Raw genomic sequence first — 144,179 nt, forward strand, 5'->3', positions numbered from 1 at the left:
TCAGTCTAACATACATATTCCCCCTCTTTTTTACTCTCCAATAATGTTGCCTTTCTCCATTACACAAAAATTTCTTGCATGCTGTTGTTTGCACTCAAAATGGTTTCTCATTGATCCCTGAAAATGTACAGATCCTCTAAAAATTACTGTAAATTCCATCCTGAAATCTAAAAATGTTTGCAGTTAACTGTACTTCTGCAAACCACATAGAAACTGCACTAATAAAAATTGGGAAAAGAATGCTGGTGGAGCTTATTTTGTGTAAAGTCTTTACAGTCCTATTAGATACTATCAAGATTAACTTCAGCATTGCATTCTTGAAGTAATTTCTTTTTTCTAATAAGCTTTATTTGGTACACTCTGCAGAGATTACTGGGTGGACAAAAGTATTCCTCAAAATCTGTATGTACTGTATGGATGTACTTCATGCATAAATTTCTTGCTTTAAAAAAAATTGATCTAATTTTAACATAACAGATGGCAAGTTGGTGTCTAAAACTGCTTTAACTGACTGTACTTTCTAAAGGCATATATATATATATAAAACTAGTTGAACTTGAGTAAGAATTAAGTATTAGTTAGAACAGAAAAACTATTTTAATTCCTGCTTGCTTCTGTTAACCCCATGAGCTTACTTACTTTATCCTCTAAGGCAGATAAGAGCTGAGTTTAGTTCTAGTTAGTGCTGGGTGGAGAAAATGATGCTTGAAGGCTAATATTGTTTTCACTTCTGGTCTTCATGATAGTGGGAGACTTTCAAACCAACACAAGTCAAGAAAATAAAACTAGGCAAACTCCAGGAGTATTGACTCCTAAGGAATAATCCTTTTGTTTCTGGTTTTGTGTTATCATGGAAAATAGGCCATTAACAATTAATCTAGAAGTACTTCTGCATTTGGAAAGTCTTTCCACCAAAAAAGGTACAGGAATGCATGATCTCCAGGCCTGGCTCCCCTGGCTCTGAATGATGTCCATATCCAATGACAATTCTTTTTTTTATTCTATGGTGTTAATGATGGGGTAGGGCAGCTAATCTAAAACTTACTTGCTTTGCCTCTAGAGACCATGGAAGACAAAAGCATTCCTACAAGAGCCTAACAAAACTGCTCAGAGAAGTAACCTCCTTTCTCAAAGTAGAAATACATAGTCGTTCCAACACAGCTGTCAACCCAAGAGTGTTACAGTGAAGTGGTTGGATTCCTAAAATGGTAGTGAGAAACATTGATTCCTAAGTTAGAAACCTAATGAGTTTGAGCATTGCAGAGGAAAACTAATATGCTTGGAGAACACAAGTAGCATCCCTAATGGCAACCGAGAGGTGGCTTCTGACTGTCTTCCATGGGTGTCTTCTTTAGCTGGTGCATTTGCACTACTCTTGAGGGAAGACACAACTGGCTATTCAGAAGAGATTAGGTAGGTGAAAATCACCAGTCCCACATAAATGTTGATTTTGGAATGTAATGCCAGCAATAACAAACTTGATGCTAGGGTAGCCCAAGGACAAGAGCAGAGATATGAAAAAATGTATGATATTTTTCTTCGTAAATCCTAGAAGGATATTTTTGTAGCTTTAAGTCTCTAATGGTCTTGCAAAGGATGACATATGAGCATATTCTTACATACAACCTGCCTTTTCCCTTTGCATGTAATCCTGATGTGTTAACAGCATAGCAAAAATCATGATAAATCTGAGTGTACAAAGTCACCTGTCTGCCCTATTACTCACTGCATGGACTGTGGTTTTTAGAAGGTATTGTCAAGTGCAAAGTCAAGTTGTTGAATTTATAAAGAACTTAATGAGTTAATAGGAGAGCTCTTTAAAAGCTTAGATCTTTGTGTTTTCAGGCACACCTAGTACTGTAAGACCACTCTGACACAGTTTTTTTTTGCATTTGATAAAAGTGTCTCTGTTTAGCCATCTTTCATTCTACTTGGTTTTTAATATTCATTTTGAGCATCCACCAAAACTTCCAAAGTCACTTTATTTCCTGTTTTCAAGCAGTATTTATAAACCTCTGTGGTCATACAGTTACTAGGAACAAAGACCACCACTTTAATGTAGATCTGGCATGATCCAAGAGAGATGTATGTACTTTTTTTATTTGAGCCTCATCATCCACCTGCAACAAAGTGCTGCAGAACAAGCTGAAAACAGTAAAAAAGCATCTTTCTGCTTGCCAAATCCAGGGTTAAAACCCCTTGTGATCTCACTCAGGGCATCACATACCTTCCTGGGAATTGCCATGGTGCTAAATGTGTGGGTGTAAAACCAAACTCTCTGGGGGAAAAAAATCAACCAAACAAAAATCCCACTTTACCATTAGGAGACTATTTTAAGAAAACAACTTTACTTTTTCTGAGTTGTTAGAATTACCTTGAAGATTAGAGCTTTAAAATATCCCAGAGCCTGACGATTTTTTTTTTTTATATTTGCTGGATAGGCAAAATGATGGATTTAGGAGAGATGGTGGCTTTGTAGTAGATCACAATTTTATCCACACCAGAAGTGTTGCTAAGGTCTTGTGTATTTTGTAGTTACTTAACCTGTCCCTTAGGGCTACTTCATGGTTACTCCTAGCTAAAATCCCTGATGCTTCATGGCTGCTGCTTAATTGGTTTCAATTAGGGAGGAAACGGAAAGCTTAACCAGTTGATGAGGTTGTGTTCACAGCTTATTAGTGGTTGGTGTTTTGGAACTGCTGTATAAACACCTTGTCATTTTCCTTGAGATGCTTTCCCAGGACAGGCCTCTGGCTTAAGAGTAGGATCATACCCTGTGCTGTCAAATTCTGTGCTCTGGCTTCAGGGCAAAATGGCCTTCCCCTGGAGGAGGGAACATTTTCATGTATCATACCAATTGGAATGTCTGGGGAATTGCCCTTTGTTTAGGAGCTCTGATTTGTGTTACATTTTTGTGGGTGCTTTCATAAACACATTAGGAAGGTGACTGCAAGCTTCTTCTCTGACATTTTTGTGGGTGCTTTCATAAACACATTAGGAAGGTGACTGCAAGCTCCTTCTCTGACATTTTTGTGGGTGCTTTCATAAACACATTAGGAAGGTGACTGCAAGCTCCTTCTCTGACATTTTTGTGGGTGCTTTCATAAACACATTAGGAAGGTGACTGCAAGCTCCTTCTCTGACATTTTTGTGGGTGCTTTCATAAACACATTAGGAAGGTGACTGCAAGCTCCTTCTCTGACATTTTTGTGGGTGCTTTCATAAACACATTAGGAAGGTGACTGCAAGCTTCTTCTCTGGGCCATGTTATGGAACTATACCTTGTGGTGGAAATGCATGTTTTAGAGCAGTGGTTTGCTAAAGTGTTCTAGTGCTGACTTTTTCTCTGGTAGCTTCTAGTTGTGTTGTGTGTTAGACAACTAGATTTCTACCTCACACGTGGTATCTTAGTTTAAAAGTGACCATGACAAAATTAAGATCCCTTGGGAATTGCAACCTGTCCTTTCCTCTCTGGCAGTTCTGTTATTTTGAAAATTTCTGCATGTTACTGATGAACATTTATTGCTGCAGGGAGGGAATGCTGGACTTGACTAGTGTTCTGTTAGTGTGACCATTACTTTTAAGATTCCAGTTAGTAATCTAGATGGGTTTAACTCATGTCCTCTATGAAAGGGTTAAAAATAATGCTGTGGTAATTCTGCAGTTGTGCAAGTTTGTACTGCTGGTAAGACAAATACACAAATGTTAGCATTTCTTAAAGAAAAAAAATCCAAATTAATGTTCTTTTGTTCCTTTAAAGTTGTCCTGAGTGAAATGACAGCCGTGTTTGTCTATCAAGCAGCTAAAGTGCTGTGCTGTTTACTTGGCTTTTAGTCAACATACTTTCCAGGAAAAGGTGAAAGGACACAAATGCCACACACAGGTTTCATTTGCAGTTCAGTGAACGTGAAATGTGTGTTTTCATCTAAAATGAAGCCTCTTTTTTAAAAAAAAAAAAACTTAATCAGGTCTCTAGCAGGAAGGTTCAGAGTTAAGCTGTTCAAATGTGTAGGGCTGCTTGCTTTCAGACTTGGCAGGTGTGATGTTACTCATCAAGATCACCACTTGGTCTGCCTTTGGGTGCTCTAGGTCCTTTGGTCCTGTAGTAGTTCTGTTACAGTTCATTTCAGGAGCATGTTAATGGTCTGCCCAACTGGAGGAGGGCCTTAAACAGTGACAGTAGATCCAGTACTAAACAACTGACTGAAGCCTGTTTCCAGCAGAAGATGATACTGTCCTTCTATACTGGTACAATATACTTTAGCAGCCTCTCAAATTCCTTATTAGCAGGCGTAAGAAAAATGCCAGATATGCTGTATATTGTTTTTACTGAGTATGCCCAAGTTAAATAGAAGAGCAGGATGTGTTCAGAACCAGAAGTCTTGAAGCAGACATCAAAAATGGGAGACAAGGAAAAAGAAGCCATAAAGATCTGTTCAGCTTTAAATGGATATGACCCTGACTCTGTTGCCTGATTAGGGCACTCAGATGGGAGTGAAACAAGTGGGTCTGATTACAGAATGACAGTTGGATCTAAAATACCTCATTGTTGTCAGTTCAGATACCAGCCCAAGTTTAACTTCTGAAATCATAACTCAGTTACAAGAAGGTATATAAGAGATCCTTTAAAAACATCCAGTTCAGTCCAACAAACAAACCTACATCTCATAAACCCACAGGTGACAGTTATCAAAATTAAGGAGACAGTTTGTCAGAGTGGACACCTGGAGAAGGGAGTGAAAGACAACTTCAGTCAGGGTCTGGTTGTGGTTTTCATTGCTTACAGGCTGTTGTCATACAGCTGATGGGAATTAGGAGTGTAATTACTAACAATTTTTTTGTCTGTGCACCAGAGGACATGCTCTGATGCCTTGTACCTGTACAGGTCAAATCACACAGGCCTTCTGTGTGAAGGGAGAGGGGGGTAAATTATTAAATGGAACTATTTGTCTGTGTTCTTTTGCTTCAAGATTTTAAATGTGCCTGTTTCACTGTGCTGAGATCAATTTATGGGAACTCAGGCTTGACTTTCTGCATATTGATTCCTGTCCAAAGTGAAACTTCTGATACTAACAAAGCATGAGTGATCTGGGGGGAGTGTTATGTTGGTTGGTTGGGTTTTTTTCTTTCAGACATCCCTTGATTGAAAATAACACAGCTAAGTTGTTTGTTTTTATTCTTGAAGGCTTTAGGGTTTTTTTTTAAGGTGAGATTTAAATCTGAATAAGATTCCTGTAATGGTGATAGCATTTACAGCTGGCTTGTGCTTATCTAGAACAAGAATTCTCACTGTATTTCTACCTGTATTGATCTTCTGAAGATAAATTAGCCACTGCCTGGTGGGAAAAAAACTGTTTTCAGGGCTCCAAGAATAGGCTATCCATATGTCAGTCATGACAGGTGAAGAACCATCACCTGATGGTAGGTCCTGAAACAGAGTGAAAAACTTAAAGGATAATACTTCAGTTTCTTCCTCCTGTGTTTGATTCTTTTCTATTAAGACTGGGGAATTTCATCCATCAAATTACCTAGTTAAGACAGAGCAAAATGTAGGTTTTAGTTTGCTTATTGTAGCTACAGATGAAGTGAATTTCCATAGCTTGATCAAATGCCTGGAATGTAAGAAATAGTTTATACTTCTACCAAAGGGGTTTTGGATAAAACTGTTACAGATTAAACTATGTCAACATGGCATTGCCTTCTACCATCTTTTAGTAAATAGGACTCTGGTTACTGAGAGAACAGTTTCAGCTGGCTGCTCTTAGACAGCTATTAGGAAGATTTTGATCTCAGTTTTATGGTGGATTTTTACAAAATAAATTCTTTCTATAAGCAGGTATTTTATTTTTTAATTCATACGTGAATGCCAGCTGTATTAGTTCTGCAAACCAGGCTAATTGGCTTTCTTCTGAAGTTTTCTGTCCTTGTTACAGCACAATCCTCAGAATTGTTTAAACAAAAGATTATCTCAAACATTTTACAAAGACTGGATTTGTTGTGGTTTGGGTTGTAGGGTTTTTTTCTGTGCAGAACACTGAACTTCAGTGTGTTAGGCTTTCTGGATTTATACATTGAGCTTCTCATACTGAACTTCAGTGGTCAATTGTATGTTAATGGGTGTTAATACATTGGTATATTAACCTGAGCTGCTTTCTGAGACCCACGTGAATGAATTTAAACACTTGAAAGTCTAGCATGTGTTTGAAAATATTTGCATAATTTCAAGGGAATTAAGGGAGGGAAAGTACATAGCTGCCTGGTGGATTAAAAACCACAACCAAACCAAACTTCTCACATAAAAAAAAAAAAGGCAGTAAAACTTGAAAATATTGGTGACTACTAATGACCATGAAAGTGAACAAATGATAAAACAGTGAGCAAGGAGTGATTTTGGTGCAGATAGCTTGAAACTTAACTGTGACTTTGTAATACAGCTGAAAAAGGGGCACACAGAAGCAAGAGAGTGTTACATTTGATTATTTAACTTATTAATCATATGAGCTCATTTGTCTTCATTTTAAGTGGTGATAGTGGGTCATGCAGGGAATTTGGGACAATAGTGCAGTCTTGCTTTCTTAACATGAACTCTAGTTATTAACACTGTATGTGGTAGCTTTGAAAGATAGTAGAGGATTCTAAGTGAGTATAAATAAAAAAAAAAATCACTCCATGGTTCCTATTTCATTAAGTCAGAGATCCCCTTCAGAAACTGTAAATTATCTGCAGTGCTTCCGAGGCCATTTCTCTTCCTTTTGTTTCTAAGTGGTAGCTTGTCTAAAGTTAAGGAAAGTATCTTAGTTATGCAGCACAATGATCTGGTTTTGCTGTGTAAGTGTGAGGGGAAGTTCTCATCCCTCCTTCACCTTCTGGTAAAGAGATGTCTTTCTCCTTACCTCTCCAAAGCCATGTGGTCTTTGCCTCCTGGGTGGTTTTTGTTTGTTTCTTTGTTTTGGGGGGCTTTGTTGGGTTTGGGTGGTTTTGGTTTGAGGTTTTTTTGAGATGGTAAGCTGTGTGAAAGCTACAAGGTAGCATTTGAGATGTCAGAATGAAAATACTAGGTAACTGGGAAAGAATGACAGTTTATGGCCATTTATGAGGCTAGGAATTACTAGTTTTTAAACTCAAACAAAACCCATACTGCAAACAAGACTGCAGACTAAATTCCTTTAGGAGTTACGTGGATATCTGGGCTGTCAGATGCACCAGTCTATTTGAGATGAGGTTAACCCACAGCTCTATCTGGAGACCTCTAATGTTTGAGTGAATCAAGGCCTGGATCTCATCTCTGTGATTATTTTTCTTAGAGGAGAAGAGTAACCAAGTTAGGACCTCTTGACGCTTTAATGAGGCTGTGGTCTGTTTCCTGGCACGGACTTTGATGATACAGATAGCAAAGCTCTTGTTCTGCACAACAGCTGTCAAGAAGCAACCATTTCATCTTCTCAGAAGTCTCTGTTCTTTCAATAATTTCTAAGATGCACTTCTGGAGCAGATTGAGTATCTGAGTGGAAAAATAGAAATGGATGTGAGGAAGGGAACTTCAGTTGTTTTCTTGTACTGACCCTCCATTCAGTTGTTTCCTGTTTGGCAGTGAGTACATGGCTACAAAACAGCAGAAGTAAAATGTTCCTGCCAGCTACTCTGAACTTCTTCTGTTATGGGTCATAAATTTCAAGGACAAACTGTATTTTGAACTTACTGAAATTTGAGAAGTCTCATGTAATGCTTTAACCTAATATTGGAGTTTAGATCTCTGATTGCCCTGGCTCTCCTGCAGCCTTCAGAAACATTAGAATTGAAAAAACAGTATTTACTTACTGCAGATAGCAACTTTGAAGCAAAACAAGAATCTGAACAGCTGAGCTCTGCGATGTCTTCCTTTTGACAACATGCAAAATAAACATACTGTTAAAATTTGGAAATGACACAAGTGTGTGGCCTTCTCCCTTCTGGAAGTACATACCCAAGTTGTAAGAACTGTTCAGGTGCAACTGTTTAACTGAGCATTTACAGAGTGCAGCCGATGAAGTGGGTACAATAAAATACTGCAGATTAACTTTCATAATTCCTAAATTTTTACAGGTAGGCACACTGAAACTACTCAGTGCTGAGAAACAGTCTGTAATTATCTGCTAGCTGCAATAAATAAGGGCCCAGATGAAATGTCTCACTTTGCCACGTGCTGATATGATTTAGGAAGGCAGTCATGCCCAGTTTACATTCTCCTGGGCAGTTCTTTCCATGCCTACAACCAGCTGACTGGTATCAGAAGTGCTGCTTATGATGCCTTGCTGCAACCTGTTCCAGATAGCCCATACAGTGCTGAATTAGCAAGGGGCTTTCTAGGAAACCCATGTTGCAAGTGTGTGATTCCTGTTTGTTTCTTTATTTTTAAACTCACGTCATAGTGTTGTTGATCTTTACACAAGCCTATCCTGTTCTTTCTGTGCTATTTGACCTCAGGAAGAAGCTTGGCATACCAGCCAGCCAGCTTTTTTTAAGGGATATTAATAAGCAAATCAATACTACCAGGTTTTACTTGAAAGCAAAACTGAGAGACAAGGTTTTTAAAGAGCATTAAAATCTCTGTTTGATTTATCTGGCTAAAACTCTGCAGCTTGTTAAGATTTAATGTTATGTGATCCGATTGTCTGTTTATCTGATCTTTAGGTGAACTTACTGTTACCTACAAGTTACATCCTCATTTCTTGTCTTCCAAATACCCTGATGCAAAGTTTAATACAGGATGAGAAATCCAGTCCTGCTTGTCAGAGAATGAACAGTTGATCTATGTACGCTTTATATCTTGGAGAGATTCTTCTGTTGAGGAGTTGGTTCACTGCTGCTCAATGACTCAGTTTGCTCCCGTTTGCACACTGAGTCTGAGGATCTTTTGTGTAAAATAGCTATTTATTGGAGATGTGTTTGTGTTCACCATTTTTCTTGTCATCTTCTGTGTGTGTCTTATCCACCTCAAATGGGGTGGTAGGGGTATTTCCATTCTGAAATCAGCCTGAAATGGCATCTCAGAAAACAGCAGCTTTCACTTGACATTAATGTAACTCTTTTTTATTCTTCAACCTTTTACAGCAGTGTCACCTTTTTTTTCAGTGCTAGCTTTAAGAGGAAATATGTATTTTATTTTTTTAAGCTCTTAAGCTAAAATTACTTTTTTATTTAAGTCTTTATATGCTTACTGCAAATTGCTTTCCGTAGTGTTACTGCCACAGTAGATAGATTACTGTGCACTTCTCTAGCCTGTGATAAGATCTTGGCAATTGCTGCTTCCCGTAAGAACAGATCTGTTAAAATGCCAGTATATCATTATCTCTTAGTCTGAGCTACTCCAGAGGTTATGGTGTAATAAAACAGTGTGAGGAAATCAAGGCCTGCTATGAAGTTCCTCAGGAGCCCCTCTGTCAAATCTGAAGGCCTTTAGGTTGGACGTTTGGTTTCTCTTCTGAAGAAAAATGAAACTTTTGTGTGCCTGCTTGAATGGCTGCTGTCATGCACACCTCTTATGTGATCTTATCCCTCAGTTCCTTGAAGGTTTTAAGGTATATCTTCTCTTCTTAATCTCCTGGTGGTGTCTGAACAAGATGAGGAAAGTATAGTCAAATGTGCTGTTGGACTCAAAGATCTCCAGAGGTCACTTCCAATTAACATCCTGCTGTTGCGCTAAGAGTTTGTGTGGCTACTGTAGCATAGTGCAGAGTGTCAGTAGCCAGGACTAGTAGGAAAGATTGCAGAAAATACTTACTGAGTAAAGAGGGCATTGAAAGACCTATGACTTCAGTGAGGTTAGTCAGTCAGGAGGCTGACTTTAGGGTAGGGTTTTGAAGGCTGGAAGGAATGTAAAGAAAGGGCTGTGGTCTACAGGGTGAATCACTAATGTTAGGTTTCTAGTAGGGGGAAGGGAGGAAGAGTTGAGTGTCCTGGTGCAGAAGGCTTTGGGAAAAAGGGGCTGGGAGCTACCATGAGCACCTCTTCCTGATGAACATCTGTAGGACTCTGGAAAGTAAGAGACTGTGTTCATGGGGGGGCTGAGCAAACAGCTGTCTGCCTTTGCATTCTGTATCCTTTCTTTGTGGCAGGGAATGTGATGCTGTCAGAGCAGGTGGAATCCATTCATGCAACTGAGAGCAGCTGCCTTCTGTAAAGCACTAAAAAACTTCTTATTCTAGTCACTATTGCAAGTTAACAGTTAGAACTTCCCACTTGAAGAACAGTGCTTCAGCAGACTTCCTCTTTCCACCTCTTGCGTTTTTGGGGGTTGCACAGGGTTCAGGACTTAAAACCAGGATATGAGTGGCATTCAATGACTCATGTTCAAAACCAGAAGCATTTGACTTTGGAAAACCTCCTTCAGTTCTAGTCCTTCCTCTTTAAAGTTTTATATTGCACGACCTTTTAAATGAAATGTCGAGCTTCCTTTTTAAATGACAGGATCTCTGCAGTGTGACTGTGAGTGTGATTCAAGAAGGTGTTTTGTAATTTTATCAATCCCTGTGTTCAGGGGATTAACTGACTTCAGTTCTGGTGACATCACTGACTTCAAGTTCCTCATAGCAAAATAATTCCATGCTTTGAATGAATCTGCAGTCTCCAACATGGAGATCCTGTACTACTGTTTGTTAGGCACCCTAACAACAGTGCACATCGGTAGTTGTGTGATTCTGGCAGTAACCAGTAACAGAAGTTTCTGAGGAATGCACAAGAAGGCCTCTAACATGGCCACTTTACATAACTTGTCACTAGATTGTTTCTCTGCAATAATTTTCTCTGAAGGCCATCTGATTTCCGCAGAAGCCAGCTTCATATCCTAGAAGAGATCATAGGTTTCTTGTGACCTTCAATGTTCTAGCAACTGCTGTAACACAAAACCTAATCCTAAACCAAAAACCCTCAGCCAAACCCCCTAACTACTTTTATCCTGTGTTACTGAGAAGAGTATGCCCCATCTTTGCAGCCCTGGGTTTGACCACTGATGCCCAGGCGTGCATGTCCTGTAGGATTTTCTATTCGATTGGTGTTCTTTACATTCAGGAACAAAGTGCTGTATGCTAGCTGGATTCTCACAGGCGGTAGCAGCTTGCCTGTTGCCATATCTAGGTTCTTCATTTTGCTCCCACCCCACCCTATTATTTTTTTTTCTGCTTGTTGAAATGTGCTTCAGAAATACATTATGCTTTTAAATGGTTTCTGGAAGGTACCTGGGTACCTTCTTTCTTTCCATTCCCTCTATGCCTATGGGGAGTTAGGCATCTCCTAGAATTCCATCATTCTTTTAATACCTTTAGGCATTGTAGCATCTCTAAAAACATCTAATATTTGGTAGCCAGCTTGGTATTCCCTGAACAGTAAATTACCAGGTTCAGATGCTTAAATATGTGGAACTTTGTGAGGCTGGGAGTAGTGTGTATGGGCACATCCACCTGTATACTGAAGGATAATATCTGTGTGTTAGAAGGCCTTTGCATCACTCTGTCTGTAAGGAAGCATGTTAAAAAAAAAAAAAAGGGACAATTCTTTTCAAATTTGTTAATGCTGTGAAAAGAAAAGTAGATTAGTGCTGCTGCAGATTTAGCCCAATATTTAGAGCAAAAATGCCCAATGGTCTTGGTTGGGTTTGCATTTTACTGTTGGGTTGGTTGTATTTTTTTTGACATGAATCCTAAGTGATGGGTTGGTCATAGTGATTTTCATAGTGTATTTTAACACTTAACTTGGGTAGGCTTTATGGGAAACATGGTTAGAGATCTAGAAAATTGTTTTACCTGGTCCCCTGGTTTTGTCTCTTGTTAATCCTCTGCAGACAACAGAGGAAAAAAAAATAAGCCCCTGCAAATTCATCGACCTCATGTGGGTGACAAATTCATGAAAACACCCATTTTAGCCACCTCATGTTGGAGATACTAGACTGTGGCAGTCAAGATCATATTCTCCAGACTGCATTCTTCATAAGCAGAAATACTGGCAGCCATGTGTTAAGTTATAAAAAGAGAGCAGCTGATGTAAGGCTTATTTCAGTGAGGAGCCATTTCAGAATACTGCACTAATTTTGAGCAGGTACACGTAAACTAGAAATCTTCCCATGACTTGTAGCCTTGGGTGCAAGCTGATATGTAGCTGAATAAAAGGATAGAAGAAGAGAAAAAAGCAACAAGCTGTAGCAGGTAGCCCCCTTAAAAAAAGAAAATCTTCAGCATTGTATGTGATTCTTTATGCAAAACTGAGAAGAACCAAAAACCAGCTTGGTTTGGCCTGCATTTTAGGGATTAGATTTGCTGGTATAAAATCCTCCTGTTCTGATGTTGGGAAGTTAGCACAATTTGAACCAGAGCCTTAGTTTTAATTCAAACCTATTAATAGAGGAGTGCTCAGACTTTCTGTGCAAGTGATCTATGTATCACTAGCAGCTTCCAAATGCACTAATTTTGTGTGTGCAGAAACCTGTTCTCTGGTCACACTGGGTGTGGATCGGCACAATGCTCAAATGTATCTGGACAGATAATTAATAACAAAATCCAGTTAATTTGGTTGACTATATTTAGCAAAGTTAATCCAATGAAAGGAGATTAATTTAGCTTGATAATTTATTTTTAATGATGATTTTAGTGGCTTCTGGGCCAGATTCATTTGTCCACTGCATGTATGTGCATAGTGTCTGTCTTAGGATTTCTTAAACTGAATTTTGCTGTTTCTCAGTAAATCCAATCCTTCAGTTTTCATTAATTTCAGTTAGATATAACAGCTTCACCCTGAAATTCTCAATACTTTAATTTTTAGGTATGTAATTTTTAGCACTATTTATTGACAGTGTGAAGTTCTATTTCAACAAATTGGGACTAATGTCCAAGGACAGCAGAATTCTTTTTATTGGTGAAATTGTTTTGAAATTGTCTGAGAGAGCTGAGCTAATCTATGCATCTGAAAGGCACCCTAATAGTGATGTATTGCTGATAAGATAAAGCTGCAATTGATCTTAGACAAGTGGTCCTTCCCTGTGTGTGTGATGCCAGGGAGGATAGACAGGTGTTTTTTCTCTCACAACAAACACTTTTTTAATTGCTGCTGAGACAGAATTACAACTGATAGTTTACTGATAGTGGAAAGCATTGCTTAAAGCAGTTCATATGAAAGTGCTTTGGGGCAAAGACTCTGTTCCATGGGGGCCCTTAAGGCATAGTGTCTAGTACACGTTCTGCTACTTTGTCTGTCTGTTAAAATACAATTACCTTGATAATAACGTTAGTGTTCTATTCTAATAATTTTAAACTCAGTTCATGATTTGGAGGCCAAAGTGCTTTCTGTCCAGAACTCCCCCATGTGAAGATGTGAAATCAGATGGGTATTTGTCTTAAAATAGCTAATGGTGTGATGATATTAGATGGATTCATATGTAAGACTTGAAGTTTTTGTTTTGTTTTGTTTCAGGACATCAGGCATGAAGCCAGTGATTTTCCATGTAAAGTGGCCAAACATCCCAGAAACAAAAATAGGAATAGGTACAGAGATGTCAGCCCCTGTAAGTACTCTTTCTTTTCCATTGTTTGTAACAGACTCTTGACCTCTAATGACAACTTCTAAAAGCTAGATGTTCTTTGTAGTAAGATTCCTGTTAAATAGGTATGCATCCAAGAGAACTCCTTTTGTTAATACATTTTTTTCTAAGACAAATGTCACAGGACACCATTATACCCAGAAGATTATACTAGAGCAGCATACAGTAGGTTCTCTATTTGTAGGCAGAAATCTAAAGGAGGGAACTTGCTTTACATTTGAATTCTTATGCTACAGATGAATGGTGACTGAAGTGGCATTAATAAACTGCAAGTAGCCTTTCTCTTGTAGTACTCTTATTGGAGCATCCTTCTAGTTAATAGAGGACAAGTGCCTCTATTGGAGATAGGGAAGAGTCTAAAGTAAAACATACAACTACTAGAAATAAATCTAAACTAACTGGAACAAAGCAGAGGGACATCTGCAAAGGTGTAAGACCTGTGTCTCTGAAATGGTTATTGTTACACGTTCTGGTGGAAGGCACACCTCAGCCCAGCGTTGCAGCCTGTCTTTCCTTCCCTGATCCCACTTACAAAGGCAGTAACATTCAGACTTGCCTGTGCCTGGCATGCACTGCTCTTGGGGTGCAAGAGAGACTACTACAGCAGCAGAGTACAGAGAAGTAGGGGGCCGTAGGTGAATGGTCAGCAGGTAACAACATAACAGACACTGAAGAAAGTTTACAGCTGCTTGTGTACTAAATGACAGTGGCTGCTCTGGGACTTCTTTCCCTCTTGAAGGGTACAGCACTGCTGCCTGCTTTAAATGCAGAGTTTCTACAGGCTCTGTCACTGGGCAGATGTTTGTCTTCTGTTCAAAGACAAGAGCATTATTGTATGTCAGAAAACTTTTAAACTTAGTGGTTAAAAGTTGCTGAAGTCTTTGGGGCAATCAGCTAGGAACAGTAATGTGGCAGTTTGCTTTCCTAAGCAGTTCTAATATTTGGGGTTGTGAGTAACAAATGGTTCCTTTTCGCCTTGAAGTAATTCTAGTTCCAGTCTTTTTGGCTGTCTTGCAAAATGTGGGAACTCGTGTGTGTGGTTTTTCTGTCAGTGGTTTGGGTTTTTTTTCAATCCCAAGTGGAGCAAGCTGAGACTAACAGAAGAGCAATGAAATTACATCCGCTGTAATTCTTGAATTTGGATCATCCGTTCTGAACGTTAAGGTGTGGTTGGGTTTGGAATACTAGCTAAATGTCTTTAAGAAGAATAGGAAGTCTGTGTTCTGTTCAGCCATTGTATGTTTAGGCAAACCTTTAACAACCTTGAACAAGCTGGGTTTGAAGGTTTAAGCCGCAAAAGATAAGCAGCTGCGTAATTAGATTTATTTAAAACCAGTAACTCAATAGCTGTCCAAAATAGGTCAATGTGATCTAGTTTGCAAATTCCTGTTGTGATTCCTTCAGATGCAAGTACTTCCATTCCTGCTGTGTATTCTTGGAGGACAGGAGTGCAGCTTGGGTTCACTGCTCTTGACGCAGTGCTGCTCTAGTAGTATCCATGTTGTATTTCCAAAAACAAGCCCAGTGAACACTTCTGCACTACCAGGCATTAGGCTCTTTCAGTTCTTCAGGATAGCTCATCTTTTTTGATCCCAACATCTGATGAGGTTGTGCCTGCATTTTGCTGTGTTGCATAGTCATTAACCACTGTTTTCTAATTATGCCGCAGTTGATCACAGTCGAATTAAGCTAAACCAAGGTGACAATGACTATATCAATGCTAGTTTGATAAAAATGGAAGAGGCCCAAAGGAGCTACATCCTTACCCAGGTAATTGCTGGCAGTGCGTAATAAAAATCATATGGTTGGAGTTCTTTTTCGTGAGTTTTCTTTAGCCTTACTGTGTTTGTTTTCTTTATGTGAAGCTAGTTAAATGTATCTAAACAGCTGTGTGCATATATAAATGTTTTACAGAAAAGTTACCTATTTCTTTCAACTTCCTGTCGGCACTGACTGACTTTTTGTGGAATATTTTGGCCACTTTGTATGTTTGACTTTAGACCCATCTAGACTAGAAGCTGACATACTTGTAGAAATTTGCTTGTTGGATTATGGCAGGCAACATCTAAATATGGTGGAAATCAATCACACTTTACATGGAAGGTCATCACAGAGGCTTTAGACCACTAGTCTTAAGTTGCCTGATAAATTCCCTGAACAGAGGTGAACTTCACGTGTACAGAACTATCTGTATGAACTTCAAGATGTTCAAAACCTATTTGAAATAACATCTTCTAAATATAATGGGGATTTGTGTGTTACATTGAGCAGGACAGAAGTTAACTAAAACGTGTTGGGGAATTTCTTGCACCTGACCTTCTGTTTCAAATAAGCAGTGCATTCCACCATGTGCTTTGTGTTAAATGTCCTTCTGAAAGTGATGCTGTTATATTTACAAGTAATGTATCCCCTAATAACACAACTTCCAAAGGGTGTAAGTTGGGCAATGCTGTTGCTTCTGCCTTTTATGTGAGAAAGCAACACAGACTTTAGTGATGGGGATTTTGGGGAGCAGGAGGAAAGTGGCTGTTTTTCACTGAATCTGTGAATTCCATACCTATATGTGTAACAAATTTAAAAATACCTGGATACCCTGTTGTTTTATTCTGATAGCAACTGTGCCAGAATCCTTGTTTGTCCTCAGTGTTTGGTTCCTTGGAAACTGTTCTGATCACTAATCTTCACTTTTTTCTTTTTTTTTATTTCTTTTTTTTTTTTCCTTTGACCTCTTCCTCCCTCACTTCACATAAAGGTAGACTGGAATTCATTTTTTAAAGCAGCAGCTCTTCCTTCCTGTTTCTAGAGAATAAAGATAAATCTTCTAAGGAAGAAGTGTGCACTACAGTGTTCAATATAAAAATGATTCTATGCACACAGCTCTTGTATTACAGGGGAGATTGATCAGAGGGTTCAGCTGCCCCATGCAATAGGCAGACGTGCAGCTGACTGGTACCAGTTACTGGTTCTGACCCAGAATTTCATGGATTCAGATGGCTTTATTTAAATCCAGTCATTCTTTCTGAGTGCCCTGTGCCGCTGTTGTGTTTGAGCAAAGTGATGAGTAGCAAATACAAGAAGCACAAGGTTGCTGGTTTATGTTGCCCAAAATTCAGAGCAATGGTATTAAAGCAGAAAATAGCAAAGGAACACAGCACAGATGATAGAACATTATGCAGAAATCTAGTGTGTGAATAGATAGCCTTTAAAAAGAGTTATCATTTTGTTCAGTCCCAAAGCAGATCCATGAAGATTCTGGAAAATCATGTCATTTGTTACTGATCAGGCATTGTTTCAGTCTTTGGAATATTTGTCCTTTCAGTCTAGTAATTTTCAAGTATTATGAATAAAAATGCATTGCACAATGGTTTAAAATGGTCATTAATTCTGCTTTTAGTTAGTCAATGAAATTTTATTTCCCCATTATTTTTGTGTAGCTTTCCTAAGAAAATTCTCTCAGCATTTTCACTCCCAGTTCTCTTCTTGCAAATGAGACTATTTCTCTGTTCCTCTTATCTATGGGGGGAGAAGATTAATTGTGCTTTCATGGGTAGGTTTGTAGTGGGGAAATAGAACTTACAGCTGTATCACTGCATTTTTTTACAGTTTGAAATGAGAAGTTACTTGTCTAAATTTATTGCCTAGTGCAATAACTTCTACTGGGGAACATTGCACTGACATTAACAGAAAATAATGCTAATTTCTGGTGATCCCGTCTCTGCAGGGACCTTTGCCAAATACTTGTGGTCACTTTTGGGAGATGGTTTGGGAACAGAAATGCCGTGGTGTTGTCATGTTGAACAGAGTGATGGAAAAGGGATCGGTAAGTACTTAGCCAGTTCTAGCTCTGTGTTCGTTGCATGTTTATGGTTTGCCTTTAGAAAAAAAAAAAAGGCATTAAAAATACACACAAAAACCAACACAAACAAAAACCAACACAAACAAAACCCAACACAAACAAAAGCCAACACAAACCAACCAAGCAACACAAAAAAGTGGGGACTACAGGAAGGAGATAAGCACAAGTAATTTTACCTAAGCAATTATGCATACGGTTGATTGAACTGGTCTTAATGCAGTTTGTAATGGTAGGTCCTAATTTCTTCTGAATTTGGCTGAAAGATGACATGAACACAATGTGACTCTCCATACAAATGAGGATTTGGTCTCTACTGCTAACCTGGCTGTCTGAAGGTAGTTCTCGGTATATGCAGATTGCAGCTCTCAAAGGTCATTCACACCATTCACAAGCATTACAAAATGGTTCTGAAGTAGTTAGAGAGGCACTTTGACTCCAGGTCTCCTTCAAGCAGTAAGAGCTCTGATGATTAAATGTGCCACCAAGGAAGGCTGATTCTCCACCAGTGTCATTGTTTTACAAAATTCCTAAGAGGTCCAAGGAGAATGAAGGTGCAATTGGAAGTACTTAACCTGGTATGTGTCCTCTGCAGTGTGAGATGTTCTGGGTGGTGTGGAACCAGCTGTTAAGCCAGTGCTTTACTTGCTAGGACAAGTGCAGTGGGTTAAGCTCTTTTGTCCAGACCTTTTAGGAAGTTTGCATTAGACAAGAGAGGCAGAAAATTAAGGGAAACAACAGATGGACACACAGTTGGATTATTGTAAATAATTTACCTTCAGATAGATAGAAAATTTTGATTCCTCTGGCATGTGAAGTAGCTGCTGTCTTGAAAGGAAATGGCTCAGCCTGTCTAATAATGGAGAAAACAGGAACCATCACAGGCATGGGTTTCATCCATGGGTCAGAGCTCTGCCTCTACACTAATTTCATAGCTATCAGTCTGGACAACTGTGGAAATTTGACACAAAAGTGATTTTTAAGACTGGTAGAAGTGCACAATTTAAAGCTGAATGTTACAATGCTGTGAATATAAAGATGCTTTGGAGGAGAGGTAGTGAGTAGGTTGGATGTTCACTGGTTGATAACTGTTTTGCATAATCAGGAAATAATTCCCAATAATCAAGAAAATTCTTGTAATAAATTTCAGTGTTAATTTTTGAGTGCTTGGTTGTTTGGTGGTTTGGGGTTTTTTTTTGTATTACAAGTGAAATCCAATCTTTGAGAGATGCAGTAACCATATTTTTCAATAATTTCTTCCCTTCCAGCTGTTCCTGCTCATCCTCTGCACTGCCAATAGCCCAGAACAAAGTGAATTAATGGGATCCCTTAGGGCAGGCTGCTCACACTTCTCAGCAAACAGCAGTTGGGGACCTACAGCAGAGCACGACAAAATATTTTTTGCAGACACATTTGGTGGAGACATTAGACACAAAGCTAGTTCCTGTCTCTTAAAAATTAATAGCAAAAGGAAAGTGCAGGGGATTCTAAGTGCATTCTACACTCTCCTAAACTAGAGGATGTGCTTTGAGTAAAAACTAGGATTAGTCTGAGTAAAACTAGTGTTAGTCTACCTGTGAATTAAATATTGAAGGGTTTTCTTGCTTGTTGAATACTGTGGGGAATCATCTTAGTCTGAAGAATGCTGTTCTTTTTTCATAGTTCTTCAGCTTTGAAATCATGTTATTTGCTGTTCAATAGAAGAGGCACTGGCTATGTCCAGCAATCAGTTCTTACTGCACATTCAGACACAGGCAAATGGTGGTCACAGTCCCATCTCAGCAGAACAGTGCTTTGCAGCAGAAGTAGCAGGCCTTCTCCCAGTCAAACCAGAAACATAGTTGCAGACTTTCCTATTTGTGTTGCTGCTGAATTTCAGTTTTTCCCTGCACACTGCAAAACGTGCTGCTTTTTCCATTTGGCTGACTCTGATGAGGGCCTAGCGTATCACAGTCCTTGCAAAACTAAGCTCTCTGGGACACTTTCCTGAGAAAATTGAGATTCAGTCAGAAGTAGGTAAAGGGAATGTGTGCTGAATGCAGATTTTTGCTTGACACTTCACTTTTACATTCTGCCATGTGAAATCAAAATGATCTCATTCCTAGCTTTAATGTTATGGTGAGTGACCCAAAATGTCATTTGGTGTTACAATTGTAAGTTAGCAGTGTTGTAATTCTCTATGTAGCTTATTCATGGAGCTGAGAATGCTGTTCACAGCATGTCCTGCTCTTGTTAACATCTCTTCTTTTGAAATACAATTTTTTTTACATGAGAATAATAAATAAAATGCAGAGTAGGCTAAATTTCCTGGTTTTGGCAGTGTTTTGAGAGCTTTATACTTGGACAGTTGCTAGATTTTTTTGGTTTGTTTGTTCTGACACAAGCTAAAATAACAGCTTTGGTGATTTTGATTAGATTTCATAGCTTCACACTCTTTTAGCTTACATGTAGAAGAAAGAGAGCTATACCTGAACAAACCTATTCTCCATCCTTAGGTATTTTCATGAGTTCAGTCCAGGTCAAAATAATTTGATTCATACAGAAGATTCAGTGGTGATGTGGTTCTGCAACATCAAGTAAGGCTGATATTCTTTACACAAGAATTGGTCCTCACAATAAAAGCAGATGGAGAAATTCTCATTAGAAATTGTTGCATTTCAGGTTGTTTATTCTTTGCCTTTTACATAAGCATAAGTGACATGTAAACGTGTCCTGTTTGCTTTTAGGTGAAGTGTGCACAGTACTGGCCACGGAAGGAGGAGAAAGAAATGTTTTTTGAAGACACGAACTTGAAGCTAACATTGATATCTGAAGATATAAAATCCTATTACACAGTACGACAGCTGGAGCTGGAAAACCTAACAGTAAGTACAGAAGTAAGGACCAGGCAGATTCTTCAGTCTCCCTGAGGTGAAATTCACCTCCTGATCAACAAAGTCTTGAAAAAGATGCTCAGGAATTACAGCAGGCTTTGTTCTGGAATTGGTGGTTGTGCCTGAGATTGTTCTTCAGCCTCTAGTTTGTGTCTTTTGGAAACAAAACCCTTAAATATTTAGGAAACATCTGGGGAAATGACAGTCATTTTCATGTCTTGGCCATAAGCTGAGCAAGAAGCTTCACTTGTCACTACCTTCCGAAGAAGCCTTCATGAAATCACTTAGCAGGTGCTCCAGGTGTTCCAGTGCTTTTGTGTTAGAGCTGGAGTCATTGCTGTTCCTGTCACTTAAGCTGCCTGTTTGCCCATGTCTTGTTCTAAGGTCTGTTTTTAGGTTTTGGCATAAATCTTCAGGTTTTGCATTGGTTTAGTCCAGGAGCTATTTTAGCCCTGTCCCTGCAGTGAGCTGTATGGAGCTCAGTACAAGGATGAGGCCACTTTAGCTGAAAGTTTTAAGATTTAAGGGAAATAACTCTCCTCTTTTTCTTCTTTTTTCTCTTTTATTTTTCCTTTAACACAGTGCCAAAATAAGAGTACGCATGCCATTTCCTACTTCCCTCTCCACCACTGCCCTGTATTAGAGCAGTGAGAGCTAATCTAAAACTCCTTGGGGAACCTGGCTAAGGAAGAACATCATTAACTTGCACTGAATGCAGGTCATTGAAGATAATGTCTGAGGCCCATGATAGTGCTGAGCTAGGTGTGTGTGTGACGTGCTAGCTGAGTTCTGTTCTGCTGGCTGCTGGAAGACACAGTTATTCCTTTGTTCATCTGTTAGCATCTTGCATGCTTCATCCTGCCAGGAAATGTGAGACAGCAGATACGAATTTGATTGAATTATGCCTGAGTAAGAATTTAATTGATGTAGTTTGTGGTGTGTATGAACTATGATGTCTGCCATAGACCTGTTTGATGGTTGTAGCTCTGTATTCTAGGAGGATGTGAGTACCAGTGCTGTGGTAGTCTTGGAAGAAGGTTTTCAGGTTGGGAATAAACCTGTGAATAAGCAGCTGTCAATAGTGTAAGGGTTTTGCTTCCAGAAAGTGCAGAGGGCTTCTATAACTTGAGCTGCTTCATTCTGAGAAATCTTCAAATTCTGTTCTGTCATTAAAACCTGGAGGGCCATAGTGCCAGCTGGCTTGTGGTGGTAGAAACATTTGAACTGTACAGAAAAAACTAAACCACGTTTATTATAATAAGTAATTTACTTATCTAATATTCTTTGCTCCAAGTGGAGATCTTCACAAGAGGTGATTATTTGTTGTTAGTGTCTTATAAAAGCTCCCTCAGAGTGGTAGGACACTGATTTGTATGTAAGTCAGCTGTTTCAAAGAGGCAGTAGAAGCAGTGTAATCTGAGCAGGCACACGCTTCCATTCCCTGTGAGACAGATTGATTTTTTTTCAAAGGAAGTAGCTGAAATTTTTCCAAAGGCACAAATTTGAAATTGCCTTAAAGGTACAACTGTCCAGTGTCTAAAGCTGTGTTTCTAAATACATAAGTGGGTGCTAGCAAAATGGACATGGAATTGTTCACTGATTAGAACATTGCTGTAGGCAACTGAACTGTGCTTTGAATACTTCTGAGTCATGAATCTGAGCTAAAAGACTTCCTAAATACTGTTTTTACAGACACAGGAAACTAGAGAGATTCTGCACTTTCATTATACTACGTGGCCTGACTTTGGCGTCCCAGAGTCACCGGCTTCATTCCTCAATTTCCTGTTCAAAGTGAGGGAGTCTGGCTCCCTGAACCCTGAGCATGGGCCTGTGGTGGTGCACTGCAGCGCAGGCATCGGGAGATCAGGAACCTTCTGCTTGGTGGATACGTGTCTGCTGCTGGTAAGAGCTGCTTCCTCCAGTGACACGCTCCTGCTGCAGAGGGATTTTGAGGAACAGTTTGTTGTAGGCTTATGAAGGGCTGTGCTGTGGCCTGGGAAGGGTTGTTCCGTGTTATATCCCATAGTCTGTTTTGGGAGTGTATTCCAAGGTAGGTCTCACTCTTAACTGAGTCTGGGGAAGAAAAGCAGTAGCTTTTACAATGATTTTTAAAGATAAGCTTTATCCTTATGGTTAAAGGGGAAAAGTAAGCACCACTAGCTGTCTGCTAAGTAACAGGGTGAACTATCTTGAAACAACACAAAATGTATCTAATGTTTCCTTCTACAGTCAGCTGTGCCTGTAGGCAGGGGAAATTGTCCTGGCTTTAAGACAAAACTGGGGTTCACTTGGCTTTATTCTGTGACTGTGTGAGAGCAACTCATGCACAAAAGTCAGGTCTAGGTTAAAATGCCCTTTTGAAATCCTGATTGTATTTTCAAAACAAGAAAAACAAAAAAGGGGAAAACAGAAAATGCTGGAGGCCCAGTGTGTTTCCCCCTCTCTACCTTCACAGAGATAAACGGCTGCTGATAGCAGTTTTTATTAGTTCATTAATTCTGTAACATGGAGGGTAGTCTGAAAGCTCTACTACAAAAAGAGTCAGTGTCTTGAATCTCTTCAGAGGAAAAAGCATGTTTCAATTTTTGTCTTCAGATGGACAAACGGAAAGATCCTTCTTCTGTGGATGTGAAGCAGGTTCTGCTGGAGATGAGGAAGTACAGGATGGGGCTCATACAGACAGCAGATCAGCTCCGCTTCTCCTACCTGGCTGTTATTGAGGGGGCAAAATTCATTATGGGAGATGCTTCAGTCCAAGTGAGTACTGCTGACTGCACAGCCTGATGTCTGCAGCCATGCTTTAACTGCAGCAGATGCCTTAGATGAACAGAATAGCAAGAAATTGCAGCTTCAGTAAGTGTGTATGTTATGGGGTTCTTCAGTTCAATGCTTCACAACCTAAAGCGTACATAGAAGTCTTGAAAACGGTCCCTGTAGTATAAAAGGAGGTACTTTTCAGCCCTGGAATTGGAGTGTAGTTGGGCTGCATCAGCCTTGTCTTCCATTTCAGATAATCAAAAGAAGTTTAAGTACAATGATTAGTGGCCATGGGGGTGTTAAGCTGATGGTTGCATTCGATGATCTTTAGAGATCTTCTCCAACCAAAACAATTCTCTGATTGTATAAATCCTTTAAGTTTGTTTTATGGTATGCAGAATTCTAGCAACACAGGTTCTATTTTGTGCTATTGAAATTTTCCAGAAGCAGATTAGAATGTCCTGCATTTGTAGCAGATGTCTTCTGTGTATTGCATGTAGCTTAGATCTGGAGTTCTTTTCTCTCTTTTCCCCTTTGTTCAATGCTACTGAACAGCCACTCTAAGAATAAAAGAACAGGTAGAGTATAAAACCCCTGCTATATTAAAGTTAAAAGTTCTAGGAGCTTACATAAAAGAAATGGAGAAAAACTTAACAGGGCTTTTCCTTCCCTGAAGGAACAGTGGAAAGAACTCTCCAATGAGGACCTGGACCCACCACCTGAACATACCCCACCACCTCCCAGACCACCGAAGCGAACCTCTGAGATGCACAACGGAAGGATGCACGAACACGCAGAGTTCTTCCCTAAGCATCAAGCAGTAGAGGAAGAGATCAGCTGTTCAGTCAGGACTGTGGAAGAGATGGTTCCAGATGGCAAAGCTTGTTCATCTGTGCCACTGATCACAGAGAGGTAATTAATTTAGTTTCCTGTTCTTGACTGTCCACTTGGCTGGTGGTGTTGAAAGATTGTAGGACATTTGCTCACAAATGGCATTTCATACAGAAGGGCTTGGACAGACCTTGATGGAGTCAGTGTAATAGCAGTTCCAGCCCAAGACCTTTTCAGGAAGGGTCTCATGTTCATGTAGTGTCATCCCCACAATAAACTGGGGCCTCTTAGGGGATCCTGCTAGAGTAAAAGAACTGACAGCACAATGAGGTGGCTTAGCCTTGGTTTACCTGCAATGTGTTCTTACAGAGGAGCTCTTCCACCAGGGGTGGTCTTTGTCACGTAGCTGAAAACTGGGCCACACTTAAAATGTGAAATCAATTGCAGGCAAAGCTGGTTTTGATGAAAGGAGTAGAGGGTGCTCATGACCAGAGAACTTTTCTATCTGTCACTGTAAGGATGTTAAAGACTGCACCAAGGCTGAGTGCAGGAGGCAGAGGAGCAGAGGCCACTAGATGTCACTCCTGCTGTGGTGTAGGGCTGGCTGAAACCCACAGGCCTTGCTCTTGCTGGTGTCCTGCGGGTGAACTGGTTTTACTGAGAACTGCAACAGGAATGCCACGCAGAATGAGACAAAAAAAGTCCCTAGACACACGAGGGGAAGTTCCCCTACTAGATGGTCTGCTAACAAGCCATCTTCAGCTTCCCATAGGAATACTGGAATAAAATACCAAGTGTTAGTATTGTCCATGGAATTCTAGAGCCTCTTCTGCAGACGCAGCTGGCAAGCTTGATGGACCTAATTTAGGAAATGGATGTTAGGGAGGTGTGTTTCCAATAATCTTTCTTTATAATAAACCTCCTCTTAGTTTTACATGGCAGCGAGGCTGAGGCCCTGTTACCTCCTTGCAAATTCTGCTGGAGGCAAGCAGGTAAAGCAGAATTGATTCCCTGCTCAGCATGAAACAGTGCTTTGATCAGGATTTTTCTGAATTCATCAGGAAGATTCTAGAAATGAAATACACAATTTCCAAACATTTTTACTAAATAGAAAGGAAATCTTGGAAGTAGGAATGGACACAAAGGGAAGCTTAAGTACCAAAGAAGGGAATGTTGCAATGGTATCACCTTCTTCTTTCTCCCTTCCATGACAGTATAGTTCTGTTACCAGAGTATTTACCCAGCATGTGAGGTTCCAGCTCATGCTTTCCATGCCTGATGGATTTAAACTGATGTCCTGTGTCTCCTCATTAGCTACATAAATCTGAATTTCTCAGCAAATAAATGATTTCCTGGAACTACTTTACACAGTGTGGTTTAAATGAACATAAGACATGTCCAGCTTGAAAGAGCTCAGAGACTCAGTTAATTCTATTTATTATAGTCCCTTGTCTGAGTCTGGAGTTGAGTCATCCTCTGGAACTGCCTGTCTTCATTGATTGTAGAAGCTGACTGACCATCACCCTTTTACCATGCTGAAGTTAAATCTTACCTCAGGTGGACTAGGGAAGGCCAGGATTTGAACCCTGAGCTCCCTCATCCCATACCAGTACTGTTGCTGCAGGATCAGACCTCCTTTGTGATCATCACTCTTGTCCTCAGGTCTGGGACAGTGAGTCTAGAAGGGGAGAAACTGAAACTTGCTGGGCAGGAGCAGGAAGGAACATAAAGCAGAGAATCATTCTGATGTGAAAAGTTGTGGGACAAAATGTCAGGCTGAAGGAAATGGAGGGGTAGGAAATGGATGCTGTGCTGGCAGAGATGAGGGAAGTAGCAGAAATCTTAAGCATGTTTATTTTCCTGCCCAGATATTCCAATGTCTGGGATGGAAGATTTCTGAGTTCTTCTATATTTAAGCTGTCAGCAGATGTCTAGGAAATCCCCCTGCAATACATCTCCCTCTGGTTATCACCCTTCTGCTTCTCACAGCATGGAGATTCTCTGCTCTCTAAATTCAGCTGGAAGAAGTTGTAGATATAAAAGTTCTTACTCGGTTAAGATTTATCTTTGGGTGTCAGTACTCTGCCACCAGGATGGAGGTCTAGTATCTGGAAACAAAACCATGGTTAGAGAATATTAAAGATGAGGAGATCTTCAATTCCGTCACTGAAGTCAATTGCAGTAACTCTAAGTTACAGCTGCACAAGGAACCACAGTTCCATCATTTTCTGACATTTTGGGTGGGTTCCTGATTTTTTAGAACCTTCATGTTCTGACCTGGATGTAGGTTTGATTGGGTCTGTCTCAGTGCAGTTGATGAGCAGTGGAAGCAGGTGGTCAGCTTATTCTGTAGGGGGCACAAATTATTTCCCAGCTTGGCTCTGATGCCAAGTGCTGTTCTAAACCTGGCCTAGGTGATCCTGCTTTGGCAGGGGAGTTGGACTAGGTGATCTCTAGAGGTCACTTCCAACCTCTAACAATCTGTGATTCTAAACCTGTAATTCAGTAGCCAGAACTGTAATAATTAGGGACAGACAGTTTGTTGTCTGCTGCAGCTCCTAATAGTAAGAGATCTCCAGCTTTGCCTGTGGTGTTCAGTGAGTGAGGCCATGCTCTTGGAGAGTCCACATGGCTTCTCCCCTAGCTGGAGAACCCAGTACTGAACATCTCTTCCTTTCTCCTTAAGCACTAGTCAGGACACTGAAATTCGGAGGAGAACTGTTGGTGAAAATCTACGTCTCTCGCCCCACAAAGAAGAGTTGGTGAAGTCAGAAAGCTCAGAAGAGGAGGATGAGAACGTGGTGACGACTTGGAAGCCATTTCTAGTGAATATTTGCATGTTCACTTTCCTCACAGCAGGAGCTTATCTCTGTTACAGGGTGTGTTTTCACTGATGGACGTACCAGCAAGATCGACCCTGCATAAAACACCAACGATTTGATCGGTTTGTAATAAGCTTCTCTGAAAGAAAGCCAATGGAGGCACGAGAGCCTTGGCTCAGTGGAGTAGATCTTAGGTTGAAAGGCCAGAACTTTGGTAAGGGCTTATAGAGAGAATTGATGATGCACTAGGGTTTTATCTAGCCCTGTGGTCCCAAGAACATAGTATTCTAATCTCAGGGCCTTAAAATATTCAGGAGTAAGCAGAGAAAATGCCAAATAGTCTCTTTTCTTTCTTTTTTTTTTCTTTTTTTTTTCTTTTTTAATCTAAAATAATAGAATTACAACACATTGTTGTTTTTAGCCTTTTTTAAAAAGCCAGTTCTATTTCTTTTTGTGTTTCAGAAAAACCAGGCACAAGTGAAACTTGCTTGTACTCTCCAAGTGTTGTAACCAAAAACATGACTTAACATTGACGAGTTCCCAAAAACAGAGACAGAAACTCACATACCTGATGAATGTAGACCGTTTGGAAGGGGAGGGTGTTGCAGGGAGGGGTTTGTGGTTGGTTGAGGCTTTTTGTGATTTTTTTTTTTTTTTTTTGCTTTTTTTCCCTTTTTTTCCCTTTTTTTTTTTTTTGGTTGGTTGGTTTTGGTTTTGTTTATTTTTTAACTTGCTTCATCATTACAGACTGAGTTGTGGGCAGTGCCTGTGGTATTGATATATTTAATCTTGGCATAACTGTTCTTAAAGAGCTTATTGTTTTACATGTTTATAGAAACAGGCTTCTGCATTTGCTCAGGGTATCCCAACATGTCAAGCTCCTTTTGGTTTTTTTCTTTTTTTTCTTTTTAATTTTTAATAAGTGTATCTCCTCACTGACTTTTGTTGCACTCTACTTGCACATATGCCTATTTACATTGCACCATCCTTTGTAAAGCTGTTTTTACTTCTATATTCTGGGTTAGGAGAGGTTATGGGGAAGGGAGAGAAGCAGGAAGGGAAATTCAACCAAAACTTGTCCACCAGCATTTTTGCAGCTGTGCCGTTAGCATTCAGAAGGACCAGTTCTTAAACCTCATCATTTGGAATGTAAAATGCAGTTTCACTCTACACCTGCGTGCTTCCTGCAAGGGCCGAGAGGTAACGTGCGAGCTTGCTGCCTGCAGTGCCTCCAGGAGAGCATTTCAATAAATCCACAGCAATTAAAGCTGCAGCAGCTTCCTTAAGACATAAAACGTTCACCAGAAGACACATTGGCCTGGGAACGTAGCAGTTGGCTTTTATGATGCAAGCGTTTGTGTGTTCTGCTTTTTTTAAAGCAAAGGTTTTAACAATCTTGGCTTTAGTTTGGACTGAAGCTCTTCAGAGGCTGTTGGACCTAGCAGGGCAAGAGGGTAGCCCCTGCACCTCTGCAGACAGGGTGGCTGCTACCCCACGCCGGGCTGAGAACGAGGGGTGGCTTCATCTGTGCCCCGCTGTCGACTCCGCTCCCCTCGCCTGGGACCTGAGTGATGTCAAGTGCTTGTAAATAAGGGTTTGGGTGCATTGGTAGAACTGTGACTGGAAGTCAGCATTGCTACGCAGCTTTAGTCAGTGCTGTTCCTCTTGTTAGTACCAAATCAAAGAGTTCAGACAGTAAGAGCAAAGATTTCTTTGCTTATGTCATGGCGTGGAGGGTAGGAGTGAACTCACTACTGGAAGCTGTAGTGATTGAAACTGAACCATGACAGCTGATTTGCAACAGTATTACTAATCAGTTCTTTTATTTTTAAAGGCTTTCTAGATTGATAGCACTTAACCACCCTTCTCAGTGCAAACAAGGCTATGGACTATTTTACCTAAGTCTCTCTCCACTCCGTATTTATTTTTGCAGAGCTGTCTCTAGGTGTAGCTCTTTTCCTTCAGTGAATAACTTGGTGAACTGGGTGGGAGGGGGGGGGGGGTGCTGGGAGGGGAGTTATTTCTATTTTGTGTTTTGTTAAGCTTGCATCAAGGGCTTTTCAAAAGTACAATAATAAATCCTCAGGTAGTACTGGGAGTCAATACTTTACCTGTGAGACTGTTGGTCAGACCAGTACTTGAAAAGAGGAATGTTGTAATCAGTCACCATTTAGTTATATTATTGGAAACGTGAAAAAAAAAATGAGTATAGAAAAATGGTAATATATAATGGCTCATCTGTGTATTTAAGATACAGTATGTGATTGCTTTGTCCCCCCACTATTCCCTCCATCATCTGGTACAATATTGTTCTAAGGCAACATTTGTAGCCCCTTTGTATTAAAATGCATGTAAAGTCTCCTGATGTCCCAATGAAACACCATGTGCTTGAAAGGTGAAAGAATTTATATTTCTGCTTACTGATGTGCCCAGATTATATTTGCATGAACTGATCATTAAGTGGCTGTGGTTCAAAGGGTGTTGCTGGAAGTATCTTCGTTCAGCAGTAGACTGCTGTGGTGTTTAGCAGATGACATGTACTCACCTAATACTTGGCATGACTTCCTCTCGAGTTGCTGCGTACTTGGTGTAACCCGGTTGTTAGCATGGTTCATTTCAGCTGAGTAAGTATAGTACAGACATTCCAGAGAGTTTAGTAAGCCATATTCACACCTCACCTCTGCTCACTCGAGGCAAAGCAATAGCTCCATGATTTCAGGATATGACTTGCTGCGCTCCCTTCAGATCTGCACTGGAGGAGGGAGAGGAGAGAAAGCCTCTTTTGCAGGATCTCAGCAACAGACTTTGATCCCTGCAGGTACAGGCTCCTGCAGCAGTGCCCCACTGAAAGCGAAGAAACAAAACCCTTCTCCCTGCTCTTCCCAGGATGGAATATTTTAAATTTTAGGCTTGACAGGAAAGCAGAAAGCTTCTGCAGATTAAGAGGTTGAACATCTCCTTCCTGCGCGTGTTATTTTGCTATTTCCTTTATCTGTTACGGCTCCAGAACTTAGCTGTCCCAGGAAAGATGGTGGAATGTCCCACAAGGCCTGTGAGGTGTGCATAAGGCTTGTAATACTGAACTGTCACCACTTTGTTTTGATGTCCTGTACCTGTATGTAGTAGTTTGGGTGTGTATATACAGTAGCGTTTCAAAGTGGGTGTATTGGTTAACCTATTCTTGGAAAAATGGACAAACATCCATGTTAAACTTATTAGAAAGTTAGTGAGCTGCTCTGCTATATGCCTTAAGCAAATATTTACTCATCAGGTCTTTCTTTTTTACAGACTGCCATAGAATAAAGTTTTTTTAAAAAATACGTAAATAAAAAAACAAAAAAGCTGAATGTTTTGGTATGATACATTTTCAGGTATCTCTTCTTTTGTGTAAGCCGCTGCAAAGACCTCACAGGTTATGGTAAAGTTGTACAGTTTTTCAATTCCCATACAAGTTTTCAGTTCTCATTTTAGTTGTAACAATAAAGAACTTTTTTTTAAAGAATGCACATGAGTCTGATTGCTTCCTGTCTGCACAGGGCTGGAGCCACTGGCTGCCTGTTTGAACCACCCGCAAGGCAGGGCTAGCAGGACCTTTGGTGGGCTTTCTTGTAGAGGAAAGAAACTGACATGTGACTGTAAGAACAAACCTGTAGGTCCGAGCTCCAGGAAGAGAGTAAGTGAAATGAGTATCCTGTGTCTCTCCCTGAGATGCACACCTTTTTTTGCAAGAGCTTCAGTTGTGCCTTAACCCGAAGCTGTTTAGTGGGGACATGGTACTGTACCTGTTTGTGTTACAGCAGCTGCAGTCATTCCATTGCCATCTCTGCATTGAAGTGTTTACCTTTGTTTATATTTTCAAGGAAGGCTACAGAGGGAGGAGAGGTGCTTGAAAGGAGAATTTTCAGTGGTTTCATGAAGTGGTATTAAAACAGCTGTGATGAGTTTTCACAGGGCCCATTAGAGAAAGAGTCAGGACCTTACTGTTTGGGGTTCACAGCCTGGCCTTAAGCACAGGCAAAAATGTGACTGGACTGCCCTTCCCATTTCCCTTTCTCCCTTCCAGTGAAGGAGAAAAGGAGAGACACCTGAGTAAGTAGAGAGTTTACCAAAGTAGAATGTTTACCAAAGTAGAACAACTTCCTTCCCCTGCTTTAAAAGAAACCTGTAAGTTCAAAGCAGAGTTAGAGCACAGGTAAGCAGCCCACTAAGGTTTGTTTTCCTCTAGACCAGTGTAACTTAAACACCATGGTCCTGCTCTTCAGAGCTCACTCAGGAAGATGGCAACAGTATGAGCCAGCTGGACCTTCCCAAATGAAACACCACCAGCAGAACCATAGTTCAGCCTGTTCCAGCCAGCCAAACCTGAACTTCTCCCAGGTGGAATACAGAACACAGGCACATGACAGACTGCTATCAAGGTAAGGGCTCTGTTAATTGTCTTCATTCCCTTTGGGAATTTATTCCTTATACCTGTCCACAGTGCTACAAGCACATCAGTGTGAAGCACTTGCAGGAACTCGTTTCAAATGTTTTATTAGCATTTTAGAAAACAGTATGAAATCCAACAAATAAATACAGAATAGAAAAGTTTTTATATATATGTATAAAAAAAAAAAAATATATACACACAAGCCTAACCCTTTCAAGTATTTGACCTGAAGCCAGGCTTCTTATGGCTGCCCTCCACTAAGTTACCCAAGTGCCAAGTACAGAGCCTGACACGGAATGTAGATTAGAAGTAGTTTTGATCTATGATTAATTGAATAAATTTTATAAAAAACACACCAGAAAGCACCTTCTAGAGCTGTCCGTGTGTCACATGGCAAATACAATACATACCTTCCTGTTGGAAACTGCTGAGGATAGACACTCAGTACTGGTCCTTGCTTGAACCTGTCCTAACTTGTGATGAAAAAGTTGGCTTTTGAAGTAACAAACTTTCCTCCTGCAGCTGAACTGTACAAGAAAAAAATACCTCCAAGCAATGCTGCTAAATTTCTCCATGCATAGGGTAGTTGATGTAAATAATCTGTTGGAGAGTGATCACATCTCTCCTTTTTGAGAAATGCCCCAAAATAAAATATTGTAGTGGGAAATAAATATTTGATTTAGTTTGAGCAGTGGCAGATAATTCCACCAAGATGGAAGAACCTGCTTCCATATTCCAAGAAATCCTAGGTTATATCTGTTCAGCAACTGGTATTTCACCATGTGCTGAGTGTGGGAAAACATGTTCCAGGCTACTTAGTACAGACTGTAAACTCTCTCCCCACCTTTGGAAACAGACCTGCCCTCTGTCTGTGCAGCATGGCTAGAGCAGGGCAGATCGTAAGTAAACCAGACACTGATAAACAACAAAACAAACCCCTCATCTGTGGCTGTGAGGAGTGATTCAGCTCCTCATATTCCACAACTAAAATACTGTGATTTCAATTTCAGCCTCTTGTACAGTTTCTCTTAGTTCACAGCAAATCCTGTCCATTTTCTCGAAGGCTTGCCGGCCCTTCTCACCTGGGGAGAAAGAAAACATCCCATGGTGAGGAAGAGAAAGCAGTTAGAAACACCTTGAGAAATACATATACTCTAGAAATAATTCTGTTGTGACCTTGTTCAGAACTAACAGGAGCTCTCAGCAGTGACAAACACCTCTCTAAGGGAACAGTTTCCAAAAACTACTAGAAGCCACCATGGAAAAAAATCAGGCCTTGTGTGACCATCTCCACATGAGTAAGGGCTTGGAGCACCATAGCTGGAAAACTCGTTTGTAATAGATGTGAATTTCTGTGAAGCAGGGCTGAAGATCTCTACAGCAGAGCATGAAATCCAGTGCTTTTAGGAAGAACAGAAAGGGGAAATGACTGTACCCTGGACAAAGTGGGCACCCCCTGTAGCAGCTGGACATTCAGAGGTTTAGCCTGGGCCATTCCACTGTGCTCTCAACAGAAGTAGAAATACTGAACAGTAGCAGATTGGAAACACTGACATTGCATGAGCAGCTGTACTCCAGTGTGGATCTACTGGTGAAGTTAACAGTAATGAACCAGAATAAACCATTTTGTTTGTACTCTTTACCAGGATTCAGAGTGAAGAAAGAATAGGAACATCAAGAGTAGAAGTAACCAGTCTATAAGTGGCTAGAAAAGATGAGCAGACCTGAAGAGTCTCTTGTTGTTCTGAGAGAAATGTTCTCTGAACCAACTTAGCTCATCTCAGCCCTAGGAGAGGCTCTGTTTGTGGACTGCCAGGTTCAAATGTCCTTTTTACAAAATCCAGGAGGAGAAAACTACTGATGGCAGTACTGTATTAAGAGGACTCCATCAGCACTTCCACTACTTATCTGCCACCTTTTAAAAAAGCTTAGTGGTTCTTTGAGCACTTCATCCTACAGTCATCTCTTGGTATGGCTCTCCAAGCTTTACTGGGAGCCTTTGGTTATTATGTGTGACACAGTTTCTTAATGGTAAGAAATACCTGCTCATGAACTATTTACATTGCCTTAGATATGTTAAGGCAGAGCTTCCAGCCTGTTCTTGTTCTGCACTATTTCACATTATTTTTTTTCAAGATCTGCATTTTTAAGGTTGTACAAAAGACTTACCAAAGGAGAGTGTTGTTTCCCTGGCTGCATTCCTGACTTCCTCTGTTTCAGACTGGCATAGGTTGGCAACCTGCTCAATACTCTCAACACCCTGTTTGAGAACAGAAAAATTTGCATCTTGATGAGCAGTTTTTGCAAGGTAAGCCTTTAATACTAACTCCATCTCCTCTGGCATCTGAATTCTGCTGTGACCTTTCTTTTCTTCTCCAATATACCTGCCTGCAGTTCATTTTTCCAAGCATGATCTGACCTCTGTTACTTTCTGTCTTGCTTAATGACATGAAAAAGTTCCAGGGTACTACAGGTCACTGCTGGAGAAGCATTAAATTAGCCTAAACCAACCAGGACCTTCCTCCACTGAGAGTTAATGCACATTGTGCAAGGGCAACAGTTGCTTTGCAAATCTGGCTTTGAGATTAAGACTCTGATTTGTTGGACCTGTCTTGTGACTACATGTTTGTAGAACTCACAACAATCCCCTGTGTGCAAACTAACTTCAGACAGACTTGTGGCTGTTGGAAAGTTTTACATCTGCTCTGACAGTTACATACAATAACAATGCAAATAGTTTAACATGCTGACTAGAATCAGCTATTGTTAAAAACACTGATTTTACTCCATTCCTATAGTTAAAGCTTTAGACTCCACAGCTAGCTGACTGTTGCTCATTTTTCCACATGCTAGATGCCCTCTACTCAGACAGTGTCTGTTGTCCTTCACCACTGACAACATTGTAGAAGTCAGAAAACATTCTTTTTGCCATTGTGCTGTGTCTGGCAGATCAAACTGAGGTACCTTGGGATGCCTGCAGCTCACTCTGCCTGCTGCCTTTTAAGTAACAATGACAGTGTGGAACTTTGGCAACCAAATCATTCATTAATTCCAAATAGAAGGAAGCTGAAAAAAAATAACTGCCAGCTTGAAACCAAACCAAAGCTAGGTACGCCTCTGCATCTAGCAATTCTGGGCAGACATGCACAGGAAAATAGAGCTGTAAATACTTACTCTGAGGTTTTTAAGAGCCAGACATGCAGCCTGTTGAAGTCTTGTATCATGGTCAGCTAAGACGTCAGTGTAAAAAAGGAGAGCCTGAATTAAAAAAAAAAAAAAAAAAAAAAAAAAGGAAAAAAAGGCTTGATAAGCTTAAGCATAACCAAGCACTCCAGACTGACATGAACACCATTTTATCTGCTTAAACTGAACCAAGGGTATAGATAGCTCCCGTCAGCACTGATGCAGTTTAGCTTCTAGTTAACAGATGAATCAAGTGTGGAGAGGACATCAGAGCTATTATAGGGTAATACAAGTCCCATGTGTTTCAGCATCCACTTAGAAAAGCAGGCAAGAGCTGCAGCTTTACCTTTTCCCTGAAGTTCTTGTTTGCTGCTGCCCGGGAGAGGCAGGAAGTGGCTGCTTTGCTGACGCGGTGGTTGTCATCCAGCTGTAAAATCCCAAGGAGCTGCAAGGTCTGTGGCAGAGGCTGGAGTTTGTTCAGTCGCTTTCCCTTCAGTTTTTTAAGCGTCTTCAGCCGTCCAGGGCACTGTAGCTCCTCAATCAGCATTACTGCAAGTGAAAGTGCTCAGCTTCACTGACACATGAAGATGTTATCAAGAGGAGACAAACTCTGAGTCCCCTTGAGCCACAAGTGGTTACTGACATGGCTAACAAGCAAGCCAAGCATGGCAGGAAGTAAGTCAGGACAAGTGCCCTTTGACCATCCTGTCTTTTCTCCCTGTCATTGTTCCATTTCCTTCCATACCAAGACAGTCTGACAAATGAGCAGAGATGATTATTTCAGTGTTAGTTCACAGGCTGCAGCCATGACCTGGCCCTTTTAAGAGGGAATACAGAACTCTTGCAGCTTTGGATGCTAGGACAAGCAGGATATTGCCAAAGTAAGGAAAACACAGTACAGCAAAATAGTTTAAAACATTTCTGACATATCCAGCTGTACTGGTCAGAATACAGCTCTGTTTTTAAAAGAAATCAGGCACTGGATTTACTGTCTCCATTTGAAGAACATTCCAGGTCTTTTGCTCTGACTAGCAATGCACAAGTTTTCATGGATCAGCTGCATCAAAATATGACTGAAGATGCAGCCAGTATCAGGAGTATTTTTAAAATAATTCTTTTCTAGTACAGACTAAGTTTTAAAGTACTTTCAGATGTTGGACTAGGCTTCAGCAAGACACTGGCTACCTCATGCTAGAAAGTGCACGTTAGTAACCTCTGAACTGTTATTGCTATTATCTGTGTCTGATTACAGCTGCAACAGTCACACAAAGCTACAGACATTTACTCAGCTCTGGAATCCAATTGCAGATTTGCTGCCAGCTTCGTTTCTGCTCTAACTTCAGAACATCACAGAACTGACTCTTGAGGGCCCTTAAGATAAACTCATCCTTCACACCTCCCTTTTGTTTCTTCCTGGTTAGATATAAGAGTCAAGTATGTATTTCCCATTCTAATTTTAAATGCACAGTCAGAAGAGGATTCTCAGTGCAGTGGTTGGGCTGTTCTCTGCTCTGAAAGCATATCTCAAAGAGAAACCTGGAGAGCAACAGCCAGCTGCTGGACCTGTCAGTTCAAGTGAAGGAGCCAAGCACTTACCTTCTTTGGCAAGTTTTCCCAGGTGTTTCTCCAGGCTGGTGATGTGGTGTTTCTCCAGGTAGCTATAAAATTGGAATAAAGTAACCAGTTCTGTTTGGAGGGGAGGGGAGGGCAGCAACCCCTCGCAGGTGGTGATCTGCTCCAGCAACTTCTGCAGCACTGGAAGTAAGGCAGAAAAGAACAAATGAGGGAATGACAGGTTGGTTAGAAGGAAACTGCTCAGGACAATTTTTAGTCATTCAATAAGATGAAGGCAGAGTGGTCTTGTGCTGAAGGAAGGGGCTGGTACCTGCTTCCAGCTGGTGGGGATATTTCTCTCTCACTTTGAGCATCAGTGTGTATTTCAGTGCATGACGGAATCTCTCTGCTGAAGTGAACAAGATGCTGCCAGGCTCTGCAAGATCACTCCAGATTTTCAGATAGTGCTTCTTCTTTTTAGTCTTCAGAATAACTGAAAAATAATTAAAAAAAAAAAAAATCACATTTGAAGTCTGTGGAGCTCCGAGAGATTCTGTATTTCACATGAGAAGTTAGGCACCAGATGGCATATCCAGAGATGTGTCAGCATGAACTTGCGTTTGTGTTACAAAGATGGTTTGTTCAAAGCTGGAGAAATGCTGCCAGTATTGCAACATCTGCAAGCACTGATGTTACCAAGCTTGGGCTGACCTCCTAAGCCATCATTATAAGACCCAAATGAGACACCTAGCAGCTCTCCTGCCTCTCATTAGTCATTTTGTTCAGCACCTGAGTCAAGGTTCAGAAAAACTCTCCGTCAGTTCATTTCTGCTTCTCTCAGCAAGAGCTGTGCTGTTTCCAAGCATTGTAGAGATCCTGTCTTAGGCAGCTTCACAAGTGAACTCTGAACCTCAGTGCACAGGCTGAGGCAGGCTCTCTTTCATCAAACATTTCAGAAGAGCAGTTGAAGCACTACCCGGTGGTTGCTCGCTATCAAACTCTAGCACTTCTCAGTCTTGACTATAGAGATGTTGAACTTGAGCTGTGCATTTGAGACTCCTACACTTCCCCTCATCACATTGTGCCAAAGGCCCTTCAGAGCAGTGCTCTAGGGAACAATTTATTCTCACATCCTTCAGGATGCAATCTGTCAGCACATGCTTCCAACTGAAGTTTGCATTCTTGCCACTATTTATCAAGACAAGAACAAAAGCCTTCAAAGTCTCTTTTAGTGCCTTGATCATTTTGTCACATCCAACAGTAGCATTTAATAGGGGCAAGACAGCAATGGGCAAAATTACACACAAAACTTTTGCAAATGTGTACAGAAATTGGGCTGTTTGCTTACTAAGGAAAAGCAGAAATAGAAAAAAGAGGATTTTTATGAAGGCTGTTCTGCTGTTCTTTGACTGCAAACTCCATCATTTATAACATTGCTGTTACAACATTGCTGTCAGCTACTATTTCTTTGAGCCAAACTTCAAAACTTTTCCTACCTTGCAGGGGAAAAAAGACCAAATAACAGACAGGCCCTGTGTTTTCTAAGAACCCAGAAGTAAGAACTGCTGTGACTCTGTGAATGCTGGTAAGCAATTTAGAATGAAACCCTGAAGCTCAAGCAGAGTTGGCTGTGTCTCCCACATCTCTAGCATGCCTTGAAATTAGGCAGTTACTCACTTTCTTCAACAGACATGTCCAAGACATCTCCCAGGACTTGTGTCTGCTCAGATACTTCTTCCAAAATGCTCTCCTGGACAACCTGGGCTACATTGGGTGACTTCAGTTTCTGAAATGCAACATGCTTATCTTAGTAGCTGAAACAAAGACAGTATCATGCTCCAGATAAATGAGGATTTCTTAAAATGGAGCATCTAAAACCTGTGAGAAAACACATCAGCTGTTCTCAAAAGGTCTCTTTTCCCATCACAGCATGGACAGGTCACTTGTGCAGAGCTACTCAGCAGAACAGGAAGAGTCAATCACAGGCTCTCTGGCAATTGACATTCTTCTCTGCCCCCATCCATTGACAACTGTGCAGCAGATCAATACTAATAGTTGCACTATCCTCTGCTGCCCATCTTCATGTGAGGTAATGCTTTGAGGACAATAATGTGCTCGAGCACTATAACTGAAACTGAGGAATGAGTTCTAAAGGGGAAATAAGAGTTCATTCTTGCCCTCCATGCTACTTAGTTTACTTTTAGCACTAACAGTTTTACGTTCATTATAACAATTGATTACCTGTTATCGATACAGAATTCAACCCAAATCTGTCCTGCTGCATTAGCAGTCTGCTTTGGGTACAAAGGTATTGCTTAGGGCTTCAGCTAAACCCAGAGGCTGAAAAAAAGCAGCAGAGATTTGTATGCCATATTCTGTGCATACAAACCTGTATGCTGCATGTTTCAGACTCAATTTCTGTTCTACATCTTCTTGCTTTTCTGAGGGAACCAGCTACAAAGTCACTTTTGGCTCTAAACAGAATCAACAATTGCAACCAGTGCCCTGGACACCCATAGGCTATTCCTTACCTGCAGAAGACCTTTGCACAACTTCAGATGAGTTATCAGAAGTGTGTCTAGGTTGTCATCACCAGTGGTTACATCTCTTGTTTCTGTTCTCATGTCACAGCTCAGGGACTGAAGTGTGTTGTCATTGTATGTGCTGTTGAGATGAGGGGTTAAAAAAGATGATGAGTTAGAACTCTCATCACTAAATAAATATCAAGATGTGAAGTCTCAACAGTAGCCTTCAAGCAAGGTGGCACTTAACAGATGACACCCTTTTTTTATTGCATTTATAACACATCTTTAAAACACAAGAACTTTATTTCTACAACTCATTCCAGGACAGTAATATCAGATCAGCTGATCGCACTTTGGAGAATCAATACTGACAGAAGATGTTTCCAGGTAATGTGAATTGGGCTCATTTGCAGCAGGTGAACTGCAAAAGCAGCACTCAGACAGATCCTGTGGTGTTCTGCCAACTCAATGACACTGGGAGTGTAGTAAATCTCCTAGACTGAGGCTGGTAGCTCCAGAATGTAACTTTCAGTGCTATACAACTTGCAAAATGCAAAACTAAATTCAAATGGAAAAGCAGCTAGAAGGGCTCTGTAAGTTACTTATAGCTCCCTGCCTCGCTAGCACAGGACTGTTCAGCATCATCCCAACAAGCTTCTTTCCTGTGGTCTGTTTCTAGCAGTCTTACACATATTAAGGCTTCCATCATCCTGTGGGTACCACTCTGTTTTCTGTAAATGCAGTTGAAGTTTCCTGCCATTGCGTTCTGGCAGGTATTCTGAGTTACAGATCTCAGAGCACTCAAAAGGCTGCTTTCTCAGCAAGAGCAGCTCTGCACCATCATTCCTTAGCCAAGTGTAAGGTATCAGTGGATGTTCCTGGGATCTGCCCTCCTGGCCCCTTTCCCTCATCTCCTGTAATAAGGGGCTGCAGATACATACCTGATACTGGCTGTCCTGATGCTTCCAAACAACGAAAGCTCATCAGCACTGCAGTCAGTGTTTAAAAAGTCAAAACTTTCCAGTACTGTCTCCACCATTAGACTTTCCATAGATGAATGTTTGTGAAGAAGTGGCTTTGGCTGTTGATGGAATGGAAGCAAAAGTATTGTTATTTGTGCTTATCAAGCCATTTCACATGAGTTCTTTGCTGTTTTTCAGATCACTCTTAATAACAAATCAGTTTGCTTCTCTGATTTGATTGTTAATACATCAGGGAAGTTAGCTGTTGGCACAGCACTCTGATCCCAAAAGGATGATGCTAATAGAATTCCAAATATACTGAAATATTTTTATCTGGATTTCCATGCCTAGTAAGGTTGGTAAGAAAGAGGGTTTGTTGTATCTGCATCCTCTTCCACTAGTACAATTTTCACTTATTCCTTGTTTCAGATCCAGAAGTAGGAATTTTAGGGGGTTGCTGCATTCTGGCATAGTATCGAAGAACTTCAGTGTCAACAGTGGATTTCATCTGGCCACTAACTTTCTCTTGGAAAGGCTGCTTTGAGAGCACTTGATTTGGGTTTTTTAAATTTCTATTTTTTAAATGGTTGCACTGGAACAGGACGTCAGTGCAGATTTGTTAACAACATTTATTATTCCAGACCTCAGCTGACGTCTTACAGATCTTATCTCCCAAGTCTGCATGCTACCCAAGTACTAGAGTGCTACCCAATTTGTAATACAACCCACTGCTTGCAGAAAGCTCTTCTCCAGGACCTTTCCTCTACAGAAACGTTTTCAGCATCATATGACTGGTCAGGCAGACAGAGCTGCCTGCAAAGCTAAGGGATCCTGGAGGAACATTAGGCTTGATGAATTGAGGCAGTCATCTTAAGGTATACTAAATCTGGAAAACACCAACAAAAAACAGCAGCAGCCACAAATGCAGAGGCTCTGCTGTGCCGTTCAGATTCTGCTTAGCCCAGAGTAGCCTCCACTTTGACTGCATGTGGTTTCTTTGTTTCTTTTTCCAGGTCCTTGACTTGTGCACAGCCTTTGCAGGTGGTCCTGGAGAGATGCTCTGCCACACCGAGCTCCTGAGCAGTCAGCTCTCCAGGCTGCCTTCTTCCGAGGAGCGCCTGACCTCTGGTGGCCAAATTTACTGCTTGGGAACATGCCCTGGATAACCATTAAATCAAATCCCCCACAGGGCATAGAATTTCAACAGGTTCAGCAGTAACAGTGGAAGCCACAGCACCTACCAAGAGTAAAACACCATACCTTTAGTTTATCTCTTAGAGATGAGACCTGGTATTCCAATTTCTCCAGCTGGGCTTGCCCCACATCATGTAACTTCAGCAAATTTAACACTTCTTGGAGAGTCTTATCAATTGACTTTGTCTGTCCATCAAGTTTTAGGTCATTTGCAGCACTCAAGCTTTTCTGGCTCACATCTTCTTGCTCTATCTTACGGCGGTTTCTGGTCTGGTTGAAAGAATCTCTACCATCTTTGTGACTATGCAGAAAACCAGATGGGTTCTTTGGAAATCCATCCATGCATGGAGTCTTCTTCAGGATATCCAGAGTTGTGCGATTTGGAGGAGGATGCTGTCGCTCTTCCACGCAGCTCTCTTGAATAATCACCAAAGGTGGTGTCCTGTGGTCTGGAGTTGTATTTCTGGATTCCGTCCCTCTCTGATCCTCAGAGCTGAACGAGTCTGCCTCACTTGTCTCTGCAGGAATGTGAGGCTTGCTCCTCCCATGGGCATCAAAATCACAGGCAGCCAGGTAGCTCCATATGCTGGGAGGCTGAGCTTCATCACTTATATCCCCTTGGCTCTGCCTTTGTTGCAAGACAGACTGCAGCAAATAGATTACAAGTGAGAACACAGACACAGAAAAGCATGAAAGACCACCTGAGATAGAGCACTAGAGCTTCCTCTTCTTGGGAACAGACACACCCAGACTGACCAAAACCAGAGGGCTCTTCCGCACAGAGCCAGGCCAGCACAGACTGGACAAAAACTGCTGTAAGAAAGTACCAAGAACCTACTGGAGAAAGTAAGCAGAGCAGTACTAACTGTGCTTTGATCGTTCCTCTGAAAGTTACCAAGACAGCTAAAAAAGTATTTGTGTGAAGCAGCTTTAGTGTCACATCAGCTCAGGCTAGGACATGACTGCAGAGGTTAAAGGAATTGTTCATTTTGAAGAGTCCAGCTTACCTTGTACATATAATACACCCTACTTCTTCCCAAAAAAGACTGCATGTTCTGCTGCCTTGATGAGGCAATGCCAAACCTGACTTAGACTTGGTGTTAGGAGAACATATAAATGATGTTTTCAGTATTTGAGATGTAGGGCAAAATTAACAGGATCACAAGAACAGAGCCACAAAACCCAAACACAACTAAACCATTAAAACAAACCCCTCTTGAATGAAGGAGAAACCACAGAGTTTTCTGCTCCCCTGGACTACACTCAGCAAAAAAAGGGGCTGAGGAAGAGGAAGGCTGGTATCACAGAGCACCTCTAAGACACCATTCTGCTCCAGGGCTACTGCAACAGACTGGTTCCTAGTCTGATTTCCACCACAGACTATTAGAGCAGATGTCCACACCCCTACCATTCTGGCTGCCACGGGGAACATGCTAAACCAGAAAAACCAACAAGCAACCCAAAGTCACAAAATAAACTGCCAAGGCTTTGGAGTGCTGGGTTTACACATTTTTGAGTGTGTTCTTAATAGCTTAACCTAATCCAAAAATTAAGTCCTAGGGCTAGGCTATGCATTTTGCTTTCCTCTGCATACTCACCAGGTAGTATTTCTCTCTGAAGCTGGGCGTATTTGGTGGGGTCCAGTTGTATAACAAGCTCTTCCTGCTACCCACAGAAAACTTGGTAGTGGTTCCAGGTGACAAAAACAGGTTCTCTGTGTCAAAGGGGCTGTAGCAGAAGACAAAGGCCCAGGTGAGATTAAGACCAGAAAGCAAGGTGATGTTCAGTAGCAGCAGCAGCAGCTGCTGTTTGGATTTGAACTGTGACATTTAGTAAACAATACAGGGAATAAAAGCAAACAGAGACTGCCTCTCTGACCAATGTCTTTGGTTGCACCAGCAGAGAAACACAAACTAAAAGGTTCTGTATCTTTCATGGAATTCTCAACAGCTTTTAAGTAGAGACCTGTGCCACAGTCCAAGGAAGAAGAGTCCAACAGGCCAAAAGTCTGAAGTTCTCTCTGTCCTTCTGCAGCATCCATGCAGACACCAGTGCCAGCAAGTACAGACTAGACTGTTTGCTGACAGCTAGTGAGACATACTGCATACCAGATAGGAAGGAAATATAACACATCATAAAACAAAACTGAAATTAATTTCCCTCCAGCAGAGCACACACCACTTGGAAAAGCCACTAGAAAAACTGCATTATCCCTCCAATATTAATATCAACTGCCTCAATTCTCAAATGCCACAGGCTGGCAGAGGAAACTTGCAATGGTGTTTGGCAAAGTGCATGGTTCATACAGTCATGGGTGCATCCAGCTGTAGCTGCAGAGGACACTGGCTATGGGCTACAAGTTTGACAACTCCTGCTCTAAAGACTTCTCAACACAGCCATTAATTTCCCAACTCCTTTGCAAAGCAGTGTAAAGAAACTTGGATGAACTCCCAAAATACAACTCAGCTAACAAGGAGATGGAAAACATATTTAAAGCTCAGTAAAGCAAGTTTGTTTCTTCTACATGTTACTTTCGTTCCCTACTGATACGTCTTGTGGCACCAAGAGAAAGTTTGCTTTTCCAGTTCAGTACTGGCATTTGGAGGGCAGGGAGGACAGGATGGGGAAATTGCTTAAAAGAAATCTGTACTCTTATGGATGTAAATAAAATGACCAAACAGTAGGATAAAGTCAGCTGCATTTAGCTGTTCAATACAGAACCACTAGAAGTCTGGAAAGAGCCAACAATAACAAGGACTAATCAATTATAGGGAAATAAGCTTCTGCTCTCTAGCAAAAGCCGAAGAGCAGAGCTCCAATTCTCTCTAGCTTCTCCTGTTGCACAAGGACAATTCCCAACAGCATCCTGTGGTGCCACACACCACTGTCTTGCTCAGCATGGAGGTAATGCTCTCTGAGCTTGTCTAATACAGGTTAATTGGCTTAATTAACCAGTGTCACCCAGCTGGGGTTCAGCAAACAGGTCAGTCCCATGGAGTCACATTAACAGCCATCTGCATTGTCTCACTGTGCAGAAAATAAATTTGGGGGTTTGACAGTAAGAGCCTTTAAGCCAAAGCCTGCTATGTTTACTGCTGGAAGCAAATCACCCCCATCTATGACATTTCTTAAGAAGAGTCACAGGGATCCATTCCTCCAGGTTGTTTGTTTGTTTTTCCAGTTTTAGCTTTTACTATAGCAATGCCTTAATGCAAAACAACACTTCGGGGGGAAAGGGACAAGAAAAACAAGCTCAATCTCTTTTGCCCCTTTGACAGTTATTAAACCAGTCCAGGAAAACACCAATTCAGCTGCCTTCCAAGGCAGCACACCCTGCCTGTTAATGCAAGGTAACAAGCTGAGAGAAGCCAAGCATGAGGAAAAAAGAATCAGGTCTGCTCTAAAGCATTTATTATTGGTTGGATGTAAGCTCTTTGGGCATGATCCACCTCTCCTTGTTCCACGCTTGCACAGCAAACAAAAGATCATAGTAGTACAGATCTATGAATCCCCTTCTTCCAGCATCTTGACACTGACAGAAACCAGTAGGGGATACTCAGGGGACAAGCATAGGAAAGCAGTCCAATATAGGCAGCTTTCCCCAGACACACAAACAGGAGGCAATCCACAGCTAAGATCTGTCACGCACCAGGCTTTACAAGCAGACTATTGCCTTCAATTGTCACACACTTTTCCTTAGCTTGTCAGGCTGCTTCCTGAAATTACTGACAAAAATCTCTGCCTAGGTCAAAAGCATGTAGAAATTTCATTATTTAACTTCAAATTGTGGAACAAGTAGTTTGACATGGGGTGGGGAGGGGGTCTCTCTGGCTGCACGGAGAGGAACTGTGGCTAATCATTTCCTTTCCGCATTCCCCATAGCGAACATCTGTATGTCTGCACAGTATTAGCCATCAGCACCTTTTCAAGAATGAAAAGCTCTATTAAATGTGAAAGCGGCCCCATATGCCTGATCATCTTTGTTCTCTCTCTTCTATATTGCCAAATCTGTTGGCCTTTGATTATGACTAATTACAGCACTGGCATTAAATGCACGGCACTACAATGCTGTCATTGTTAAGGCCAATGTAAATGCAGCACGGAGCTCTCCTTAGCTTGCCTTGGCATTGTTGTAGGACTTCAGGTTCAAAACACACATGCCCAGCCTGACCTAGAAGAGGCTTACAATTCCTAAGAGTTCATGTTTCCTAGATTGAACCCCCCATGACATCAGAAGCTTTGCATCCACACACCTTGAGTGGCACCTCAGCCTTGTCTGCACTGCACATGGACTCCTAGTGAGGTCATCACCACCAAACCCATGGAGGGATGAAATACTTGAGATTTCTACCATTTCCCTCACCCTGCTGCATTGTCCTGTTGGGTGTGTAAGGCGAGCATTTCCTGGTTTACGTTCTCAGAGGAACCAAGTAATTGTAAGGAGCAGGGAGAAACTGAACTTGTTTCACTCTTCAGCCCCAGAGGATCTGCATTCCTTTCTCCCACTGCCAAGTCAGTGCCCTAATCACTCTCCTCCTGTCCAGTAGCTCCACATATTAAATACCACCAGGCCAGAAGGGGTCTTGGTAGATAAGACCAAATCTCACTACTAAGCCTGTGAATCCTGATTTGCATTAACACAGAAGAGATAATTCTGATCATCTGGACTGGACTCCATTGCTCCTGAGATTTCTTTTTCCCCTTGTTGAACACAAGTGAAAATGTCCATGTAATTAAGTGTGATTGTTGTGAGACTTCTCCTACCCATTGAAATAAACACCAGTTTCAAGGTTAGTACAGCTCATCACAAAAGGCTAAGCTATGAAACATCAATTCCATCCAAAGCACAGAGGCACATTGTTGGACTAGGCACTAGTGGTACCTGCACCTATCCATATAAGCTTTTTTCTAAGAGAGAAACCACCAGTAGGTAGGTATCAAAAAAAAAATTTGAAAAACTAAACCACCCAGACTTTCCTTTTTCATTCTCCTTTAAGGTTTTTCTCCCCTCCTACTCCACAAACCCTTGTGAGCCAGGCCAGCATACAGTCAAAGCAGACAGAAATCATAAGAGTGGTTCTGGCTGGTACCCTTAGATCCCAGGACAGGGAGCTAACTGAAGTTCTGAAAAGAGAATACAAGCTTTCTCTTTGTCCTTCATGTGAGAGACAGAATTTAGACTGCTGTTTAGGTTGGCAAAAAAACCCAAAGTCTTCTGCCAAACTGGCCAACAAAACTGTTCTGCAACAGGCCCAAGCTCATTCTCACCCTTCATGGCATATTTTATAAAGGAACTGAAGGAACTTTTGTTAGAGCCCAGAAGACTAGTGGCCTATTTAAAGAAAATATACATTTGGAAAGGAAGAGTGATCTACATTTGGATTTCTCACAAAGCAGGTCTAGACTGAAAGCTTGCCTCTCAGTGAAGTTTGGGCAAATCAGCTGCATCTGTTCAGTTATTCTTAAATCAAAGGAAAAGCAGCTGTTATTTTGAATGCCCTGTCTTTGAAAATAGAAACACCAGGAGTTATCACCACACAGCTTCTCATTTCTGTAAACAACTTGAGCAAATAGGCTGTCAAAGAGGAGGGGCCTGCCAGTTCTGTGAAGAAACACCCTGGAGAATCCACTTGGTAAGATACCAACAACTGCACAAAGCTTAAACACAGCAGAGACCCAAGGGCAGAGTTTTCTCATGCACTGAAAAATGCCATGTGGGCATTAACTTCCAAAGAAAGTGCATCCCCACTAATCCTGCTCCCAGCTCAACTCTTGCCAGCTCTAAAAGCTGTGATGGTTTTCTCAAATGCCACAGGAGTGCTCATCTTGCCAGTCAACAGATGCTCTCAAAGCTGCAAGTTCCTGCAACAATCGAGTGTCAACAGAATTTGAATTGTATTTTTTCTAGAAAAATTAGTCACAAGTATCATTTGCCTTGGAGATTTAGGCTATCACCTGAGAAAATGTAGTGTCCCAGAAGAGGAAGGCGTTTCCCTCACAGTCTTTTTGGAAGAAAAACTTATGGGCATACTAATTTATGCAAATTATTGACAGTGAGGAAAGGCAAGCAGCTAGATCCAGCAAACAGAACTTATCTGTTAGGTGCTATTTATGTGGGTTAACAAGAAGAGGTTAGAAGTGATTTCTTCCAAACTCCTCTATGGAGGTGCCATCTCTCAGTGCAGCACTTCTCATATTAGGGCAGATTTTAGACCCAGTTCAATAAAGAAGGCATCTCCTTCACTGCACAAGTAAAACTTAAGATGTTTGGCTTGAATTCAAGGAGACTTCCTATATAAGAGAAGCATCTCTGCAACAGAGGGTTCTGTCTGCAGTACTTGCTTTCTCTGAAACTGTAGAGCCTTTGATCACTTTACATCCAGGTTAAACCCAAAGCAAGTTTTGTTGGCATGGATGCGAGATGGCAATTAAAGGCACCAGACTTCATTAGGAGTGGACAAGAGCTCATCTATCCTCCCCTGCCCCTCTTCTCTACTTCCTTCCCCAATACTAAGATATACACATTTCAAAACAGACTACTTTAATCAGCCTTCATTTAAAAGGGCAGTCTTTCAAAGAACTACCTCAATTTAAAAAAAAAAAATTCTAATTTTATAATGCTGTTCACACAATCCCCATTTCACATTTTTCAATGACTCCATCACCAAATATCTTTGCTTTCAAATTCAAATGAGATTGCAAACAAACTGGCATGACTAAGAGGAAGTTTCAGAAGGCCTATAATGCAAGATCACAGCAAGCTTCTGGAATGAGACTTTGTAACTCAACCAATTAGCAGCTCAGCTTCTAAAACAGGAAACAGAGGCCTTAAAAGTCTCAGAGCAGCTGCAGCACCTCACCAAAACAAAACATATACTGATGCCTATTGTTAGATCTCAGGAGGATAAAGTGTCAGAAATAAAAGGTGTGGCAAAACTCTGCTGAGTTTATTCCTCATTGACTTGGATCAATGTGTACATTTGAAAACAACTTTCAGATGTGGTTGCAAGACTTATTTTCCAGCCCAACTGCACATACAAGTCAACAGTTAATGTCAAGAAGCACAGCATACACAAAAGACAGTTAGAAAATAGTATGCTCATGAATAAAGCTTTTCTTTCCCCAACCCCAGCAATGCAACCTTGTGATGGTTTGAAACTGTTTATCAGCATTTAAGCAGCAATTGCAACAGAAAACTTTTGTGGCATTTGTGCTGTTAGTTGCTTCTAAGAGAGTGAGGAGGTTTGAGTCAAACAATGAAAACAGAGTATTAGGACCTAAAAACAATAAAGTCTGATTGTTAAATATATTTGTTGCTTTAGCTTGATGGCAGGGAAATGTTTCTCTTACTGAAAGATCTGTTTGGTTTTGGGGCACATTTAGCAGACATTCAACACATACAAGCTTTCTTAGGTCGGGGTAATTTTTAAGAGGCCAAGCAACCAGCATGACTGGAGAAGAGGTGCATAAGGCTGAGTCACAGGTGAGTCTGTCTTGCAAAGCATAGCTCCCTGCTCTTCCTAACCTAAACACTGTTTTATTTCTGCTTTTCCTGGAGACAGCCTAGATCCACAAGTTATCATAAAGTGAGCTTTCAAGAAGGAGCTTATCATGGAGGTGTGTTCAAACATCTCTTTGCGATGCTGGGTTGTGAAGAACTGAGGACTGCAGAGAGCATATGGATCCAAAAGTGCAAGCAGAGTGCTATTTAATTGGCCACTTCACTAAGATGGCCAGGTTTAACCCCTGGACAATGGTGGGGAATGGAAATAGGCTAAAAAGTTTTGATTTGTTGCAGACAAGTCTCAGTATGGACTGATAGTCCCATAAAGCAGATATAATGATACTAACTCCAAAATCTGTAGTAGCGTGCGTAGAGGGAAGAAGATTAAAGTGCAGCATCCAGAAAAGTGAGAATTTGTTTTAATATCTGTAATCCACTAAAAATAAAAATCAATGTACAGATTTAAATCATAAAACAATGTAACAAATCACAAGCACTATAACAATACTCAGCTATTTTAAAAGCACATCTGTAACCAAGCTTCCCTGCAGCGCACAAACACTTAGATCCATATTATATCAATAACTGCAATCACAGCACAAATATGAAGGTGCTAAGTCTTTGGGAAAGTTTCATTTTTAACAAAGTGTGCCCTGGTAATAGTGATTGCTCTAAAATGTCAGCTTTTCTTCCTCCAGCTGTGCCCACATGCTGCTATTTTCAGTTTCATTTCATCATCTTTAAGATGGTTCATGTTTTATAGATGCATTGCTTGGAGTGAGGTTTGAATGCTCATTCTGGAGAGCAGTGAGCTAAGCAAAAGCCTTCCGGTCAGCTCATGTGGCTGGCTACGGCTCTGCAGCATCGCAGAACTGAAGGGTTATAGAAATTGCTTCTGAAGAGTCATAGAAATTGCTTCTCTTTCCCCCTCCCCTTCCTGAGGACAGATCCCACAGAGTCAGAGGTCAGGCACAGTGGCTGAGGCTGCTCTGAGGAAGCATGTGGCTGCTATCTATCCCGCACCCGCTCTGCAAACAAAGATGACTGCTGTTGAATGTCACTAAGTGACACACTTGGGAATCTTGCATTTATTTCCAATGTTTAGCTCCAGATTTTTTTCATCTGAAGCTTGTACTTACTTCCAGAGGACCTCTAGCTGCAGCTTGATTGTGCCCAGTTCGGTTATATCCACAATGATTGCCTGAGGCTTGGTTGTAAAGAAGTTTATGCTGTCACATGTCACGACACCAACTAGAATAGTGGCCAGTCCTCGCAGCTCTGTCACCTGCAGGGACAGACAACAATACCCATTTTCATATTTCCAGACTATCCCAAATCATGTGCATGGAAAAGAGAACTCTCCAGGCTCAGATCTGCTCTGATACCACAAACTTAAAACCTTGACACAGTTCTTGGCTCCTAAAGTGCTGTGAGCCAGTATCTCCACAAGGAACATGTTATAGATGGCTAGCAAAGGGGAAAGGAGTTCTACAAGTTGGAGAGAGGCAGAGCTGTACAGCACCTCTGACCGACTGTGATTTTAAGAAAAGAGGAAAGTTAGTCTGAAATTTGGCAACTCTAGCTCTGGTATGTGTACAAGCAGTTGGTATTTACAGCACTGAGTCCAGCTTGTCTATATATTAGATGTTTTTATGATAGTACTTTATCACAAAGAAGTCTATTAGCTTACCTACACCAGACTACTTCAGCTCTCAATTGCCTAAAGAATCTGGAAGCACAACTGCCTGCATCCACTGTGACCCTTCTAAACATCTGAGCTCAGCTGTGGACCATAATCAGAACTTTAACATGCCAGTTCTTTCCTCTAGCTCTGCAGGAGACTCAAAGTTTGTTATCAATGCAGTTACAGGCTTGTGGGATTTTTTTCAGCCTGGCACTTTGTTTCTTCAGCTACTTAAAAAAAAATCTAATCAAACATTTCCTGAAAACTGTACACCCAATTAAGATCCAATTGCTCTAGATGCATATAAAGCATCAGAGTCAGCACAGAATTTTAGAAGTGCCCAAAGTCCACTTCAGGAATTAGTTACATGCCTCCATCTCCTTTAAGAACTTGCAAAAGTTTTGTTGCTAGGCTCCTCTTGGAACACTCTTTGGCACTTCTCTATTTTAATTTTCTTTTAAAACCTGCTATGTTATTCGTACTGGGCAAAGATTATTAAGCATGAAGTGGAAAGAGCAGGAGGGTGTGGAGAACATTAGTCAGTAGACTTTCATAAGCTGACAAAAAGAGTAAAACTTATCATTGTCACACAAAGTAAGACAAGTTTTCAAAACTATTATGGGAAAACAGAGACCTGAATTAGCCTCTCACCTGATCTTCATTGAGCAGTGGCAGCAAAAAAATGCGTTACAAGCACATTTCCAAAGGCTGTGCCGGCAAGATGCCAAAGAGTCTCTCCTATGTAACCTAGTTCCTGCTGCCAGATAGGAGGGGAACATTGCAATAGCTGCTTTAACACAGCTGCCAAGACTTGAAACCCTTCACTGGCACACTTTCCTAGCAGAATAGGATCCAGCACAGCCTTCGATCTCAGCTCCTTTTAGGTTGACAAGGCATGCTGCAGAGCCCAGCCCATGAAAGATGCCAGACTACAGTGGAAATGCTGTTCAAGGATTAACTCCACCTGCTTGGTAAGTGCCAGAATCAATGCCAGGGCAGCTACACAAGGGTCTATGAAAAACACAAGCCTTCCTCCTAGGGGTACACACACATGTGCAGCAATCTATGTTTTCTACATGCATATTTCTCTTTTTCAATAGAGAACAGAACTCCAGGTACTTAATACTCCACATGGGTGCTATAAACAATACATACATACACATCTTTTTATCTGCACATCTAGACTTCAACACAGAAAAGTCCAGATATTGATCTAGGAATTTTCTTTAAAACAAACCAAGAAGACAATGACAGATACCAGACTCCAGAACATGGGAAAGCAGATGCACTGCTACAATCATGACTGCCAGGAGCAACACAAAACCAGAAGTGGAAGGTCTGCTCAGTGATCAGAACATTGTCATTTCTACATAGCTAGGAAAGGAAAACTATATAAGAATTTTGACAATCGCTTGGTAGCCTAATAAGTAAGGAGTATGACAGAAGACCATATTAACCCACTGACTCCAATCCAACCATTATACACCACACCTTGATTTCAAACTTCTCATGAAGATTGGGTATAAAAATCTTTTCTTCCTCATCCCACGTTTGGCTGTCATCAGTCTCAATCTTGCCTTTCAACCTCCACTTTTGGCGCCCCAGTCGCACAAACACCTGGAAACCATGAAGAAAATAAGATGCTGAGTTAACATATCCCCAGCATGCTCCCTTCAGTCTTTAGGCCTCACACTGTTCCAGCACCACAGAGACAAAAATCATTCCTTTGATCACAACACATTTAGGAATTTGGATAAAGCTAGAAGATTGGAGGAAGAGACTAAGGTTGCACCTTAACTCAGTACCCAATGACATCCCACCCATTCTAGAACAACTGCAAAACTACATTGCACAGCAATGTATTTCAGTAGTATATACTGAAATACAAGGCACACTGGAATTCATTTGGAACTGTCAGAAGTAGGAGAGCAATCCAGTGAGATGCTAAGACACCAAGGGAAATCTTCCAAGAAATAGGCAGCAACAGTTACTTGAATCCAGGGCAACTCTGAAGACAGACTTGACAGGTTAGTTTGGAAAAACAAAACAAACCCACACAAAACAAACAAAAACCCCACCAAAACCCAAACCAACCAAAAAAAAAAAAAAAATCACCAAACAATCACTGCAAACTTTTAAACCTCCCATAATGCTTGAATCCCATCTTCCCCCACTCAGTCTCAGAGGGCAGAGTATCTAATGAATGCACCAAACCATTGTTCTCATCAGTTAGCTTTATCCCAGCCTGCCTCCCTCTCCCCTTTTATATGTTGAACCCTTGCTCTCTTGCTCCTTTCCTGCAAGCTCACAGCAGTAAAATAAAGGACAAAATGAATTGCTGTATACTGCACCTCATACTGGTCCCCCGGGCAGAGACGTGCAAAGCCCACCAACCCTGAAAAGAGAAGGAAAATTCCTAATACTTGTGGAGTTTTTACAACGTCCCCCAAAGCCTCAGCCTTCAATAAATAAAGAGACTGCCTGGCCAACACCCTCCTGTGCTCAGGTCTGTGCACAAGCTATGTCACCAGCCCAAAATGCTCTTAAAAGGACAAACTTTGACTGAGCTGAGTAAAGAAAGCTTGTCAGCTTTTGTGCTCAAATATCAAATACCATTGCAGAGCTGTGTTACAGTGCTGAAGCAAAAAGGCAGCTGCCAAAATTCTGTTCAGGAAAGCCAGAGAAAACAACTGACACTGAATAAATGGACTCCCTATGGATCAGATTGCTACATAGGAAATCCTAAATCAATGATGAGTCATGAGGGGAACAAGAGAGGAACATACCTTTCATCTTCAAGTGAAACTCTCCCAAATGGACCTCCAACGCACTTTCTATAAAGCACATGTCCTAGAAGAAAGACTGAGCAGTCACTGTGACTGAAAAGCAGTGCCCAGTAGCTATCTTCCCATATATGCCATTTTCTTGTCCCGTCCTTAAAAGACTTTGGCCCCTTTTTTTTTTTTTTTGCAACTACACAGATGAGTGGGACTGCTTGAGCCATTTGCTGTCAGATGCCTTCCACTGCTTGTTTTATAAAAACAGCAGAGCCCATTCATTATTCAGTTCTCATCCCATCACTTCCAGTGGAAGTCATAATGGACCCATAAAGCCAAGCTGCATAGGTGCAAAAAACGAGAGTACAGAATTCAAGTCACCAAAAAACGGAGTACAGAATTCAGGAGGTGCAGTGCACACTTTGTATCTGTATTTCATTCACACATTTTTTAACCCTCACCATTAAAAAAAGAAAAAAAAAATGTAGTCAGTAGCAAGTCCTAGTACACTTCTGCTAAGGACCAGTCAGGTCTTCATTGCATGTCTGTAGCATTTCCTACCTCTGTGCACTCTTGGAAGTTCTTGTAGAGCTCTACTAGGCTTTCTCTGGAGGCTTTGGTGGAAGGAGACAAGGAAAAGGCATGTTTCATATTAGTGGCCCCATCTCGTAGCCTGCACTGGATACAGTAAGCTTCATAGAGTTCTTCTACCTTTAAGATTCAGGGGTGGGGAAAGAACGAACAAGAATTACCTTGGCATAGTTCTAATAAAATTTGGGAAGTAAGATCAGCATGTTACTTCCTGGCAAAAAACCCCAACCAAATCCTGTTATCATAGTACTGCAGAATCCTGCAGCTCCTGCATTTTACAGACCGATGTGAGTGCAACAGTTTGTAGGCACTCCTGCAATAAAAAGCAAGGAAACAATTTGCCTTGCTATTCTCAGGCTAGAAGATAAGGAGTAGAGAGTGACAGATCAGGGAAAAATTACTTAGGGAGCAGAAAATTGATTCCCTAAATACAGTTTAGCTACACCTGTCAGAGGAGAGGTTTGATTCCTTTGGAAGCAGAGGGCAGACAGCAGATGTGCACTCTACAGAGATGCTCTTTTGGCCTCTTGTGGGAAGGAGGCTGAACATCCCACAGCCATGTTTTGTGAAGAAACTGGCAGGGTATGTAAACTGATTTCACAGGCAAACTCAGGTTGGGTTGTGCCCAACTTCCAGCTTGAATAGACTCATTCAAGAAAAGAAATAAATAAAAATCCTCTCCTTGTGTAAAAAGAGTTGTTAAAGCTTTCAGAAAGTACCCAGCATTATTCCTTTTCAGATGAATCATAAGCCAAGCATTTTCTATTTGGATAGTTTGCTTACATAGCAGTGCAAGCCTTACAAGTACAAGATATAAAACCCCTTACCTTGCTTATGTGGAACTCCAGCTTTCTGATGTATCTCTCCACAGAGCGGATTTGCTTCAGAATAGGGGAAAGAGAGGGACTTGAGAAATTATTTCTTAAACATGGCTTTAGAATCATAGAATCAACCAGGTTGGAAGAGGCCTCCAAGATCATCCAGTCCAACCAATTACCCAACCCTAACCAATCCACTAGACCATGGCACTAAGTGCCTCATCCAGTCTTCTCTTGAAGATCTCCAGGGATGGTGACTCCACCACCTCCCTGGGCAGCACATCCCAATGGCAAACCTCTCTGTGAAGAACTTCCTCCTAACATCCAGCCTATACCTCCCCTGGCACAACTGGAGACTGTGTTCCCTCATTCTGCTGCTGGTTGCCTGGGAGAAGAGACCAACCCCTACCTGGCTACAACCTCCCTTCAGGTAGTTGTAGACAGCAATGAGGTCCCCCCTGAGCCTACTCTTCTCCAGACTAAACACCCCCAGCTCCCTCAGTCTCTCCTCATAGGGCTTGTGTTCCAGGCCCCTCATAAGCTTTGTTGCCCTTCTCTGGACAGGTTCCAGTACCTCAATATCTTTCTTAAACTGAGGGGCCCAGAACTGGACACAGTACTCAAGGTGTGGCCTGACCACTGCTGAGTACAGGAGAAGAATAACCTCCCTTGTCCTGCTGGCTACACTATTCCTGATGCAGGCCAGGATGCCATTGGCTCTCCTGCCCACCTGGGCACACTGCTGGCTCATGTTCAGCCTACTATCAACCAGCACCCCCAGGTCCCTTTCTGTCTGGCTGCTCTTCAGCCACTCTGTCCCCAGCCTGTAGTGCTGCTTGGGGTTGTTGTGGCTGAAGTGTAGAACCCTGCACTTAGTCTTGTTAAATTTCATCCCACTGGTCTCTGTCCACCCATCCAGCCTGTCAAGATCCCTCTGCAGGGCCCTCCTAACCCTCCAGCAGATCAACACCTGCTCCTAACTTGGTGTCTGCAAACTTACTGATGATGGAATCAATTCCCTCATCCAGATCATCAAAAAAGATTTAAGTAACACAGTAGAGATCATCCATTTTTCTCTGTTTACAACATTTCATCTCATCCTCAATAGCCTTACCTTATCCAGGTCGTAGTAGAAAGCCTGAAAGAGAAATAGCACAAACTGAACAGGAGAGCATGTGCATTTGTGCCTATTAACAACACTTTCATATTTACTGCAAGACTTGCTATACACATTAAGCTACACTAAATCAAGATGCCTTTCTTATTGTGAGACAATCCAACATTTATATTAGTTTCACTTTCTGTGCATGATTTCTTGTTTTGGTTTTGCAGATGCTTAAAAAGAGTCAGCAAGACTCTCACCATCAGCTGTAACAAGGACTTGGACACTGGTCAAGGTACATGAGAGCTTGGGGGCAGGGGGGGAGTTTGTTTGTTTGTTTTTTAATCTAGCTATTATTTCCCAAATGAAAGATGAAGCTGGATCTGTGAGTTGCCTTTTCACTAGCACTGTTGCTGAAGTTATTTTTAGGAAGCTGAGAACAAGACAGAATCTGGGTTACAAGGACACATTCACTATGGAAAACAAAGTCTGATCGTCATCTTCATCTCTGTCCATACAGAGGTCAGTACAAACACTGATCACTAAACAGACACTAAACAAGGAGATAGTTTTCCTTTACTGGGATTCTCTCTGAAGAACACTGTTGGATATTGAGAGTGAGAAATCTCAAGTTTAAGTCTCGTTATCTAGAGCTAACTTTCTTTGGTACATTTCTGATGGTGATGTCTTGCTGCAACTCACCTCAGTGCCTGGAAAACCCCTGGGAATCCCAGGTATGAGAAGGCATCTATTTTTGTGACTTGAAAGTCATCAAAGTACTTAACATTAAAAGCATCTTACCAATCTGGAGTTCCTTTTCGTATCTTTGTGTCGTCCAGAGAGATAATCCAATTCTGCCTGATGTGCTTCCAAGTACTCGCTGGAGAGGAAGAGAACCTAGAGTTACATTTTTTCTGGTACATCCATTATAACACCTCCCCAAACACTGCTTTGGCAGGATGTTACAAAGCAACTTCCTTCTCTAGAAGGCTTCTCTTGTTTTATTCTCTAGAGATGTGAATGACTATATAGACATAGGTCAAGGGATGAGAAGGGGTAGTTTCCGTAGACAAATATTTCTACAGAAACTCTTAGAGAAGTGTCTGTACACAAGTGCCAGCAGATGCTTTTTACTGTTACCTAACATTTAAAGAGCTTCTTTTCAGATTTCTCTAACTGTTCCTGTCTGGACTTCTGGAAACTTTTCTGTAAGGTAGGAGACCAGTTCATTTGTTGAGCAAGCCTTTTCTTACTGAGGAGTAAGAATTCATCAACCAATTCCACCTTACAAAGTCAAAGGATCCCATCATGAAACACTGGCACTACAAAATGAAGTTCACAGTAGCACCCTGCATGTAAGGTAGGGCACATCTTAGTGTTTCAGTGAGCAGAGCTGAACACCATCTTTTAGTATGCTAGACAATGTCTTCATGTAACCATTACTTTTTCCAGAATGGGAACTATTTTGCAAGGTGTGAAGCACTTGGTGCCAGTTGGCTCCTACAGAGCTGCTTGCATGCAACTGTTGTCCCTTAGGAGTTCCCAGCTATGTCTGCTAAGATGATCTGCTTCCAACACTGATTTAGGTAACTTTTTCCTCTTATGCTTAAAAGGGTAAATACTACACAAGACAGTCTGAGCAGTCAGCCTCATTTCAGACAGCTACACTTCTTCACATTTGGTTTGACACATTTCATTTTCTTACTTTTACAAAACAAGTTCCCCCAAGACACCCCAGTGGCTCCAGCATTCAGCTGCCTGCTCTTTACACTGTGCATTAACAGCTTGGTGCAGAAGCAGCCAAAACTGGTGGCAGAAAGAGTTCACTTTCTTTTTAGAAGAGCTTCATCACTTTTAGATATATGTGTTAGAATTGCCAGCTTGATGAAATGGTACCCAGATGGTTAACAGAATAAAGAGTTATTGGAATGGTACCCAGATGGTTAACAGATAAAGACTTACTTGCTATAGCTATAAAGAAACAGGCACGTAAAACATGCTCTGTACTAAAAATTCAAGTCACTGCAGCACCAAGAGGACTTAGTCTGCATCTACTTAAAAGTTGGACTTTGCATTGCTATTTGATACAGTTGTTTTCTGTACGTTTCTTCAGTCAATTAGTTAGCTACTCAGTTTTGGCAGGAGTCTGCTCACATTGCATTCCCTGCAGAACTGGGAACAAATTCTGATCCACTGTATGGTTCCTTCTCCCCAAGCTCTGATAAATTCTAAACTCTGCAAAACACATTTGGTTTCATTATTTGCTTTAAATCTAAATGCAGTAACAAGACACTGACTGATATATTTAGGCCTAAGACTTCATAGGCTTTATTGGGATACAAATGTAACACATCTGAGTTTACAACAGTGTTACAATGCATTTTATGTTCTTTGCTTAAGAAAACAAACTATGTTCAGAATTAATACAGTAGCTAAATTCTGAAGACAGCAGCAAAAGGAACAACAGTTCTGCTGTGGGCAGAATGCCAGAAAAAAAGAGGTATAGGGTTTACAGATCCAAAGTATTTTAATCTTCCTAGTATCTTATCTTCCAGTAGTAGCCTCAGGGTGTAAATGAAATTCCCATGATATTAGACTAGACCCATTAACATCAACAATTTAAGATGTGTATTTTAGATCAGATTTGAGGACTCAGTTAAAGGTTAGCCCATTTCAGTCACAATAGAGGCAAACAGCACTTCCCACAACTTCCTTTCTGGTCTGCAATACCCAAGAGAACAAACTTACCCATGTTTCATTTGCCATGTCAGAACTGAATAATATCAGCATTTCTATGAGGTAACTGACAGCTTCCTCAAAGCCAGAGTACCCTAAATGCAGATTGCCAGCCAATCCCTTGGTCTCCTTTATGTCTGTTGTATGCACCCCACACCTCCCAGATGAAGATGATGAACAAATTTGGTCTTAACCCTTTAACTCAAGTCTGTACTGATGTAACACTGACTGCACAGTCAATCCTAATAAAGGCTCTGAAGTAGCACTACATTTAAAGCAAGACATTGCCTCCATTGGCATAAGATGGAGTTATACTACAGTTGCTTCATCACCTCAAGTCAGCTGAAATTTCAGGTGGATCTGTTTAGACCTTTCCCTTACAACAAGCCATCTAGTGATGAGCAACTACTTTTGAACTTCAGAGTTTAATTCCATTAAAAGAGTGAGGAAAAAAAAAAAATCCTGAAACCCACCTTCAACACTAAAATATCTAATTCTTTAAGTGTTCTCCCATCAGCATGGTTTATGAACCAGCCTCCCCACCATGTGCTTGCAGGGCACACCCTTGCTTTCAGCCTTGGTTTTAAGTCAGCTTGCTGAGTCAAAGCAAACTCCCTCCCCAGAAACTTTCTACCAGTTACCCCAGGACTGGCTGTCCCATCCTTATTCAAGTTTCTCCCTCACCTGCAGGCTTCCTGCCCGCCACCCCACACACTCTGAAAACATCCCTTTCTCAACAGAGCTCAGCTGCTTCCCAAGAGATGGAGAATTTCCCCCAGTTCTACCAGTCACTGACTATTTAGAGAAGTGTAACAAAATAGTAACAAACAAAAACATCTGAGCACTTTCTTTGGGAGCAGACTATCTGGGAGGGAAGGAAACTTGTTTTACTAGGTCCCAAGCCAGTGTCTGAGAAAGTCACTATGCATGTTTAGAGATGCCAGATAGAGACAGAGAACAGCAATACAGACTTAAGCAGCATGACTAGGTAAGGCAAATTACAGTATTTTAAAAGTCCTTACTTAAGTCCTTTCTTCAAAGCTTCAAAAATTTTCTTCACCTGCAGTGGCTTTGGATCCCAGATGACTGCTCCCTTCTGCAGGGAATTATAAGCCTTGGGGGATCTCAGTGACATTCTTGATCTCACTGAACTTCTGCTGAGAGATTTCCTGTAGAAAAAGGAAAGAAATATGAGAAAAAACATTACCTGGAAGGAGATGCCTCACTTACAAAGCTTCCAAGCTACAAGTCTTGAGTCCAATCACATATTCCTTTACTCAAAAAAAAAAAAAAACAACCCAAAACTCTTGTAATCACTGAGAATACTTTCACAGCTAAAACTAGAAAGTTAAGGACGGGCCCTAAATACCTACTGAAAGGTTTTTTTGTGACTTCAACACTAATGATTTCAATAAGAAACACGTCCTTCTCTAAGCTTGACACAAGTTTGAGGAGCCCAGTGGTTCTTCTCTATCCATTTCAAAGACTAACTGCAGGTCCCCATTTCTTTGGGAAGGTGTGTGGGAGCGCTGAGCAAGAAAAAGCAAAGCTCATTTGTATAACAGGTTAATAACAAGTTAGTGCTCATACTGCTCTTAACAGACATGCATGGCAGCTGGCCCAGGCCCTACATCTGCAGGCACATTCACACCAGCTCTTGGGTCAACTACAGAGCTAGTCAAGTAAGCCACACTGCAGTACAAGGACATTTCCCTTCTGACTCACTTGCAATTCAGGAAAACAAGGCAACAAATTTTTGATCTGCTCAAGGTCTAACTGATAAAGCTGGCATAAAAAGCCTTCAGAAATAGCTACTTCCTTGCCTGCAGCTACCATCTATTTAAATGATGGCTTACCACCATTTAGAAAAGCAACCTACCAAGCCCAGATTGCATACCATCATCAAGGTGCTTTTTTTTATGATGTCTAACACCTCACTTACTCTTAAAACTAACTGCAGAAACAAAATTAAAGAGCACTTCTAACAAAAGTCTCCCCCAACAGGATTTTTGGCGCTAGCCTAAAGAGTTAGAACACCCCAAGCCATTAGTTAAATACATACATATAAAACATATAAACCAGGAAATTAACTCTCTGCAAATAGCTCTTTTCCATTCAGATTCCTGCCTGGCTTACCTCTAGCTGTATGCTCTTCTAAGTCTTGACTATTTTTTATAAAGTTTTATCAATAATCCCCCTAAATCAAGCCACTTAAAAGAACATTATCCCAAGAAGTTTCTCATTCTGCCAAGCTGAGCCAAGACAAGCCAACTGGTCACTCTCAGGGAAGCTTTCCACCTTCTTTACAAGCTCTATCCTAAATTAGGCTCACCTGGAGCAATGATTAATGTCAACAGGCTTAACATGTAGCCACTGGCTGGTTTAAATTCTGCACATGTGACTGAAGGCCTAAGGAGATTATGGAGCTTGGTCATTAAATCCTAGGCTCAGCACACCTGAGAGATGTCCCCAGTCCTATTATAGAAACCTTTTGAGTAATTAATTATTCTGGTGCTAAATTCCCACTTAACTCCATTTTTTAACATCTAATCTGCAAAAAACCTGATAAAATTGGGCACTGCCAAACATTTTTGTATGTTTAATTCCTTCACCTTAATGATTATCTTTTTTTTTTTTTATGATGGCTTAATGTACAGTATTAATTAACCAAACCATTTGGAGCTCAGGTTACGTATAATGAGGAATCAAACTGTTAAATTAGAAACTTACAGTAATACTGTTTTCTTTCTTAAGATAATGATTCTGAGTATTCCATGCAAAGTGAAAGGGTTTCAGTAGGAAAAATACTGGAAGGGACAGTCTAGCTAATAAGAACAGTTCTCCTAGAGGGATCATCACCTAAAATTCCTTCATGCAAAGAAGGAAATGACATCCAGTTCCATGCTTTAGATGAGCATTCTGGTTAGCAAGATTGCACATGGAATATATTAGATAATTCTAGCTTTTGAAATTAAAAAGCTCAAATTACTCCTGGATTTTATTTATTTTTGGAAAGGAAAGGACTTTCATATTTACCTTCAGAGTTCTGGACTTCAAATCCTAAATTCAGGAAACCATTTCCCTTCTCTTAGAGTGTAGCATCTACGCACTGCAGACAGGACTGGGATTTAAAACTCTTTGTTTTCCTCAGTGTCCCCTACAGACTGATGTAGCCCATACAGACTGTACACTGATGTTAAGAATCCCATTTTCATACATTTCGTAGAAAAATTAAGTGGCTGACATTGGCCTTTAGGGACAGTAGCTCAAAGCTAGATGCTGTGTTGTTGCTTTCCCTTGTGAACTTAATAATTTAAGTATCAGATTTCCCACTTTATAGATAACAGTAGTGATATTTACTTCCTGTAGAGACCATTGTGAGGCAAAATGAAATAGTGTGTCTGACAGAGCCTCAAAAGGAAGTTGCTAAAGAAATGCAGAAGTATATTTAGCATCTGCTTAAGGATCTCCATGTGGACCTGATTTGTGTGTCATCCTTTGGACAGACCTTGCATAGGGCCCCTGCAATCTCCTGCTGTGCTTTGCAACAGTGCCTGAGGGAGAGATAAGTCAGGAAAGGGTGATTAAAAAATTTCTTCATTATGCTGGGGAAGGCTCTTGGGTGCTCACTGGGCTGTGACTGAGTATCTAGTACACAGATTTCCCTTATTGCAGTGATTTCTGAACAAAATTGTCTGTCTAAACACTTAAATAATGAAAAGCAACATCATAAAAAGATGCATAAAAAGAGGCATTTGGTTAGACATTTTTGCACCTACAAGTAACATAATAATCTTCAGGGCTGCATGAACTCTTCTGTTTAGGGCATTTCTATGCTGCTGAACTACGCCTTTGTTGGAGAAATAGCTGTCCATTGCTTTCCCTGCTCAAACTCCCACTATGCACTTGAACTTAGATAATTTATATAACATATAATTTATTGGCAGCAATTTTTCTCAGGATCATAGTGATTGTTGTGATAGTAGTTGTCTGATCTTTGCTAGGTGCAATACTACTTTTCAGCTTCCACACCATATTCATATAAATGGACGTTTAGAATTCTTGATTATATCACAAACTTGTGCTTCACCATGCTGTGTTTAACTAAGAGGTTAATTCAGTCATTTGGTTCTTTGAGAAGACATTTTATGACACGAGTCAGGCATTTCATTGGTACACAACAGGACTGTTTTGAGTGCAATACTTTCCAATACATCTGTGTGATACCGCCAAATGATTCACTTTGTTGTAGCATGCATGGACAGTCAGATATCACATTAATTTTCCACTTACATATCATATCTTCTAAAAGCATTTGACAGGCTATACAGGGATCACTGAATTCACAAAAAGAACAAGAGCATTTGTGGTAGAAAATGTGCACAGTTATCTACATAAAGCAATGCTACACAACAATTTATCACAAGCAAAAAGGGAAAAACAGTGCAGGGTAGCTTAGCAATTACAGAGCTTGACTGAAGACTGGATGACTGGACTGCAGCCTTGGCTGTACTACAGACCTGTTTCTGCTAGCAGTGATTTTGCAGTGGCCTCCTTGGCTCATTTGTATTCTTCCCTTCCTCTCATTTGTGGCACTGCTAGGAAGCAGCCCTTCCTCTCATATGATGCTGCTCTGGCATTATAGTTAGTTAATAACTGTAGGAGAACTTCAGTTAGCTTCAGTCACATATGTTGCCAGGATTCACTATTAAGAGCTCCATGTTTTTAAAGGTTCATGAGACTTTTCATTATCATAACTGTTCAGCTTTTAGGCAGAAAACATTAGTTAGTACTGGGCTGCTAACAAGACGGGTTGTGGCCCTTCATGTTTCTAGAAGAAATGGATGCTATTAACAGCCTGATACATAACCTCTGAAACCCAGCCAGCCCTGGAGTACAGCCTGCATAGCAGTGCCACAGCGTGGGGTGAAGTATGTCTCTTTCTCAGTGAAATGTGACAACGTGCAATAGTTTTAAGAAGCAGTTAAGAAACAACTTTGACACACAGATCCCTTAGGTTAAAAAAACACATTGAGAGTACCTAAGGGCTGTTGCTCAAATAATCAGATGCTTTTAATTTTGTGCTACTTACGCTAATTTCCTGCTTTGCACAGTGCTGAATCCAGTGAAGGAACAACTCCTGCTGATACCCCCCCCATCAGCAGGAGACACAAACGTGAGTTTGACCGACATGATTGTCTATTGGATTCTGAAATAAACAGAAAAAACAGATGAGTTAAAACCTCCTTGACAACTGTGCTGCTGCAAGTGCTGAGATGCACAGAAATGGAAAGTCAGAACAACAGACAGCAGATTAAATAAAAACTCCCACTTGTCTGCTATACACGTTTCCTCTGTTGTCATCCACAACACAATTGATAAAGGACTGAATAGTCTAAATGAAATCTCTCATGCCCTCTTCAATTTCTGATTGATTTTACAAACTTATTATGTAAAAGCCAGAACAGCCTCAATTCACAAGCTCTCTACATTTCTGATTTTTAAAAATCCTGTAATTGTCCCACTGCTTAAGGAGCTCAGGCCAACCAATATATTCCCAAATCAGTTTGGACGCCAGAACAATACTTAAGCTCCAGACTTAGTCAAAAAGCAGTTCCTTGCATCTATGCAGAGCTACACTGAAATCAATGGTAGAACTGGCTGAGTGTGAGACTTAAGCCCATAGTAGAAGTCTGGTTTAAGCAGTAAATTTCAGGTTCATGTTCCTCTTCTGACAGGATTTCTCTTGGATTGCTCTCTTCTGTTTTCCATCCCTCAAACCCTTTTGTTTTCTGGAGAATTATGTTCTCTGCCATATGTCTATAGAATCCAAGTTACAGTATAAGTAACAGACATATCCTTCAACACAGCTGTAGAAAATCACCCAGACAGTTAATATACAGAAAAATTCCCTTCCTTTCCCCTTCAAGCTGGTGTAAAGTAAACACCACAACTGAGTAAAACTGAGTAAAATGAAAAGCTGGAGTATCTGTTTGTAGAGCTGTACAATCTCCAATAAAAAGCCCTGCATGTTCCATGTCCCACATTACACAATGTGCTCTGAGGAACAGTGAATAGAGTAGATACTGGAAAGAAGCATCCACACTCAACCCTTATGTATGACAATATTCCCCCAGTATGGCTACCATTAGTCAGGCTCGAAGCCCAGAAATATGAAGACTCTTACTGTGGCTCTGCCACTAACTTGGAGAGCAACGCTCAGTGCTCAATGCTCCCCCAGACTGCATATAAAGAAATGAATGATTAAATACACTCCCTGAGAGGAGTGAGATTTGAGAGTGTTTTGCTAACTCTGGTCTAGTCTACAAGTACAGGGAATTGCTGGAAGCAACTTTGCTTTAGGTACCATTATCTACCAAAGAAGTAACAAATGTTGGCATGGATTTTCACAAGGAGAGATACTACAGAGAGACTTCTTTCATTAGAAGCCACTGAGTCATTTCCCTGAGCTAAGGTCTAAGATTTCCATTTCTTTGCCTACTCTCTGTGCTGTGCCAAGCTCATGAATACATCTGTGAAAAACAAGCAAAAGATTTTAGATGAGATGTGAAAATGATACATTTGAGCCAAACAGCTACCTGCTTTGCAAGCTAACTAGTTTGTCCAAGGAGGTGTTAGGCATGGCTAGCTGTTTTGTATTCAGTGCATTGAAGCCCACATGACTCCATAGCTTCAATAACCAACTATTACATGGAAAAAAATAGGTGCATCTTAATCACCTTCTAATCAAACTGTATAGCACTCACATTCTCTTGCTTTAAAAGGATGCCTCCTTAATACCCTTAATCAGAGAATGTACTTGCAAGTTGAATTTTCAAAATATTTTCCATTCTTTCCTCTAGTTTTCAGACACTGAAGCCTGTGAAGAGCCACCCCATCAAAAGGATCATTAGACTGAAAAACATGCAACTTACTGAAAAATGCAATTGTGTAACAAGCTGTTAAAGGAAGAAATTAAAGGAATAGCCTCATGGTTATTGACCACAGCCCTCATCAAGGCTAGGCCAGATTCCCAGGGTCTATTCCTCAGCTCTTTAACTTGGGAAAGTTAGTTCCTGAACAAAAAGGAGGAAAAAAAGTGCAGAAAAGCTTGACTAATTTCACAGGACTCCTAAAGCCTGCATAGAATGAGACTGAAAGCCTTTGAAGCATGTAGATAATAACAACCAAACAAAAACAGGTAGACCTTTGACAGCCAACAGAAACTGGAAAACTATGAGAAGACCCCCAAAGTAAAGATCTGTGATACTGAACTGTGAAGAATGAAGTTGGAAATGAACAGACCCCTGAAACTTTGTTAGTGAAAGAAATTAATTGCTTAAATTGCCTAGACGTGATTCTGTAGCCACATGTGTTTCTATAAATCAAATATAATTCTAGACTTGAGAAGATGCATTGCTGCAAATTAAGAGAAATGAGAGATGAATTGGACCTCACTTGCAACACAGCCACAAGCATCAAAAATTCTCATGGGTTGTTTGTTTTTCATAACTGCACAGAGCTCAGTCCTCACGGCCACTGACCCTGTCATGTTCTGCTCTAACGCCTAGCTACATTCAAAAGCAGTTCACAAACAGATTTTCAGCTCCTCTTACAAATATGAAAAGAATTTAAATAATGTTAGGAAAACACCATTATAGGGGTTATCTTTCTTACTTTGAAATAAGGCTGACAAAGTCAAATACCACTTGGTACACACCTGCATATATATTTTTTGTAGCAAGGAAGAAATCTTACGGCTCATTTCACACTTCTGATTAGAAGACCATAAGAAGGATATCAAGACAACATTATATTTGTAAGAAAGATTTATAAATGCAGTTGTTTAAACAGAGCCTTTTGGTAGCCAGAGTGTCTGTATGAAAGTGCTGAGCTACATTACAACTGCCCCTGAGAAAAAGCATCTGGATGTATCTCAAACTCAACTCTCCCTTTAGGCTAGAAATAAATCAGGTAAGGATCCCTGACAAAGCTGAGTTCAAATCTGTCTTCCAACCTGTGACCTCTGCTGTGGAGGCCAGTGTCTCCCAATCTCATAAATTCAGAGATTATACTCAGGGAAGCAGAGGAACTTCCTCTCTTTTAACCTTCCTCAAAGCACAGAATGTGAATACAGTAGCTAGCTAAGGGATGGCATATGCAGAGCACAAGAACATCAGGCAGTCTGAAGGAGCCTATTCCCAGGGACAGTAGAAACACTGAACTGCTGGAAAAAACAAGGAATCTTCAAAAAGCCTGATAAAGCTTGTGGCTCTGAAACAGATCTCCAAAGTGCCAGGTACTAACAGACTCAAACATTTTAATACCTGCAGTTTTGTAAGTCTCAGAAATGTATTTTTGGTATAAAAGAATAAATGTCTTTTCAAATTAAAGGAGTACATTTGTCCCTATTTCAATTATTTGCCCTAAGAGGCTATTGTCACTCAACCTCCAATGTTACCTGGACATGTAGGGATGCCAAGCATTGGAGCTTCTATGCAGTAGTGAGTACAAACTGCATGTTCCGCTTTGTCCTTGTCAGTATTAGGCTGTTCCTCAAGCCAAATGACCTTCATCCTCTACAAATAAAAAGCTGGTGTCTGTTTATGTTTATGGCTAAACTTTTCCAGGCCTAGTCACATATTTAATTGTTTCTGGGCACAATGGTTTCAACGATTTTATGAGGAAAATATGACTCACAGCCTTCTTGCAAAATACTTCTGCTCATGTTTTGTCCTTTAAATTAGTAGCCATGTCTTTCTTTTAGTATCTCCAAGAGGTTCACTTGAACTTGGTGAACTGAGGCTAGAGTACGGTATTCATGTTTCCTTAAAATCCGTAATGTTCCAGCTGCAAATGACTAATTGGTTAAGAGAGATACTCTTGCTCCCAGTTGTGTGCCTGCAAAACTTACCCCAGACTTCTGCTTCCTTCAGCTCACATTGAGTTGATAGCCTTGGCAACGGGTGGCTACAGATCTCACTAGTATGGCAGTACCCACTGTTGACTGGCTTCAGCAAGCAGCAGCTGTCTAATAAAATTAAGCCAGTTTGAAATGGAGCAAATTATTAGCCACTAAAGAAAATAAGCAGAATGACTGACCACAACCTATCAAATGCCAATCACTGGAGTGCCTTAGGATCGTGTTTGTGATTCTGGATGTTTTGTGAGCACAGCCATTTGTCTTATACCACCTGATGCTAACTTTTTCCTTACATTTTTAGACTACTATTTTTCTATATAGTTTTATTTGTAAATATTGCATTAGTTTTACTTGTAAAGCACAATAAAGCCATTCTGTCTTGTGGAAATGGGACAGAGTTGATTTAATTTTTTTATTATCATAACAGAATCCTTTTCTCAATATCAGATGTACTCAACATTTTATTGTTGGGACTACAGTCTTAACCCTAAAATAGGTGGCTTATTATTGTGGCTACATGGAGGATCCTCTTAGTAAGTACATTTCTGCATATCATAGCAACCAGATTTTGTTGCAGGGCTACCACCTAGAATCTATGTCTTTTTAGAGCACAGTTTTATACAGTTCACTTCAGCTCCATGACAGCCAAACAATTTGCCACTAGTGGGTATTGGTTCTATACCATTTCCACCGAAACTCAGCTTTCACTGTAGGTAATCAAAATCAGTACTGATTCAAGCAGATGAACATTTAGGGCTTTAGAGATGTTCTCTGGACTTAGTACAGAAATTATCTGTGATTCCAACTAATCATCTGCTGTTTCAAAGAAACCTTAAGTCAAAGGCGTTAAGTTACTCATTCTATTTCCCTGAATTTGTCTTAAACTCCACCACAATAACCTGGTTTGTTGCTATAATTGCATCTGTATTAGTATTTTACCTGACGTAAGTATACATTGCAAACACCCAATAGGTGAAAAGACAACTCTAGTATATTTACACCAGAAATTTTCTAACATACGTCAAATTTAAGGCTGCTTTTGCAAACTGAGTACATTTATCTACCATTACATTGATGTAACACCAATTATTTTTCTTCCTCTCATTTATTTCAAAACTGAGGAACAATGGAATTAACTAACACTTCTGAATCCTTATGGTGGGTGGTATCCATTTCAAAACACAACAGCAAACAATGCCATTTAAGTGTTTCATGACACTGATAAAGAAAAAACATAAATCAGATTGCCACAACATATTATAACACTGTCAAACACTTGGAACTTGGAACAAAAACTTGGAAAGTCTTCGGGCTCAGCTGGGCCTGAACCACTGAAACTTTTTGTGATTTTAATGTACCATGGAACAGGCTGGAAATTTCTAGACCTTAGCATTTACTTTGCAGCATTGGACATCTAAAGAATCCAGACCATTAAATTTAATGAAGCTCCTGAGAAGTGATAACATCATGTCTCAGCCCTAATTACTCTAAAGGTAGATGTAATGAAGGCTGACTGAAGAATAAAGTGACCATCTTGTGTGCAGCACAGTGTTGAATCCACTGGGAAAATGCACACTGTATTTAATCTTTGCTCTTCAGCATTCTTTAGAAAACCATTGACCTTGGTAGCAATGTATAATTTGCTAGATAAACATTCCAAATTTATGACTAAAACTCTTTAAATTTTAAGCATTTTTGTTCAATACTTAGACAAACATTCTATTTATACATACAGTTATTGGCAGAACTAAGAAAAAGCTCTCTGGTTATTTGTCTAGAGATGAAAAGTCATTTGAATTAGAACAGAAAGTGCCCTTGATGTCACATCTCAACATAGCGTGACACTCGAACAGGGATCCTTTCTTCAGACAAATCCTTTCCATAGAAAGGACTCCCAGCACAAGGATTCACAGTAGAATCTGAGGTTAGATGTAATTCACTTTATCTAGAACTGGTATCTCACACCAACACATTTAACTTGCAACTAGTCCCACACAGTCAGGGGAAGAGTCACTGCAGTGACAGGTATGAAAAATGTTTGGTATTTTGGGTTTATATCATAAAATAAGTTTGTAAAAAATGAGGTAATGGAGACAAACAGTTTCCTGTGATGAGCTTTTGAAAATTTTCCTCTTGGTTCTTTATCATTTGTTTCTGAAGGACTAAGAGGTAAATATTGCTTCTCTCTTGCACTTTTTCTGCTCTCCCATCTCATTCCTTCTCATCTCTTTCTATCCTCTGGTTCATGTAATGGGAATAAATCAACAGCTGAACTTTTTCACCTTTCTTTACAGAAAGATGCAATCCATGCAAGGAACCATCTACCAAAGATGCATGCTTAGCTAGAGTGCTGCAAAGTCTACTGGATAGAGCAGTACAAAGCCATGAACAATCTCTTTTCCACGCATATTCACCAGACATTTTTTCTGGTTTAAGACTGAGTAATGTCAGCAATTGCATAGCAATTTTGCTGCAGGTGGAAGATTTTGCTTCTCTGCATAGCTGCACATGTGTTCCACAGCACTTCTTGACCTAAACCTGTTTAACTTAGATTATTATTAAATTATTTAACTTGGATTTTGTATGCTTGAATTCGCACCAAACCTACATCTTTTGAGTTGTATTTTGAAAAGCTCAAGTGATTCAGGAGTATAATCCCATTCTCAAAAGTAAATTAGGTTCTTAGGAGCTAGTTGGATTGATTTTTAATAAGAACTATATCCATAGTTTACAGTATTTTGAAAGATGGGGCCTGAGTATCAAACTCATTTTGATACTTTTGCAAATTTTATCCAGGCAGATTCAACTTTCAATATATATATATTTAAATACTGCATAGCTGACATGCTTTCCTCCTAGCCATATTCAAGTCATAAAAAGGAAATCAGATAAAAGGCTTTGATCCAAGTTATTGCTTTAGTCATTAGGCCCTTCTATAGCTTTATGCCAGCTTCTGGAAATGAAGTTCTGGAGTCCAGGTCTCTTATGCAGCAATAAATTTAAATATCATAAGTGATCCCCTCAGATAGCTTCTCCTGTGCTAGAGGTGCTGTCTCTGATGTAACCATTTCTAGTGTAGTTCTTTGAACACAGGACTCAAATTTCAAATCCAAGATGACCTGTTTTTCAAGCCTGCAATTCAAAATGTTACTGTATTTCTAATTAGTTTTCATCTAGGCACACAGATCCAAGTTCTATTCTCAGTGCCATTGGTGCACATCCAGAGGAAATTAATCAGTCATTTATTCCAGTTTTCCAGTAGAATCCCAGCAGCAAATGTTGGCCTGCACTTAGTTAATGACCTGGAAACTATTTTTCAAGACATAATTTTGTGGTCAATTTTGTACCTCCCTCTAGTGGCAGCAGATATCAAACAAATGGAGCACAAAGGAGACCTTGTCACGGATCACACACTGATGTATTGTGCCTAGTTCTTTCATGGAAATATGTTACTCACAATCAAGGTTGGCTGTAAATCTCACTCTTTTTTTTTTTCTTTTGTAACGTTGCAATAAGAAATGAGTAAGGGACTGCATAGAACCCAAATCCTCCTTTACTTCATTTGCCAGTATGTGGCATGTTCATATAGCCACATGGAGCTCCTCCACGTTTGCCTACACCATAGCTCTTCTAGTTGCTGTAAGTACTTTTGCATTGAGTTTTCTTTCCTCCTTAGGGGAAGGCACAGAACAATTCACCCATTATCAGCTGATTTATGAGCACCGGGCTTGCTGCTAGCTCCTCTGGTTTCAATTTCAAACTTGATGACAAACTTGCAAGCCTGAATCAGAGGTTCAGGAATGTGGCAGGCTCCACACGCTAGCCTGACTTGCAGCTTTCTCAGCTTTGGCAGAATTGGAGTCTGCAGTTAGCTACATTATAATGAATACTTAAAAACAAATTCCTGACAAGAGAAGAAGCAGATGGCGCTGAGGGAGAGCAATTTACAAGTGATGAACAGGCTCTTCCATTTCTGACAAAGAACACTTTGCCTGGCAGCAAGGCACTGAACCCTACCAATTCTGTCCTTGAGAGTTTCCTCCTTAATTAGAAACATTCTTCTGTAATACGTGTCCCATTCTCCTTGTTTACCCCAATCTGTCTCTGAATATATGTTACAGATAGACTTATCAGGTGTGATCATGTCTCTATCCCTCAGAAAGGGAAGAGGCAGGAGCCTCCTAAAAGCCCATTTCCAGGTCAATCAGTCCTTAGGGTTGTGGAAAGTCCCAAGTCAAAGTTTCAGTAGAAACCACCATGATGAATAGATAGATGTTTTGGTTATTACACTGAGAAGAATTTATTAACCACAACAGATGACAAACTCCCAGTAATAGTGAAAATTGATGTGTGGGGGATGTATTTTGATACCTTCAAAAACTGAAGTCTGTGAACCCCCATGCACTCGTATGTGTCCTGGGGCATGCCTCTGAACTGGGAGAAGCTCTCTCTCATTTAGTTGTCTGATCAATAAATCCTTCACTTTATTAAGATTTAAACCATTAAATCAACTTCCTAATGCAACCATGTTTAATTCCCATGTTACCAAGACAATTTTGTGTCACAGAAATAACAAAATTGCTGTTAGGATCAGTATCCCAAAAAACACCGGGAAAGGCGGAAAATGTCCAAGGGGGAAACAGGAGAGAGAAGGTTTATGTTTTAAAGCAGAGTATTTTCTTTAATGCTGAGTAGACATGGAATTTTTTTTTTTCAGTCAGTATTTCCACAACTGATTAGCAAATCACAGTTCCTAAGACAATGAAAAAGGAAGTAATTTTCAGAGATGTCAAAATCAAAACAATTTAGAATGTATCTCATTGATTAGCTAATAGCTGAAGCATCAACAAATTAGTTGTTATGTTTAAAGATATTATCTAGTCTGAATTTACTCAGCACCTTCTAACACAGACTTGAACTCATATTTTCAACAAATGAGCATTATAGCAACCCTAACACTGGTTCTGTAATAATGTTCCCTTTCTGTAGACACTCCACAAGCATGTAAACTTTACTTGTGGGGAAAAACGAAACCAAGAACCTTGTAACATGTGTGAATATATTTGTACTTTCCCCTTCATTTCTTACCAATTCCTAACACATATGCTCTGACATTCATGGCCCATGTTTTTTATGTTGTATTTCTCTGGTTTTATTTGGTTTGGGTTTGTTTTTAATGAGGTGAACTTTGCACAGCCCAACTCTAGCTCCTATAAAATCCGTGTCTTAAATGACCAGATTTAGTGATTTTTGTATGGAGGGGAAAAAAAAAAAAGAGAAGAAAAGAAAAACAAAACAAAACACAAACCCAAGGCCTACATACTAACCACACAGCTGTACTTGGAAACAGATGTTTAACCCCCTTTAAGCTAAAGAAGACAGGAATATGAAAGAGATAGGTCAGGAAAGGTTCTGTCTAGATTTTGAATTTGGAATTATGGGAGGAATGCAGAAAAAAATGGTGTTTCCACATAAGGGGAAGGGAGAAGGATGGCAGTTCCTCTGATGATGAAAATTTACACTGCTGTACTAGCTTCAAAGCACTTCCACTTCACAGTCCTGTTCATGCCAGTGTCAGACCTACTCCCTGAACTCACACGAGTACCCCACAGAGAGCAGGCCAGATCCTCTGTACGAGCTGCCCTAGCTCTATTCAAATCAATCCATTTACAGAAGTTTGGGACTTGCCCCTGTATCTCCTTTGCATTTAGCAGATGTGAAAAGACCCTAAATCACCATTTTCAAGACATAAAATAGAACAATTATTTAAGATCAGATGCTGTGAAAACCCTAGCTTCTGACAGAAATCTGACTAAACATGGAATTTTCTTTTTTTAACTAACTTTGCCCATCAGTGTGTTCTTCAAATATAAATTGTCTTCTGCTGCTAGTTTGAAGATAGGTAAAGTTTTTCAGACCACCACTTCTCTGCCCAATCTTGCTCTCATTAAAGTCGTTGGGAGCTTTGCCATAATTTCAGAGAGAGGATGAACAAGACCCTTGTAGTCATTATTTGGCACTCACACTGGAAAAATGCATTAGTGATGGCTTTCCATAGGAAAGATGCAGAAGGTTTTCTCTCTAGATTAAGCTTCTTTAAAAAAATATTTTTAATATGATCTTAATCAGTATGTACCCTTGCAGTACAGAGAGGGTCCTTTGCCACAGGAGCAAAAAAAGAATCTTCTGCTGTATAAGGTTTTGTGATACACAGTCATTACACACAGAGGAAACTAGGTTTAGTGGGGCCCTAGTTCCCCTGGGGACTACCATAATATAAATTATTAATAATAAAAATAAACATTGGCTAGCTTGAACTTCACTTCATTCCCTTAGAGCTTATTTTTGTGACAGAATTACCTAAATAAAGCCCACTTGAAAGAATGCTTAATTGCAAACTGTCCAAACAAAACAAAATGGAACTAATTGGTTCTTAAATATTAAACATTCAAAAGGAGATGGCTTTGGAAACAGCTGAAAGACCAGTGTATATATACATGGTGAATTGAGCAGTTAACCAAAATGCAGTCTAGGCTGGACTCCATTTGCTTTTAAGCCAGATATTCAAGTTTTGTCAGTCTAGTTCTGCCTAGAAGACAGTTTTGTATTATTTCAAGCCTAAACAGAATTACAGCTGAATTCTTCTGAAAATAAAGAATCAGAGGAGTCAAACTTTTGTAATGACTTCTGGACATGGTTTGTCCAGAAAAGACTACAAAATCTACAATGATCACTACTCCATGGAGTACCCCTTAAAACTATTTCAGCCTCAAACTTATAGCTTACTGTTTCAATTGTGTTTTCTAAAGCAGTTATTTTCCTGGAAGCTGGGTAGGGAGAGGTCACATAAACAGCTCTGACAATACATCTCTGAAGGAGAGTGGAGATGCCTTCCATCAGAACAAATGATTGCAGACTTGCCTTGGCCTCTATCAACTTTCTTTCTTCAGCCTTCTGGTTGTGTTACTGCTATTTAATTCAAATATTTTACAGTCAGCAAATAGAAAGAATCCAGTTGGACATGTGAAAACTCCCTTTCCATATTCATTAAAAGTTAATACAGTTGGCACACTTAAATCACAAGTAATTCTCACAAGACAAGAAAGTGATCTCTCTAATGTGATTGAAATTTGTAAACAACAAAAAAGACTTGTTTGCATTAAAAAGGAGTAAGAATTAGATGAGTTATAAGCAAAATCATACATTAAAAATAATATTAAACATTTATTAGCAGCAGAAAACCTTTTCTTTGGAGGACCACTGTGTGCTGTGACATAAAATCAGACTAGTGGTAAGCCACTGAAAGCACTCCGCCTGATCAGCCACATGTTTATTTCCCCACTTATCAATAACTGACATTAACAAGACTTCTGCCAGAGATAACAAATTCCTGGAAACATCAGGCTCTTCTGCATCACCCAGCCCAAGCACAAGAGAGCTACTCACTGGAGAAAAAAAAGGCAGACATAACTGAAAGTGCTAAGCAGTAGTTGCTCAGTAGGACCAGCTGAGATCAAACCACTTCAACATTTAGGCCAAAAGCTAATTTAATGTTAAGGTCCCTTGAAACATTATGAATGTCATCAACAAACACAGCCAGAGTCACTCATAAAAATACATTTCAGTTTTGTGTACAAAAAAAAAAAAAAAAATCAACTAGCTCTCTGTCTCAAACTTCCTCAGAGACCATGAACCCAGTTGTTTGTTCCCTGAGGACTCAAAGCTTTTACTGCAGCTAGCAGTCACATCTGGTTAGTGTTTCATATTTTTCATCATCACAAGAAGTTTTTCTTAGGACTCAGACTGCTTTACTCAGCATCTGTGTGTAACTACAACAACAAAATTCCAACAGGAGAGATAACTGAGGTCTTCTGCCAGCTAGTTTCCACCTCTCTCCACAGGCAATCCTGGCAAAACGAATATTCTTATGTGAGTATTTTGCCAGCACTGCTAAATCTTCATGGATTTCATTTTTTTAACACTTCTCCTAGCACTCACAGCTGTGCCAGAAGCTTTTTAACACAGATCTGTCCAGTTACACTAGAAAGCTTTGATGGTTTAATTCATCTCATATAGTTTTGAAAGGTATTAGTAGTTTGTAGATAATGTAAACAAATCATTCAATGTGAAAACCATCTGTGTGCCTGTACTACCAGCACCTCACTGCTATCAGATTACCAGTGTTGGTAACTACAGAACCTCTCCTAGAATGAATGGAGCAACTTGGCGAACCTGTGCTTTCTGTCAGTGTAGTTAAAACTATCCCTCAGACTTAAACCAATCAATATTAACACATGCACAAGTTCATGGTGTGCTGTAACTGCTTCTATACTTGCACCTTTTGCTCATTCAGCCATGTCGGTAAAGGAAACCATTCTTCAGTTGTTACTCATTTGAGCTGAGGCTAGGAATCTGTAATACAGACAGGGACAGCAGCAGTAGAAAGGGGCTTCTTACTTGTGTCCTTTTAGATACTAGGACTTTGCCAGTGCAGATGTACTGCTATAAAGCATCAGGGAAAAGAATAAATTGTATTAGCAGACAACACTGCCATGTCAATACAGCTCCCAGAAGCATTTAATGCCATATGTCTACATCATTAAAAGACCCTCAAACTGAGACCACTATAGCAGTACACTTAAGTGCAGAACGAAGGTTAGTACGTGTAACCCTCAGTACACAAGTACAGACCAATTCCAGTTCTCAGTTGATAAAAAAAATCTGTGGGTGAGTCCTTCAAGCCTCATAAAACAAGGTTTATTTTTGTGATGTAAATTGACTTAGTGTGTGTTACCCTGACTCTATTACTTACCTATGAGCCAGTTATAATTGAGACCACTCTTGCAGAATAGGATTGTGCCACTTGACAAAACTGAGTCCCCTCTAAGGAAGTTCCCTTAGCTCCCTTTCAGCATGGAAGGAGCGAATTGTAATGCTAACATTCATGCTGACTCAAGAGTGCGAAGAGCTCTTACCCAAGGCCAAGGTATTAATCAGTTTACTGTACATGCTGATCCTTAGTTCCTCAGCCTCTACTGTCAGAATAGAATGTGGACAAACAACAGCCACCTTCAGAATGTGGTATGTAAAGAAACAGATTTGCATCAAGTTCTAGTTATTAGAGCTTCAGAGGGATCTAACACAAAATTGGATGGCCAGATGCATAGTCCATACTCAAATCACTGTTGCTTCACTGATAATTTAAATAGCCCTGGTATTGGATGAGATCACCAGGAAAGACCTTCAAATTTCAGGACAATGCATAGGCAAAACAGTTAAATATGACAGTGCTGTGATGAGTCCAGTGATTTCAAAGGCACTCTCTGTGTACTGATCTGCTTTTTTGGCATCAGACAGGCATGATTTGTGAAAGACACAGTCATCATGCATCTTGCCAGATGAGCCTGAGATGATAGCAGCAGTGTCCAGAACGCTGAGAGGTGCTATGAGCACAACAGTGAAAACGCCTTCCAGTAAGGAGGAACCATGCCTGGCTGGAGAGGCGGAAGATAGAACAGTATGTCCCTGTGATATGCTGTGTCCCCTGGCAGTTTTCCCACACTTGCAATATGACCCTCCAAATATCAGTGCACAGATCATTGATCTTACAAACTCACATTTGTGATCCTCTACAGAAAAGACATTGAGAATGTACAGCCTGGAGAACTTACTGGCAGAAAATCACTCTTGGGTGATCTTCAAAATTCAGAAATGGCCATTCAAATACAAAATATACGTGCTGACAAGTCATTCCAACAATATACTAATTCAGATTCAGAATTAAATCCAGATCCTGACACAGTAATGGCAGACTGCATTTGGTGTCATAACAGAAAAATGGTGGTTTGCTCCCCATGTGACTTGGCTTACTCAGGAGAGATATTTTACAATAAACTACAGGTTTACCATATTGTAAAGATAATCTGACAATTACAGGCCAAAGTATACTTGCTTATTGCTTCAAATTAAACTAAAAGCAGTTAAATTCATACACATGTAAGAGGTAGATTCATCAGGTATTACTGCAGCTCTGGAGAAAAGATGCTAGGCTGGGCAGACACATAAATTCTGTCTGGAGATCTTACCAGAAGATGCAATATATATTCTCATCCAAGCCTTCTCCTGCAGAGCACATACTATCTAGGCTTGTGTTTTCGTTCCTGAGTAACCCAAGCTCAAGCAATTTTGAGATACTTTGCACCACTGCTTATTTGTTTTGCACTTCTGATGTTTGTTTGCAGGCAGCTGGGATGCCTGCACTGATTTTCTAAGGTTATTTAAATTCTTTATTTGTTAACAAATTATGTTGGTTGCACAAGACATTGGCATGTGAACACTTCAGAAAAAGGGAGGGGCACAACTCAGTCTCAGTGGAATTAGAAACAAGATCCAATGACTTCAGTAGAGCTACACAAAGGATAGCTCTATTGTTTCAGTGGGAGTTGTGGTTAACTGAAGTAGTATTTCCTATCAGCTTTCTACCTGCAAGACTCTTCAAAGATGACATTACCTTCAAGATCACTGTGTAGGTTTCCATTTCAGACAACAGATAGCAAAAGCTCAGTGACAGATTTTCATAAAGTCTGGGCATCTAGTGTCATGCTAAAAGCATGAAAAAAGGCATACAGTGATGTGCAGTAATAGATCTGTACAACAATAACACTAAAGATGTGATGTTGCTGATGGAATTAAACTGATGCATATTTAGACACCATCCATCCATTTTAACTGATATTGTAAAAAACAGGTAATTAACTTGCTACAAATCAGTTACCTTCAAGCCTTGAGAAAAAGTCTGTGAACCTTCTGTAGAGATCAACTATTAGCTACATTTTCACATGCAGCACCTACACTCTATCACAATAATTGATCCCATGCATCTGGAGCAACTCTGTGCGTCAAAGCTTTTTGAAAACCTTGGCCTATTATTTAAACTTTACTGATCTCACCAAACAAAATCTTTCCTTATACTCTGGAGAAAACTTCTATTTTCATAAAATTTCAATTACATAACATAAAAGTGGCAGAAATTCAGCACAGAGGTAAGTTGAAGGTTATTTACGTTACATTTGGTCTGCCCTAGTAGAAATATAAACCTGTTCATGCCAACACTAAAGCAGTAAACATTAAGATTTTAAAGAACACTGAGGTCTTTATATAGCCTCCCTGCTTATCTGTTAAATCCTGGTATTGGAGAATGAGTTTTCCCTCTTCAAGCCTGTGGCAATTTGAATAATAAACCAGAGGTTATGTAAGTGCAGAGAATTATGGAAAAAATATAAGTGGAAAGTACAGATTTTCAAAATGCTCTTGAATAACTCAAATGTAGCTGAACTGACATTATTCAGACTTTCCAGTCTTATTCAATACTGGATTGAAACCAAGCACAAGAAATTTTAGGCCCAAAGGACATTTTAAAGAAATTATAAGCACCTATGTATTTCCAGTTTACAATGTCTGTCTGGGAAAGCTCTACTGCCTAAAGAAAGACCAACCTATCCTCTTGTGGGATCAGACAAAAGGGATGTGAACTAATTAAGGGGATGTTTGGATCAGCTTGCAAACACAAGGGCTGATTCCACCCCAAAGAGCACCCAAACCAGAAACCTGGATGCAAATATCTGTGGTCTTCTAGTGAAATATGGATGCAGATTCAGATCCAAATTTTACACAGAAAGTTCATTTCTAACCTGTGCAGACAAAAGCTCTAAGCCCAGCTCTGCATTCCTTCCACACCCAGAACTGGAGTTCTGCCTGAATAAGGAACGCAAGAGAGAAATTAATTCCTTATCTCTGTGGCAGATCTTGTTTGGTGATGTACATGCCTGTGAACCTACCAAAACTCAGATGTGTGACATGGCATTCAGGCTAGTTCTGAACGTGATAGATTTCCACAAATTGCTCCTGTAGAACACTTAAACCAAGATAAAACTATTTCCATAAGCATAAGTAACTGCTCTTAACACTACCATACCTGGCTATCTTCCAATACTTCTGTGACAAACAATGTTCATCAATGGAAAAGTGAGTATCTCAGATTTGTATAAAAAATGAGTAACAAAGGGAATAAATTATATATTTCCAAACTGAAGACACTTAAAAGCATGGATGCAAGAAAAAAAAAATCACAGAAGGAAAATACTAAACAAATTATAGAAGAAGGCCTCTCATCATAACAATTCATGTCCACTGTCCTCCAAAATCACAGAGCACCATTATGGATACAGATGCATATGGTCAAAATTTTCCATCACTCCAAAGGGACATGAACTTCACCTTGGCTTTTGATAAGATAAAATGAAGTTATGCTTCCTTCAGCTTCCCAGCCAGTAGTATTTCAAAATCCGCAGGGAGAAAGACCTTCCAAATGCATGAATGGCAGAGAACTGTGGAAAAAAAGTCTTATGGATGTGTGGATTTTGGCCTTTTTTACCATTTTCCCAGATTTTTTCAATCAAGCTTAAACAAGGAATGCTCACCAATGTTAGTTACAGGTGTTGCATTTTATGATATGTCTATGATAAAATTGAAATCCTAGTGCAGACACAATTCCATCAGCGTTTTTTCTTAGTTTAAATTAATTTGATCAAAAAATCAGCCTAAATTGTAGAAGAAAAATCTCTTTTTGCAAACACTACGTGTATTCACATTTTGACAGTTTCTGACAGAATTATTACATGTGCCAACCTGTCCTGCTGTAGCTGTGGCCTTCCTGGAAGTTTTTCTCATTGTTCTACCCCAAACAGTATGCAAAACTCTAGGATAAAGGTGTTTTTCTTGGTCAATAAGTGAAAGGATATATTAAGGTAATTCATGTTGCATTTTGTTCAGACAAGTATTTTCATAACAGTTGAGAAAAGGATATGTTGTATAGAGTATCCTGTGGCAATTATTCGGAGAAAAAGAAATGCTAGCTAAAATCAAGGGCTTTGGCTGCTTTAGGGCTTCCTAGGCAAGACTAAATAAAAATATTTCCTATATACATTCCGTCTTTTCATCAGCATGTCAATTTTAGTAAGTAAGAATGGACTACTAATTCTCAGCATCAAAATCTGGAATAATTTTATGTAGTCAAACATTTCCTTACTTTCACAGAAACAACTATTACTGGAATTTTTTTCCAAAGCATGTTGCAAGTGGATCTAAGTAAATCAGCTAGCACACTGTACTCTCTTCAAGGAAAAAGTTTCTAAAAATGAGTCAGGATTTAATAAAAGATGTCTCTGAGGTACATAACTCATGCCCATAATAGAATATTTCTCAATTTTCAACCTTGTATAGAGAATTTTAAAACACTAACAGATGTATGAAACAAAAAAGCAAAATTCTCCCTTATTCTCTGCTGTATATACATCTAACACACAAAGAAGCCGATGAGAGGCTCTAAAACATTTTCCACTAGAAAGACAATTTGCTCATAATTCCTTCTCCTTTTAAACTGTTTCTGTGGCAACACATCTGGTGCTGTAATTCTGGGCCAGAACATTAACTACCCCAAAAGAAGTAGGTTGTGTTGTTGTTCTGGTCTGCAAGAATGTGAAACAGAGAAACATCTGCACATACATGTAACCAGAAAACCCCTCTCACCTTCATAGCTGCACAGAATATTAGCTACTGACGTTTAGGCACAGCTTAACAGCACAAATTTAAGTATGTTTCTGTGACGGTTAAAGAAAACTCTTGTGGTGAGCACACATTCTATGAACCAGCTTTTTTTAAACAATTGAGGAGTGCTTTGGTACCACTGTTCCTGATGTATGAAATAAGTGAGGAAAGTGTTCAGCTAATGTTACATTTCATTCCCTAATCATAAATACAACTCTTCCTACATAATGGAGAAAGATTGATACTGATTTCTATCATCTCCCCAGTATTATGTAAACATCACTGTGTTATCACCAGAGATATGGCAAGAGCATAAGGTCAAAATGTCTGAAGTGTCTGCTAAATTCAGATGCCCTTGTTATCAGTTACCCATACTGAAACTTGCAGCCCATACCTCTTCGAGCTGTTGAGGACCAACAGATTTTGCTGACCTCATCTAAACTGTAGAAACCTATTGATGCCTAATATAAGCCCTGGGCATCCCAGCATTCTCAGAATTTGTGGTCTGAGTAATTCAGCTCTAGAGAAAGGAAAGAAAAATAAGAATAAAAGTTTACAGCCTCAATTCAGTCTGCTAAGTCAACAAGTGAATAGTTCTCTTAATCACTAATAATCCTGACAAGTCAGTCTGATCAATCAATGTCACACTGCATGACTATAATCCAATGAAAGCTATTATGGGCATTTTACTGCACAACTGACATTGACACCTCAAGATACAAACTCTATTGTGGGCCTGAGCTCTTAATATAAGGGCCAGAGCAAGCTGCAAGGGCTACTACATTCACTGAACTCAGCCTGGACTAGCAAAAGTTAAAAAAATAATGAAAATGGATGTTTGCCACTCCATCAAGGAGAGCAGGAATGAATTAATGGAAAGAACACTTTGAGGAGTTACAAAATATCAGTGACACAGTAACTTTTCCAGTAATTATTGCATTTTAGGTTGCTTATGAAACAAATTTCATTATTTAATATGAAACAGCTAAATTCAAATCTATCTCAGTTACATATAAATCAGTTTGCTAGCTACTCTTACAGCATTTTCTGTATTAGTGACAAAGAAAACAAGATAGTCTTGGTCTTCTGATCCTCTAAATTAAAAATGATTGAATGCATTGACTGGGTGAAACCCAAGCTGTTTTTTTTTCCCCTAAAAACTGAATAAAATTTATAGTTTTCAGGCATTCTGTCTGTGAAGACAGACTGGTTTAAAGCAACCTGTGCTTAGGGAGAATGAACTGGCAACAGAAATGGAAAAGCTGAAAAAAGTGGATAAAACCTGGTATTTTATAAATATGTATATCCCTTTTGTACTTCTGGAGGCACAATCTTATGATCAGAATTAAACCCAGGACCCTGAGTACTTGTAGACTTTAAAGGGCAGCTGATGTGCTTTGCAAGACTTGCTGCCTGTATAATTTTGGATTGTCACCAGCCAATCACCTTCCAAAATCCAGTTCTGGCCAGTTACAGCCTGGATAACTCAGCTCTGTCTGTTCCCTTTTTCTCAGCCTTTTGGCTAAGATTGTGTATATTTTACTAATATTTAACCTACCATTCTACATAAAATATCTCCTCCACTTCCAGTCTAGCCTTTCTATTTATTTCATCCACATGGCAAAATTACAAACCTTCTGAGACACTTCTCACTCCCTTGCTTTGTCTTGTATAACTTTCTATAAACAGAACCTCCATTTAGTCCTGGTGCACTATGACTCCACATTATCGCTCCCCAAACCTCTGAGAAAGAAACACATACAAATCAAAACATTCCCCTCCCCACAGACTGTTTCTTTTCCCTCTCTAGCCATAGTGGCTCTATTCCACTTCTCAGGTTCTTTATGAGAATATTGCAAAGGAATATTTGTGAAGGAAGTAGCTGTAGGAGGGAATAAAGTGATATTGGCGGATCTGACATTACAGGATTTCAACTCCCTGCCTGGATTGCTTCTAAGGAACCCAGGGCTAGAGTGAACATTGTAGAGGAACTGCACGGCTGCTCTTTGTCCTGACAGAAGGAAATCATCTCATCTTTATACTACCCCTTAGGGAATACCATTACATAACTCACTGTTTGGCCTACATTTCCCCGTCCCTGGCTCCATGCTGTTAACAGAAACATCACTGCTTCACAGCAGTTACTGACTCAAGAATAGAGTTGTAGACAGGGACACAGGACCTGTCATCTCAGGGAAGCCCTTTAATTCCTCTAAACAGTATCCAGACTCTAACCTGGCTACTTGTTCACTACCATATCATATGTGTTGTATCTTATACAAATTTCTTTCTAGACCTAGGGCATCAAGTAGGCTTGGCCTGCCATTCAATAATAGCTCCATCCCATTTTGGCAGGTTTCGTGCAGCTTTTCCTGCACAACTACATGTGGTGCTTATGTCATCCACTCTGCAGAATTCAGAGCAGCAGCACGAAAGTGATCAACTGCATGAGAAATTAATATAGCAGAGAAGTTTCTAGTAGGCATGTTCCATCAGACACCAGATGTATCTCCCCATTCAGCCTGAAATGTTCTCTCAGATACATTTTGCTTTGTTTACTAACCTTACAAATGATCTTCCTTTGTCATTTTGGTTTGGTTTTTTGTTTGTCTTGGGGTTTTGGGGTTTTTGTTGTTTTTTTAATTAAGGTCTTTCCATAAATAATATGTAATGCCCCTTATTAATAGGTGTAGCCCCCATTTTACAGCTGCGAAAACACAGGTACAGACGGATTAAATCTTGATCCCCACAAAGGAAATGACTGAATCAGGAGTTTTGAGTACTCTGGTTCAATACTCAAGAAATGGCTCAAGAACTATGTAACCTTATTTTTCAAATTCCTTCAAGTTTCTTTCGTTGATGAACAAATCTATTTCCATATGGTCCAATTTATTTAAAACACTTTTTAAAAGGGGAAATTAAACTCTGTCTGAAGCAAAATGTAACTGGGCTGTGAACCAAAACCTCAATTCGTATTTATGAGCAAATAAAATGTAATCTCTCCACAGACAAAAAGAGTTAACTAAAATACCAGTCCATACCATCACACCTCCAAAACTCAAACCCTACAGGATGGCATAAAGCCCGTCCTGCTCCTCTTACTTTTTCATCTGCTCCAGCCAGGCATTCACCTCCCAGGGGGTTCCTGGGTGTTTTCCGGTGTGAACATGTTTACCCCTGGATAAAAAGCTACCGCACCTCTTTGCGTCAGCATCCTGCCACGCCTGATGCTTACAGATGCCCGCAGCCTCTTAAGGAGCCTACCCCCTACTGGTGAACAGTCCCTCCATAGGTGACAAGCCCCTCTCTATAAGTGACAAACACCCCTCTATAGGTGACCTGCTCTCTTCTATAGTTGACATGCTCCCCTCCACAGGTGACAAATCCCCCCATAGGTGGCCTCCCTATAGGTGACTTGTCCCCTTTCCCAGTGCCCCACAGCTCTCACCTCCACAGGAGGTGCCGGTGCCTCTCCGCTGCCCAGCGCGTCTCGGACACCGTGTCTCAACCAGGTGCCCGAAGAGGCGTTACCGACGTGCCCCCGTCCCGTAGCTCCCGCCGCCGAGCAGGGCGGGGGTCGTGGCTCGCGCTCCGCCGGCGCCGCTCCGGTGCCGCCTCTCCCGTCCCGGAGCCGGGGCCAACACCCCGGCTGCCCCCGGGCGTCCCCGGCGGGATCGGCTTCGCGGTCGTCCGCGGCCAGGTGCTTCCTACCTGCCCTCCTTGCGGTGGGAGGTGCAGTGCGACTCCGCACCGCTCCCGCGGCGTCTGTCGGCGGCTCGGAGTGGCCGGGTCCGCCGGGAGGGCCCCGATTAGCCACCGCTTATCGCTGCTGCCTGTCACCCAGCTGGGCTCCGCTTCCAGGAACCCGCGGCTCGGGAGCGCTTGTCTGCTGCTGGATGCCGATCGCCCGGTCCCGCTCGCTGCCTCCCTTCCTCCCTCCCTCCGACCCCCCTCATCCTGGCAGGGGGGCTGGGAAAGTGCAGCGCAGCTCCAGCACATGCCGCGCCTGCGGTCACGGCCCGGACCCTCTGCTATTCATCACGGAGCATCCCAAGCGCCCCCTCACTTACTCCAGCCGGTTTATTCCAGGCCCCACCGCGCCGCAGGGCAATGACAAACTGGCTACATGCGCGGGGACACCCGCCCTTGCCCCCCGTTTATTCCTCTGTTTTCCGCCCCCTTGACACTTACCCTTCACTTCTTCTCAAGCACTTTCTTCCGTGCTCCGACTCCCTCCCCTCCCATCTTCCCCATCCAGTGCTCACCCCTCCTCTCTCCTTAAGCCTCGCTCTCTACCATCCCTTTTAAACCTTCCTCCTCTTATAACCCTCAGTCCTTCCTTCATCATCGTCTTTCTTTCTCTTATTGCCTCCTCCCATCCTAACCTCCCATAGGATCTCTATTAATGAAGACCTGTAATTTGCTGTCTTTGATCCTTTGTTAACCAAAGACTGCCCCAAGCCCTTTCTGCTGCACCCACTACTGACCTCCTTGTTGCTTCTTCAGGCAGGTACTGTTCCTGGAGAACAAGCTCCCTTCTGCGAGCTTTCCAGACACCTTGCAGATAATCCTACCAAAAAGATGTGAAAATGTGTTTAGAAAGCAGGCTGAAACCTTCCCCAGTTCCTTACCTCACCATAGGAACCCACACAATCAACCTTTTCTTTTGAACAATGCCTTGCCGGGCCTTTTGTAAACACCAACGCACCGGTGTGTTCCTGCCCTGGGCAGAGCACTTTGGTTTATGTGTCTCATCGCTCTTCCATCTTCCCGTTTGTCAGCACCATTTCCCCATAAGGTTAGCAACTGACCGACTGACAGCACACAGAGACAGACACTAGCCATGAGGAAAATTAGCTGACTGTACAGAATTTGGACATGGTCTTACAATAACTTTATTACTAATAGTGTTTGCTCCCCTCTTGACCATATTCAGCAACATCTAGGACACATACCAGACTCTTCCATCATGTTTCAGGAGGATAAATCACCAATTGAACTTCTGAAAGCACCCCTTGACCAGAGACTCCATACACTAACCTGTTAGGGCAGAGTTACTGTCTTCTTTTGCAGTACTTTGTGAAGCTGATTAGGATTTGTATTATTCTGTGTGGATGCTTAAAGGAAAGTCTTGAAAGAGGCAAGGGAAGATCCCTTGAACAGCTGAATATGTTTTTAAGAAGATGCATGAGGGAATTAACACACATGAAAGGGAGTGAAGAGACAAAAACAGATGGGTTGATGGAGTTGGCTGAGCAAACAATTCAAGCACTTTAGGGTTTATATATATTAGAAAGAATAGTGCTGAGATGCAAGTAAAAGTGGTTTCCACGGTGGATCTGGAAGCCAGTTGGGGCCTGAAGTGCCTTAAAAGACAATGGTGATATACCATGGAAAAGACAAGGCTCACAGCTGGAGTACTGAGCAAGACAAAGTAAGAAGATGCAAACACTTGGAGTTGTATAGGTAATTACAGGATCTAATAACAGCAACACTAGTATTGCTGGTATCTAGGGGCTTATGATCATTCACATCAACTGCCTGAAGAATTGCCCCTGGCAAGCACAACTGCAGCAGTTCAAGATGCAGCCAGCCACATGTCCTGCCTCTCTGCTCAGGTTTGCCAGTCTTAGAGGAGAGTCAGCAAAGCTGGATGTTTCCTTCAGCCTCATCCCATCAGCGTGAACAGTATCAGACCAACTCATGCAGCTCAGGACTACACTAAAACATGGTCTGTGAACTGCAGCAGTTTCAGTACAGACTCAGGTCTTTGCGTGCCAGCTCCATAGCAGGATGGAGCACACAGAGGCTATGTTAAAGCAGCTTAACTGGATTTGCAGGAGGCCATTTGTCAGAACACCAAATCTCTGTAGGAGCCATACACAACCACTTGACCAAAAAAAACCTTCACTGTTACTGTAATTTCCTCCTAAATATAAGACTTCTAATAAATTTCACAGACCAGACCCTCAGCTAATGCGAATGACCAAGGTTCCATTGCTCCCACTGCAGATGTCCCTATTTACTTCAGCTGAGGATTTGCCTTACGCATTTTTATTCCAGTTTATTTTTTATGATCTTCATTTGCTGTGTCTTCATCTGGTGTGTTTATGCGACTGGTCCTTGGTTTTCATTATTTTTAACTGCCTTTCAGATTATTTGCCCTATGGTTTTGTTCGCATTCTCTTTCTCCATGAAATTCAAATAAAACACTTGGCTACAATTTTCCCAAATTGAATACTGATGTTTAGTGCAGCTAATTATGTAGCAGGGGTTCAAAGCAAGTTCTATAACGTAACAATTTACATATTCTTGAAAACAATGGACACAAACTTATAAATTATTGTTACAAACTAGTTTCACATTCTTCTGGAATTTCCTTTAAAAATACATATGTTTAGTATTCGCACACATATGAAAAGCAATAAATGCTCCATTGCTGGCACCATGGTAATTTTCACAATAAAAAAACCCAAAACAACCCCAGACTCTGATGTCTCTCAGACCCAAAGGGACATTACAAAGAAATGCTAGTGTGCTTCTTCCAAGGATCTCAAAGTACTTCACAAAAGTACTCCACAAATTCAGCTACTCAACATCTATCAAGTAGTATGTCAATGGTATACAAAGATGGTCTTACAATGAAATATTCAGGACGGTTACAACAACATTACACATTTAGTGTTTCGGCCTCACCAGTGTTTTGGCACAATCAGACTAACAACAGTTTCATTGTTTAAATACTGAAGTAAGCAATTTTTGTTCCTGTTCTAAAAGAAGTGAACTACATACGGCAAACTCTGTGAGCAGACCAGACTTCTCGCAAAGATCCACACTAAACTGACTTTTTGAAAAGCTGCTATAAACCATAACTCTGGTTACAATAGTAATAGCTAATCACTCAGAGGGTAGGTCTATTACTAAGATCCTTTACACCAGGCTGACTGGGAGAAACCAATCCTTCTTCTTGCTGCTCTTAATGCAAGCAATATGTATGCAAACTCTTGTCTGTGTCTCCACTCCACCCCTTTTAATTTTGTATACTTTAATTTTAGAATGCTACTTAAATGTTACCAAATATGAAGTGATCTGCATAGAAGTAGTTCATTTGCCAAACTACCAATATATTGAGCAGGCACTTTCATTACTATAACACAACAAACTTCAGACCATGTTATAACAAACCATCCTCATATCAAGAGCATTTGCTCAGGGTTTCTGAGGATGTATTATAGTAAGATTAAGCTGTAATTACAGACAGCCAGAATTCTAAACACATGATTATTTTTGCTTCTTTGTGCATCTCTCCACATTGAAATTCAGAGTTCATGGTATTATCGCTCAGGAGGGAAACTAAGAGATGAGCCAATAGAAGCAAAAAATATCTTCTAAAAGCTGGGCACAACCAGGACTCATGGATTCAGCATTTCCAAATGTGACATACATGGAAAAAATTAATTGCTTTTCTACTCCGTTTAGCTTGTGCTTTTCCACTGCATTTAGTTTTGGACCTCTCGCTACAAGAAGGGTATTGAGATGCTGGAGCATGTCCAGAAAAGGCCAACGAGGCTGGTGAGGGGTCCTGTACACAAGTCCTGTGAGAAGCAGCTGAGGAAGCTGGGGTTGTTCAGCCTGGAGAAGGCTGAGGGAAGACCTCATGGCTCTCTATGGCTACCCGAAAGGAGGGTGTAGTGAGATGGAGGCCAGCCTCTTTTTTCAGGAAACAAGTGATAGGACAAGAGGAAATGAATTTAAGCTGCACCAGGGGAGGTTTAGATTACATATGGGGAACAATTTCTTCACCCAAAGGGTCATGGGGCACTGAAACAGGCTGCCCAGGGAGGTGGTGGAGTCACCATTCCTGAAGGTGTTTTAAAAGACGTCTGGATGAAGAGCTTAGGGACATGGTCTAAGTATTGTGTACAGGGAGATGTTAGGTTATGGTTGGGCTCGATGACCTTAAGGTCTTTTCCAACCAGGCAATTCTATGATTATAGTTTTACTCATCAACACTGCATCAGCACTACTTGGTTAATGATCAGTGATGTCCTGCTACTTTAGTGTATAAACTTCTGCCTGCTCAAACGCTGTAGTTTGACTTGTTTATGTGCACGGATAACAACACCGAGGGGTGAAAGCCTAAATTAATATTAATTGTCTACACAGAATAATTGTGTGGGGTGTTTTTAGCTTCCTAACTATGTTTTTATTAACTATTTAACGCTTCCCTAAGACGTTGCAAACTCCACCTCGCCATTTCAACCCGAACGGGCACGGAGAACGTTACACACGAATCCCAAACACAGGAAGGCTGCCTGTGGTCACTGCCCGGGTCGGTGTGGAGCAGACGCGGCCAATACAGCCAGCCCCGCCCGAGCCTGCGCTCGCCGCGCTCCCGGTGTCGTCCCGGTGCGCGGCGCGGGTGGGGCCGTGAGAGCGCGCTCAGCGTGAGCGGGCGGCGGACAGCGCCCCCTGCCGGGAGCAGTTGCCCTAGCGCGGGCTAGCTGCCCGGGGTGACCCGGGCGTCAGCGAGCCCCAGCCCCGTGACAAGCACCCGGTTACCGCCGAGAACCGGTGCTACGGCTGCACCGTAGCTGGAAGCAGCTACCCTCTGCGAAACCGATTCCTTTTCTCACAGACAGACAGGTCACAGAACCGCAGCATGTCCTGCGTTCACCTCCTCCCAACCGAGCCTGACCGGGCGGCAGGGCCAGCTGGGGACACACATTTGTTTGTGGCAATTCCAAAGCAGGCAGGCAGAGAAGGGCGGGAGCCCAGGAAAAGGGTTAAGTTAATCACAAGTTTTCCGCCACAGCACCTGCGGAAATATAGGGCAGGAGGGACCTGCTTACAAGAGTGGCAGAAAAAGTCGCTCTGAGTGATGTCAAAAGAGTGCTCAGGCATCACACCCTGGAGGAGAAGGGGACATACAGCCAACACGGTCCAACCGAGCCGTGAAGCACGGTGCTGTGTAACAGGAGCCGCGTGTTTATAAAAGATTAAACTGTTTTCGACCACAGTAGCTTGTTCGCTTTAAAGCTCAAACGTTATCATTGTTTGATAGGAAATTACCTTTAACGATGACAAAGCCTAATATTTTTCTTTATAAGCATAATGTGTGCAGTTATAAATAATTTTAAGATCTATCAGCCACAGTTCTGTATAAAAACGTTCCTTTGTAGGAAAAGGCACAAGTACTCATTATTCAGTATTACTGCAGCTTCCAGCCGCTGGCAGAGGGCATCGTTTCACTCACAGAGAGCGATAACGTGCCTCTGAGACAAGCTTAAAAGCAAAGTCTTTATTTCAAAAGGTTTATCAGGTGACACTTTTTATCTAATTCTCTAAGAACAGAGCAAAATTTAAATTCTAATCTGTACCAGGTGAAGTTTTGGAGCAATCATTACTTTGATCTGTCATAATTTTTCAAGTTCTATAATAGGAATACTCAGCGAGTACTGGAAAGATAAATAACGTTCACACACTACCTGGAGGAAAGAAACACTGAAGTGTTATCTATTGACCTATACACTCCAAGCATCAGCATGGTTTCTTTAGAACATTTTAGCCAAAGAGATAAATCATTAAACTCTACACGGGTGTGTCAGTGAGATGTCAGCTGTGACTAGTAGAACCATGTTTAAATAAAGAAGGATTTCAAGTAATCCAGAGTCATTGAACAGCAATAGATAACTAAATGAATGGGAAGAAAATACTTTAAAAGCTTTTGAGTTAGCAACCTCAGAGAGTACAAATTATTCGTTAATATTAACTTGTGACTTGTTAGGAAAGCGTTTTCAAAAAGCTTCAGCAGTTTATCATGACTAAAGCCCCTAACCCAGAAAAAAAATACAGAAATATTCTACTGCTAGGACAAAATGGCATGCCTTCTGAAAAGAACTTACAACACATCCTCCATTGAGGGTGTGATGTCAAAGCAAGCTGAAAGTCAAAAGGAAAAGCAAAAGTTACAGCAGAGGTGAGAAAACCTCAAATAATTCACCAGATTCTCTTACCTAATAAAGAAATAGTTTTGTAATGGTACCTTCTGGGTATTTCCTCAGCCTACCAAGCACATCAATCCCAGGAGTCTGAATCAGTAGTGGCTTTCCAAGAGCTCCATGTATGTTACACTCCCCATTCTGCAGTGTGACAGCTTTGGTATCCCTGATTACTGGGGTTGGGCCCAATGATCTCTGGAGGTCCCTTCCAACCCCTAACATTCTGTGATTACTGGGATATATTGCAGCTAGTCACTCCTCTCCACACAACTCTCCTACATCTGGACAAATTCCTAGGTATATACCTAAGTGCAATTTATGGGAACATTTTGGGTGAGTTTAAACATGTTTCCAGAACTGGATCAAGATTTACAAAACACGAGAAACAAATGTTTATTTGCCAGGTAGCTGGTTACAAAGACAGCTTTTGCCCACAAAGCTAAACAAATTAAAGCAAAAATACAAATGAAAAGAAAACCCTAGAACCCTAAGAAGCCATAAATATTTTATTGGAAAAGATCTCACAAATGAAAATTTAAAATAATTAATTTTATCACCAACAGCTAATATTGCATCCAAGTAAGAACTAGAGGTGCACTGATGAGGAATGGTGTGAAGAAAAGCTAATTAATTTGTTGACAGCCAAAGAAGAATCACAACACAGAAATTCTTCCATCTTAACTCTCTGGTTGCTTCTCTGGTCCATCCTATCTTTAACAGGTGAAGGGGGATTAGTTCTGCAGTTAACATTGTAAGTTATTTACTGAGTAAAACCATGATTTGAAGTGTACATTACTTTGGACTTCTGTGCCCCAGCTTCTTTGCAGCAGATATTTAAACCCAAGTGTTGCAGTTCTTTAGGTGTTTGGGTTTAGGTTTTATTGTGGTTTTATTTTGTTTTTTAATACAGAAACATTTCTCAAGCCTTCCCAGGTTCCTGTACAAAAAATGCAATGATAAAATCTAGCTGGCAAAGAAGAAGCAGTCCTTAGCTGGAAAGCACTTTTGAACTACACTCACACACTTGTACCTACAGAGCCATTATACTATTAGTAGAATTATATTGTACTGCTGATTCCTGCACAAGAAAAGCAACACACTTTTCTATCACTGCTTCAATGCCAAAAGTAATTTCATGGCTTTATAGTTTTAAACCAAATACATTAACTACTAAACTAACTACTGGTTCCCCCCTCCAAGAAAATAATAATAAAACAAATGCCCCCCAACCAAAATTAAAATCCAAAAAATCCCACAACTGTCATAATTTCATAGTAAGAAATGCATTTTTTAATTATACTCCTGTTATTTAAATATCAATATTATTAATAAATTAGCTCAACTGGGTCTACTTGATGAGTATGGGGTATACCTCATGGGGTCTACACTAGCAATGGGGTCTACTGGATGAGCTTTGCTCTTGTGTTTGTACAGCACTGTTGGTATGGATTGTGTTTCATCATGGAGATAAAACACAACAAATTACTCTTCTCAAATTCTTTAATGTCACATTTGTAAATTCACATATTCTGCTCCAAGATTTGGAGCATTAACAAAATGTTATGAAAGGCATTTCAAAGCATTCATGGGCACCTATAAATAGTGCTCTGTAATATTTATTTGCATTTCTGAACATCAGATGTGTTAGGTCACAAACTATTTGTCCACACCACTTGCTTATTAAGGGAAAGGTAAAAGCAATTTAAGGTCACTAGTCCCTAATATGCAAAAAATGCAGTTAACCAAGCATATGCACTACTTTGAAAACTCCCCTGTTTGTAGAGAAATGTAACTGGTATGCAAGATTAATATACCAAAATAGCAGAAGGTACCAAAACAAAAGCCTGTAAGTACAGGGTTTGTTTGTTTTTTTTTTAAAGCAAGCAGGAGAATGTATGCCATGACCTTCCTGTTGCCACACTGTAAAGTAAGGCTTCTCTTTTTCCCTTTATTTTGTTCTTCTTGTCAAAAATCACCTAACCATTCATCAGTTTCAATACAAGATGACAACCTACTGAATCTAACAATTACTCTTCTGAGCTAGGACTGACAGTGTAAAGAATAGTTTATGTCAAATATAAAACCAGTATAATCCACAAACTATACAAAAAAAGTTTACGTGGGTCATCAGTAACAGTCCAACATACACAGGCAGACATTTTCTCTGCTTTATTCTTGGAATTATTCTTTCAACTCCCAGGAGGGCTGAATGGGAAAGAAACATTATGGTAGAATCTCACTATACCTCATCATGGACTTAATGATGGAATTTCCACACCAAAACAAACAAAGAAAAAAAAAAAGCCTCCCAAAAAACCTTCACCAACAGTCCAGAGATTAGGAAACCTAACCTGTCTTTCAACTTCACAGAAGCTGGAACTGAACGTGCCATGAATAGTTTGATGAAGTCTGAATCAGGTTTTACAGAACTTGTGACTAAAATAGCTCTATAAGCTTGTGTTACAGCTGGAACAAAAAGCTTGCCTTTCTCCCTACCTTTATCTGAAATCAAATTATCACATTCCTTCCTCATACATCAGCCCCTTGTGATGAAAGCAAGCCAGTGATTAATACTTTTTATTAGGTTGGTTCCAGTGACTTGAAATGAATTTGCCTTCACTCCTTAAGCATGTTACCACACCCACTGCAGGGCATTCCAACCATGTCAGGAATGCACAACAGAAAAAAAAAATTATCTTAGATGATACTCCATAAATCTATAGCAATAAAATTAGCTGCATAACAGCTTCAAGCACAAATCGTCTTCAGGAAGTTCTTCCTCCCTTTCTCCAACAGAGAAGCCTTCAAAAGAGGCAAACCAACAGCTTTGAACTCCTGGAGAAGGCACTGTTCTCTGTCACTGGTACTCTCCTATGTGCGGTACTATACCTCATTAAGCAAAGCATGCTGTAGAAGACAGAAATGGAAAGCAGTCCAAACTCCTTTCCAATTCTGTAATTACAAAGTGACAGAATATGAGGTTTTATCCAAGTCTTGATCACATAGCTATAATCTATTTTATGTTACATCAGGATCACAGATTTTCTAAATTTACAGAGTAAATTCTCTATCTATCCTTTTGCAGTGTAAACCCCAAACATACTGAATAAAGCATGGGAAGACCTGAATTAGCCTAGACACTGTCTGACAGCAAACTATACTTAACAGTTAACAATATCCTCTGTACTAATTACAGCTTGTCTTGGCTTGAGTGATAGCTGCAATTTCTTTGCCTTTGGCATGATAGGAGTACAACAAAAAACATCACAGGCTTAAAAGTGATTCAGCACTGGATGTTGTTTTTTTAAATTACTGACTACCAACTGAGACTTGAGAACTGACTAGACCTACTTTGCCTCAATGCCAAGGCATCTCTGGAACATCTACACAAGGATATTTCACAATGAGTTCCCTTCTATCAGATTTATAGATTAGGGAGAGACCTGTATTTCAAAGGTTTGTTGACATACCTAGATTAACCTACATGCTTTCTTCCTGCCAATAAATGTAAAATTATACAAGTGAAGAGTAATTTTTTCTTTAGATTCCAATGTGTTTATGGTCTCTCTCCTAGCTTTGTGAGTACCTCTCTCAGGGTAGCTGAGCAGATCTTTATATGAAAGCAATCGATCCACTTCAGAATTAAACCAAGAAACAAGATTACCTAAAACAACCACTCTGACATGTTACCAGACCCTGCAGTACCATTCGTGGTTAAAAACCAAACAAACTCCACTAGCATCTTTATACACAGAACGGTTTTACAGATGAATCCTGACAGCGTTCAAACTTTTAGCCTTATACTTACACTTATATCATCTGCCAATACCTAAACTAACACTGGTGCAATTTCTCTGTTAACATTCCAGGATGCCAAGATGCCTTGATGCCACCCGCCTTCACGGCAGCCTGGCCTTAGAGGCTCCTCACAAAGCGGCTGCGGGGCGCCGATGCCTGGCGGGCTGCCGGACCCGCCTCCCCAGAGCTCTGGGAGGGCGCGGAGGTGCGGGATAAGGGCTACCCGCGGTTGATGGGTGCAGCTGGAGACCTGGCCGGTCCCAGTGCAGGGAGCTATGGGCTGTGGCGCTTGAGGAAAAGAACCGCACTGCAGCCACCGCAGCCCTGTGTGTACACACCAGACCCGTCGACTCCAGGGCAAAGGTTGCTAAGGCACATCCCACACCTGCTCCCTAGGAGAATGAAAAAAAAGACTTCCTCATCACCCAGCCACCCCTCCTGCTCCTCACAGCACCGAGTCGACGACTCCATCTTGGATCGCCGCCGAGCCAAGCGCAGGTGCGCTGCGCCTCTCGCCAAGAGCCCCCTGCGCATGCCCGCCCGCGGCAGGTGCGCGGCCCCGCCCCCCATCGGCCAGCGCCCCTCCCTGCGGCGCAGGCGCTGTGAGGGGGCCTCGCGGTTGCCTCGCCCCGCCCCCGCGGCTGGCCGCTGGCTCGGCGGCGCGGCAGGTGCCAGGAGCTGCCGTGGCCCCGCCTCCTCGCCCCTGTCTGAGGGCGGGGGCGGCGCGCCAGTAGGAGCCGGCAGAACGGCCGTGGTTGCCGGGGGCAGTTGGCTTCGGGTCGGTGCCGCTCGCCCTCTTTTTCTGCCTCTCTCCCTTTCCCGCAGCGCGCTCGGGGGCACCCGGGGGAGAGAGAAGAGAGAAGAAGGGAAGAAGGAACATCGACCCTCCGGCAGCATGAGCCGGCCTCACCGTGGGGCTGCGGGCAGCCGGGGCCTGGGCACCATGGAGGTGAAGAGTAAGGTGGGTGCTGGCCAGCGCGCTTGAGGACTGCGGTCTGCGGGCGGCGGCGCCGGCGCGGGAAAGGAACTGGCCCGGCCCGGCTCGGCCTGGCCTTGCCCTCCCCTGCGGGGGCGTTTGGCTGTAGTGTGGCTATGGAGAAGGGCGGTAAGAAGCGGGGGAGTGGTGAGGGGACGGGGGCAGGGAGAGCTGCTGACTCACCTGCCAGAGGTGGCACCAGGGAAGAGGGGCTGGAGTCTGCTGGTGCACGGCCCCGCTATCGCCTGAGCGCGCCTCAGGCCGCTGGGCACGGGGAGGCGGTGGTCCCCAGAGTGCAGCTAGGGCGGGCTCCCTTCCCCACCTACCTGTCCCTGTTACAGCCAGCTTCCTCTGGTCTCCTCAGGCTGCTCGGCTGTGCACCGCTAAGGTAGTGGGAGTTAGGTGATGGTGACCCTTATTGGGTGCGCTGTCTGCTGTGGTTCAGGGGGAGTAAGTATTTTTCAAGTGTTTTACAAGAAAAGATTTGTGGAGTTGGAGTTTTAGTTTCTCTATGGATTATAAAACAGAGTAGTAGATGTCTGGGTAAAGTTTGGGATATCTGGGCCGAAAGAGATACTTGGAGTTGTGATTCAAACTCCAACACCTGTTCTTCTGAACTTAAAACATAACACATTGCTTTACCTTAGGGCTCTTCCTGTGCTTTTTCCCGTTTTTTTTTTTTTTTTGGCTTGGTGGTGGTTTTTTTGTGAGGTAGAGCATAGCTTGCATTACTTGGTAGAGGTAAGCCCTCCGCTAACTTAAAGTAGAGCTCGCCGTCTCTTAGAGACACTCTGAGGATTTTATGCTGGCAATTAAGACTGCGTATCTTATTTGTGGCTTGTACCAACACTTTCTTTTTTGTCAGAGCTTTGCTAAGTTCTGTAAATGCTCTTGGATGTATCTGCATCTCTTCTTCGTATGGTGAATTTTTCATGTGTCAGTTAGACAGTCTTGTTGACAAGACTTTGATTTTCTGAAAGAAATTAGATTTTTGTTCTGATTTATACTTGTAATATTTTGTTGATTTGTCATTCTGCTTTTCAACTTGAAGAGCTTTGGATGTGCAGTATTAGGTGGCGTGTCAAGCTGTTAGTTAAATAAATGTCTATAGCTTGCGTTTAAAAACCTCTTTTCATCATCTAGGCAAACTGCAAGCACACCTACAAGGGAATGTTCTTCCATTGGTAGAAAAATCTCTTGTGGGCGTTCTTTAAACTGGTTTGCAGTCTGTGGTATATATTCTGTCCCTTCCTTTCCTGCTAATCGAGTGTTACAGCAGTGGTATAGGTGAAGCGGTCAGGACCTGTGGTGTTGTGTGGGTTCTCTTTTAAGGGTAACAGTGCTGAAACTTCTAGAAAATGTATGGTTGGTCTCTAGAGCTTGAATAATGATTTCTTTGAAGTGTAAATTTAACTTCCACGTAGACCAACCCAAAAAGCACAGGAATTGCTGGTAGCTATGATTTCAAATACTAGCTAAGCACAGCTTTTTCTGCGGTTGCTGAGGTCTTTTTTTTCATCTCTGTTCTTGTGTGATTCAAAACAATCAGTACAATGTGTTTATAAACAAAATACTTGTTGCTTCAGCCCAAAACTCCAGGCTTACTGTTTCCTCATTGTCTGTGTTTCCTTGATTACATCTAGGGATCATCTATGGGATGTACTCTTTGGTGTTTGTACAGAGAGGTGTAGAAGTTTTAATGAATAGGGACTGTCTCTTAAGTGCATATTAGGAAGGAGGTTTCAAGGCATTCCTAGAACTACTTGTCGCTAATGCATTATTTAACAGCACATTGGTTTAATAGAGCACAGAGTCATCTTCCTTTTATGAAAATAATAAATTCTAATGAGAAAGAGGGAAGGCTTGTGGGGGAGGTGGGGGGGACCATTACTGTGGAGTTGATCTTGGCTTTGAAGGCTTGTCAGCGATGTACAGCTCTTTATTTAGATACTCCAGATCGATAATTGTGCCCCAACTGGCAAAGCTGCACCAGCACAGCTCAACTGTAGCTGCAGTTATATGAGCAAAATCCTTTTGTTAGTCTAGTTTATTCAGTTTGGTTAACTAGTTTGAACTTGCTCTGGGGATCCCTCCTAGTATATTAATTCCAGTTTCCTGTTCCTCTCATCATAGCAAATCAAGTCCTTAATACTGGAGTTAAAGTACAGTGATGGTGTGAAAACCCCAAAATAAATTTCTAGTTCTCTAGATATAAAATCCATTTTCACCCCTCCTTCTGATGACTCTAAGTAGTATTTTTCTGAATAAAAATTAATTTTGCATAATGAAATGTAATATACTAAGATAACAGATATGGTTATCATAGTTCCTTTTCGTTGTTACTTGAGACTTATGGTTTAGCAGTAGTGTGCTGTGTTACAGGGGACTTCAAAATGTGTCTCATAAATAAGTCTTAGTTAAGTATCTGTAGTAACTTCCTAGTATGCTGACATCACTTGTACTGTGTTTTCCCAGAGGAGTTACCAGTGTAACAGCATGCATTTGTAAAGAGCTCAGGTGGCAGGAAGCCTTCTCTTCTTAAATTAGTCTTTTCCAGTCTTTCATCTCCTCTAAACTACTTAAGTTTTAAGTGCAGCCCATTTAAGAGTGCAAAGTTTGATATAAAACAAAAACGCTTCAGGGGTTAAAACCAAGGATGAAATGGCATAGTTTTATTTTTTTTATCCTCCTTATAATAGTACAGCAAATAAGGAGAAAACACGATTATTACTCGCTTGTCATTTGCACCAATTATGTATAAAAATCGTGTGGAAAAAGAAAAATCACACGTCTGATATCCTGCCCTGCTTGCTGCTGGGGGTTTTAACATTTACTCTAAACTGACAGAGAGGTGGTTGGCTTTACAAACGTTTATCACTGAGCTATGTTTAAACTATGTAGTCTTTCAAAGCCAAACAACTGAAATTGATGTAATGCATGGACGATCCTGTGGCATTCATACCTCACATACTTGAAGAAAGATTTGAGAAACACGGGATAAAGTCTAACTGACGTCATGATTAAGCTTGCTGCTTCTGACGTGATGGGAGTTCCTCCTACGGGCTTCTCTTTGCTTTTCTACTGAGCAGGTATGAATCATCCCATCTGTCTTATTGTTAGCTAGTATTACTATAATTAGAGTTTTTCGAGAAGTGCAGTGTTTCCAGATAATTCCTTTATTTGAAACCTTTGGGGGAAGGTGGGGTGCAGGAAGGCTAAGCTTGTTTTACTGTGCTGTGTTGGAGTTAGCACAGTGCTAATGGGCTAACAACGGCGCCCTTGTCTTATTTTCATTCCTTTGTTTGTATGTGAGAACTCTACAGCTTTTGTTCTCCAAAAGGTTGTAATCAAATGTGAGGTAAGGGTTGGTCTGGAGGCTTGGTAATGTGCACCTTCATATCTATGGTGTGTAACATACACCGAAGTATGTGATACTGAGGCTCAAACTTTCACTCAGTATTTTGTTCCATGGGCCCTTCTGTTCTGCTTAAAGCCAACCTTGCTAAAGAAATTGTTAGCTGTAGGTCACACACACATGCTGTCAACTGACATTTTTTTTTCCTCTCTCTTGAGTAAGCTGGTCTGCTTTTAGTAACCTGGCTGCTGCTCTCTCAATTCCTTTTAGCATCTTTGGTATGTTGTATGTGTCTGATACAGAGGTTTTGGAGCAATTTTTGTCTCATGTTCTGTTTGCTTTGGGTTCTGACCATGTTGGGCAGGATGCTATGATTTTACCAGTTATACATGATAAAATTACAATTTGTCTAGTCTACATCAAATGCTTTGCTCTTATTTGTACTAGGTATAGTCCAATGCTGACCACCACTGAATGATTGCTTTGTGTTTTGACTCATGTTGGACTGAAGGTGGAGTGGAGTGGTCTGGGAAGTTGGGGGGTTTTGTTGAATGGCTGTACTGACTAAATGCAAATGCTACCTCTGAAAGTACAGTGCTAGTGATAAAATGGGGTTTGGTCTGTTTGATACCGTGGGTACAGCCATATTGTAAGACTATGCAGACAAGATTTGAATATTGATCATGTAGGCAAATCTTTTGAGTGCTCTTAAGGAGTGATGGCTGGTTGCCTCCTTTATAGATCTCTTTAGGTAAGATAAGCTCACTAAAGCTTTACTGCTCATAGTTTGTACTAAAAAGAAGCAGCCCTTTGTGGCGTTCAGGTCCAAGTGGCTTTTTTATTTCTTGGCCAGGCAACTGGGGAATCTGAAAACTGTGCAGCCTTGCACAGGCAAACCATAGGTGTACAACAATCTGTACACACTGTTCTGAGGTACAATGAACTGTCCAGGGAGTCAGTCACATACCATGAGAGGTTAATCTTGTTTCTGAGCCACCAGCATCACTGCTGGGTATGAATTCTGTCCGTTACCAGGGGAGGGGTCTTTCATAAGTATGTAAGAATCCGCAATTGCTCTTGCACTGGTAAATGCTTGGACCTAAACAGAACGATGGAAACAACTTTTGCATATTCAAAAAAAGCATTTGTTTTATCAAGACTAAAAGTAGTTACAACTTTGGAAACAGCCCCATGCAGTTTAAACTGGACTTTTTATGTCAATTCAACATTATTGGTTACATTTTTTAATGCACTTTTAATTCTGTAACTTTTCTGGATTACCATTCAAATCATTCTGTTACTCAAAGGATGTTAGAGTTCTATAGTAATGATGTAAGATATATTTTGTCCTAGTTTGGAGCAGAATTTCGACGATTTTCTCTGGAGAGATCCAAACCTGGAAAGTTTGAGGAGTTCTATGGATTACTGCAACATGTGCACAAGATACCAAATGTTGATGTTCTAGTGGGATATACAGATATTCATGGAGACCTGCTGCCTATCAATAATGATGACAACTATCATAAAGCAGTTTCCACAGCCAATCCTCTACTCAGGATTTTCATTCAGAGAAAAGGTGAGTGCACTTGAAGTACATGATTCATCTTGTTTATTCAGGTAGGCTGTGTTGCAGTAAACAGTGTGACATACACAGGAAAAACCTTTCAATCCTATTTCATCATGTTGAATTCCGTCATAATTATGGATCATTAAAGGTATTCACAACTTCTCTCTCTTGCAAGAGCTTCCTTGGGCAACATATTTATGCTTTGTGCTTTTTCACTTGTATTTAATTCAGCTAGAGTCAAGTCTCTATCAAATGCTTTTTTTCTAGTTTTATGTAAGCAAATAAACTTTACATCCTTAGGGTTTTCTGCTCCCAATGTTGCATGCCTTTCACTTAAAAATTCTGATCTTGGTCAGACAACAAGAGGGAGCACTTCAGAATGGAAAGGAATCTTGGAAGTATTTGATGTCAGTATGAATTGAATTCTAACTTTGCAATATGCTGCTTTTATCACACTTTTCTAATAAAACATTCCAAAGCTTTCAAAATGACAAGCTTATTTCAGTTTAGCAAACCACAAATGTGAGTGCGGCTCGTTTCTTGGTTTGCTGTTTGAAATTGTGTCTTCTAGACAGAAAGTTCTGGTTGTCTGTCACAGTTCTTTCTAGTGTCTGCTTCTGTTCATGAAGGAATCAAAAAACAAAACTGCATTTGGTGATTTATTTGTTCTTGTTCAGGAGAACATACTCAATATCTAGAACTGAAAGGGAGGGAGGAAATTAATGATGTGGTTAGAAATTGTTTTAATCTGGAGAAGTCAGAAAAAACTGATTTCTGCATTTGCATTTCTGATTTCTTGCTTTCAGGGGAGAAGAATGTGAGTGTGCATACATTGTGGGTCCATATCTTCAAATAGCAGACTACTTATTGCTTACCTCTTTTATAAAGATGTGTGTGTTTCTGCTTGTTTCTGAGACAGGCTTATTTTCCTTAGAAAATACTTGAACATCAGAAGCTTTTATCAACTTTCCCACTCCAAGAAATCAATAAGCTCTACAACAGCCTGACACAAAAACAATATTCAAAACCAGTCTGGCTGCTTGCCAGCTGCTGTGGTGCTGGCAAAATGTGTTTGTTTCTTTTGTGTTGAGGATAGCATAGTCAGTAAGGCCTATGTTTTCAGTCCTGAATTGCCAAAGCAATGAACTATTTGCTTTAATAGAATCTTGAGGTAGAAAAGGGTCTATGATTCCATTTAATCTCCTACAGTAGCCATATGACGAGAACAGATAAGCCACTTTGTCAGGCAGGGATTATTGAGTTTGTATTTTAACACCATATGTTTTTAGATTGTTGCTAGTGTTACATGTTTAATGCCGAGCATAACACCTTATACTTTCGTTGTACCTTTACTTAAAGCATGATGGATTATTTCTTACTACTCTGGTATGAGGAATTGATAATAGAATTGATATAATGCACATAACTGAAAGTAAGATTAATGCACATAGGTGTATCATGCCAAGAACTGATTGGCAGGAAAAGCTATGTAGAAAGTCTCAGTTGTCATCACCTTCCCTTTAAGACTGGAGTCTTCAGGCTGTAGAATTTTAGGGAAGAGAGAATCCAAGCTGGCATCAGAGTCCAGCTCTGTGCTTTGTTCTGAATTAGTTGTGACCACTTTGATCATTTCTGTTGATTCAATTGAGGCTTTGATTCCATTAGCATCTTTGCCATAAAAGGTTGTTTGATGGAAAATAAGTTGATTCTGTATTTTAAATGTGATAATTTGCATGTAATTAGAAATGTGTCATAGGCTGTGCAGCATAACTTGTTTAGGTGTGATAAATTCATCCAAATGCACAGATTTGCTGTACCTCTGGAAATCAAACATCTGAACAAATACCTGCTATTGATGGGACAGCTTTGCTCTGTGCTGGTCTGCAACTATGATAAGTGGCACAAGTTACTTTTCTACCTGCAAAGCTTCTTGTGGCTTTCATGCATTTTTTTTTTTTTAATCTGAAAAAAAATTAAGGAGTTTTCTAATGGAGCCTTTTTTTTTTAAATTTATTTCCAGCAGTAATAGTTGAGAATTTAAGATCTTTGGCCAAAAGCCACTGTGGGCAAGAGAGAAAGTTTTTGCTGTCTTAGAAGACAGGAATATTTATTACAGTGTCTCACTTACTTAGAAGTTACATGCAATTTGTGGAAAGCTAGCATAAGGTATGAGCAGACTACACTAAAATCTAGGGTAAATAGTATTAACTTCTTAGTATATTGCGTGCAAGGAATGCCTTAAGGAGTTGAAATGAGATGCTTTTGCAATGCCAAGAAGTGATTCTGAAAGTTCAGAAATTTTATTACACCAAAGTAAGATTTCTACTGTTCAGTTTTGACTCCTAACTTAGGAAAGCTGGAAAGTTGTGTCCCCTAAACATTTGTGTTGGATAATGTGGTAAGAAACCTAGAGAGCTTGTAATGAAATCAAATGAAATCACATTATTCCTCTTACTCTTTTAATTGTATTTAACTGAAATACTTTAAAATATTTTAAACTACTCCAGTGCTAAATCTGAACTGGTGCTTGATACTACACAAGTCAAGAATAGCTATCAGTTTGTGGAAAACAGTTGCTTATTGGAATTCATTCTGCGATTTAACAGATTAACAGGTACTGCTGATATCTGGAATTTAAAGGTTAAACTGATGCATCATGATCAAATCCAGATGTATGGGAGTCACTCTGTCTGTGAGAAAAATGCTACTGAAGATAAAGTGGTGGAGGGGACATAGTCCACACAGGCCCTGAAGGGCAGTTCGGTGTGGAGGACTTTGCATTGTAAATACAAGGATAATAGAGATGATAACTTAACAAAATCTGTTTCATTAAAATATTCTTAAAACTCGCTTGTGGAATGTTAAATACAGTATACAGCCCCTGCAAGTTCTGTGTGTACTTGGCCTTTTATAGTAAAAAATTGGTTCTTTAATTCATTTGTGCCTCTTGAGAGAGACTTCGTTCACTGAGAAGGTTTATTTTGGTGAAAAATAAGAGGAACTGGCTTTTTAAACAGCTCTTTGTGGAGTAGCCTGGCTATTTGGAGTCCTCTTCCTAAAAACAAGTTAATTTCTGAAAACATGTTTTGTTGTCTCCTATTTGAGTCACAAAATGCAATATTTATTGGGGATTAAAAAAATACTGAATCACACCTATATTCCAGTGCACTAATGATTTGGAAGGAGGTGAAATTTTAATTCTTAGGGGTAACTAAGTGGCTTTGCAAATATATTAGGAAAGCATTTTAAATGCCTTGAACAATGTTAAATTGGACACAGATTTGGCATTTCTGGGCTTTTGATTTAAATTTTATATAAGTACATACAAATTGGTACCACCTTGAGCTGGAAACTGCTGGGGGGGAAAATCATCCTTGCACTATGTGGACATTCTCCTTAACACTATCTGTAGTTAACACCTTGTCCTTTGGCTTTATGCCAAAATATTTTATGCTGCAGCTTTAAAGTGCTTAGCTAGGTGCCAGACAAAGATGCTTTTGTACTTGAGATATTGCTTTAGAAAATTTGTTTAGCAGTGGAAGAGAGGTTAAACAGAGTCACGCTTGGCTGAAATGTGGAGAGATGAGTTTTCATCAGCCTTTTGCTGTTTCTTTTCCCCACAAATATGTAACTTTACGTATTTCAAGGTTTGTGCTAGTTTTGAATTTTTAGACTACTAAGTCTAGTCACAATGCAAAATATCTACCCTCTGGTGCTTTCTGCTTTCTTAAATGTTTTGACACATGGCTTGCCATTTTGGGATGCTTTTATTTCAATGTGTCATGCAACTTACAAAGGAAGTTTCTAAAAGCAAAACCACCAGCTCAGAGGTAAGCTTTCTGGTTATATATTTGTCTATTGAAAAATAGGCTTTTAAAGTTCAGATCTCTTCCAATAAATGTTTTTCTGACCATAGCTTTTGTTTAAAAAGCAGTTTGGAATCTGTTAGTTCACATACAGATATATTTACATAGTATTTCTTTCACAGCCAGACCTTTTGCAGCTGATCTCAATGTTTATCTACTAACTGTGAAAATTTTGATTTAAACAAAAATTGTAAGCCTTACCAGCTGGTAGTTGTGGGAAGGCAGCCTGGGTGGTGATTTCTGTGACCTCTCATTTCTCTGTGGGGAAGGAAGTTGTGAACCGTTCTAGATATAATTGTTGAGTAAAGAGCACAGATGTACTGGACAGTTGCAGAAACACAGTAAATCTACTTCTTGGATGTGATAAATGTGTGTGTGTGTTTGTATAGCTGGTATGTGCCAAACTTAACCATGTAGGTAAAGTAGGACTGAGTGGCAAGAACGGGATCCTGATGGCATCCAGTGAAGGTGAGGAAGCCTTGCAGCCCACTGTGGCAAGCTTAGAAGAACATGGAATATGGTACACATTCTGTCATATCAAATATATAAAATACCAGATACTTTGATTCTTTGACAAGAATCTGAATGTGTGAACTTTGAATTTAAGGAAGAAATCTCCAGACTGAATACCTTTTATAATGCATGTAGAAGAGCACTTGTAAGAACATCAGAACCGACAATGTTTTGATGTGCTGTTTTCTGGTGTACTATTTCTAAACCAATTCTTGTTGTAAAAACAGTGGAAAGCGAGTGCTTCACTGGTACCAAAATGTTAGTGTCTGTATCCTAGAGTTTTCATCATCAACTTGCACTGTAGCACAAATAAATGGTGCATACGCCAATTTTCTATTTTCTTTAGATGAGCTTAGTCTGAAAGAAGGGGTGAAAAAAAGGCATAATATGGCTTAAGGTCTGAACAATGTGGAACTAATCAGTCAAAATGCTTCCAACTTACTCATGGGCTCTCTGGAGAACTTCCCAAAGAACAGCTCTTCTGGAGCAATGCAGTGTTAAATGCCTAGAAATATGTGTCACCAGCACAAACCAGAAAGAATTGAAGCTTTTGGAATGAGGCAAAATGATACTTCATGTCCACGCAATGTCTGTCTGGCACTTGGAGTACTTTCCTGTAGTCTTGTTGAATTTGCCATTGTTTGTGCAGCCTTAAAGCCAGAGGTCTAAAGTATCAGATCTGCATACTTAGGCATGCACTGCACAGCACTTTTGCATAGTTTTTGAGATCACTAAGATGCATACCAACTGCTGGTGGGGGAGGGGGAAATCTGTGACCTAAAAAAATAACCTTTGCACTGATTAACATTCATAATTCTAATACTCAAATCACCAGTACTTGTCTAAAATCTTCACCTATACTATCACTTTCTTGCTGTCATCGTGTTACTTCACATTCAACAGGAGAAGTTATTTAAAGCAAGGCCCTGCTGTCTTGTCTTGTATCTTCACAATTTTCTTTTCCAAGTCGTTTTGTAAGCAATTGTAGCTCCAAATAAAAAGAGAAGCTATTTCACCTCATTGAATTGCAAAAATCCTCCCAGTGTAATGACCAGATGTCTAACTTAAAACTGGTTGGATGGGTTGTCAGTAGAGATAAGGGCAAAACTTCTCACACTTGTTTCTTTGATCATAAATCAATCAATTTATTCTTTAAAAAAAAAAACAAACCCACCACATAAAACACCCAAAAAAAAACAAGACAAAACCTTTGTTTTTAGCAACTCTAATGTCTAAGTTAATGGAGGAGTTAGTATTACCTGTTGGAATACTGTTAGACTGCTGCCTCACAACTATTTAGCTCTGTTTTGCTTAAGAGTCTAAATCTAGCTGGTCTGTGTATCTGCATCTTAGCCAAGGAAGAACTAATTTCTGACTTAGCAACATTTCACACTAGGATAGCATTTCCATAGTTGTTTCAATCCACGGATTGAAATGTATAGCAATTTTTGTGCTTTCCTGACTGCACCAATGGCATCTTAATGTAATAATACAAAGACATTCCAACTTCTCCGAGTCCCAGCGTTAATACAGACCAGTGCTATTGTTTTGTTTTTTGTTTTTTTTTTATCCAGTGCAGAAGAAATCTCTACAGTCTTGCAAAAATGCAAGTGTAAATCCAAGGAACCCTGGATCTGAATGTGTTTTGGCTTGGTGATTTTTGGAGAGCTGTAGCGTATTAAAAAGAAAAATGGAAGCTTCCTTTGGTAGATAGGCATTTCAGAGATCAGAATTGCTTCCCCAGAACATGTTTTGTCTCCTGTTAGAAGTATGTGACTTGCACAAGCCATTTGCATACTTCTGTATCAAATTGTGGCAGTTATAGCATTGCTTGTGTGTGAACAGTTTTGCTTGAAGTATTTGTGTGCAAGGTCTCTTTGTTTCTGCTCCACAGCCATTTTACCTACATTGGCTGGGGGCGGGGGAGAGAGTGCAGAATGGAATAAGCTTTCTGGAGTTTGAATCCAGGTCACTTGGCTAGCTTCCAGGAACTAGGCAATAATAGGCACACTGGCTGCTTTCCCTTTTTCATTCTTTCTTTTCCAACGATCTGTAACCTGAGGAGAGAAAACTAACAAGTAGAATTACTCTGAATAAAGTTAAAATGTTTCTAGGAATGTACTCTATCCATTCTAACCTTCCTCTCAAACACCTAGCATACAGTGTCTCTAGCAACATTCTTTAATTTTGTGTGCTGCCTTTCCTTTGGTAGAAGGCAACCAACAGTATTACAGACTTTGAATCTCATGACCTTAAAGCTTGTTTCATGGGTAGAGAGCAATGTTTCGACTGTAACAAACCAGAAACCTTCTAGATTATTTCATTCTGCTAACCTAAACCCTGATAAGCAGTGCAGTGTGGACCCCATGTAAAGTGATCTAATCACCCATCTGCTATGTCTTACAGAAGATGCAGACTACAGTGCCTTCGGTACGGATACTATGACAAGGAAGAAAAACGTCTTATCAAATGTGTTACGTCCAGATAATCACAAGAAGAAACCACACATTGTCATTAGCATGCCACAAGACTTCAGACCAGTGTCTTCTATTATAGATGTAGACATTCTTCCAGAAACCCATCGCAGGGTACGACTCTACAAGTATGGAACTGACAAACCCCTTGGATTCTATATACGAGATGGTTCTAGCGTCAGAGTAACGCCACATGGATTAGAGAAAGTTCCAGGGATTTTCATATCTAGGCTTGTCCCTGGAGGCCTGGCTCAAAGCACAGGCTTACTGGCTGTCAATGATGAAGTACTGGAGGTGAATGGAATAGAGGTTTCAGGAAAAAGCCTTGATCAGGTTACAGACATGATGATTGCAAACAGCCGTAACCTGATCATTACAGTAAGACCAGCAAACCAGAGAAATAATGTCGTGAGGAACAGTCGGACTTCTGGCAGCTCTGGTCAGTCTACTGAATCTAGCCTTCCAAGTAGCACGCCAAATATTTTAGCAAACTTATTGCATGGAGAAGAGGAGAGTGATGAAGAGGACATTATTATTGAAGATAGTGGCGAGCCACAGCAGATTCCAAAAGCTGCAGCTACCACTGAAAGCCTAGAATCATTGACACAAATTGAACTCCTTCATGAGTCAACACAAAATGGATTCCTTCCTTCCAGTGAGATGAACTTGAATCATTCAGTGGGCAGCATTAGTATGGAATTTGAAGTACAAGATCCAGAGCATAAACCATTAGAAGAAGATGGAACTATAATAACACTATGAAATTACATTGATGTACTCTGTATTCAATAAGGATGCCATACATATTATAATTTGGCACAATATGTAATAAATTTTTTACCTCTTCATCTACCAAGCACTGCAGTTAGATTAAAAGGGGGGGAGAAGTAAGTACAAGAAGTTCCAAATTATGTAATTTGACTAACTTCAGTTAATTCTGCACTTCAGTGTAAATATTTCACAAAGATGGACAATAATTGATAAAAGACTGAAATTGAATGAGGAAAATTTAAACTCAAAATGAAGGATAGCTAAGAGATAGCTATGAGCTTTCTTTTAAAGGTACTTGGGATTTGGGGTTTCTTTGGGGGGTTGTTTCATTGCAGGGGGGGTTGGGGATTGTTATTTTGTTTGTTTTAATGCGGAGTACTACTGGTTCTGTAGAAGTAAACTTCCATTATTGTATGAGGTTGTCTGACGTACCGTGGTTTCATGTTCATCTGAAGTGCTGCTTACATATGATGGAGCTTTTTTAGCCACTTCATTCTCGTTCTTGACTGTTGTTTAGCTGTAGAGGTGTTTGGGTGACCATGTATGAGCAAGCTGAAAAAAAAACATGGGGTGGGGTGGGAAGGGACTGATGCATTGAGCAGTAGGGAGATGTGGTATTATAGTGGTCAGCAACTTGACAACAGTCAGGATTTGAAGGTGGGGGCTTCTGAAGTTGACTGTTTCTTTGGAAGTGAATATGCAACCCCAGGTTCATTAGTCATGCACCTTAACTTTTTAGTGGCCAGATATGCTTACTTCTAATGACTATGGTTTTGAAATTCAAATGTGAAAGTCTTAACACTTATGCATCAAAGACCCATTCCCATTTTAGTCTGCAGTATTCAAAGGTATTGGTGGATTAGTTCCTAATCCTAGTAAATTTCAAACAAATCAAATTAACATATTTTTATGGACATAAAATAACAATCTACCTTTAAAGCAGAGTCCTAGTAGAAGCTGTGGAAGTTTCTACCAGCAAAAGTTTTTTGTAACAAGCCTGAATTTTGTAAAAAGTGACATTTTTCAAACCAGAACAAGTTCAGGACACCTTAAATTCAGTTAAATCTCTGGATTAAAAACCAGTTTTAAACCAGAATGAAGCTTTGCTAGAATTCACTTGATCCATGTGATATTAAGTTAGTCACTATAATGACCCTAATTGTAAATGCTGATCTTTCTGCACACACTGGCTGGGTGTTTGGAATATTACCAACTTGATATAGGTAAAACAAAATGCTGATGACAAGTCCTGATATCTTAAGTATGTGTGTAATCAGCTGCAAACATCTGGAAGAATTGCAGGGAGAGGTTTCTACCATTATTTTTTTCCTTTTTCATGTCTCCTGCTTTTACCACTTTGGCACTCAGTTCCTAGCCAGACCATTACTGTGGCAGGAAAATGAGATGGGGACTAATAGTACTGGGGAGAAGGATGAATGGAGCTTCACACCAGGGATTCAGCAGTCTATCAACCTTTAAGAAGTAGGATGCTACCAGCTCCATACTGAGGTGCTGTGCTTACCAGAGCCAGCAGTCTTAACTTGTTGGCAGCATGTTCTACCCTGTGGGGAGATAAAATGAGCAGGAAAGGTGACTAACTCCTTTCTTTTTTTCACTCAGTCTGTTTTGAGGAAACATCTACCTCTGGTAACTTTACTAACAAGAGACTAACTGTAAGCTTAATGCTAAGGCCTTATAGGATAGCTAAAAGCCTTTATAGGATAGCAGAGGCTAAAAATGTATTGATTGAGGTTTTTGTTATGAGGTAGGCAAAATTCCTTCATCAATTATTTTTGTTTAATTTTACTGAGTTGAAATTGTAAATTCATCTTGTGAGCAGTAGTATTTTCAAGCCTTCAGTACCACTGGAGTTCAAGTCTTGTAGATGTTAAAGGTATTCATTCTGATTTAAGGAAAGTTAGCATAACAGCCAGTGGTACTTGGCAAAGGCAGGTTAGAATTCTGCTTTGTCAGATTTATGGTTTCTTCAGTGAGCATCTGGAGAGGCCCTGTAATCTTTTCCAACATGAGCAAGAATTTCAGAGTGTTTTATTTTGCTAATAATTGTTAAAAAAGTAACTACATCCGCTTAGTGTGAAGTGAAGAAAATACGTGTTCATTCTGCAACATATAGATGTTAAATATACATGTTTTCTGTCAGTGCTGCTCTATGCTTCCTTTATTTAAGGAAGATTGTTTACTTTAAAATGTCTTTTTTTCATTATCAAAAGACTTTCCTTCCTGTATGAAATCATCAGCGGAGGGTGACTGTCATTTATTATGCTCATTTGCACTTCTGTGCCTTTTGTTTACTTGAATGTATTGTGAAAAATCAAAAGACTAAAGGCACTTGGATGAGAAATGAGGTCCACAGATACAGAGAAGGAACTGGTAGTGCACTTCATGCAGGTATTTCATTCACTGGAAATGCATGATGGGCCTGATGTGGTACATGAGTATTTGTAGCTTGGATAGTGGCTTTGAGCCACCTTGGGCAGGAGGCTTGAGTCTGAGAGCGTGAGTGTTGCAAAGTAACATTGCTTAGGTACAAACACCCAATGTTAGTGTGCTGCCAAACCCTGTGTTACCTAATCTGTACTTACACCAGAAGCATGAATATTTTGAATTTAAATGCCAGTATTAAGGACTTTAGAAATGTAACTATGGTCCTACTCTAAATTGCATGAGAATTCATCTCCTGGGACCTTCCTGCAAACTGACTAACCTAAATCAGAGATTATTCTTTTTGACATACATCATGTTCTGTTATACAGAAATTTGGTAACATAGTAAAACTAAGCATTTGGGACTTGATAAAAATATTAAAGAATAAACCTAAGGGGGGGGGGGGGGGGGGATGGTGTTAAAGTGTGTATTTACAATTACAGTGACAGACTGCACAGCATGTATTTGCTTAATTCTGCAGTTACCATAAAGTTTATAAAGTTCTTCCATATCTTATGAATGCATACACTGTTAATTACAAAATATTTTTAAATTGTTACTTCAGAATGATCAGTGGTTGATTACAAGTGACTAAATTTAATTTTATATAGAAATGATACTGGGGTTCCGTATAAGGTTTTTTTAAACACACTGATATTGTTAGCCTTTTATTCACTACCTCCTAATTTTTTAACATCTTTACAGTTTTCTCCCTGGAAGAAAATACTTAAAGGCTTGACTGTTTTATAGAGATTTTATCTTTAGCTAAAAAAAAAGAAAAAAAAAAAAGAAAAAAATCCAAAAGTGATAGTGAGGATGCTACGCATGATTGACAGTATGATGCTGCTATTAATGTAATCTTTGTGTATTCTGTATCCTGTCTATGTAAATTGTATTTTCAATCCAGATTTTATAATTAATTTATAAATATCCAAATTATTTCAAAATGGACAACTAAAATTCCTTTGGACTAGTGTTATATGTTGTGTACATGCACAGTAGGAGGGGGACAAGTCATTCCTTACTTGTGACTGGGAGATTTAAGTGCACCTTAATAGGAAAAAGAACAAATTCTTAATAGAATTAAGATGCATTTACTTTGAAGTTCTGTGGTACTGGGTAAGTCAAGCCTAACTGTGAATCATACTTTTTTTTTCCCACAGCTGAATTAAATTTAGGACAATGTTCTCACAAGCTCTTTAACGTGTATTTTTGTGAATATTATGTATTTTCTAATTAAATTTTACTTGCAATGTGATTTTTACATGAATGAATTTGTTTAAAATGTCAAATATCAGTATTTTTCTGACAACTTTAATGTATAATGTACATTGGTATCTCACTGAATGAAGGTTGATTTTACAAAATCAAGCTAGATGTAGTTGTATATTAGTCTTATATTTTTACAGACTGGAATAATAAATGGATATAGAAATAAAATGTTTTCTTCTCAATTACTTTGTCAGATAAGTAAAAATGAAGAAGAATGTATCATCTTAAGTGTGAAAGTAAATTGGCTTCATGGTGTTTTTTTCCTGGTCAGCTAAGTGGGTTCTGATTTCATAGTAGTCTGAAATGTTTCCTTCCTCTGCTCCCTGCTCTGGAGGAAATCTCCACTTATGGAAAGCCTGCAAGGGGTTCAGAACGTTTGTCCTTCATTCCTATTGACTAACTTGTGATGTGCTTATCATTTGCAACTACTGTGGAATGAATCTTGCACAGGAATTGCTTGCCTGTGGGCTGCTTGTAGTAAAGTTTAGGTCATGAAGCCTGGGAGATGGTTCCTCACCTTCTGTCACCTTTGTCAAGTGCTGCTGGGTGACATGGAGGGCTTCACTATTGCTGTAAGTACTGGGTATAACTAACTCTCTGTATGTTTTAACTTGAACCTGTTCCACTTACGTGTTTTCTCCCCTACCCTAATGCCTTGGCAGCCCTTGTAAATATTTACCTAGTGACAAAAGGTTTGAGTTTTGTTTAGCTGGTTTGTGTAGGGCTTTGTGACTGCTGGTCTTGGGGCAAATCACATGACTTCTGTTCTCTACCTTCCTTTGTATACGCATGACTAGTTTCATTTGTATGGTTCAGTACTTCTCATACTTAATGTAGTTCTGGGGAGGTGACAAAAACATGGTTACAGGATCTTAATGTGGGCATGCAGCTGAAAGAATCCACTCTACTTCATCTGTAGCATGTAGAAATGGAATAAATGTCTTTACTTTGCACAGAACATGACAGCTCATCCATTTCCTAAAGCAATGCTCAAATGGGTATGAGATTTTTTTTTAAATTATGTGTTGCCTTATTAAAATCCAGGTGTAGTATTTTTCTAACTTCAGAACTTCTAGCCATAAAGCTCTAAAACTGGGAGAGGTTTCCAGGTTACTGACGCTTTAGCACGTGAATTGGTGTGTGAACAAATAACTTTCTAGTATTGCAGCTGAAATTCTTCAAGTATTGGGTATTTTAAATGAATTAGATATGAATAAATGAGAGATGCAAAGTCTGAAGGATTGCAGACACATTGCAAGGCTAGACCATGAAACAGCAGATAATTCAGTGTAGGTTAATTTTGCATGTGTAGGGGGGGAAAAAATCTGTCTTCATTTGAAATATGTAATATTGAATGCCAAGCAGTCTTGCCCCTCAGGAGCCCATCCTGAGCTATGATTGTTCAGTGAAAACATCAACCCCATACTTTCTAGCATAAAACCCCAAACTGTTAGGAAAGGAATAAAGGACAGAACTGATCCCATAATGTTACTGTATAAAACTGTGGTCCAGCAGTGCTTTACTGTGGTGTGCTGTTCGAATTGCTTATTTCTAGCAGGATACCAGACTGGAAAAAAAGTGATGTCATGTGCATGATAGAATGCTTTTAGTATAACAAAACTGAGGACTGATCAGCCTTAAAAGGATTTTAAAAAGCCATAAAACTATATGTAAACAGATTTGAATGAGGAAATTATCAACAGATTGGAAAAGTGCAATTGAATGTAATTTTCATTTACTGACTTTGAGTTATTCAGAGTACATTTTATCTAGGAAGTAATTTTTAAGGGGGCAAAAAATATATTGAATCTAGAAAACACCATTTCATGTAAGATATGCTTCTACAGAAGCTTGGGTCTGGTGTTGACCCAAACTCTGCAAAGCTTTCCTTGACTTGGGACCGGTGCTAAGTGTGTGTGGGTGCTTTCACTGGGGCAGCACCTGCTCTGTGCAGCAAGAGTACAGACTATTTAGGCTATTTAATGGTTTCTGTACCTTCCAGCAAGCTTCCCTGTGCAAGAGGTTTTGTTCTAAGTAAAATCCACTAAGAGTCAGGGGTGTTTGCCATTGCAAGAAGGAAGACTAAAGAATGTGTCCTGAGGAATGCATATATCTATGAGGATAAAGTAAAGCTTGATAAGGCACTTTTGGTTGGACAAGAACCGAAAGAGTGGTGTAATGCTAATATTGACCTGGACTGAACCTGCAGCAGAGGCTCAGCACAGAAATTAATCTGGAACACCATGCACTCATGGAATGGTAGAGGTTACAAGGGACCTCCAGAGATCATCCAGTCGCACCCACTCAATAAAGCTTTAAGAGAATGAGGCTAAAATGCAGATTCATGCAGGTCAGCAACACTCTTTCTACAAATTACTGTGAAAACTACTGGTATTTTTCCTAAAACAAATCATAAAGGAAGATTGTAACTTTCTCTACTGCTGCCTCCTTGAGGAAGGAATGCAACTGTTAAATGCAATGGAATAGCAGCTGTCCTTTAAATGCCAGCAGTACTTGACTTTTTTAAGGTGATGAGCTCTTAACAAGGTGTTAAGAGTTGAGTTATTTTATTAAATTGAAAAATTTTGTATGGTTGCAGGTACAAAGACTTTTGGGGATTTTCATAAGTAATAAATAGAAAATCTTCCTCTCCTTGGTATACCAACTAAGAAGAAAGATTTAGACTAGTGTTAAATACCCCTGTGAAGTTTCCTTGTTATCTTAAAATTAGTAGTGACATTTCAGTTTTTGGCTTGCCTGGACTACTTCTGATGAATGTGTGTTCCTTGCAATACAAGTATCAATAGTCAGCTCCTGTTGTAGGAGTTGCATGTGGTAATGCTGGAGGAGAATCACAGGCTTCAAGGTAGCTTCATAAATGGCTTCAAATATGAACATGAGGAAAAAAATGTATTGGATGGTAATAATGTTGTTCTTGGATGCTGTAGAAGTATGCAAGAAATGGTACAGCTGGCTCTTGGAGAGGTGAGCTCATAGCCAAGATTTGAGAATTCAGCCTTCTTGTGCAGCTGTGATGGATCACTTGTGTACTTCCCCTCTCAAATGGGAGATCAATTTGTCTCTGAGGACTTAATGTAGTAGGCTTGTTCTTAAAAGTGTTGTAGAAATAAGAAGCAGAAAGCAATCTGAAGAAGTGCTGTGCTATTTAACCAGCTTTTCTTATGACAGCAGTTCAGAAGTGTTGCTAATGAAATGAAATTTCCTGTCCTTCCAATTAACATTCCTTTCTACTTGAACTCCCATTTTATTACCTGATAGTGTAAGGAAATGCCTTGCATTTCTTCAGTGTGAAAGACATACCAGACACTGTGATGTTAGGTTTAAGAAAGTATGTAAGAGCATATTTATTGCCCCCACACTTGCTTTTCACAGGAGAACATGGTTCTTTGTGGTGCAATGACTTCTTCAGAACGTTTTCTTCTGAGCACCAGGTAATACCTGGTTACTGATAGTCTGGGTTTTTTTTTATTTTGTAGTCACAGATGTGATGGCAGTGCTCAGAAACATGGAACAGAATCTGAGGGACAGATAAGCAGTGCAGGGAGTATGGAAGGTGCCAGAGAAGGTAGGGATCTCATCCAGTGCAGAGATTCATGCTTGTGTAAAAACCATTCTATTGGTGTGGTTACAATAGATAAATGTGTTTCATAATCTAGTATGTTGAAATCAGTTCTGAAAATAAGTGGCCTAGTTAGTCACAGCTGCAAGACAGAATGGAGATAAGAGCAGGGAGCAAATAGGAGGTACGCTAAGGAAGGAGGTAAGAATCCAGCATATTGTAGAAAGAAATACTTAATTTTGCAATAGCCAAAAGTTTGTCTATTTTATTACACTGTATAAGCTGGTCAAATAAAAGATCCTGTCTCTGCCTGCAAGCCTGGCCTCTCTTCAGACACTCATAGCTGGGATGGCAACCTCTGGGCACAAGAAGGGTATTCCTTTCAAGACACTGGAATTCCTACAAGCCCTTTCCTTTTTCTTCCTTTCTGTTTTGCTGTTGTTCTGGACCTCGTTTGAAAAAAAGTGAGGTTCTGCTATTTTCTTTTGCTTCTGAGGATGCAAATGGTTTGGAATTCTTAAAGCGCTGGGGAGAAAATATTGAATATATAAACACAGATCTCTGACTTTGAGTGCTACATAAGGAAGGTTACATAAAACAGTTGGACTTGTAATTCAGAAATTTAAAATCCTAATAGCTGAAATCCCCTCATAACCTTGTTGCTGAGTCTGCCTTTCAGAATCTTTCTACCTTGTGCTGTAAAATGAGAAATGTAGGTCTATTTTGCAGCTTAGGAAAATTTAGCTAAAACTTAATGTGGAAAAACTACTTGCGAAAGAATTTGGGTGTTAAACATTGAAATGTTATTAACTGTTTTTCAAAAATACTTCAGGTGGTTAGTAAATAGATCTGTGTAATACAGAAAAATTGAGTCATCCTGCAAAGTTAGTATATTGAAAAAATTAAGTAATTCAACATGTCACTTCCCTTGTATTTTGTACTTTATACTGATGAACTGTTATGCCAGTAAAGTTAGAAGGGTCATCCTAACCACACAGCTGAGAGGCAGAGGTCACAAAGCCATGTGCTCATAGAAACAGAAATACAATGCATGAACTGTTCTTCTCAGCACTATTTTCTCTTGAAGTTTCCTCCACAGCAAATAATTGATGCCAGTGCTAAAGCTCACATGGCTAGCATAGCCTGTATGCAATCAGGAGGAATTGAAGCTGGTGTTACACTCCTAAAGCACCTAGAGTGCTTTCCCACTATCCTCATGTTTCTTCTGCAATATATAGCTTAGTTTTGTAAGACTTAATCTGTGATATACAAGTGTGGTGCTGGTCACTGGAAGATCAGGTTTTACAATATTTCTGATAATTATTTAGTCACCACAAGTGTGGCATAAAAATGCCTGTCTGGTGTTGAGGATTGCATAGACTAGATTAGGCTCACTGTTTGTCCCTACTGTTGAAGATTTGGGCAAATCCTGCAACCTGTTAGCTCTTCTCTTGCTTCAAGTACCTCCTCAAGCCTGGCTGGTTTTGGTAAACTACAGTGTATAAATTCATCATTTTCTTATGAATACTAAATTGAATTCAAAGTTTTCCCATTATTGAGCAATAATTTGAGCTTATCCAAAGCCAAGAAAAGCTTTGGATGACAGTGCAGGCCTGTTGTGACCTTCTGCTTTGCAAGTTAAGTAGTTTTGTATAGTATAAAAATCTAAAATGAGATCATGTCTCAAACCAATTAGTGGGAAACACCACATAACTGCTCTATGTCCATGCAACCATGGAGTCTGTGTGACCCTGGTGTGAGACGCATGGACAAAACTACTTTCAAGGGCAGGCAGCTTCTTACCTCCTCCAACTGAGAGTAACACTGTTACTGGGAAGAAATGTGGTTATTGAGAAGTCCTTCCTGTTGTATCTACCAACCCTTGACTACCACTAGTTATCAAGTAGCTCCTTTTCCTGCTGGGAGGAGGAAGTACTGAGGAGACATAGCTATTTTTGTCTTGCCTCTAACTGCTGTCTTGTTCATCTGTCCTCTAAAATGTTGCTTTGATTTAAGAGCGTGTTTTAAAGGAGCCTTCTGTGCAAGGAAGAGTATCTTCTGCAGTAAAGAAGCAAACAGAAGGTCTAAGTCTTCAACTGCACCTCCCACAGAGAGTCTCACAGCTCCATCCTCTGGGAGAAGATGTCCCTGTGAGCTAGGCAGAATCAGAAGGATAAGGTAAGACACAATGTCGCTGACCTCAGATTGTTTAAATGCCTTGCAAAACGGGACATGGAGAAAAATTAACACCTTCAAGCTGCGTTTTCAGCTGCAGCCTTTCATTTCCAAAGGATTAAATTCAGATATTGAGCCATTGAATATCTTGTCCTCTGATGCAGCAGAGGCTGAGAGGGTGGCTGAAGCAAAACGTCGTTAAAAGCTTTATCTTTGAGTGGCGAAGGAAAAGGTGGAGCAGCTGGGTGCCTGCAGCCTTCCTGGGCGTGGGTTCTGCAGGCGGTTCTCCCGTGAGTGAAGTGTCAGGACTCGAGACGGAAGCTCTCGCTAAACCTCTGGCCTTTGTTTCTTCGAAGGCAGGGTCGAGCTCTGGCCGAACGCCAGCACACGGGTGACCGGGGGCGGCCCCATCCCCGCGCCGCAGCGGTTGCTGTTACCATGCATGTCGCTAGGTGGCGCGCGCGGCGCGCTGAGACGGCGGCGCGGTACCGCGAGGGGCCCGGCGGCACCAGCTGGGCAGGCGCCGCGCCTCAGTGTGAGGAGGAGGAGCGGCAGCCGGGGGCGGAGCGGCGGCTGCCATGAGCTCAGCCGGGGGTCAGCTTGGACCTGCCGCGGAGGTGATGCTGCGGCCGGAGGAGCTCCCGGAGTCCCGGGCGAAGGCGACAGATGAGGAGAGCTGGGCTCGGCGGCTCGACCGTTGCCCCACCCCGCCGCCCGGGGAAGAGGTAGGCGCTGATGAGGGGGGCGCCGAGCAGGGGCTGCCCCGGCCCGGGGGCGGTCCGTCAGCTGGGGAGCGAGGGGCGGGCTCGGCTTTAACAGCCTGAGGGAGCAGGTGAGGCGGGTGAGCTCTGCACCTGGGGCTGGGGGCTCCCCAGAGGCAAGGAACAGGTGATCTCCGCCTGTGTCTCCCCGCCGCTCAGTCAGAGGCTGCCGGGGGCCCGCTCTCTCCCGGCCGGTGCAAGAGCAGCTGCCTATTCGCGGACCGCGGAGGCTCCGGCCGTTTTTCCCCGAGCCCTCCTGGGCCGGGGTGTGTGAGGAACTCCCCTCCTGCCCGGCCTCGGACTAGCCCGCGGCCCCTGATGTCGTTTTATTTTTTGAGAGCGCGGGGTGTTTGCATGCCCTGTGGCTGTGGAGGGCCTAGTCTTCAGTTTCTTCCCTGCCTGGGATGCACCGTTGGATAAAGTTAAGCTGAGGTCCTGAATAGCTAAATGTTTCTATGCCTTTTTAAAATGACTATGTCCGTTGCTGCTACAATGCTGTTTGATTTTTGTGGAAATCAAGACTGGTGACAGTAAGGTCAGCCATTGAGCTCTGCTGTGGTAAAGTGGAACGATGCTTAGTTTGAGGGGTTTGGGTGCGGTTAGTTACCCGAGTCAAGCTGTTCAGCAAGAGCAGGGTGGTGAGAGTGGTGATCTCGCAGAGCAGTGCCACCATCCTGGTAACGGATAAGGGACGTTTGAGATTCCCTGAAGGCAGAGAGGCAGGTCTCGAAGTTGCACTTCGTAGGCTAAGACACTCCCCCACCCACCCCCAAAAAAGAGAGGAACGCTACAGTAACAGAAGTAGAGAGCACTTGGGGAGTATTCCCCTCTCTAACCTCTAGGTAGTTCTGATCCCACCTGAGCCTGGTGCTGATGTAAAACGCACAGTAGGCAGATGATGTAATATTTCCTTGAGATAAAAGACTCCTAAATCAGTCTTTAAGACAGCTTCTCCTCACCCTCCTTCTCTGTTGTAGAATGTTTGCACGATTTATTTTTGTCTCAAAAGAAAAAAAAAAGGGAACTTGTTCAGTATTCAGAGTACTCTTTTTTTTCTATGCCTCTCCCTTGATGTCATCATTCTCATCAGTTTTGACTCTTAGACATCTCTGAATCTTGAAACCTCCTGTTTTGTTTTTCTGTTCAGCACTTTCAAGGGGATGATACAATGCTAAGTCCATGACAACCACATCATTTTCATGTGGTTAAATCACTGACAGCTTTTGTCTTGTTTCTGGATTAAGATCTACTTTATTAGTCATCCACATACCCATAGTGGGCCAGGAACAAGTGGTGTTAAGGCTTTATCAGTTACAGAAATGGAGCTTCAAGCTTGATTTAGATGACATTGCAGTGAGAACTACTTAGTAGGGAATAAGTTTTATTAAAATAGTGGTTTATGTTAGCTGGATTCTATTGGTTTCATCAAGTGTCAGTCATACTGGTGTTAAATAAGATGATGACTTGCCAATTAATAAAACCAGTTGCCTGTGTTAGTGTGGCATGGCAGACTGTGCATTTGTGTAACTGAGTGGTAGTTCTTACAAGGAATACAGGAACAACTTGTGTTCGTTGTTACTTGCAAGTCATTCTCCTTGCTTCAGGCATCTTCAGCTGAAATTAAACACCTGTTTAAGTGCTGGTCTCCCTTAATTTTTGCACATATTAGTAGTGTGCTCAAAGCAGCAATAGAACTTAGACATTTTCCTGCTTGGGGCTTAATCCCAGCTTTTGTGGAAGTGTCTTAATTGTCTCTTCCTGTGGGCCTTGTCTTGCCAGCTCAGCTCTGTCAGAGGTCGCAGTGTTGGAGAAAGCAGAATGAGAGCTTTCAGTTCCTTTTCACAGAGTTGCCTTAGTTTTGCACTTTTTAGATTTTGTAATTATCAATAACAATTTCCTCTAGCTGTAACTCCTGATTGCTGTTATAATTTTTAGTTTTGATAAGCAGTTGTAGCAAATGAGGCTGCAATAGTGATGAACACTGCATTTTTTGTTTTCCCTAGTCCACAGATTGTTTTCCCTTTGTAGGGCTTTCTCAGTGTTCTGAAGCTGGCCCAGGAGGACATCATACTGAAGAACCTGTTAATTTTCAGCAATATTCAAATGTTCCTGTTGCAGTCTCTAATGTTCTAAAGAGCTATGTGGTTTTCTGGTTTGGCTATTTTTAAAGTTTGTTATGCCTACCTTTCATCTTAATGACATGCTAGGTGAGCACTTCGCATTCCTGCAAAGGCAGCTTCACTTCCTGACTGAAAGCAGAAGGCTTTTGGAAAACTTGTAGAAGAGATTTAGTGCTGAGCTTGCTAGTTTTTGTGTTCCTTAATGAAGTGAGATAAGTTAGAACACTATATTGATATCTCAACTGTGGGCCTCAACAGTTGATGACATAAAATATCTGACCCAAATCTTTTTTTCAAGGAGTGAGCTTGCTGTCTAAAAAAACCAAACCAAAACAAAAAACCCCTACCAAAATCCTTGGGGAAAGCAAGTAAATTACTCTGGAGTTGAGTGGGAGCATAGTGCTGAGACAAAATGAAAGAAGGAGTGATGGGGGGTAGTTAGAAAAGCTTGGAGTAAAGAAAGAAACCTTGAGAAACAAAGGGAAGTGGTAACCAAGAGATATTCCTGTGGATACAGTGTGTATATATAACAAAGTATGAAAGGAAAGCTAACCGTGAAGTTAGGCTGACTATTTCCCTCAGTTACAAAATGAAGTTGTGGTTTTAACTTTGTTTTGTTTTCTTTCCGTAAACAAACAGGAGAATCAACAGCGGATGTATGGGAACATTAAAATGCCATCTGGAAGTGGTGCTGTTGTGCCTTTGGCTAAGGTTTCATGATCAGTTAACACTGCTATCAAAAGCTCCACAGTGTCTCTTCCTCTCACTACCTGTTTCTTTGTCAGTTCCAGTCTTAATATGGCTGTGCAGTGAATTGAGTCCAAGAAGTGATCTGAGCTAAAATGATACAGCGAAGAAATTAACAGTTAGTTTTCAACGCAGAACAATTTCCTGATTCACTGTGAATGTCTGCTGTCTTGCAACCAGAGGGTTGACTTTAGGGGCATAAGTGAGCGATGGAAAAGGATGGACTACTTTCTTTTCTTGTCAGTGCCAGTTCCTGTAGACTTAAACTGATTGAGAAATTACAGTCCTGACTAAGAAACACTTGTCTCTCTGTATTTTCATCAGAACTTTGAAGTGTGCTCAGTGGGTTTTATTTTAGATCTTAATGATAAATATACAGTGAGTTCTATAATCACCTGGGAGGAGCTTGTATGCTCTTTGTAGTAAGTACCTAATTAGAGATGATGGTAAATATCTCGTTGATACTGCTGTTTGCAGCAGGCCCCGCTGCTGAACCATTCAAAAACTGTCTTAAAGGCATAGAGCCCTCAGAATGATGTTTTTCTCTTTTGCAGTTCATATGGAACTGATAAGTATTTGTGGTTGAGTCCTTTTTAAACATGGTATTTTGGCTTTCTTATGCCTAGTGTGCTTTTATAGTAGCGTGCCTTGAAGAAATAGTGTTAAGTGGTTTGTTTGCATCTATTTTCTATTGTTTCTTATTATTGTTGTCTTCTATTAAGTTTCAGGCTATGTAACCCTCGTTAGGGTGAAGACTAAGGACTGTGAATCTGTTCTGAATTAACTTATTCTCAGTGGTGTCAATAAACTTTTCTTCTGTCCCCCAACATATGCCATTCCAATGTTTGAATCCTTATGAACATTATGAATGCAAGATGCTCATAGTGGATCTTAGAGGGGCTTGAGATGTCAGCGAGCAACTTGCCTGAAGTGCATCTGCACCATTAGAGCAGGGCAGTAACCTGTAGACCTAATGCAGCTTCCTGAAATCGATGTCTCTCTACTGCATCGTCTCTCAAATTAGGGGGATTTATGCCTGCTGTATACTCATGCATGTAATGATTGCTACCATTGAACAGCATTTTCAAAGCTGTAAATTTAATGCAGTTTTGGACTGTCTCTTTAAGCCAACTGTGCTAGTCCTGAACATGTGGCTCTGTCAGTGGCTTCAGGCCTGTGAAGCTGACTGCACACAGACTTGCCAAGAAACGTCGGGAGCTTGATGGAATTGGTCTGTGGGCCATCTGATGCTTGCACCACCCACTGAGATTGCTCTGCTGTGAAATACGCTCTCCAAAAAAGCCAGCAGTTATGTTTCTGTGCGTTAGGAAGACTTCAAGAAATCAGACTCAACATTTACAAGTTTTTCACAAATTAAATGTATTATAACATTAAATCACTGAGAACTCATTTGACAAGAATGCATTTTTCTGTGGTTTAGCAGTGATCTTCCCAGAGATAGCCTATGTGCAGTAGGGAGGGAGAGTTCTCTTTCTTTATGAGGAGAAATTAGATGTGGAAATGATGTTCCTTTATTTAAGCATGCAGAGGAGCAGCAGAAGAAAAACAGCTTTTCCACACAGAAATCTTTCCCTCAGATAGACATGAAACAGATTGTTAGGGGATGTAAACTCATGTTAGCACCACTGAAATCCATGCATTGATTTACAGCATCTATGGATTCCTCCTGATAAACCTGTGAAGCTTAAGGTGTCTTGATTTTTTTTTTTTGTGCCAGATATGTAAACACAGAAAAGGTGGCAAAACTTCTGTGGGTAGGTTTTATATCTTGTGTGAGTGAAATTGCAGCATGAATATAATGTTCTAGCTTACATCACCATGAAGACTTCACACAGGTTGTGAGATGCAAGCATCCTCAGAAGACAGGTGTGGCCATTCCACTGATGAAGATGTCAGTTGCTAACAATTTCTCTGAGACAATACACACCAATCTTAGCTCAGTGCTGCTCTAATACAGTTGCAGAGCTTTAGGGCCAGGTTGGGTCACATTCCTGCTATTCAGAACATGGCCTGAGCTCCTCTCTGGGTTCTACTGAGTAGGTGCTTATCCTCAGCCCACAGTATGTCATATATAGGGAGATACAAGTTTGCCCTTGTGAAAACAGCCACTATTCCATGTGCTTAAGGCTGCTTTGTTGCTATTAATTTTCCTCTTTGTGATAGCATAATGTGTCCTTTCTGGGTTTTGAGTCACTGTCCTGGAAGCGACTAGAGTTGAATGCTTCCCCAATCGTGTGATTGCAGACCTAAAATAACACTCACTTTCCATGGAGGATTTGGTCTCCTGGGCTTGTGATTGCTCCCAGGATGGCTTCTTGTATCATTTTCAGAACATCCTTTCTAGAGTGATATGTGCACTTAGTTGTTGCACTAGTAACTTGCATTTCTCTTTTGATCCTCTTCTCTCGTTCTCTGGCAAAAGGCCTTTTGCCTTCCCTGTTGCCATCTTCTTAGCGCTGGTGCAGAAGCCACCTCCAGGAATACCTCCATCCCTGAAATCATTCCCTCAGATCTCTTTTGTTGTAGAAGCTGGCTGCAAGTAGGTCTCCAGAGGCATAAAAACACTACCTTTAAGCTGGAAAGTTGACTCAGGCTCTGAAGAGGAGTTTCATTTGTGGATGCTAGTGACCATCTTCAGTCCATGCAAAGCACAACCTTTGGGGTGAATGCATACAATATGCTGCTTTAAACATTTGCCTCAGTCTAAAAGAGTTTTCCATTCTACCCTATGCTGACAAAGTGCATTTGTCTTCTTACCTGTTCTTCCTCTTCTATCACTCTTTCTTCCATCTAATACATGACAGCAATTCACTTTACCATATTATTCCAGACAAGAGTGATTGTGCCTGTTTCAGGAGACCCTTGGGCACTTTCAAGAACAGCAAAAAAATCACAGTTAGCTCAACCACTGGGCTGATAACTAACATTTGAATTTCGGAGATGGCTCAGGTTAACAAACTGATTATTCCATTTGTTTTAAAAAATATGCTCAGAATAGAAGCTCGTTTTAGTTGGTTGGTTTGTTTGTTTTTTGTCTCTTTGTATTTGCATTTCTTGACTGAGATTTTATGAACAACAGTCTTTAAACTTCAGGAGAGTGAGAGATCAACTCTTGTCTTCTGCAGGCATGGGTATGCCAATGGCCTTGACTTTAGGCAGATCCTCCTATAGCTGTGGGGAGTTTTTCTGGAGTATGGGTTCCTTCTCTAATCTGGGGAAAACATTTTGGTGGCTGTCCAAAACAGCCCTTTTGGCAGCTCTTGGTTGTCTTTCCCAGTGTTCTCTGCTTCAGAATAGTCAATGTGGTTGGTTTGTTTGGTTTGGTTACTTATTTATCTTTCTTTGAGCTATTTGCTAATGGGTTGGGGGAGTGGGTGCGTGTAACCATTTTTCTATCAGTGAATAATGTAGGCTGTAAATTCAAATCAACTTCTATAAATCCTACTTTGTTGGCACATCCAAGTGCTAGTGTTAGAATAAACTTTTCCGCTCCAAACTTGAGATACTTGGCAAGGAACTTCTGCTGAAATATGTGTTGACATAGGTCTAGAAGCTGGCTGACAGAAGACTCCGTGTGGAGGTAGCTATTGAGTGTCCATTCTTCCTTGCCATATGAGTTACCTCCTGGTGCAGGGGTGAAAACTGCCTCCAACAGCCTACAAATTTTACATTTCTCAATATAATGAGTTGTGTGCATCTAATTTTTTTAACTTTTGGAGTTGGTCACATGATGGTTGTCTAAAAGTTCCCCATCCTGGCTTGGGTTCCTCAGTGGGACTGCAGACAGGTCAAGGTGAAGGGTGCAGCGTGATGCCTGGCTTGTGTGCACCCCTTTGACCTGCTGAGGCCCCGGCCTGGTCTCTCACTGTTTTTAATCCCCCCAGGTGAAGGAAATTGAAGAGGCGATCGAAGAGCTGTTGAGGAGGCTGGACGAGTTCTGCGGGATCACGGACGCGGTACGTGCCCCCAGGCCATGTCGCCGCCAGGCCTGCGGGCTGCCAGGCGGGCGCGCGGGGGGCGGCCATCTTGGTAGCGCGACCGCCGCGGAAAGAGCTGCGACGCTGTGCGCGCAGCGGGGCGCCGTGGCCGCCAGGTGGCGCCAGGGCGCGCGTCGCCGGGCAGCTCCCGCGGGCGCCGCCCCGCCGTGGGGCGGGTGCAGGTGGGAGAGCCCCTGGGGAGCGCTGTGGGGAGCCGCAATCTGTGCGCAGCTTTCCTCCCTTAGCCTAGTGCCAGGTGGGGCTCTGCACCCTTGGCTCACTGCTCGGTGAAAGACCAGAGAGAGAGTTCATCAGTAAATTCTAGATGAGTTCTATAATCTGTGTTTACCATGGTCCTTTCCGTTACCTTAGCTGTGTTACGAAGCCTTCTGAGAGAACTACTCCAGTGCTGGACCGTTTGGAGGCAGGGGCTGTAGGCTGGCTGATGCAGGCAGAGACTACAGTAACAGTCATGGCCACCAGCTATAAATAGAGGCCACCTGTGCTAGATGGTGCACAAACACAACAAGCTAGTTGTCTGCTCATGATAATAAAGAAAAGTTGATAGAGATGGAATCACTGAGTGGGGAGGACTAATGATGGGGTTGTGAGTGATAACACTGCAGTATTTGTAGCACACCAATTATCTTCACCATCATCACTGCCTAATTGTTAGGGATAAACCATTTAGAGCCAGAGTTGTATGTTACTATTTAGCTTACCCCAGGCTTTCTGCATAAAGGAGAGCTGTGTGAAGGCTATGTGAGTTATGGTGTTCCTGTAAAACTAATGAATGTGCTTTCTGCAGTCAACTCTTCTTTCTTTGCTTGTGCTAAGAGATGTAAAATTAGGTAGAGGGACTGATACTGCATTTCAAACCTTTCTGAGTGTTTCACAGAGTGCTAGTTAGATAGCGTGGACCAAGTTTGCCCAGAAGAACTAACTGTTACAGTCACTCATGTGCAGACCGTCTCACCTTCTGTTACTACCTACCACAACATTTTTCTTCTGCCTTCAAGCATCTTGTATAATGTGTCATTGGCAACTGTAATGGCTGCTGATCATACTGAATGTACTTCTAATGACAAGAAGTGACCAGAGAATATCTCCACGGGGACTTACTATTGTGTTGCATAACTCTTAGGAATTGCACATAAAAATGAAGGAGGACAGGATAAAATGAAGCAGGTAAGAAAATTATGTGGCTAGTGTTTCCTAGGCAGTTGAAAAGCAATTTCCTGCTTTATTCTTAGTAGCCATAGTGCAAACAAAAGACGCAAACAAAATGATGTGCTGGCCTTTCTGAACGTTGTCACAGAACAAATGCCAGTATTGCCTCCTAAGCATCTTTCCACCATTCTGTTCATGTGTCAGGGAAATGTTGTGCTTACTTTCAAGGACAGGACTCATAAGTCATAGGTGGCCTTAAAGCAGTCTGGTGTGGGCTGTAAGAACACGTTGAAAACTCAGATTAACGTGTTTGGCAGAGTTTATGCAAAGTATCATCATCTAGCTCATGGTTACTATTATCTGGTTATAGAACAGATCCTTCTTTCACCTTGGATTTTAGTTCTGCACAAGAGAAGTGAGGCCATCAGCCTTGTTCTAAGGAAATCAGTCAGCAATATAGCCAGTTACTAATCTTTTTTTTTACTTCTATCAGAAGTTTCTGCTTTTGTCATTGGCATATCTTGCTTATGGAGAGAAGGCATCATTGCTTCCAGAAGGAAGTGTCATAGAGTGGAAAGAAACAAAAGCTTGGCTCACCAAAGGCTCACATGGTTATTAGGGGACTTAAAAGGAGAAATAGCTGCCCTGTAAGAATGGTTCTGTATTAATGGCTATTTAAGCAGTTCTTTTTCCATTCAGCTTTTGACAAAAATAGCTGTAAAGGAGCATGTGAACCTCAGAACATGCAGTTTCTTTTTTGACACATCTTAGCTTCCATTTGTCAGCTTTAGATTTTCTGGTATGGCACATTTAGTCTGTGCAAAACGTAGAATACAAGGGATTGGTTTCTTGGGCCAAAAAATTCCTTTGAGTTCATTCCTGAAACGTGATGATTGCTTCAGTGATACATCTCCCAAAACAAGTGGTTTGAATTGATAGCTCTTCACTGCTGATTGTATTCTGTCTGATTTACTATTGAGTTCATTCACTCAATTCTTCTGTTTGGGAGTTTGTGCTAAGGTTTTGTATGTGCCTTATGCTTTTTCTCATCAATCAGGCATGCACCTTACATTTTTATCTCCAGTACAGGGAAGAATGTTAGCTTATTCAGCTGGATCCAGTGAGCTTTAAAACCTCCTGTGAGATTTCTCTTGCCAAGCTTTTCTACAAAAACCACTAACCTAGTTTCAATACACTATCTTTGCATTGCCCCTGAAAACATTTTTTTTTTTGTACAACCTGCAGGCTGTGAATAATCCCCTGATATGCAGATTACTCACCTTATCTGGGAACATCAAAGCACTGCTGCTCTTGTGGCTTTCTATCCAGTACCTACAATGTAAGGTTCCTTTCAGCAGCACATCAAGTGGTATCTGGGAATCTGATAAATATAATGTAGTATTTAAACTGATTCCACTTCTGTGCCTAGCAATAATTTAGTCTTTTTTCTATGCCAAAAAAAAAAAAAAAAAGGCCAGGGGAATCTTGCCTTTTTTTCCCCCCCCCCCAAATTGGATGTTCAGGAAAGTGTTCCCATAAACAGATCTGGCTTTTATCTGGCTGCTGCTTTTCACTTACAAGTACTCTTGATGCATATATTTGAATATTGCAATGAGGAAAAACCTGGATCCTTAGTGCAAGGAGGACAAAATGTTATTTCCACTGTCATACCCTCGTACCTGACTAGGCAGAGCTTGGCACAGCATTTAAAATGTACAACTTGTAGGTGAGTTACAGTGACAATGTAAATACGGTTCAGCGTGCCTCACACGTGCCATGGAAAGATTGTGCCAGAAGAATTTTAGTGCCAGTTATTTTTTTTCGTGTGTCTTCCTTAGGGCACTGACTTCAACAAAGTAAATTAATATCTTTTAAGTGGCTTTAGAACCTTTCAAGTATAATTGTTTTTAACTGAGCTGTGATTTGAACCAGTGACACAAAAGCAAAAAAATGTCATTGTAATAAGCAGACTCTTGTATATGCTGTTCTCCTATTGTTTCCTGGGGTTGGAGTTGGTTACCTTTTAGATAGGATTCTTTGTGCTTCTTGGATATCTTAAAGCATGACTGAAAATATTTCTTTTGACATGCACAGCTGGTTTAGTTACATGCAGAAATTCACTACTTTAATTTCTTTGGCTCCTAATCCTTGAATGTATGGATAGATATAAAAATCTCTGCTCGTATTTGATACTCCTCTGGTTTTTAAAATCCATATGTTAATCCTCCAGCATACTCACCAAGTTTGTAAAACCACAGCTTCTCAAGCCATTGAACCTTCTTTTAGAACTTGCCACAAGGAAACAATGTGTTTGTAAATCTTGCTCTGTTATGGTTCCTCAGACAAGCTGCCAACTGCTTATCTTATGGGTTTACAGTTTGGGAACCTTCTCCCTGAGGCCTTTGTGTGAAATCTGGTTTTATCACTGGGAAAAGAGAAGAAGAGGTAGTTTTGCTTGGTTGGCTGTGGTTAGAGTTTGATTAACTTCTCAGGAACCTACTAACCTCAGTTTTCTCTTTCCTTACCAGAGAGCTGTTTGGTTTTACAGTGGTCACTTTTACTCATGTTCCACTTATGTTTCTCTGTGTTAACATATGGAATCAAAGACCAAAAAAGGATATAGAGAAATCCTTTAAAAAAATATCCCTGTGACAAATAGAATTTGCTCAGTATCTTTGTTTTGAGACCTGAGCTACTCTTTTTTTTTTCCCCTGAAAAAAAAAAAGGGTAGAGTTTTTACAAACTGCAAAATAACAAATCTGTGCTTGTTTGATGGATACAGTTTGAACTCCACTGTATGCAAGGATCAGATCTACTGCCTTGCATTCAATGTGCTGTTTCTAGTTCATGTTCTAATTCATTGTTCATATGTTGGTTGTGTGGCCTGTCTCCTAACTGACTTTGGTGCTGTTAGTTTGCTGCCTCCTTTGGCTTAATCTTCCTGACTTCAATTGAAAGACAAAGCTTAATCAAACCTTTCCTCCTCACCACCTCCTCCAACTAGCATAGCAAAATCTAGTAAGAGGAACACAGGCTTTTTTCCATGGACTGCTGTGCTCTTTTGCTGAGCACTCAGCTAAATCCTCAGCAAGATATAGTAAAATGCATTGCCCAAGGGGAAATAAATCTTGGTTTATAATCTGGGGGTTCATACCAGTCCTGCTTTTTTCTGGCTCATGAGAGGTTGCTGCACTGAGAGAATCGTTTCCCTTTGTTATGTGCTGACTCCTCTTGAACTCCTCTGTCGCTGTGGTTCTGCAGACTGCTGCAGAATGACTTCTTGAATCGTATTTGCATATCATTTCCTCTCATCACAGGCAGCTTGCTGGAAGATCAGCTCTCCTGTATCTTGTATTGGTCATTTGCTTTTACCCTCAAAGAAAGGTGGTTTAGATTTGTTCCATATCTGCACTGACCTTGCTGTGTTGACAGTTTTTCTCCTGGGTCGGACAACATCTCCCTTTTTCTGTGTCCCAATCTTGTTTGTATTTATAGTTGTTATCTAGCATTTAACTGCACGAGTGGCTTTTCCCTAGTCCTTTATGAGACCAACATTAGCAAACAAGCTTGTTACCTTATCTTTGGGAATTTCAGGCTCAGATTTGAATCTGTTGTAGTCCACTTGCATATGAACCTCACCTGAGATCACCAATCTGTTTTTCACATGTGCTTTGTAATAGAGGAGGAGGTTTTTGCCTGCCATGGACCCAAAAGAATTCAATAGCACAAGCCTGGGTTTCATCTGCTTTGGCTCCTTCATTATGTATTAATTCTGTATTTTTGTTTTAACAGTAGGAAATCGAAGTCTGACTCCATTCACAGGGATCCTTCTTGACTGTCTGTGCTTGCTTTCTGTTGGATGTAAAGCACACACTGGAGAGAAAACAGTGTGTCTGTGTATACAGCTGTGCCACAGCTGGCAGGGAATGTCTACTTATCGATTTGGGGACATAGTGCGGAGACCAGTAAGACAGGAGATACTGTTGGGTTGTTTACAGTAGAAAGCTACTAATATTGTGATCTGTCTGTTTGATCTCCTGTGAGAGAATAGTTCTAGCACTATAAAAGCATTTGATCTGCATGTACCCATTCTGGTAATAAAAGTATCATAAAAATCTTACTTTGAGTCATGTATATGGCTTCGTTTACACTCACCTTTTAAATACACAGCTCCTTAAAGAAGCCCCACACAAATAAGTCATAGAATCATCAATAAAATATTGAAGTAATTACTAGAGTTTATAAAGCATGGACCATGGGTTAAATGACTTAAAACAAGCATTTACGCTTGATTTTAGGTTCTGGATTAAATCTCAAAGTGCTCAGAAGATTCCCTGCAGCCAAACTCTAGGTTCTCACCAGTCTAACTAAAAGATCCTTACTCTTTCCTGTGAAGTTGAGGGAAGAGTATCTTCCAGGACAGTCTTTGGAATAAAAATCTCCTTTGTAAGGAATCCTTGTTCCTTTCTGTTCTTTAAGTCTACTAAAATTGTAGGCAGGACAGCTTTAATGCAGAAGTGAACCAAGACCTCCTATATTCCATTGCAGTTCAGAGAGAAAACTTAGATAAAAATGGGCTCAACTGCCTTTCTTATTTGTCTTGTCAATGTGTTACTGCTCTGTTTTACAAAATGGAATGCCCGTTTGGGTGTTTTAGTGGAGGTTTTCTTGGTTCTGCTTTTATTTTTCACTTTAGAGAGCCCTTCCCTGTCCTTGCCTTACCCATCATTTTTGGCTTGTATGTTCCATTAGCTGTAGTGCTTTGTTTGGAGGTGTATCTTGCTGCCACCCAACAAAGTACTGGCAGTTATGTAACAACTGGGTATTTCTTGCTAATACAACAATCAGCAGGATTTCAGGTAAAATTCAGAAACAAGCTTGCATATATTAGGTAATAATAAGAGTAATAAAATAACCTTCCTGTATATATTGTGAAAACTGACAGGGACCAGGAAGCAGAAGCTTTCTCTGAGGTGCCTAGGTCTAATATTGTGTGAGGATTCTTGCTCTCCTGAGAACTCCAGCCCTGAGTCTCTGTTGAAGACAAGGTACCAGAAGTGGTGCTGTACTCAAAGATCTGACTCTCCAAAAGCTGATTGATAAGTAGTGAGTGTTAGTTCTTTTCCAATAAAACCAAAGCATGATGGATGGTATAGAGGTAGTTTCCATTTAAAATCCATCATTATTCATTGTGTCTAGCATTTCATCATAGAAAGTAGATAATCTTTTGAGATTAGTGTGGAAATTGGGGGAGAAGAGGGAAGGATCTGGTTGCAGTTTTGATGTGAGAGTTCTATTATCTCCTATTGGGGTTTTATTTTTTGTTTTTTCATGAATTACTCGAGAAAGGAAATTATTTTCCCAATCTGTTCTTTATACTGCAAAAGGGTCTTTTCTGAATATTTTTTTTTTAATATTCATGTGAAAAAAATACTGAGGTGAAAAAAAATAGTGTAGTGTTTGTCTTCAAGACTTGTCCTCATGTGAGATTTTTTTTTTTTCATGCAGATTAGAAGTGATACATCAGAGATCCTGGATGAGACCATTCCTCTCATTAAAGACAAGGTTATGGAAATGAACCACGTCTATGCCAAAGTTGATAAATTAGAGGTTTGTTCATTGTGTTAGAAAAGTCACATCCTTCTTTTTTTTGTGTTTTGTAGATTAACTGTCCACTAGAGCACTCAGATGTTTATGGCTCTCTATTGTCTTATATTTGTTTTTAAATCAATATGTTTACCCATGGTTCAGCCCATATAAGTGTTTATGGGTTTGGAGCATTGCTGAGTTAATTTTTTGCTGTGGATTCTACAGTTCCTAATGGTAAATTAAAACATGAATTGTGGTTTTTAATGTTACTAATAATTCTAATAATGTTGATTTGGTTTGTGACTTGAAGGATTATCTGTGAAACCACTTATAATTTCAAAAATTGAAGTTGCATCCAGAGCTGGACATACTAATTATAAGTTGTTGATGATTGTCTTGTGTAGTAGTGGTGAGATTTCTGAGCTCTGTGGTGTCTGGTTTGGTGTCTGTTGTATCCTGAAGGAGGGAAGCCAGGGTGACTCACTGAGATGATGCCCTCACCATATTTAAGTAAGCAGTATGTTAAAATTTCTCAATTGAAGACAAGTTTGCCTCTGGGAGAGAATATAATGAAAACATAAGGAGATAAATTGTGTAATATTTAAAATCAGTTTTAGCTGACTCAAAGTGAAAGAAACCAAGTGTTTGTGGCATTAAATCCAGATAGGAGTGCTTAGGCTTCAGGTTTTACCCTTGTACAAAGTAATATCCTCTGGCAAGGTTTATTACTCTGGGAGGGACAGGGCAATTGCTTTGGCTTTCAGCAAGTTTTCTTTAAATGCAGTTCCTTTTCTGTGGTTTGCATTTTTACACCTACATTTGATAACAGTGTTATCAAGCCACTTTATGTTTTTTGGATTTCCACAGCACCAGGAAAAAGTGTCAGACAGGGAACTGAGACAAGGAATTTTAGAACAAAAGTGGGAGTCAGCTGTTAACCTGTTTAGAATCTTGTCCCACAGTCCAAAAACAGCTTGCATGTTCTCAGTGTGCTTGACCATTTAGCCATAGTTGAGTGGACAAAGCCACGACTGTGAACATGGCTAACTGAATCACTTTCCAAACCAACTGTTTCTGGAAGTGTCTCGCCCATTTAGGTCATTTTGCAAATTCCATGCTTATAGGTATTTGGGATTTTGGGGGGATTGTGTGAGAGTGCTTTTGTCTTTGAACAGGAAAATAGAATTAGCTCCAAGCAATTACTTGTGCCAGAAGTGTGGTAAGCAACAGAACTCCTTATTGCTTTTTTATTGCTTTCCCTTTAATACAGGGAAGAGAATAAAACTTTCTTCCTGACTCCATTTCCTTAGTAGGGCTACAGGGACATAGTAATCTGGAATATGAAGAAAATACCAGGCCTTGCTAGGCTACAGATTGCCCTTGACAAATGCAGCAGCTTTTTTTGGTTATCAGGGGAGGATGATATCTTGATGGCTAGGAATCAGTTTTTCTCCCTAACATTACCAACTGGAATGGTACTAAGCTGAAAGCACAAGATTAAATTGGCAATTTGAGCAATAGTTAATATTTTAATTAGAACTTTTTAATGTAAAGCTTAGCATCCATGGGGATTTCAAGGGAGAAATTAACTTGTAGTCCCAAGAGTAGGAAATGAAAGGACTGTTCTGTCATATAGGATGAGAATCTGCTGGTTTTGATGTTGTCACTGGTACATTTTTGGCAATTAATTCACCTCTTCAATCTCACTGTCCCTATGGGCAGTGCCCAACTTCTCAAAAAAGTGAAAATAGAGAAGTTACTCATTAATAGAATCAAAACTCTTCACAAACTGTTCAGTATTCTGGCAAATAAATACAGTGATCCCTCTAGCTGGCTATTCCTTATGGCCCAAATTCAACTGAAACTGAACATGTGTATGGTGTAGGTCAATAATTCCTGACCTTTTTTAGCTGAAATCACCTGTTATCCTTTCCTCTGCTGTCTGCTTCCTCCTATCCCTTCAGCCACTTTCTCACTCCCACCAGTAGTAGCAGTCTCTCTGTGGGTTCTGAAGGGATTTTTGCCTCACTGCTGAAATGTTGCCAGATCTTTAGACACTATGCAAGCCAAGTGCTTCCATACTCTGTATGCTGAAAAGGGAGCAAGAGTTTGCCCTTGGTAAGAAAAAGAGTTAGCCTTAGGTCATGGCCAGTGGTACTTCTCATGGTTATAAATATCTGTGGTCTACTCCTGCATATGTGGCCCTTGGCTATTTATATTAACAGTAGTGTACTCTGGAATCTTGTTTAAGCTTTTTCTTTGACTTCTGATCTCTAAGTGAGGATAATGGTGAAACCCAGCCATGTGCTTTTAATTTTCATTAGGTGTTTCTCCTTTGTCCATAGGCATTTGTTAAAATGGTTGCACACCACGTTTCCTTCCTAGAAGAGCAAGTGCTTGAAGCAGAGAAGAGCCAAGGCACCTTTCTTAATACTGTTTGCAAATTATTTCAGTGTGCAACTGCCTCGTCATTTAAAAATGTGAGTATTTTTAAAGTTGCATCCAGTAGATGGAAAAGTGATGTTAAATACCTTTTTGGTAACAAAGGTGACCTTACAGCAGATTTAATTATTCATTTCAAGTGGTGTAAGAGAACTAGCTGCAGTTTGCTTCTGTAAATGGAATTATTTTTTACATTGCTTACATTTTTCAATAATTTTTTTTCAAGAGATGCTGCTCAGGCACTGAATAGCTCCAGCAGTAATTTCTGAAGATCTCTTCTACGTTTTGCTCTCAAATGATTTTCTCTTTGTATGTGTATGCACATAGAAAGCTTCTTATATGTTATCGTGCAGTGAGAGACACAGGCAGAGACTGTTCCATTTAGTCTTTGTTTTTATGTCAGTTATGTCAAAATTACTCTGTAGGGTCATCTATGGATGAGCACTTAGAGGGGGGGTGAGAACTCCAGTGAGTCCTAGCAGTATTTGCTGATAGAATAAGGATGTTAAGAGTCAGAGATAATGAGATCTGATGTGGACTTGAGGAAGCTTTATATGCTCTTCACCCTTTCTGTCCCTGTTCTTTTCCAAGATTATCTTCACAGCCCTTACCTTTATGCTCTGTTTTCCATCTCTAAGCTCCCAGGTAATTTTCTAAATCTGTTGTTTCCCCAGCAACTCATCACAATTCCCAGTTAGCCTTTTCTGAACTCATCTCCTCCTCTCTTCCCTCTCCATCTTGATATCTACTGTGTGTTCAGTCCTAGTGTATCTCCATCAGAATCCTTGCTCTAGTCTGAACTGCCTCCCTGATTTCTTTTGTCCCTTCTGTATTTCCACCATTATGTTTCTCTCCTTATTTTCTTCCAAGAAATGGAATGCATACCAGTATGCATTCCTTTTGGTTTGGCTGTTGGTTTGACTGTTGCCTTAAACTTAATAAGATCCCTGCCAGCCATCCAAGTTTCTGTTGCTTTCTCCAAATCTGTTCCTTTCTACTTATCCATCTCTTTACCCTGGTTCTGTAGGATATCATTGCAGAGATGCCCCTTTGGCCTCTTCTGCCATTTGAAAATTAGGACTGTCCTGACCATTTCTGTAGATGAGTTTAACTTCTGAAATGGTAGTATCCAACTTGTGGAGCTTCTCTTCAGGCCCTTGATCAGACTGGGTAGAAGTTTTGAGTGTCCCCCTTTCTGAGCAGAGCATGTGTGTGTTTTATTTCAGCTAAGTTTTTTCTTCTGATGATGAGACAAGGAAGCCATTTTAATGCAAGGGAAATCCCATTCTAAGTGGTTGAAAATTGTATTTCAAGGTGCAGCAAAATCCTGTGATGTTTGATTTTTATCTTTTGGTGTGTTTTTTGGGTATTCAGAAAGTTGCTTCATGCAGACCTCCAGTGTAACACTGGGAAAGATGTCTAATCGGTGGGAGCAAAGTGAATAATCAGAATTCACTCTTTGTGTTAGCAATATCCAGAGGTGGTCTGAAAAGAAGCAGCCTTATACTAAATATAAATTACAAATATGACTGGGTAAGCCTGACAGGATACAAGAATGTAACATCTCCTAAGGGAGCAGAACAGAGGAACCAACTGTCTCTTGTGATGTTTGCAGCTCTGTGGAAGAAAAGCTTTTCTTTGGTAAAGCTTCAACTTTGTATGGGGGAAGCTGTGATTTCAAATCTTTTATCCAAAGATGTTATCTGTGCCCTGGCTGAATGGGGTTCAGCAATCTTGGAGAAAGGACAGGAAATCTATTTTAGCAAACTTCAGCATGTGGAGTTCAAAAAAACCAGTGAAAGCAAGCTGCATGTTGCTGTTTTGTCATGCATCTTGTGATATCTGCCATTTTCTTAAAGCCAGAAATTTTCTTTCAGTGTCATCAGCTGAGAATCTTGTAAAATATTGACTTTTAGGGTAATTTTTAACCCTTGTCATAGTTGCAGGGAAAGACTTGTACAATCATATCCTCCAAAAAGTGCTGTGCAAGTCAGAGGCAGGAAAAGCACACCTTGGGTAGATTTTATTGATTTGGGGGCTTTTTGTTGTCCTTTTCCGTCTACTAATATTGTCATCTCTAGAACAAAAGCTCTTTATCTGAGGTGGGGTTTGCTCTTGTCTTGGCTAATGATTTTTTCTGGGTACCTGGGGTAGATTCTGACAAATAGAACTGAGAAGTTGATAGCAGGCCATGAAGTGTTCTGTGGGGTTTCTTCGTTAGTTCATCTGAGCTCAGTTAAGAGCAAAAGTTTTTGATGAGTTGCACTGACTAAAGCATCCAAGTTAATGTTTCTTTTTAGAGGTTGCCAGTGTGAAGCGTGGAAGCAGACACAGAATTCTGGTGGCAGTCTCTGTAGACTGATGATAGATTCATCCTCTGAGAGAGGAAGACTCAGACTCAGCAGTTATGTGGAGTTAAGGTTTTGCTTAATGTAGAAGTCAGCCAGCTGGGTTTGAACTTCCACAAATAAATCTTAACAAAGAGAAGTAACTGGAATAAGAACTCCCTCCTATATTGAGGCTTTGCATTGTTTAAACTTCTGCAGATCATCTTCAAGTGTACCTTGCTCTAGGTTTCAACTTCAGTCTTTGCTATAGTTCTTTTCTGGAAGACTCCAAAGAAGCACATATTGGGATTTCTGTTACTGTCTTTGCCACTGACAACGTGTGATCACATCTATGTCATGCTACTTCTTTGTGTCCTGATTTACCTCACATGATAATGTTTAGTGTTTCCAAAATGCTATGAGATTTTTCTGACAGCCTTGAAGAGATATATTTATTAAATTATTACTAAAGCATACCAGATGGGAAGGATGAGAGGAGAGAAAAATAGAGCAGAATATTTCAAAACTGGGGGTGTAATGCGTTCAGATTCAACACTTATTAATTTTCAAGTGCTCAGTACTACCAAGACTTTTTTAATAGTAGGGAAAATAAATTTTAAAAACCTGACATATACTTAACTTCAGGGGTGTCTTCATCTTATTTTACCTGCAGCTATGCTTAAAGTTCATCCAGTTCTATTTTGGTTTGGACTGATTCATTAAGTGTTTTGGGAGCCCCAGAGAGGTTACACTGGTCCTGTGTTGAGAAAGATAAAAATGGGAAGAATCAAGTGAGGGATGTGGTAGACATGGAAGTCAAGATTTCAGCTACCCATGGCTTTAGACCTCGCTCTCCTGCTTTCTGAGGTAGGCTGTGCAGTTCTCAAAGTGAAGCCAGAGTTTCTTGCCAGTTTCCTGGGCCTGGTTGTGTCAGTGTGAGCTGAAATTCCAGCCCCCCCACCGACAATAACCAGGCTAGCCCAGTCTGTAAGCAAATGAAAGCTGTATTTACAAAGCAGAATCTACAATCTATGATGAAATGCAATGAATATGTACAAATATACAAAATTCACAACATTTACAAATATATACAATCAACAGAAAAGCACAACCAATCTCCCTTTGCTTCCCCCCAAAGGGGACCCTTCCCAAAGGGGCCTCCATCTCCCAGGAGCTTCCCCCCAGACCCCCCTTGGACAGAAAGCAGAGTTAGTTAGAGCAGAAAGTTGTTAACTTAGCTGCCAAGGTCAGTGTGTGTTATCTTCAGCCAGAAGAGAAGAAGAAGAAAACAGCAGCCAGACAGCCCAGCAACTGCCCCCACTGCAGAACGCAGAATGTGCAGAGTGCCTACTTTGTTTTGGGTAATAGTTCTTAAACATTTCTATCTATCCAATGGAAGTGTTTAGAACAATCACTATTTTGCTTTCTTACACCCAATAGTGACTTATTTACATTCTTTCACTTTCTCTGTTCTGAACTTTGCAAGGAAAAATTAAAAAGACAGTTTCAAACCATCACACTGGGGTATGGCAAAAGAGCTTAAGGAAGTTGCGACACTGTGCTTGGACATAAGCAGTGCCACTGGTTTGGAGGAGCAGAAGAGAGTGCTTGGGGCTTGGACAATGCACACTGTACACACATGTGAAGCCCTGTGTACTGAGGAGGAGAGCTGGGGGTGAAGTGGGAGGTTGGGCTGGTGGGATCCAGCAGACACACAGACACCACTGTTAACAGTAACTACATGGTTTTGAAGTGTGCTTGAACAGAAGTCAAAATATAAAATACTGCCTGTTCCCACTTAAACCAATTTGTTAGAATGCACTTAGAGCAGCTGTAAAAAGTCTCTGCACTAGAAATGTCATTGTTAGACTGTCCAAAGCAGGACAGCACAGTGGCACGCTAATAAGGATTTGTGCAGCGTGTGTTCCGACGTAAGTACACAGCGATGGGAGAAACTGGAGTGTAAAGTGCTGCTCTGTAGAGAGAAGCCAGTGCAAAGGGTCTCTTGTCCTAAACAGGTGCCACTTAGGGGAGGTATCAGCTTGTAATTGTGTCATCCTGCTAAAATGGTAGCAGAAAAAAATAATCTCTAGTTTATGTGCAACAAAGAAGTTAAAATAACAATCAGCTTGCTTTTATTAATCAGTGCTAAGATTGGCTTCTGACTTCCTGTCCTCTAATGGGAACAGATTAGGCCCTTTGTTTTGAAAGAGACTCAGCCAATTCCTGTCGTGGAATTCCAGTACTGAGATCAAATGAATAAATAAAAACAGTTAGAAAAACTTAATTTGTCAGAAAGCCACCATCATTAGTGCTCTCATCTCTTTTCTATCATAGGAATTGTTTTTGCATCTCACTGACAAAAGCTTCTGGCTACGTATGTAAAGATTTGTAAAATACTGTCTTCTGTAAACTGGTATAATCTGTGCCAGAAAATAGAACCCCAGCCTCTGCATGTGAAGAGCTCCTCCTCCAGAGTTCAGTTGCAGTGGCACCATTGGTTATTATTGTAGAGCTTTAAATATATTCTGTAGTACATGGTTTACTAGGCTTTGATGCTTGCTCCTGAAAGGCAAGGAAAAAGTCTTCCTTCAGGAATGTTTGATATAATGTTGCCCTGTGCAGAATTAAAGTGAATTAGTTACAGGCAAGATATTAACTGGTGCCAATGAAATAAGCAGTAAATGCCTCTTCACTCTCCCCTTTTCTGATGTTCCTTTTGGCTGCTCCTGTAAGGAATGCAGCAAGCAGTGGCTCTGCTCACGCTATTGATTGAAGTGTTTGTATGTTATAGATGGCAGCTCTGCACTGGCCTGTTTTCAGGGGCAGTATCAGTGTCTTCAGTTGTATCATATCTGTTTGCACTTGCATTTCTCTCTTCCATATGAGGTTCTGATGTTCCATACATTGTTCAAAATTGTGTGCTGACTGTTACAAAACAATGCATGTGAAATACTGTTCACAGTCCCAGTGGTTTGAGGTTCTTCTTCATAAACTGGTGCTGTACTGCTCTCCATTCTTAAAAAAAAACAAAACAATAAAATAACAAGAGCTAAAACTTGAGAGCTCTGTCTCTAGTATGAATGCCTGAGGGCAAGCAGAGTAGCATATTGTGAAAGGAGCTGTTGGGTCCCTTTCTTAGCAGAGTTTCTTGTCTGAATTTTTCTGACAGCATCCCAGCTTCTTTGTTACAGGTGTTCCATTTTATACCTCTGGGGTTAAATTAACCACATTTCCCAAACCGTTTGAATCTTGCTACTAAAAAAGGATGACACTTTGCCCTGTGCCAGGGTTTCTTTGGTTATGCTGTTTTTCTGAGTTTATGCTCTTCCACATACATTTTAAATGCTGTCTGAGATGAAGAAACACACTGTGGATTAGGTGATGTTAGGGTTAAACATTTCAAATGGATTGTAGTACATTGAGAAATTATGTTCTTGCCAGTCATACTTGTGGTGAGCCTGTTGGGAGCTTTGTTTGCCCATATTTCTGTGGAATCTTGTCCCCATGGTATGGTATGTGCCTCCACTTATTTCTGTAACCATGTAATATATACTTTTGTGATGGTGTCTCATCAGAGGAATGTCTGCAGAAATTGTGGTCTCAGTGTGACAAAAGCAAACATTTGTGTTTATTTTGTTCCTATTTTAATTATACACACACACAAAGTTGACCTTTAAAATGATTTTCTATTTGCAAACATTTTACTTATATAAGAAAAAAAATTCCTAATTGATACTGGGGGCTGGAGGGCTTAGCTGAGATGGGGGTGCTGAATCTTGAAGCACATTGACAGCAGTTCTGAGTTCAAGCTACCTTCTGGGTAAACACAGCAAATACATGCACTATTTGGCTGGTGGGAACTGGAGGCATACAGAAATAAAACGAGTTTATTATGGTTCCACCATGAAGCTACAGTATGACCTGGCACTACATTGAAGTGTCCACAGAACCCTTGAGTCGAAGACTCTTTTCTGCATGAAACTGGTTTGCTCAAGTATTGTTAATGCTTCAGTTTTTCATTTGAAGTCCTTAGAGGATTAAAAAAGAACAGATGACCAAGGCTAAACTGGTACAATACCCAAGAAGATTAATATGACCTGGTGAAAAAGTTTAAAGAGAAAATCCTCACTCCAGATTTTCCATACAGAGTAATTTGTGTTAAAATTTGGATGAAATTGGCATGAGGGGAATTTTGGAAAGGGATTTTGATTCTGATTAGGCTTTTTTAATATAGAAAAACTTGTGGATTTTCCCAGTATCCTAAGGTGATGCTCAAATGGAAGCAATGCTTATATACATCACCCCTATTGTCAATCAGATTGACTCTTTCTGGATGTACATTTATAGACTAAGTTGAAAGAAATTTGAAGGTAGGAAAATCACAGAATCACAGAATGGTGGGAGTTGGAAAGGACCTCTGAGGATCATCTAGTCCAGACCCCTTGCTAAAGCCAAATTACCCAGATCAGGTTGCTCAGAACCAAGACCAGGTGGGTTTTGAAAGTCTCCAGAGGAGACTCCACAACCTTTCTGGGCAGCCTGTTCCAGTGCTCCAGCACCCTCAAATTAAAGAAGTTATCCTTATGTTTAAATAAAGATGTGAATCCTGTATAAATACTTTCAAACAATGTTAGCCATGTGTATAGCTCTCAACTCATGCAGAGGGCTGTTGTTTGTGCAGTCAGTCTGTGTCTTACCTTTCACTGAGTTACTTGAGCTAATTTGTGAGGCAAGAGGTAAAGTGAAGCTTCAGCCACTGGTGACAATTTTTTTTTCTTTTCTCCTTTTAACAAATGACCACAGAGCTGGTGAAGGCCACACTGCTGTTAGTAAATTGCCTGTTCTCCTCCAAAATGCCCTGAGAAGGTGTATTTTTACACAGGCATGCTCTGACAAATGTGGATTCTGCTTCCTTGCTCTGAGTAAAGCTGGAGTCTCACTCTAGCCCTGTAGCACTGTCTGCTTATGGAGTTCATTACTGCCTTCCTGTCTACCCTCCCCCCGCTTCACACAGATGTCCAATTAACTCCCCGCTTCCTCTATGCTTTCCCCCAATCTCCTTATGCTGCCACATAGATGTTTTCACTTGGGACACCCACTGCCTTTTAGAAGTATTTTATCAACTCATTTTCAGTACCTCTGCCTCCTCCTAGAAGAGACTGACACAGATGGAAGTGTTTTGGGGGACTCCACTGGCCCTCTCTGTGACTCATTTTCCTGATGACTGCTCGTGTCTTGGTGGTGGTTCATACTTCACTTGGGTTTTGTTTGGGATCTTTTTTAAAGCGTTACACATCACCTAGGAGTATTTGTAACTGTTACTTGCATTTAGAATCAATACCTGGATTGCAGAGTAGTGGTGAAACAGCAGTGACTAGAAGTCAAACAGGTGAAGTAGGGGCCAAGCTCTTGTGATGAATGTAACAATGGCTTTTGTTGGTATGTTAAAGTAAAGGGACACTCAAGTTTCACTTTCTTCCATTTACTGGGCTGTTAACTGGGGAGGTTTACTGGTTCCTTTTGCAGTGCAGAGGGGCACTGGAGATAAGGCAGGGAAGCCAACTGGGGTTGAAAATCTCTCCAGCTGTCTTAATGCAAGATATTCTGTCTTTGAGCTTTCAGTTTCATATATGCAGTCTGCCACACTCATTCTTGGGTAGCTGTAAAAGAGGTAATCTGGGTCCCCATATACTTTTAAAATCTTTGTTTCCTAGCATCAAAACTGTCTCAAGTAAATAAGTGATTTACAGCAGATATTAATAAAATCTGTGCAACTTATTTTAGTACAGGGAAGGTTATTCACAAAATTAATTCAAATCTCCAGGAAAGGGCAGTAAGGAAGGAACTGGGGACAGCAATACTTAAACATATGGGTTTCATTAATGTGAGAATGAGTGAAGTGTTGGAAATTCTCAGGGAATTCAAGAAACACCTGGGCTCCTTTGTGTGTGGAGAGGAAAGATCTGGTGAAAGATCTGGGGTGGAAGTAAAAAGGCTTGAATTTTAAATATGACGGATCTGGGACCAGATGAGGGTTTTTTCACTGTAAAGAATGCCTTGTGTTCAAATATTTGCAGCATGAATATATCCTTCTAGTGTCCTGGTTTCAGTTGTGTGACATAGGCTGATATTTGTTTACTTTGCTTGTGACCGCAGTATTAGGGTTTTTTTCCTCCTCTACTTCCAGTCATCAGGAATAGGATCCCAGCAGCTAATAAAGTTTTACCAAAATCAAATCATGGGAGGTAACATTGGCAATACATCCAAAGAAAGGTGGCATCCAGAGAAATCACACTGTGCTGTAGTTTTACGAAGGTAAAATAGTTCTAGGGACCAGTAATAGGAAGTGGTGAGAGAAATCTTTAGCCAGAAATCACAATTTCAAGTTTCATGCACTGACATTATTGCTACAACCAGGGCACAGTTTGTGTAGTTACTGTGTGCTGGCTTTGGTGAAAAGGTTTTGTCCAGCCTCCAGTGGACAGGTTTCCATCTCCTGCACCATCACTATCTGTCCTGAGAGCTTCTGTAAAGAAATTTGCTTTTGAATTTGCTCATTTAGGTCAGGACCTGCTGCTCAGTGTATCTGGCATGGTAGTGGTAGATGTGACACAGTGAAGTAGTTCATTGCATGCTTTCTTTATAAGCATCCATTTTAAACATGACAGCTGTTAAGAGGCACAAATGCAGATCTGACAATTTTATTTTATGTTTCCCTTTGCAACATGTAAGCAGAACTTCATGGCACATGACCAGAAATGTTTATTCCTTGGTGACCTGGTGCCATAGCAAATTCCTTGTCACTTTCATTACTGAAATGCTTGAGTGCTCTTTAGGATTATTACTGAACATCAAGCAAAATACCATTTTGGCCAAAACTGTGCCAAAGCTTATGCCATCAAGTCTTGGCATGCTCTAAGTCCTAGGCCCAGCTGTTGGGGCAAAATCATAGAATTGTTTTGACTGGAAAATATCTCTACGATCATTGAGTCCAACCACTGAGAACCTAGAGGCCAACTGCGAAAAATTTTGATTTCCTTTTAGTTTTTAAGAGAGTAAGAAGTTAGGAATTCTTTTTAAATTAAAAACAAACAAACAAACCCTAATTTAAGAAAAAAAAAAAGTTTTCAAATCGCATGTTTCACAAAGTGGAGAAACATCTCATCTGCTGGTATCCTTCTCTTCCTGCCTGGGCCATGGGCTGCGAGGTGCTCTGCTGGGCTGAGCCTCCAGGAGTCACAGCGAGTAAGGTTTGCAACTGAGCCTCTCCAGCGCTGCGCGCAGGCTCTACGCTGCTTCCCTTATGCTCTCTGTCTACCAGCATGTTACCCTTCCCCCATCTCTTTCACAAAGTGTTTCTCCCTGAGGCAAATTTCTCGCTGTCTGGAGTACCAAACATGCACAGGCACTTTTTTTTTTTCCTTTAAGATTTCCTAGTGCAGCAATAGCTAAAAAGACTGTTTCACATAGAGTCTGCTGGTTTCAGTAGAGAGTGTGTGTGCCTGTGTAAAAGAAAAAAAAAAAGTAAAATAAATAACCTCGTTTATGGCTAAGTGAGGCCAGGTTTCTCCTCTTTCTTTCTTTCTTTCCTTTTTTTTTTTTTTTTTTTTGTCTTTACTCAGCAGTCACATTTTTTTTCTTGTAAAAAATGCAACATGAGCAGATGGCAAGTATTAACACATGAAATGCAGTGCCTGTCTGAAGCTGATTTAACAGTGCTCCAGGTTTCTGTCACTGGCTTGCAGTTAGTTAAGTCGTGTTTACAAGTTAATGAATTTGTTCCACTTGAAATATTTGATGGTATGTGCTGAGGTTCAGTGGTAAAGGGATCCTTTAGGAGTAATCGAGGAAAGCATGAGGGTTTGAGACACTGAGCTTGTGAGTTGGTTGGGTTTTGTTGTGTTTTGTTGTTGGTTTTTTTCCTTTGACTGATTTTAGCATT

At 40.6% G+C, this 144,179-nt stretch overlaps 3 protein-coding genes across 4 annotated transcripts; 2 read left to right on the forward strand and 1 right to left on the reverse strand.

The window, feature by feature from the left end:
* The first annotated feature begins 13,476 nt into the window (after positions 1-13,476).
* PTPN1 (protein tyrosine phosphatase non-receptor type 1) lies at positions 13,477-27,048 on the forward strand. Its single transcript, XM_054392121.1, has 8 exons — positions 13,477-13,528; positions 15,234-15,334; positions 17,286-17,384; positions 20,144-20,281; positions 21,983-22,192; positions 22,886-23,047; positions 23,724-23,959; positions 26,565-27,048. Exons 2-8 carry the CDS (start codon positions 15,299-15,301, stop codon positions 26,770-26,772), a joined length of 1,089 nt encoding a protein of 362 aa, XP_054248096.1. The 5' UTR covers positions 13,477-13,528; positions 15,234-15,298; the 3' UTR covers positions 26,773-27,048.
* A 4,174-nt stretch (positions 27,049-31,222) lies between these two features.
* On the reverse strand, positions 31,223-83,845 carry RIPOR3 (RIPOR family member 3). 2 transcript variants are annotated; one of them, XM_054392059.1, is made up of 22 exons: positions 83,736-83,845; positions 62,852-62,968; positions 58,782-58,928; positions 55,825-55,903; positions 55,036-55,059; positions 53,931-53,984; positions 53,074-53,223; positions 52,522-52,585; positions 52,087-52,130; positions 51,227-51,352; positions 49,191-49,336; positions 42,146-42,275; positions 40,614-41,192; positions 39,333-39,472; positions 38,398-38,530; positions 37,544-37,652; positions 36,198-36,359; positions 35,909-36,067; positions 34,659-34,861; positions 34,304-34,387; positions 33,299-33,389; positions 31,223-32,211 (listed from the first exon to the last, which is right to left on the reverse strand). In XM_054392059.1, the coding sequence occupies exons 2-22, from the start codon at positions 62,950-62,952 to the stop codon at positions 32,114-32,116; spliced, it is 2,823 nt and encodes a 940-aa protein (XP_054248034.1). In that variant the 5' UTR covers positions 62,953-62,968; positions 83,736-83,845; the 3' UTR covers positions 31,223-32,113. The 2 variants fall into 2 exon arrangements, with proteins under 2 accessions (XP_054248034.1, XP_054248033.1); XM_054392058.1 differs by having other exon boundaries at positions 55,036-55,080.
* Positions 83,846-94,981: 11,136 nt separating this feature from the next.
* Positions 94,982-107,599, forward strand: PARD6B (par-6 family cell polarity regulator beta). The gene is made up of 3 exons (XM_054392000.1): positions 94,982-95,047; positions 99,771-99,993; positions 106,770-107,599. The coding sequence occupies exons 1-3, from the start codon at positions 94,982-94,984 to the stop codon at positions 107,597-107,599; spliced, it is 1,119 nt and encodes a 372-aa protein (XP_054247975.1).
* The last annotated feature ends 36,580 nt before the right edge of the window (positions 107,600-144,179 follow it).

This window comes from Indicator indicator, chromosome 24 (genome assembly GCF_027791375.1).
Source record: "Indicator indicator isolate 239-I01 chromosome 24, UM_Iind_1.1, whole genome shotgun sequence".
NCBI classification, from domain to species: Eukaryota; Metazoa; Chordata; class Aves; order Piciformes; family Indicatoridae; genus Indicator; species Indicator indicator.

Excerpts from the sequence above, each read along its gene's own strand:
- PARD6B (XM_054392000.1), top strand. The coding sequence starts at position 94,982 with ATGAGCCGGCCTCACCGTGGGGCTGCGGGCAGCCGGGGCCTGGGCACC. Across the intron at positions 95,048-99,770 it reads CCATGGAGGTGAAGAGTAAG|TTTGGAGCAGAATTTCGACG; the intron begins GTGGGTGCTGGC and ends ATTTTGTCCTAG. Across the intron at positions 99,994-106,769 it reads GATTTTCATTCAGAGAAAAG|AAGATGCAGACTACAGTGCC; the intron begins GTGAGTGCACTT and ends TATGTCTTACAG.
- PTPN1 (XM_054392121.1), top strand. The coding sequence starts at position 15,299 with ATGGAAGAGGCCCAAAGGAGCTACATCCTTACCCAG. Across the intron at positions 22,193-22,885 it reads TGGATACGTGTCTGCTGCTG|ATGGACAAACGGAAAGATCC; the intron begins GTAAGAGCTGCT and ends TTTTGTCTTCAG. Across the intron at positions 23,048-23,723 it reads TGGGAGATGCTTCAGTCCAA|GAACAGTGGAAAGAACTCTC; the intron begins GTGAGTACTGCT and ends CCTTCCCTGAAG.
- RIPOR3 (XM_054392058.1), bottom strand. The coding sequence starts at position 62,952 with ATGTCGGTCAAACTCACGTTTGTGTCTCCTGCTGATGGGGGGGGTATC. Across the intron at positions 52,586-53,073 it reads ACTTCCAAGAGTGCACAGAG|GACATGTGCTTTATAGAAAG; the intron begins GTAGGAAATGCT and ends TCTTTCTTCTAG. Across the intron at positions 52,131-52,521 it reads GTTTCACTTGAAGATGAAAG|GGTTGGTGGGCTTTGCACGT; the intron begins GTATGTTCCTCT and ends TTCTCTTTTCAG.